We start from the raw sequence: 144,179 nt of genomic DNA on the forward strand, positions 1-144,179 counted from the left end.
CATGCATATAGTGACTTGCATACACCTTTTCTTTAAGCTGATTTGAAATTTTGAATTAAAATTCATTCTCATTGAGCACAAAAAAAAGTCAGGGTGATACAATTATCACCACAAAGAAAAAAAGCATTATTCAACCTCGCCTGAATTTATATATTAACTTTAATAAAATGTATACTTTAAAAAACTTTTGTCTGCCAAACCAAAGTCGTGTGAAGCCATTAACATAAAAACAGAACATAAAATGTTAAAGGATTAACAGAAAACAACCCCAGAAAACCAGAAAATAAAATACATAAAATAAAATACAATAAAGACCTGCATACCCTGATGTCAAGGTCAACAAGATTCTTAAAATATCAGATACTTTGACCATTTCATAACAAGGTCAGTTCATGTTAATATCAAGTGGTGTGACTTATGAATTAATAACGAAAAAACCTTTAGCTTAATTTTTTATACATATTTAATACATTTAAAATGTGTATAGACACATTCAAAGTGTTAAAAAAAGTGATATTCTTGTTTTGAGTAATCAAACAGCTTTTTTCTTTTGAAAATGGTATGAAAGTTTTCAAAACCATAGAAAATCAACATGAATAAAAAGAGAACATGCATTTATAATATCTTGGCACATGCTTTAAACTATACTTTCCTTTATCATGGTCAATCTTATACGTTATTAAGCCACAAACATCTCAAAATGGCAGTTGGGGATATAGACTGACCCCTCTTTCTCAGTCAGATGTGTGCTCTGCCGAGTTAATCTGCTCTTCCGTTCATTCCCAGCATGTGTATAGTCTTACCTTTATGCCCCACTGTAAATAGGATTAGTATTTCAGTTGTCTGTGGGATACATAAAGGCCTAAAGCTCTGTTAGGGGTCCTTGTCTGTGAAGAGCAGGTGGAGAGAGGAAAGAGAGATAGGGAGAGAAAACGATCTACAAGCTGACTCTACGTTTCCAATTGTGGGAGGTGTGCGTATGTGTGTCAGTGTGTGTGCGGACTTGAGATGAATAGGGAGATAAGCCCCAGAGATTAAAATGTATGGTAGAAAGGGGTTTCTCCTGTCATTGTGAATGTGTGTTAGGGGCAGCCCTGTGAATTAGGTCAGGGGCCCAGGCCGTCTGCTGTCGAGAGCTGCGGAGCCGGTTCTGTCAAGGTGTCAGAAAAGTGATGTTTCTGTACACTAAAGCTGTAAAGTGAACGTCTCAGTGCAAACACACACAGTAACAAGGTACTGATGGACAGGACAGACGAGACTGTCGGCTGAAGAGGCTCAGCTGTGTAGCATTAACCTGTCAACATTCCAGTTAATGCATTAAACTAATTGCACTTTGAGTCATCTGAGTAATTCTGGATATGCAATAACTATTTGATTGATATGATTCAAAGGTCTGCCTCTAATTTAAAATCTTCAATCAAACATGGCAAGAGTGCAGTAAATCTCACTACCTCCCTTCTCTTGCCAGACATTCACAGTCCCAGAAAACTGGGGTGCTATTTGCCCTGAAAATATGGTGAGTCATGACTTGTCGCATCAGGTTTGATGTCAATGACATGCAGTGTTATTGGGTCGCACATCTCTTGTCATTGATGTCAGGCCTGGTGTGGTGTGTGTTAACACTCCATAATTAAATATGCACAATTGCATATGATATTTGAGAGCTACGGGTGATTTTGTTTGTAGACCAGTTTTGTCATTAGTTCATTTATTTATTTTCTGAAAAAGCTAGAATAAAATAATGAAAATGAATGGAAAAATTAATAAGAACAATATGTTGGTTTCTCAATAAATAAAGGAGTGTGCAAAAGTATAGCAGTGTGTGGGACTTTGTTTATATTACATTTTTAATGATATGGAATAACAATACAGAAGCCTGTTTCTGCCATGGGATGGATGCATGGATAAATAAATTCTGACTTTTTCACAAAATTATGTGTTTAAATATTACAATGCAGACCTTTTTTGCTATTCTTTTGCAGAAAGAATATATAAATTTCAAGATATAGAATGTAAACTCAGAATTGTGAGGGGGGGGGGGGGGGGGATTGTGAGTTTACGTCTCGCAATTCTGACTTTCTCAGAATTATGAGTTTGTATCTCATCTGAATTAATGTCTTGCATTTCTGACTTTTTTCATTTGAATTACACGTTTATATCTCATATCTGAGATTATATATGATCAATTATGGCTGCATCTAGAGTAGAAATAAATGGCCATATTTTAGTGTCCTTAGAACATAATTTGAGTATGAACGGGTTAAGATTCATATTTCTCCACTATATGCGCTTTTGCGCATTCATTCGTCCGCTGATGTTTAATTTACTTTCGACCCCTCGGAAAGTGAGAGAGCAGAAGCAAGAATGTGTGTGTGTGTGTGTGAGAGAGAGAGAGAGGAGGGAGCCGCGCGTCTGAGCCAATCAGCGGAGAGTATCGCTCATGTCATTTCAGCGCACTGAACACACAGGCTCTTTAACTGACTGCAGACTCCGTGTTTACTCATCGCAGCTGGGATTCAAACTCGCTTTCTGTGTCTCCGCTATGCTGACCCATTGGTTCGCGCTATTTGGATACTGAACAGCTCCACGTCCTCTACAAAGACCGCTGGTTTACTTTCTGTCATCTGGACTCAAGCAAATGACACAATCTGTGAATATTTTCTGACAGCAACGGAAATAAATCAACTCATTTCGTCCCCGTAAGTATGTTTAAGCATTAGGCTACTGTATGCCCTAAAATAGGCAGCTTTGTTTTGTTTTTAAAAATACAGTGTCGTAAAATGTCTAGTAATTCTAGTATTATGATGTGCAAAAACACGGGAAAATCAGAAAGAGTCTTTTTCAGCTGCGTACGCATGAATTAAAGGTACCATAATGGGAAGCAAAGAAAGTGCGTGAAGTTTCTATGCGCGTGTGGGTCAGTGGCAAATGAAAAGATATCGATTTTTTAAATTTTTTATGTGGGTCAAATTCTTAAAAATGTAGTCGTTTTATTCATGTTACTTTTGTATGTTGTAAAAGCGCTAAGCTAAAACTAAATTATTTGATGACCCCAAAATGTCAAGTGGGCTAACCATTAAAAAGTACTAAAATACATACAATCAACATATCAGATCTTTTGAAAATAACAATGACATTGAGACACAATTAAGAAGGATCTGAAGTGGTCCGCCCTGTTTTATTTTTCTTTTCACAAGCAAACAAATTTGCTGTCTGCATGTTGGTTACACTACACTGACTTTGGTTTGCCAGACAAAATAAAAACAAAACATATTCTCATACAGCCTATATAATAATAGTAAAAGAAAATACCGACAGACATTACAAATCTCTGGTTAAGATCTGCAATTCTAAGTTCAGAAATCCAAAGCATTGGAAACATGTGTATGCATGACATTTTAATGCATTTAATTGAATACTTTAACAAAAAAAAAGACTGAACGAACACAAATGTTCAGGATGTAACTGCATTTTTGTGAAAAAGAACTCCATATATATGTGTAACATCGCTTAAACTATAGAAACACCTCACTCTACCTACCAACTATAGTGCGTAAAGACGCACGGTGATTTACAGCATATGGATGTCTGGTGTGAAGCCCTGCGGTTCTCCAGATGTGTTTGCACACACACTCAGCTGTTCCTTGTCACTCCTGCATTAAAGTGTGTCTCTTTCCTGTCAATCAGGGTGCCGTTTGGTCTCCTGACATGTAGCTCACCGATCCATGACCCAAAGACTCACCTTTTCCATAATAAAAAGAAAAGAATGCTGTTAGTTGTTAAATACTAGCCGCTGGAGACTATTTCCATATCAGGCGAAAGAGACTACCTTCTCGGTTCTCTGTGAAACATTTGTGTTGGCTCGAATTAGCCTGAATGGCGCACAATGTCTTACTATATTTCGTGAGAGTAGTATTTTGATAAAAAAAAAAAATATATATATATACTTTAAACCGCATAATGTACATCTGTTTCTTATTTTTGAGCCAGGATAACGAGCGAGTACTTTGTAAATTAGGTGTTGGTGTCCTCTAGCGGTTGCTTTGCTAGTGAAGATTTAGCCTAACCATGTCGTCTTGTCCGTTGCTCAGCAACAGATACGAAAAATACGTCAGAACAACCTTTAACTTACACTAATTTAATACATTATTTATCAATTTCATAAACCTAGTCCACCTCAAAATTACATTTTAACCCCAAAAAATAGTGTCATCATTTACTCAGCCTCATGTTGGCTAGCGTTAGGCAGAAAGACAGCATTGCATCAACAAAAGTGAGTGACTAAAATTAATTTTGTAACACGTTAAAAATGACTGTTAAAGTTTGTAGCACCAGAATTAGCAATTTTGAGGTGATCTACATCTACTCCTTTAAGCAATGCGTGGCATTTTAAAAGACACTCCATGTGGGAGTGAATGACAAACCAGTTAACTGGACCCCTGGGGCTTCTCAGGTGACTTGAATGGAAGTGGCAGATTTCCAAATGTGGCACCGAACAGAGATCTGAGATTATGTAAAGAAGGGGGTAATAGATGAGCCATTATGACCACATGTGAAGCTCGGTTTCAGCTGACGGTACTAGAGAGTGATGTAGTGTGTCCTCTTGCTTAAATATCTCAGGTGTGTTTGAAGTTGGGTTGCACAACTGACTATTATAGAAAAGAAATCAGGATTGTAAGGTAGTCATAATTTAGACAGCGAGTAGATTTATGAATTTCTGTGTGGTTAAAGATGGGAAAATCTTGAACAAATTTGCTCGTCTTGACACTTTTAAACGTTTTTAGTTTGGGTTGGTTAAGCTATCCGTGTTTGGAACTTACATGTGAAATAGAGGGATATTTGTGTGAGAACAGGTCCGTGTGTGTGCGTGTAGCAACAAGGATATGCTCTGAGGAGTGCTTGTATATGTATCTGTGTTGATTTACTAGTGGTGAGCAGAGGAGCTTCACAGTGGCCCATTTATGCTGAGAGGCCCTGACGTGTGCTCACCTATGCAAATCGCCCCACACCTCAAACACATTTGGCAGCTTTCTATCTGCCCAGCCTGTGAATGCTGCCAAGCATGGAGAGGGGGCCAGAGACAAGCTGCTCTCTTTAGTCGTGCTGAAAGAGTCAAAGAGTCAGATTCTGATACAGGCCAGCTGGTATTTAAACTAGCAACTGCTTCAGACCACTTCTTAGACAACAAATATTTCCTCGGATAGCAATGAGAACAACATCAGCGAAGCCAAATAGGCTAAAGAAATGCAAGTCAATGCTAGTAGCTGTTTGAAGTTCATAGTGCCATTGTAGTCTTTAGTGTCAGGGTAATCATGTCATCAGTAAATGAAAAAGCTAGGAACATGATTAGCCATATTTGCACTTTGGCTCAAAATTACTCTGACACGTTTTCTTTTGCTTCAAATGAAAAGTTTGGGCTCTGTACGATTTTTTTTTTTTTTGAGAGAGAAATTAATACTTTTATTTGGTAAGGACACATTAAATCGGTCAAAATTGATAGTAAAGACATTTATAATGTTACAAAAGATATAGACCTATATTTTAAATACATGCCGTGTTCTTTTGAACTTTCTATTCATCACAGAATCCTGAAAAATGCATTGATAAGAAATGTTTCTTGAGAACAAAATGACCATATTGCTGCTGAATGGCTGCAGAAAATTCAGCTTTGCCGTCATTGGAGTACATTTAAAAATATATTAAAACAGTTATTTTAAATTGTAATAAGTTCACAATATTAGAGTTTTATTGTATTATAATGTATTTTTTAATCAAATAAATGCAGTCTTAAAAGATTTCTTTCGGAAGCATTTAAAAAAATCTTACCAACCCCAAACCTTTGAACAATAGTATAGCAAGCAACTCAAAGTCCTATTGAAAGCCAAGGAAAGTTGATTAAATGTGAGCACAGAAAAACTGAGGAAATGGAAATATGCTGCCATGACTGACAGCTTGTAGGTGAACGCACTTGTCTGGCTCGATGTGGGAGATGCTCGAGTTGTTTCTAATTACTCGGTGCCTGAAAAATGAAACCCAAATGTCTGGCCTTGGCTATCTCACAAAACCAAATCATATTCATGGACATGTTGTGGAACAGCGGGTCGATATTAAAACACGTCATATTCCATAATCTGAGTTGAAAGAAAACATAAGTGAAGAGACAAAAATTGAGTTATGATTATGAGGTAAGAAAGAGTCAATCTTTTGGAAAGCTAAGGGACCAGAGCAATTGATTTGATATTTTTTTTCTTTCTTGTTTAGTTTTTTGTAAATGCAAGTGAGAACAAGTTGATTTGGCACAATTACCCACAACAGGCAGTATCAGAGCAGGAGATTAAAGGCAGGTAATGATTTTGCTCAGTCAGACAGACGGCTGCCGGCAGCTGCCTTATAATCAGAGTATGAGGATGAGACAAGGTAAACACATGCGGCAGACGTTCAGCAGCCAGCCGCTTCCGACAGCGTGGAGATAAGGGCATCTCAACCGTGATCGTACAGTCATCCTGACATCTGAAAGGTGGCATGCTGCTTGAATTACGGCTGTTTGGATTGAGAAGGAGCACAGATCAGTGTTTCTGCTGATATGATAACTGATTGGCATTGAGATTAAACATACATTTACATTACAACTATAACTGTTTTATAAGAGCAGGTGTGATATTTCAGATACAGATTTCTTGGCTTGTGCGCAAATGGATTTCTAGCTTCCTCCTCTGATTATTCTCATGTGAATGTCGTCACATTACCAGGCCTTAAAAAGCCCATGCTTTTTGCAGTCACAAATTCAATCAGGATGTCCCTATTTAAGTACATGCACTAATGAATCTGTGTTTCTCTCTCACTCACATGCTTACCAGTCATTTGATGGTCAAATAATCAGTCGTAGCCTAGTGGTTAATGCATGTGCTCAAACATTAAGCTATGGTGCTATTATGGGCAATGTGAACTTAAATAGAGTCTGCAACATCTCCCATTCATGTCAATCTCATAATTTGTCATCTATCTCTCACGGTGCCTAAAAATAAGAGTAATAGTAATATAAAAGTAAAAGTAGTCTGAACAATCATGCATTATATTCTAGGGCTTCTGGCACTATATAATAGATTTATGTTTGAAATAGATCAAAATTTAAGTCTTTATTCAATGAATATCTAGCCAGCTCTCAAATCTAAACAATTTAAGTATGTGCATATTCAAATTGGATCACAAATAGTCATTAGATAACATTTGGCGCAAAATATTTTAATATGGGCAAAGGGATATAAAAAAATATTGATTTTAGGGTAAAACATTCTTCCTAAGTAACTATTAAAAACATGAGAAATGCATTTATAATAGTATAAATATAACGTCACATTGTTGGACATTTTTTGTAACTGCTTGAAAGTTTGTCAGCTACTCAATTATATTACAATCTAATCACTCTACACCATTAATAATAAAAAAAATCAAATAAAATTTGCAGTATGTTACTTTCACGCTTTAAGATTAAGTGTCTTTTTTTATTAAAAACCATTTTTCTTGTTATGCTCAGGTCTAAAATATTTTGTTTGCTCGAACAAGTTCTTTTTGAGTACAATATGCATTTAAAAAATGCTTATGCAATAATTGGAAGCAATCACAAGCAATTAGAAAAATCATGTAATTTCATTGGTCAAAAGGTGTGAGAACCCTGTGCAAACAACTTTATAATAGTTGGTTTTGCAGATTAAGTATATTTACATCAAAAAACATTTCACCTTTAAGATACAGTAATGGCTTCTTCCGCATAGCATGGGATGGAAGACATGCTTATAAATTTTCTGTGGTTTACTAATGAATGCTCGGGGCTTTCCAGCACACTGCAACCAAACAGAGATTTTATTGTGTGCTTGTGTTTGGCTGGTAAAGGTATGGGGTTTAACAGCTAGCATTAATAGCAAGTTGTAAAGAATCATCCTGTGTGTTAATATGAATGAACCCCCGGAAACCAGACCGTTTTCCTTTTTCTAGAAAAAGAAAAGCGTAAGGACGAGATTCATTATCAATACGTGTTCAGCTGTGAAGTGCAATGTGCAAAGGCTTGTTTTGGAGTTTCATCCTTTCTGCTTCTATGGTTTTCATGCCATGAATCTGCTGAAATTCACACTGTATATATGTGTGCATGCATGCAGTTTACTTTGGAAACACAGAATCTCTCAAAAGGCCCCTGACATCTGTTCAGGGACAAAGGGCTTTACCTTTCAATAACACCTGTTGCTCCTCAGAGAGACTTGATGATGATTATACGTTACATTCCCATGACCCAATTCTTTCATGCCTAATGAGCCGAAATTGTCTTTTCTGCAGCATCTGCAAAAGATAAACAGATTCATTTAAACATCTCACAACATATCATAAATAAAATGACAATATACAGACCAAATTATGATATCAGTGTCTTTGAAGCACCAAAGATGTGCAGTATCACTTTACAATAACCACATGCCCACAAAAAGATTAAGCTACAGAGGAAGTAAAACTTCAGTCCAGGTTTAAAGAACAGAATAGCATTATTTTGTCAGAGGGGGCCCCTGACACAGACAGGCATTATGTGAGGATTACTATATCATCCCATGGTGTTGAATTACATACAATCACCGCCACCCCAAAGCAGCACTATCCCAACAGGTATAAATAGCCTCACAGTGAAAGTAAAGTACAGTCTTGTTTGTCAAAAAGTAGGGTTGGTGATTAGCACCAGGCTTGTCATGTTACCAGCTTATGAATTATGTGAAACAGGTTGGATTGTATAACACCCTATGTGTGTTTAAGCCCAAACAATCAACCTGCCCTGGGGGTCTAGTGTCATTACTCTTGCATACTCCCCCTTGGTTTTCTGGCTTGCATTTCCCTGCTGAGAGAGGAGTAATTACCCTTCAAATGGGGATGATGCAAGATAACATTCACAGTTGCACAATTTATCATCAGAATGACTGAAGTCTGTGTTTGGCACTCTCCGAACGGTGTGTAGGTGGCCTCCGCTGCTTTTCCAGATCGCTTACGAACACTTGACCATTCAGCCAAAAATAGGTATGCTAACTTCAGCATTTGAAAATAATTGGATATTCTTGGTTTCATTTTGGATTTTAGGACCACAAATGCTATTTGACATTTAAAGTCGAAATGAAATGGAAGCAGTGACAGATTTTTTTTCTGTATTGTGATATGTATCAGAGTAAAACAGCTTATCAAAAAACAAAAAAAAAGTTGGTTCAATTAATCGGTTTTTAGTAGGATAAAGGCACATCTGAATGTGAGCTTGCAGTCATTTGTGAGAAAGTAAAGGGGTTTAGCAGTCTTTTGCCAGAAGATTGAGTTATGGTATATTTTTTATGGTATTTTGAATAAAAATGAGGTCAAAAATATTCAAAAATTAGAAATACACATGGATGAATTGTTCAGAATACGATAAATAACTTGCCTTTAAAAGTAGATAAGATGAATTTCCATTTCATGCTTACTTTGAATTTAGTCAAGCAGTGAATTTTGTTTTTATATGTGGTCATTTGTCACCTACCAACAATGTTTCAAACAAAAAAAAAAGTCAAACAAGTCAGTTCACTAGGTGGCCATCTTGGAAACTCCACATAGCAGCTACTTCCAGACATCCAAGTACAGCCATAGATATAGCCTATATAGATTCACTATTAGACTGCTCCAGGCAAGTAGATGCGGCCGCCATCTTGAAACATTTTACACTTTTTTGTGTATTATACAAAACACTTAGCCAAAAGATTGAGTAACTAAACTAATCATTTAAAGCTCATTAACAAAAGTTGTTTACTTGGAGCTTTCCTATCACCAAACACGCTGCTAGCCATACTTTGCCTTTTTTCGTTACAGCCACATGAGTGTAAACTGACATTAGACGGTGAGGTTCGTCAACCACATTAAGTCAATGATCTCTTCATCAGCAGCTGGTTAAAGTGCATGCCAGGATCCAGAGCCAGGAAAAACTAACTAATGAACTAGCAAAACATATCAGGCTCATTGCTTCAACATGTTGCAGTGTATCCTCGCTAATAAAAACAAATCGCATGGACTTGTACCTCTCCTTGTTATTCCTGTCTGTTGCGCTTCCTCTGTGTGTCGACCTAGGAGTAAAATCTCCTTAATAATCACAGTCAGCAGCATTAGGAGCAGATGTTCGGTGTTCGTTTGGTATGAAGGAAATGATTGTAATTAGGAGATGTAGAGGTAAGGGCCTGATGCTCTCAGTGGAGTTGGAGGAGGGTTGTTGTTGGGCTGGGTGGTCTTCAGCTCTCTACATGAGGCCCTCAAGAAAATTTTCAGACCACCTCTAATTACACATGATTTTGTGGTTGCAGGACTTTAAATTCTGCTCTCATTATGAGTAATGAATGCACACATGTGCAACATATACGTTTAAACATTAAAAATGTCTGGCTGTCAGACAAATGGCCTGGTGGACCCTGTATGTGTACCTTGTCTCTTTAAGTCTAGAACATCCAGTATGGGTCATTTCATCAACCAGTGCTGTCAAACGATTAATCACATCCAAAATAAAAGTTTGTTTACATAATGTGTGTGTGTGGACTGTGTATATTTATAATGTATATATAAATGCACACACATACAGTATATATTTTGAAAATATTTACATGTATATATTTATATTAATATAGTTTATATTATATACAATCTATTTAATATATATATATAAACAACATATTTTTCTGAAATACATGCATGTGTGTGTATTTATGTAAACGTAATAAATATAAACAGCACACACATATATTATGTAAACAAACAAACTAAATATTTTGGATGCAATTAATCGTTTGACAGCACTAATTTCAACCCAAACTTAGTCAAACAAAGAAACAAACAAACAAAGGAAATACATTTAAATCAGTTATTATAATTGTAAAGAAAATAGCAATTGATCGTAAAAATACACAAAAATAAATTCTTATTAGCATAATGTGAAAAAATGCAGTCTTTATTACTATTAAATTTGTTGTGTATAAAAGTAATAAATAAAAACAATAAAACATTGTTGTTTATAACAGTAATAATAATAATCATCATTGTTTATATTTATAATACTTTATTATTATTATTATTATTATTATTTATAGCATGCATGTGATGCAGTATTCTTTATGCATTTTTTTTTTTTTTAAACCCATTGTATTACAACAGCCGTGAACTACAAATACAGTGGTAAAAATTGTGTTAGAGAAATATCCATTAAGAACAACTGGAATTTAAAAAAAAGAAAAAAAAAATATATTTTTATATAATTATTTTAATTGTACATACTATATGGAAAAGATGTTACAAGACAATAACAAAAGGTCCTAAAAACAGGCTTCATTTAAAAAAAATATAATTTCTTGTAAACTCTCAGAAAAAAAGGTACAAAAGCTGTCATTGGGGCAGTACCCTTTGAAAATGTACATATTTGTACCCTATTTACTCCTACAGGGTATGTATAAGAACATTAAAAGTACATGTTAGTACCTAAAGTGCACATATTTATACCTTTCAAGGTATTGCCCCAAGGACAACTTTTGTATATATTTTTTATTATTATTTCTGAGAGTGTACAACTTTAAAATAAACTATATTTTGGTGTGAAATGAGACCTGGGCATTATTGCAGTTTGTGCATGTCTTTTATCTCATTGTTAAACTTCTGAAAGTATATATCCTCTGCGGGTAAGCCCACCTGTGTCTGGAGAGGTTAGCATGACCTCTCCTTTTTTAAAGTGGAATGTATCAGTTAACAATATCAAATTAGGCAGACAGGAGAGGGCATGGAGGCCAGTATTAAAACAAGGCCCATTATGATCTAAATGCATGCACACACGCAGCTGGATCCCAGCAGTTGAGAGGCCAGACACGCATCGCATATATTATCATTACTATAATCATCTCCACATTATACCATATACTTTTATAATGCAGTCACACCTAAATGCAATAACAGTACTTTAAATTCTTAATTACAGTATTTTACAGTCAACACAGGTTCAGGTCAGGTTTCCTAACTGAATGGAGATATTCATGCATCCACAAGAGGACAATACACAAATATCTTTTTATCCCACAGGACTCGTTCTTTCCAGTCTAGTGTGATACATATAATTTGTGTGGCAATCGTATTGAATAATGTTGTTCTTACTGTGCTGAGGCATGAGAACTATGAATAGTGGTTTATGCAACACAATACACCATAAATCCCCATGGGATTAACATAGGAAGACGGTGTTTTTTTAATTCATGGACCTTTATGTACTTGCTGGCCGTTCGAAATGGTGGCTAATGGCCAAAGGATTTCAATTAGCTTATGTGGAAACCTTTAAAAAAGCTCTTTATCTCACAACGTGTCTCTACAGATTACAGCGTGTCAGTAATGCTGGCTAATCTGACTTTACCACTTGCAAACTATTCAGGAACATGACTGCTTACTTTTTATTAAGCTTTACAACCCTGTGAAGGTGTCTTGCAAACATTCATTGGCAGGCTATAAAGTTTTGGCACATATAAGTTTATCGTTTTCTTTTATTACCTGATATCTCACACCAGCTTGTGTCTTTTTACTCTTCCGTGAGTCTGAATATTAACACAACAGTGAGAAAAGCACTTGCTAAAGCATCGATAATGGATATGGTGTTTTGACTGGCAGGAATGAGTGAGACTTTAATCACTTTAATCAGGCTTACGTCTGTAAGGCGGTTTCCAGGTGTGAATAGTCAATTCAATTCAAATTCAGACTTCAGTAGTGAGTTCAGTAGTGTTAGTGGACTGAATGTGAATGGACTGATAATGGGTGTGAATAAGGACGTTGCGACTGAAGGGAAAGTAAATGCTTGGTGATCTGCACTGTATGGAAAATTGAGAGGACGACCATTTATGATTTCAATAAACTCTGGTTTAGTTTGTGCATTTGAACTACGGATGTTTAGGATTAAGTTTTTTGACAATAGCAGTAGGTTTACCTGGGATTATCTGAGAACGTTCTGGCTATTTCTTGTGTAAACGGTAAGGAAATTATTTGAATTTCCCTTTCTGTCGGGTTCTTGTCATGTTTTTTTTTTTTAAAGACCACCACAAATGCAACAATTTTGTCAAGAAAAATGAAATAAATTTTAATGATCATGCAGAAATTAGATGAAAGTGGATTTACCTGGAAATACATTGTTGCCACAGTTAAACTCATGAGAAACCATGTATCAATACATAAAAAAAACTTTCCAAATTTTCTTTCTAAAAATCTTATTCAAATATTTTAAGAGAATTTTGGAATTCTGTGGAAAAAGCTTGCATTTAAGATTTTGCAAGCTTAATAATTAGACCGAAAACATTGTTAAAAGAACTAAGAATATAAAATTTATAGTTTCAGCTAAAGACAACTTTATTATTTGTTGCTCACCTCTTTTATCCTTTACTTTCAGTCTGCGTCTTAGCACACAAACCACTCTAGCGGCTTGTGTAATGAACATCAATGACGTTATGTGACGTTCGTCCTAAATGATTATAGTTTAAAAGCAGGCGTTAGTGGGTGTTCATCCCACTGCTAAATTAACCATTTGGCAGAAGCCTCCGCTTGATCTTAAAGTCATCATTTCACATGGCCGACTACATTTCTGTTTGTCATAACGCAATTACATTACAAAAATGCTCAGACAGGGAAAATATGCCAGAGCGAGTCTCTGTCAATTCACAGTTATGCCCTGAAAGACTATTCAATGCATCATCGCTTCCTCCTCCGTAATCCTCAGTGTTACTCAAATCAAAATGACTGATCTAAAGACACGGTATTCGGGAGAGTGTCTGCGGTTGTCAGGTGAGAGAGACTCTGATGTGTTGTTCTGACAGTGTGAATTAAAACACATATGGCGTGAGACATTACAATTCGGTCGTTATCAAATCAATATTGCATTCACCATCCTGCAGAGGCTGTGATAAAAATGGCTTAGCCTGAATGCAGAGAAAAAAATCCTAACTTGGCATCCAACACTTTGTTTTTACACAAACATGAACGCATTTGCTTACAAATGTTGGTTTTGCTGTAATTGGAGCAGCTGCGTGCGACCAATTGTGCCATGATCCATTAGTTTGATGCCTTGTCATTAACACGGGAAGGAAAGAGCAAATCTAAATACTTAGAGAGATGAGCAGAGGGAGCAGGGTGTGCGCGGGGGTCAGGGGTCAGTGAAAAAAGCATCATTAGTTAGGTAGCACTGACATGTGAATGCAGCGGGCCAGCATCCATTCTAAAACACTTGTCAATTGGCGTGGCAATGAGGTGAAATATGCGTTATCGCTTATAATGGCTTGCCAGGGGAAGGTCGGCCCATTTTACAATGGGAAGAGGAGGATGTGAACCTTAGGTGTTTCGCACATAGCTTCCCTTTCCTTTAAGATAGTGCAGAGGTAACTGTGCAGGGTGTCGAGGTAATAAGCTGCAACTTAAGCTTTCTAAGGAACCAGGAAGGGTTGTGAACCTGCTCCAGGAAATGATGGGAACGAGGTCTGTTAACAGTGGTTTCTTTGTCAATATCTAGATAAACATTCACAATAAGGTGTCATTTCTCTAGAAAAATTAGTTTTTTTTTCTCATTGCTTTTCTTGGTTTCATATTTCTCTTATTAAGAATCGCTGTGGCATTTTCTGTCATTTTGATGGTGTTCTTGATAAACATCTTACGAGAAAGGGGTTTCTAGCAAAGGTCATCCTGATGGTTAAGTGGTTCTTCACAGCTTCTGCCAAAAACCGAAGAGGAATCCATCTTGGTTCGCTTGTACTCTTGTTGCTATCTTATCTCGTTGTCTAAAACGACCTCTCAATTCTGGAAGACGCTTGAGTTCTTCACGGTGACTTGAAATTTAACTAGGATGAGTTGGCAATTGTTCAGTCTAGCAGTTTCACACAGACTTAATGTGACATTTCGACTGGATTGTGATGAAGTAGCTATGACCAAACAGAGATGCATGTGAGGAGGGTCCAGCTTTTGTGTTTTGGGAGTATAATGCTAAAAACAGCACATCTATCATTAAACACTTGAAATGCACTCTGTAATTCTTAAAAAGATAAGATCAAATACAACCCTAAAACTTATTATGCTTTTTGACCATTATTTTTACAGCTTCTTGAGAAAATATGGCTTCTCAGGGGTTTTTCCTTTGTGAGATTCCGGAATTGGAAAGGAATCAACTCAATAAGGTCATTGTATCCGATTGAAGTGTGGAGGTGAGAGATGGCATTGGGGCCATCGTCACGGTCAACACACTGAGTTCAGTCTGAAGGAATGAAGAGGAGGGGGATATTGAGCTTATGGAAATGCCTTAGAACTTGTAAGAAGTTAATCACAAGTAGGGTTGGGAACCAACCCGTATGACCATTGTTGTCTGATAAGAGAACAAATGACTCTGATGAGCTGGTTCTTTTTAGTGAATCAATAACATACAGCACAACCAGTGTAGTCTATTTCTCTACAGAATGACTCTGAATCGGTGCTTTGTAGTGAATCAAACACAAGCAACTAATAAAAAGTACCAAAGAAAGAATCATTATGGAATAAGAATCAATCATTCCAGAAATTCTTTGATCATTTACTCACCCTTATGTTGTTTCAAACCTGTATGACTGACCTTCTTCTGCAGAACACATAAGTGGAATTTGAAAATTTGGAAGAATCCCTCTGACCTTCAGACCCCAACATTGGACCCCACTGCCTTTCATTATTTCAACAAACAAACAGACATTTTTCAAAAGAACTTCTTTTGTGTTACACAGTCATTCAGGTTTGAAAGAAGGCTGAATGCCTCAATTTTAGACATAAATGCACAGGCATAAAATATTGCAACAGTGGTTTACTTGAAATGTACTGAAAGGTTACATAATTCATTATTCCAAACCCATATCTGATTCTGTGAGGTTAACATATTTCCTGAGCACTCTCTGTTCTTCCTTGACATGATAAATGTAGCAGAAAAAACAGGAACTCTTGGCCATTGGTGGAAAACAACAAGCCCTTGATGCAACTTATGCAACATTCAATGGCGAATGAACTCTTCCGGGATGTACTTGACTTTGAATGTTTAGGAACAAAACAAATGGCTCTGTGGATTGAAGAGGGTTTGCCGTGGGATGTGGACAGCTCTCTTACAGCAGGAATTTGGATGAGGGTTGTTTTGGGATGGGGGTGGATTTCAGATTGAAGTGTAGGGGGAGGGCTTGAGTGTGAAGGGGGGTCTGACTACAAGAAGACATGCTACTTGGCACATACATCGATGCATTCATTTCAGCGTGTTCACAAACACAGGAAACAACTGCATTCTCACTGACTATCCAAGCTACAACCCTCAGGGGAATTTAGACGGAATTTACTTGATATTGTTGTGGACATGCTTGCTAGACTCTTCCTCTGTAACTTGCACTAATTGGAGGCTTTTCCTGAATGCTATAGGATGCGTTACACACAGGTAAGATGCTTCTTGAAATGCAATCAAGTCTAAACTAGGCTTACACTGTAAATATGAAATTCTAGACTATACAGTCAGACTGATTGAGTGATAAGTATTTGAAGACAGATAGAAAGCAGCAGTTGAAATAACATGTTATGGCCGTATGACGTTTTGGCATTGCGGAGCTGAGATGAGAAGTGCTCACAAAAAAAGATGTAAGGGGGCACAACGTGTACACTTGGAACATCTCAGTACCATTTACACCTGATGTTGGGATTAATTTTTTGGACACTTTTGCGATTCAAATCAGATTTGGAGATCGTCAAAATGTAACATTCTTGTATATTTGGGAGGATTTTTCTCAACTTTTCTTTTAGCTTGTTTTTTTATATTATCAAATATCTAGTAACCATTCATTTCAAATTTATGCCAGTGTTCTTTAAAATTTGCTGAACTAATTGTGTTGGCGGAATGTAATGTAATATTCAAATATTTGGGGGTCTAAAGTCAAAAATTATCATTTATTAAGATTACATGTGCAGGTTTAATCGAGCTACACCAGGTATTTATCTCCTCTGTCCAAGTTTACATGAAACATGAAAATTTGAAGGAGTAAATACGTCACGCATTATCTTGTTTTTTTTCTAATCTGCTGAATGCTGTGGCTAATGGTAGTCCGATTAATGCATGGCCTATATATGCAGAGAACTATACTATCTAGTGGCAAATTTACATTGCAAAAGTGGCTTTTACATTTAGTCATTTTACATTTAGTCATCCTAGCTTTTAGGTTTCTTTACACTGCTTAATGCTGCTCAGAGGTGGCATAAATGCATTTATGCAGCAATTACAACTGTATAATTTAATACTAGGGGCTGAGGTGGGTGAGCACTTATGAAGTGCTACAGGTTTCATTCAGATCAATCTTTGGTCTCTATATGCATGTATCAATGTTTGGCCACACCATTGCTTGTAGCACGTCAAAATCACTTCGCTTACTCAACACTTTAAATTAGAGAAACTTTCATTTGCTAGGCTTGACAACAGTGGCACTGTGAAGCCCAGGCTTGTTGAATCTCAGCCTCAGGTGAAATGGTTGTAATCCAAGCCTCAGTTAATCCACAAACCAGTCTGTGTTTATTTCATAAGTGTTTCATATTTGACACAGTAACTCCCGGCCAGCGCTGAATGCACACTTTTCTGTCTGAGGTACCAGTCTGATCAGTGGCATACATCTGGAGCGTATTTACATTTCTCTGGTGTTGCGACTTTTTAAAAATGACCTCTCTTCAGTGTTCCTTTCCTCCTACGTATGTTCCTTTGAAAACAGGGCAGGGTAGATCCGTTCTGTTTTTGTTTTTGCCACAAAGCTACACATTGTGTCGGTGCCAGAGAGTGACAAGGTTAAGTAATGTGAGTGCTTGTGTATGTTGGCCCTGGAAGCCACAGCGGGCATTTCCTACTCTCCAAGACATTTTTTTTTTTAAAGTTGGCAGAGAAAATACCAAAGCCTTTATATATATATGGATGTGGATCGGACCATTCATTGTCATTCAGGTGTGGTAATTGCTGAGAAGTTACTGGGCACTCATGTGAGATATGAATTCGCATTTGACCGGGGTCATAGAAGGTGAGCTGTATTGTGATCGAGGCGATCCAAATGACATTTTCCATTAAGAGAACAGGGAAATTGTTATCTGCCCCAAGATATCCCTACCTATCGATGCCTCTTTGTATTGCAAATCTATTATCTTTGCTTCTCAGGGTAGTTAAAATACTGGGAATAACAGATAACTCATAACATGCACAAGACCAGAAACCATCTATACGTATAGTGGGCAATCAAGACCTATGACAAAACATTCAATCTGTAATCTATCACATAATGGACTAAAAGTTCTTAGGACTTTCTCTGTGACTCAAGACGAGAGGGGGCTTGTGAAGCTCCAACCTCAACCCAAATAAGGGTGTTCACACACTATGCTCATTTGCAATTCAAAACACTTGAAGTAGGAGTGTTCTTTTCAACACCTTGGGACCAAAGGCATTTTATCTGACAGAAAGTACTCTGAAGTGCTTAAGCATCAAGATAAAGAAGGCCTGGAGAAAGAGCCACGAGTGTTTAATCCTGCTTCGTATACACATTGACATCTTATCTGCAAGCTTAAGGCTTGGCCTGAAAGGCAAGACTCTGCTGACATTTCAAAGCACAACTTCCCTTCGTTTTAAATATCTGGCAATTCTCAAAGCTCAGATAGATAAAGGAAACCGCAGCACTGGGAGTTGCTCTCCATCTCCATTTTAAGATGTTTTGAGAACATTTTTACCCCCAAGGATAATGCATATTTCACAAAACAGATGCAGCTGTAAATTTTGGGTATCAAACTTTAAAATCTAAATCCTCTCTTCTTTATCTGAACAGTGGCCCCATCTGATGAGTCTTGAGACTACATCAGGGATCTGGCCTATTACTCGGGCACCAGACATGGACTCGAGAGGAGCCAAAGTGGCAATAGGATTTCAGAGGAGCTCAACCTCTGATGATGACTCTGGATGTGCTCTGGAGGAGTACACATGGGTTCCTCCTGGACTACGACCTGAGCAGGTAAACCTTAAGCCTCCTATCTCATTATATACATAGATTTCTCCCCAAAGGTAAGGCCAGACAGCCGTATCTAGAAGTATAAAGCATAACTCATGCTTTTGATACTTCTAATTATCTGCAGACATCCAAAAATTCAGGCAGAAACTGTCTTTCCCTTTCTGAATCCACAATTTTTAGACATTTCATGCCGGAGAGAAGCAGGCGATTTAAAGAATTCCCTTTTTCATGGTTTTACTTCAAGTCTGATTCTCAGCCAGTGTAGGTTTGTGATATAAAACCAGCCAGTCAAGCTTTTGAAGTTTGATGGCTACCTTCACACTTGGGTATGCATTTTTTTCAAGAGGGACTGAGCTTCTGAACGTGAGGTTTAGGCAATGCATGCATTACTGGCATCTCATCTACCCTGAAACACAGCTGCACATGACCTTGCACGGAAGCCAACAGCTCTTAATGAATGTACACTTTGACGTGGGCAAAGTCTGGCAAGCTTTCTAAGTGGAGACTGGACCCTCTCAACCTTGACATTGAGCACACATGCGACCTATATCTGACTGACAGGGTGTTGATGGGCAGCACAAAGCCAACTGAAAGTAGCAGAAAACTTTTAAAGGGCAAAACAACTAGTAAAGAACTACAAAGATAGGAACATTAGGGAGGGAAAATATTTACATGTTGAAAAGTCAACCATTTTTCTTAGAAAAGAAATACCATTGTGAGGAACGAGAATTAGCGGTAATTGCTGTGAATCCTCCCTGCGGTGTACAAACTGTTGCAGGCATTTTATTTCACTGAGACAAGTCTCAGCAAGTGAAGTCATTAAATGGCAAAATGCTTAAACTACTGCCATACTATGGCAGGAAAATTAATAGCATTGTTTTCAAAAAATATATCAAATGACTTTAACTTTTTTAGTTTGCATGCCTATTAATCAAAAATGTGTGCTAGAACTTGTATTGTCTGGTAAATATTTCCCAAATCCATTGTTCATTGAAAAACCATATTACACCATTATGTTGAAACTATGTAACTATCCCTGTGGTTTCAAAGGTAACAATTTACAATAAGTTTTAATTTATGCACGATAAACCTTTAAACCGCATTTATTAATTTATGTTAAATGTCAATTCATAAATTATAATATTCAATAATATATTTTAAGTCAGCAATTGACTTAGACAAGTATAAATTACCAAGTTATCATATAGAACCTTATTGTAATGTGTTACCGTTTTAAAAATATTACCAATGTCAAAGCTGGTGTTCCTCAGTGCATTGGCTTAAACTGCTTGAACTGTACTCATGTGGTTCAAGCACTAGTCCCAACAAAACAGCCATTTAGAAAACCTGCTTTCTTGCCCTGCTGTGTGCAGTAAGCAAACAGAACTGAGACTGTGTCTAGGGGCTAGTTGGCGCTTTCCTGAAACAAGGCAATACACAAACACACATGCAGAACCAACAGGGGTGGAGGTTGGTCTAGAGTGAAAGAGGGACTGGAGTGAATCTGAATGTGTTTTTCTAACCCCCACCTTCTCCTCGTTTTTCAAAACGTGGAGTGGGAGGCCTGACATCCTCATGAAAGCTCTTCTCTCAGTTCTGTGAAATGCACTGCAATCAGCTTTGAATGAGGAACAAACTGTAACTTGAAGGCAAAAACATTATTCCTGAGGTTTAGAGAGAATTTAGGGCAATCTGTATGACAGCTCTCCGTATCGAATCCCACTCACATCCCAACCCCACTGCTACAGAAATAACAATCTGCCTTCATCTGGATAGCAACACTTAAACACAAGAAACATTCCAGCAGGCATCTATCTTTGTGTCTTTAATGGCTTACCGCCCCATAAATATTCTTCAGGGTCGCCACTGACAGACACCGCTGTTTAAACACTTTGTCCCGGTCAATGATATACCCACTTCCCCCTTTTTGGGGGAGACAATCGGGAGAAGCCTGTATGACAGGTTGAATGATATAGCACCAATTGAGGCTGGTGTCTCATTTCAGCTTTCAGCTGTTGAAGGCAAACGCTAATCCTCTCACTCTCTGTTTGCCTTCTTTTCCCATCAGGTTCAGATCTACTTTTCATGCCTGCCAGAGGAGAAGGTGCCATATGTCAACAGCCCAGGAGAGAAACACAGGATCAGACAACTACTCTATCAGCTGCCACCACATGACAATGAGGTATGAAGAAAAAAACTGAACGATGAAAGTGACAGATGACTGCTGGAATACACAACGGTTTTACTAGAGGACTTTATGATATCGAAGATAGAAATGCATACAATCCCTCTCAAGTTTGCATACAAAGATGTTTTAGTACTATCACAGAGGGGTATCCTTTCTCCTTTCCTCTAGAAGCAATAAAATGTTCCTCTGTGATTTTTATGGTGCTTGCTGTAAGTCCGAGTACTGTGTACTTTAGCAAATTCCTGGCATAACTGTGGGTTACAGATCTTCACGTGTGGCATCATTGTTTACCCCCCTGCAGGGCCAAACAGAGCAAATTGTTTGTCTTTTGTCATCTTGTACGAGTTCCACAAGTCTGTTATAAACTTTGACGTCAATTTGTGTACTTTTTAACTTAGCCCCAGAAAAGAAACTCACGACTTTGTCATCAAATGCAAACTTTTCCCATCCCTTAAAAGGGAATGAAGCCTTTGATAAAAAGTATATCAGCTATTCATCTGTTCTTAATTTAAACAACTCTTTTTTTTACCTTTGCTTCAACACAGATCCGATACTGCCAGTCCCTCAGTGATGAGGAGAGACGAGAACTCCACATGTTCAGCATTCAGAGGAAGAAAGAGGCACTTGGGAGGGGAACACCAAAACTGCTTCCCAGAGCCCTGCAGCACGTTTGCGAGCATGTATGCATAAATGTTCCTGATATTTTTCCCACCATCTGTAAAAATTTAAACTTGCAAATATCAAAATTAAAGATGGGGCATGAGGCCACATTAAAACTCCTAAAGGTGATTTTGTGAATGTCTTTAATGTATACTCATTCAACCAATTGCTACACTTGAAGGAAGATACATAGTCGTTCCTGTGACCATAAATTCTGGCCTTATCAAATCTACTTACGGTCATGAAAATGCAGTTTCTGCTTCATGCTACATTCACTTGGAAACAGTGTTGACTTGTCATGGCAAATCAGCCAACTTGGATTCGGGCAAATGGTCCAATTATGGCCTAAAGACAACCAAAGCACAGAGAAAATTCATGGAAAAGATTAAGTATTACAACACACAATCTTTGGCTGAAGACCATCTCCTTCAGGGGCTGGAGTTAGCACATAAGAGCCAGTTCAGAGGGTTCTTTCCTGTTGAGAAGACTTATAAACACAAACCAAAAAAGTCTAGCATCATAATACCTCCGAAAAACAGATGTATCCCTTCACCACAAATTGCCACACAAGACACTGCAGAGCAGTGCTAATCTCGGGGCTCGGTTTCCGTTGCCAAAAAAATTTGCGGGACACTCAACACCCCTGTTTCCAAGGCCAACGGCCATGTAGTAATAAGTGGAAGCAGCTGTGAAATGAATACTTTGGCACAAGTACTTTTAAAAAGACCATGATCATGCGTTTGGTCATGCTCAGTTGGTCTTTAGAAGACCATTTCAACAGAGATGGGAGTCTATTTTAATTAAAACTTAATGTCTTTGTTCCGAAGAAGAATGTAGAATAAAGCCCAGTATATTGTAGGATGGCTTGGAATGACCAGAGTACACCATACACCAGAATGTAATTCTCATAAAATCTTATTTTGAATTCCAGTGTAAAGAGAACATTAAAGGTGGAGAGATGGCAGTGTTTGCTTCACGAGCGGGCCCCGGACCTTGCTGGCACCCGGCATGCTTTACTTGCTTCACATGTCAAGAACTTCTGGTAGACCTCATCTATTTCTACCACAATGGCAAAATCTACTGCGGTAGACATCATGCAGAGCTTCTGAAGCCACGGTGTTCAGCTTGTGATGAGGTGAGGATATATATAATTTTCTAAAGACCCAATATACAAAGAAACTAAATGTACACAGCCAATACGAATTTCTAATTTTGTCTCTTCATAGATAATCTTTGCTGACGAGTGCACTGAAGCTGAAGGTCGTCACTGGCATATGAAACACTTCTCTTGCTTTGAGTGCGAGACTATTCTAGGAGGACAGAGGTACATCATGAAGGATGGCCGTCCATTCTGCTGTGGATGCTTCGAGTCACTATATGCAGAGTACTGTGAGGCCTGTGGAGAAAATATTGGTGAGTTACCTTTGGAACAACTGAAACTGTTTGGCAGGGATTATCTGGTTGAAAAAAGTACAGCAATTCTTACTTGCCGATTTACCTTTATTCAGGAGTCGACCATGCTCAAATGACGTATGAGGGTGTACACTGGCATGCTACTGACAAATGCTTCTGTTGTGTCCAATGCAAAACATCCCTACTGGGCTGCCCCTTCCTTCCAAAAGAGGGCCGGATCTACTGCTCTAAGGACTGTAGCCTAGGTGAGGACGTCCATGCTTCTGACTCCTCAGATTCAGCTTTTCAGTCTGCCAGATCACGGGAATCTCGACGCAGCATACGAATGGGCAAGAGTAGTCGCCCTACAGAGCAGTGCCAGCAGACAAAACTCTATTCAGCAACAGATTACAGGACCTCCAGTCTCTGTGGTGACAACACAGAGACTGTGTGTCATCAACTGGAGAGAATCAACTTTGCAGAGGACAGCTACTGGAGAGATCGTGATGAGCAGGAAGGCCCTGAGGACTGTGTGGAAGATTGGGCTGAGCATGAAGACTACATGACTCAGCTGCTACTGAAATTTGGAGACCGTGGTGTCATTCACACGGAGGACACCAGGCCAGCCGAGCCATGGATGATGAAAGACTCTGAGACCAACAGGACCAAACCAGAAATGAAGATCAGCAGCCATAATTTGGCAAGTAAGAAGCACCACACAGAAATGTATTGGGCCCAGTCTCAGGATGGACTTGGAGACTCTGCCTATGGTAGTCACCCTGGTCCAGCTAGTGCTAGAAAGATTCAAGAGCTGGAGATGGATCAGGGAGCAGTACCTGGATTCTGGTCTGAGCCCAGGCAATGGTATGAAGACTCACTGGAGTGCATTACAAGTGAATTCCAGAAGGCAGAGCTCAACATTGGAGATTCAATGGATTCTCTAGCTCTATCAAATATTACAGGTAGTGTACGAATGTAAAATTTCAAACAGCATCTATCAGTCTTGTTCCTTCTTAAATGAATCTTAATTACTCATTACATGTCTTCCATTTCTCAGGAGCTTCGGTGGATGGAGACAGCAAAGACAGACAGACCATCTACTCCCTCCAAAACATGAAAGACCAAGAGAGAGCGTTGGATGAGTGTGATAACATTAGTAACATGGGCACACTAAACTCCTCAATGCTCCACAGAAGCGCTAATTCCCTGAGAAGTTTAACCTCTGAGCAGGACCGTGAGGAGACACTGAGGCAAGGTGAGAGAGAAGACGAGGAAGAGGAGGACAGAATTCCACCTTATTTTGGAGAGGAAGCACCCTCTCCATTGCATCTTCCAATGCTGAGAAGGACCAAGTCTCAGTCTCAGCCCCAATCCAGACCTCAGCAAGTGAAGTTCTCTGAAGATGTTATGGATAAAGAATATTATGGCGGACTAGGCTTGAGGCAACCACCAATGAGCGAGAGGACTCGCAGACGGACCCATCACATGGAGGAGCAGCCACAGAGGCGTCCTGCTAACAGACATCACAAACGCAGACAGGGCCGGAAAACACGTTCAGAAAATGCCTTACACCTGCCTTCCAAAAACCGGGGTAAATTGCATGTTGTGCCTCAGATAATCAGCTCAAGCATACCAGAGCCCAGGAACGGTATTCTTTTAAATCACTCTTATCATCAAGCCCCAACAGACTTTGCTCAGCAGGGCATTGTCCGAGTGGACCACTTCCAAAACTTTTGTGATGATGATGATGACGACGACGAGGATGACTGGTGTTCAACATGCTCCTCTTCATCTTCAGAGTCTGAGGAGGAGGGATTCTTTCTTGGTCAGCCAATTCCCAAACCCCGATCTCAAAGTTTTCATTATTACACAGACGACTATCCGACTCGCGTCACTGCTTTAACACCTCCTTTCAGTTCACGGACCAAACTGAAAAAGAAAGGTCATAAGGGCAAGAACTGCATAATTTCTTAGACTTTAGACTGAAAACCTGCATCTGCTGCAGCTGGAACATACACACATGTGATTCTAAAGCTGGAAAACAAAACTTTTTTTTCCTCGAGATTTAAGTTCTCTTTACAAGTACGGAGTGTCAGTTGTGTTGCTGTTGGTATGAACAATGAAAGTAACATAATATTTCCTTGTACATTGTATAGCAAAAGCATTATTCCCAAAAAAGCAAAATTTTGAGTAGCATGTAGACTAACTAAATAATTATTTAATAGTGCAAGCAATGTATATTTGTTAAATTAAGATTGGAATTTTGATATTTTTATATCCAAATATGTTAAATGATTAATTACCACGATTCCTGGCCTCAGATGGAGTTATAATTATTGATCAAGAAAATTGAGGTTTGCCATTTTATTGACCAGGGGTTTGCAAATGCAAAATATATATGCACAATTCATATGCTTAATGGCCTCGTTATGGTACTCTGCAGGTGTAATAATTGCACCCTTAAATGATTTTTCTGTCGACAATATGCTTATGCGCTTAAACAGTGTTGGGGGAATCTTCTCTCTATTATGTACATTTCACCACAGGTAACATGCTATCCTTTTTTAACATTAAGATGACAATAAAACAATTCAAGAGCGATTTAATAGATTCCATTGCACTTTGATTTTTCTCATTTGTTCATAGGCTGCTTGAGAAAAATATATGATTACTAAACTTAGCAACTTTAATTACAAACATGAAATCACAAAAGGGGCTTAAATCAAAAGGAAAAATATGCATTGTAGTAGGTTCAAGACTCTTTAATACTACACAAAGGAAAAACTACACAAATACTTGTGTTGGGTTTTCACCATATAGTGGCCGGAAAATGTGATAAAAAAAAAAAAAAAAAAAAAAGATGAAAATGCATTATTGTCAGCTGCACAGCTTAACAGTACTACAGATAGCAGCAATTTGCTGAACCCATAAAGATTACTTACCATAATTCATTCTTCAACTTTTCTCACTGGTTTGAATGTAAGTGAATTAATTGGCAACAACAGAACCCTTTCAGTTTATACACAATTGATCAGAACAAACACCATCATCTAGTAAATCTCCTCAGTGGGTTAATAATCTCTATAGCTTCTGCAATTAATAAGGAATAGAGCAAACCCTCTTCTGGCACTGCTTTCCTTGTGTTTGCCATCTAATATTTTTATTAATCTTAATGTTGAAAGGTTACAAAAAGATTATACAACCTAGCATCGACTAGTGTCAATGGATGAACGGAACAGGATAAATGAAATGCATAAAGAGATTTTCCTTGCCCCGTTGCAGACCAGGAAGATTTATTTTAGGAGGACACTCACTACACTGGGGTCTTTACATAAATCATAAAAAAAACAATGAAGTACTTTTGTGTAGGTACAGAGGGGAAAAAAACTAAACTGCTGGTCGAGTAAAATGGGGCCACCTTAGACAGCAGGTTCAGGCTGTCGTACCACCTCATCGAGTTCAGCAATGAAGTTTTTCAAGTCATCAAGGCATCGCTCGCGGATCTCAATCAGGTTCTCTTTTAGTGGGTTCTGCAGATGCTTTTCTAAGCTGGGTTCCTTAGCCACCAGCATCTTCACCACCATGCCAAACGTCTCACAGTCCTGACGATAGACCTATAAAACAGCCCAATGTTTGAAATTATAAAGCAGTAATATTGTCCAACATGTACAATGTGCACACAATTGTCAATCCCCAATCATTGCATAACAGTGTGTGTTCACGTCTAGTTACTTAGACCTCATCAAACAAGGTTCCTTAAAGTGTGTTAAATGTGGCACTGTAAAATGTGATTTTCTTTTCCATTTGGCTTTCTAACCAACATAAAAACACACGCCTTGACAAGCTCAGACAACAATTTCTTGATGATAATAATTCATCCTGGAGCTCACAAGATTTTTTTTATGCTGAGCAAACCATTCAGATATGCATTTACCCTGTTAACATTTTCATTGGCCTTGAAAAATAAATGAAAAGTTGCATTTAACAATATTTTTAAGCAGCAACGATGCTGCATTAATCTAACTGGAAACAATATACTCTACTTGTGCTTGAATTTTATGGCAAATACATTGTGTTGCCAATCACGACACAGTCTCAAGACCCATCTCATAGAACAGACCATGAAAGCATCTTTAATCTAACTATTTCTGTTCACAGAAGACATAGGGATGGAGAGCGGTTTTGTTGTGTATTTGGGAGAACATTCTGCCTTTCTGATCTGCCATCCAGACGATAGAACAAAGCCTCAAACTAAAACTTTCAGAGCTCAGTTATGTTTACTGTGGTTGGATAATCAAACACTTCTGGACATCAAAGCAATGCTTCAGACCCAGGGGAGTCTGCATAACCTCTACAATTACCTTCACTCACACACAGCCCTCAGGACATGTAACTTATAGCTGGAGATCATATCTTGAAATTTACATCAAGAGACAGTGATAAAATCAGACTGTCATGACTAAATGATGGCGCGGAGCAACACAATGCACCCAAACAAAAATGAAAGAAACTGATGGTTAAACATCGCACCAGTTTCAGACATGGCCCTGACATTACATAACCATACAACATCTGGAAATACTTAAAATATAACAGGAACTGAAAACTTTGGGCATAATTAAACGAAAGAAGACAATGCATATCTTCCATGTTTCCTTCTACTTTCCCCCACAAGTCTGGAAAAGAAATGTGACCACCCAACCAAATTTGCTGACTAATAATTTTTTGCAGTGAGCTCCTCATTAGCGCCTAACATAAGGGCTCTTTCCCATGGCTGAGTCAATTTCTAGTAAAATGAGATCACCTGGTTCCAGGAATCACCGAGGCCCACACACAAAGCCCAGAGTTCTTGTGTGAGAACTGCCTCTAATAGTCATGAAGTCGAATAGGTTCAATGAGAAGACTCTAATAGTCAATTAGAACATTCCAGAATAGAATGGATAAATGATGTAGAAAGGAAGTACTCTGTAGCCTGAGGCTGCAGGTTAAGAGAGACCGCAGTTAAATAGTCAATCTGTGTGACTGTTTAAATTGCATTAACGCTCAGCCAATTAACCTGGTTGCTGGAGCCTTGTAGCCTACGTGCTATTTTTAAAAAACAGGTTGAAAATATTGTTAGTTACAAATTAAGATCAGTACTATAGACTAAATAAATAAAGAGTTTAAACTAGAAGTAATATACGGTAGCAGTAGCACCGCTTGCCTTTGCAAAACTTGCCGGCACAGTGATCAGTTGTGTGTGGTTTCCAGACATTACGTAGTTGCTAAGCTGTTTTGAAAGATTTTTGGGTGGCTTTTTACTGGCCCAAGCCAATAATGTGTCTAAAAGCAAAATCACAGTAGCAAAATTTCAGAAAATGTTTGCAGACAAAAAGGTCCATTGTTCACAGTCAATATGCACTCTTGAATCTGAAGTCACTGTTTGTTGATGTAGCGAGTTTGCGTGAATCTGCATGGGTAAATTCAGAAAAACCTGAGTCTAATACATTCCATCGCAGTCGGGCTGCTACCTCTGGTTTTTGCAGGCGCAGACAACATGGTGATAACAGAACTTGGGCTTCTTCAACCTCATGTGATTCTGACTCCGATCCTGTTGGACGACGGCAAAATGGTTCCACTTTTTTAGGCCGTACTCAGCCCGACAGTTATGGAATGGATCGAAGAGTAAATCGATCAAGAAGAGATGTAGAAGGGGCAAGCAGAAAAGGCCTTTCTCTACCTCCACGGATGACAAGGAGCAACCAGGGGATGCGTTAATGAACTTTTCAGATAAGTCAATTTCAAAACCTTGTGTTACTGCTCTGAGCAAGGGACTTTCCTTTATTCCTACTACTGAAACTAATGATTTTGACACTATGATTGACTTTCACAAATTCTTTAGAACATTGAGACTTCGGGAGTTCTTTGGTACAAGTGAACAGTTGTCCGCATCTAATGATGTTCTGCCCGTTACCACACAGGGTGTTACTCTTGAACAGTCTATGGCTCGTCTTCCTTTTAAAAAGAAATCTACCTTTATTCCATCTAATAATAGAAATTCGTCCTTAGACACTTATTGTAGACTTGTGGAATTTGATGAAAAAAATGTACTTAAGAATAAGAGGCAATATAAAGTCTATAATAATTTGTCAAAAATTGAGAGGGATGCTTTACTTGATCTTAGTAAAGACAATACGGTGGTAGTGCGTCCTGCAGATAAGGGTGGAGCTATTGTACTTCAACGAGCTTCAGATTATGAAAAAGAAATTCGACAGTTGGATGATCATGTTTTTTATTAATTCTTACCTGCTGATCCCACTAATAAATTAAAAACGTGGATTCATTCCAAGTTATTGTCACACTTTGAAAACGGTGAATTCAGTAAAAATATAAATTTCTTAAAGTAGTTTTTCCAATTACACCTATTATATATACATATATATAAAGTTCATAAAGGACTAGATACCCCTTTGAAAGGTCGTCCTATCATGAGCGGTATTGGTAGTCTTACTGAGAACATTTCTTCTTATGTGGATTTTTATATCAAATCATTTGTACCCAAGTTATCATCTTATGTAAGAGACTATGGATTTTATTGAATCTTTATATGGTGTTGATTTTGCTGTTAATCAGAAATAAATCATTTCTGATCAACGATTTAATAACCACAAACAACCTGGATTTTATGTTTCTAAATGAAACATGGCTAGAAGACAGCTGCAGTACAAAAAAAAGTCCTCAATGAGCCCTCCTAACTTTAATTTTATAAGTGTCTGCAGGACTGTTAGGAGAGGTGGAGGTGTAGCTGCTCTGTTTAAAGATGTTTATCAGTGCAAGCAAATGTCATTTGGTCAGTATTTGTCTTTTGAATACCTAGGTATTGTGCTGAAAGGTGCTCCACGCACCCTGTTTATCATTATTTACAGGCCTCCAAAATATTCTCCAGCCTTTGTTGATGAGTTCACTGAACTGTTATCAATGATTTCCTCAGAGTTTGACTGTTTTGCTATTGCAGGGGATTTTAATATTCACATAGATAATGCAGAAATCAAAACTACAAAATAAATTATAACTGTTTTAAACACTTTTGACCTGAGTCAGCATGTGCACGGACCCACACACAATCGTGGACACACTCCAGATTTACTCATCAGTAGAGGTCTAAACATCTCATCCATTGTAATTAAGGATGTAGCACTATCTGATCACTTCTGTATTTTCTTTGATATATTGATCTCAGTCACCACTGAATCTAGATCTGTCTCTATCAGAAAGAGATGCATTAACGAGAACACTAGTGCGCTATTTATGAAGGCAATATCATTAACACCAAGCATTTCTGCAGACCCTGTTGATCTTCTCCTGGAGTCATTTAACTCAAAAGTTAAGAATGTTATTGATGATATTGCTCCGATAAAGGTCAGCAAGAAGACTGGCAGACAAAAATCAGTTTGGAGAAAATCAACAGCAGTTCAGAGCATGAAAAGATAATGCAGAAAAGCTGAGCGGATGTGGCGGAAGATGAAACTCGAAATTCACTATAGCATCTATAAAGACAGCCTTCATGCTTTCAATGTGGAACTAGCCACAGCTAGACAGACTTTCTTTTCAAACCTTATAAACAGTAACTTAAACAACACTCGCACTCTTTTTGCGACTGTTGAGAGACTGACAAACCCCCCAAGTCAGATTCCCAGTGAAATGCTCTCCGATAGCAAATGCAATGAGTTTGCTTCCTTCTTTTCTGAGAAGATCAATAATTTCAGAAAGGAGATTGGCACATCCTCAAGTTATGCAGCGGTCACACAGATTCGACCGCAATTTCAAAAAGAAGTGACTGTGTTTTTAAAAAAATTGATAAAATTTTGGAATAAATAGTACAGCACCTTTAATCTTCAACCTGCTATCTTGACACACTTCCCACATCCTTTTTCAAAAATGTGCTTAACTGTTTAGAAGCTGATCTCTTAGAAGTAGTGAACGCCTCACTTCTTTCTGGGACTTTTCCAAACTCCCTTAAAACTGCAGTTGTTAAGCCCTTTCTGAAAAAGCGCAATCTTGATAACACCATGTTGAGCAACTATAGACTCATATCAAATCTTCCTTTCATAGGTAAGATTATTGAAATGGTAGTTTTTAATCAGCTGGACAACTACTTAAACTCAAATGGATACCTGGACAATTTTCAATCTGGTTTCCAAGCACATCACAGCACAGAGACAGCACTCATTAAGATAATAAAGGATATTCGCTTCAATTCTGATTCTGGCAAAATATCAGTGCTGGTACTACTAGATCTTAGTGCTGTGTTTGACACTGTCGATCATAACATACTTCTAGAGAGACTGGAAAACTGGGTCGGGCTTTCTGGGATGGCACTCAAATGGTTCAGATCATACTTAGAAGGGAGAGGTTATTATGTGAGTATAGGAGAGCATAAGTCTAAGTGGACGGCCATGACATGCGGAGTCCCACAAGGCTCAATTCTTGCACCGCTCTTGTTTAGCCTGTATATGCTCCCACTAAGTCAGATAACGAGGAAGAACCAAATTGCCTATCACAGCTATGCTGATGATACCCAGATTTACCTAGCCTTATCTCCAAATGACTACAGCCCCATTGACTCCCTCTGTCAATGCATTGATGAAATTAACAGTTGGATGTGCCAGAACTTTCTTCAGTTAAACAAGGAGAAAACTGAAGTCATTGCATTTGGAAACAAAGATGAAGTTCTCAAGGTGAATGCATACCTTGACTCTAGGGGTCAAACAACTGAAAATCAAGTCAGAAATCTTGGGGTGATTCTGGAGACAGACCTTAATTTCAGTAGTCATGTCAAAGCAGTAACTAAATCAGCATACTATAATCTCAAAAACATTGCAAGAATCCAGTCAAGATTTGGAGAAACTTGTTCATGCCTTTATCACCAGCAGGGTGGATTACTGTAATGGTCTCCTCACCGGCCTTCCCAAGAAGACCATTAGACAACTGCAGCTCATCCAGAATGCTGCTGCCAGGGTTCTGACTAGAACCAGAAAATCAGAGCATATCACACCAGTCCTCAGGTCCTTACACTGGCTTCCAGTTACATTTAGGATTGATTTTAAAGTACTTTTACTTGTTTATAAGTCACTCAATGGCCCAGGACCTAAATATATTGCTGATATGCTCACTAAATATAAACCGAACAGACCACTCAGATCATTAGGATCGAGTCAGTTAGAAATACCAAGGGTTCACACAAAACAAGGGGAGTCTGCTTTTAGGTATTATGCGGCCCGCAGTTGGAACCAGCTTCCAGAAGAGATCAGATGTGCTAAAACATTAGCCACATTTAAATCAAGACTCAAAACTCATCTGTTTAACTGTGCATTTGTTGAATGAGCACTGTATGTCCGAACTGACATAGTATAATAATTTTCTTTAAATTTATTTTAAATCAATTTCTATATCATTTTAAAATTCCTTGTTTTTATTATTTTTATTTCCATGTTTTTATTGATTTTTAATGTCTATTTCACTTTCTTTTATGTAAAGCACTTTTAATTACCACTGTGTATGAAATGTGCTATATAAATAAACTTGCCTTGCCTTGTTGATGATGTGCTTCTTGCTACTTTTGATGTTCAGAGTTTATATACCAACATTCCTCATACTGAAGGTTTACTTGCTTTAGAACACTTTTTAACACAAAGATCTGTGGATGTAAAACCTAGTACAGCATGCTTACTGGATTTAGCAAGTATTGTCTTGACTAACAATTTTTTTCGCTTTCAGGAAGATTTTTATTTACAAGTGAAGGGCACCGCAATGGGCAGTAAAATGGCACCTAATTATGCTTGTTTGTATATGGGAATTTTTGAAAATGACTTTTAAATGAGTCAAATTCTTTTTTTCCTAAGATTTTGATTTACAAACGGTATATTGATTACATTTTTATGATTACTAAGGCTACACCTACAGAAATGTTGACGTTTTTGAATTATCTTAATTCAAGGGCTGAGCATGTGAATTTTACAATGGAATGCGATCCAGTAAGCATCGCTTTTCTTGATGTTAGTGTATACATATGTGATGGGAAACTCCATACCGATCTGTATCGAAAACCAACGGATCGCAATACTATTTTAAGAGGCGATAGTTTCCATCCTAGACCTTTAATTAAGAGTTTGCCTATCAGTCAATTTAAGCGTGTACGTAGAGTTTGTAGCACAGCTGAATCTTACTCTCAACAATCTACTGACTTAACTAAAAGATTTTTGAATCGTGGCTACCGTAAAGAATGGATCGATAATGCTAAGAAGAAAGTAAATGAGACATCTCAGATACAGTGCTTACGAACAAAACATAATAATAATAATAATACACAATTTTCTAATGCTCCTATTTGTACTATTAAGTACTCAGCATTAGGTGCGGCGTTTCGTAGAGTCTTAAATAAGCATTGGCATATTATTTCAAGTGATCCTAAATTATCAGGTATTTTTAGAAATTACCCGAAATTGGTTTTTAAACGCCAAAATAATCTTCGTGACTTGCTAGTGAAATCTGAATTTCCTTCACGTAAAAAACAAGGTATTCCTCCAGGCAATTACATGTGTGGCAATTGTGTCCAGTGTGCCTTTACACATAAGTGCAATTTCTTCAGTCATCCACACACTGGCCGCAATATTTCGATACGTGGCACTATTACCTGCGCTTCTACTCATGTGATCTAATTCGTTGCCCTTGTGGGCTTGCATACGTTGGTAAAACGACAAGACAATTACATACTCGCATCAGCGAACATCGCAGTAATATTAGAACTGGAGATATGCGTAGTCCTATAGCGTCTCACTTCAGACAAGTAGGCCATAACTTCAGTGTTTTACAATATATCGGTATAGAGAAGGTAATTAAACCCTCAAGAGGAGGTGATTACGAGAAGAAATTATTACAGAGGGAATGTTTTTGGATTTATACCTTAAATACTTTATCGCCATCAGGGTTGAATGAGGATTTTGATATTAAGCCTTTTTTATAGTGGTTGTACTAATACTTCATTTGTCGTTGAGTTAAGCGTTTTTTTTTTTTTGTCACATGACTTGTATTACTTGTCACATGTTTTTTTTTGTGTGTGGACCCAATTAAGGTGATTACCTGTTGCTATTTAAAGCTGATTTTATTCCATGTGGGTATTGAGGCTGATGAAGACCTGAGGGTCGAAACGTTGCTGTTATCAAATTCATTTGGAGCAGCTATTTTCAGTGTGCGGACTCCTCTCCTTTTTCTAAATTCAGAAATCACACAGATTCCTATTAAATTAACTAGATTTTACCTGTTAAAATTTTTGTGAACAACAGTAAATGTGACCAGACCTTTATATTCTTTGATATTTTTCTCTTTTTCTTCTGCAGGCTTAAAATCCTACGTCAAATATGAGTTACAGATCCTGCAAGAGAAAGTCAGTACACAAGATTTCCATAAATATCTGATATAACTGAGAGCCCATGTGGACGTTAACTGTATGTGTGGCCTAGAATTAAATTCAAATTAGATAAGAAGAGGGTTATGGTACTGTTATCAACTGAGGACAGTAGAAAAGACGCCTTGGTACACAAACCACTACTAAACTCAGTAAGTAGGGTTGATCTGAAGCAGAGGTTAACAGGAAGTTCCGAAGACCACTATTTTTAAAGCAAATTTACTCTATTTGCTAATACTTTTCTGCTGCTTTGTAATGATTAAATTCAATATTTTAATAGTATCAATTGTGATTCTAATTCATATTGCTATGCTGTCCTTTTATGAGATAACCTTGAACATACAAAGCCACCATAGCCACACTGAGATTAAATAATTAATCAATGCCAAGAATGCTGGGAAGCGATTTCCTAGAGCATGCTCTACTTCCATAGACTTCCTGTGAACCCCACCTCTGTCACCCAATCAAACAGGACCTAGAGAGTGTGTGTGTTCTTGTTCAGCCTTTCATGTGTCATTTTTGTACTGTGGGAGGCTGATTCCTGATTCCGGGTAAAGATAGCAGAGAATTATTCAGGAAGGGTGGGAAAGACAAGGAGGGAAAAGTGGGAAAGTATCTATACCCTAATAACTTTCAGAGTGGTTCAGCAAAAGTTCAGTTCTAGTTGTGTAAGACCAAAGTTAGGTGCATTATATAAAAGCTTTGAGTATAACGTTTTGGCGTGTGAAATTTCTATACATTCAGCTGCACGCCCAGCAATATGGTTAAAAGTAAAAGTAACAGAACTTCTCCAATTACATTGCTTGTGAATTGAATTCTGTCAAGAAATTTACTGTACTTAAATTAGCATATAGATGCCCCTAAGCATATGGACTAAAAACCACAAAGCGCTAATTTACAATCCTAAATAATTGTTAAGGATGCATATTCACCTTAATATAGTATACTCTTCTGGAACAAGAGCATAGAAAGCATCATGTAAGGGTAATAGTCTTTGGGGGCAACTGTGCATCAGTCCATTATTTTATTTGATCTGACATTTTCAGATCAGAAACATCAAACGTGATTAAAGAACGAAGGAATCAAACATCCCTGATGGACCTCAAAAGCCTTGCTTCAGACCCAGATTAAGCCTCACCGTGGACTCCAGAACTATCACAACAAAGATGCCCTACTTACAGTACTTTAGCAGCAAGGAATTCAGTCTCATTAGAATCACACGGGCTCATCTGTAAAATAAACATCTTGCAGGTCAAAACAAAACAATCGAGAGCCAACTAGATTCCTCTTTGAGCATGACTTGAACTGAACTCATTTAAAGTATATGCTCTCTGCCAAGATGAAACATAACTAATAAAAAAAAGAAGACCACAAGACTGAACAGATTAAAGTACAAATTATACTTCTTTGGTGTAACAATTTTGAAAAATTGTACTGGTCGGCCTTTTCCATTTAAGTGGTCCCCATGTGGATGAGGCTTTCACGCTGCAAAATGGATGCAAAAGTACCATAAAGAATCAAAAGTAGTCCATGACTTCACTAAACTTCAAGATTTTTGAAGCCATATGATAGTGCTTGTTATAAACAAACTGAACTTGAATTCATTTTTTTTATTGAATGTTTCCTCAGTAAACCATTAAATGTTGTGAACAGATCACTGAGTAAGTGTTGAACTCAAGAACCAGATCAGTCCAACTCATGAATTAATGATTTAGATAAGTTTTGAGTGCAGAAAACAAAGATGATTAAACATACAAGAACAATTCTTTGTCTAATCACATAAACTCATGTTTGAATCAAGGAGATCAATGGTTTTCTTGCTTGTACGCCATCATATGGTTTCAGAAGACATGGAAACTAGCTCAAGAGTCATAAAGTCGCTTTGACACTTTAAATATTCGAGTTTGTTATTGTCAACTCAATGTTATTGCATGGAAAAGAGCAACTGACACATTATTCAAAATTTCTACTTTTGCGCCCCACGCGCCCTTTAGATGTATATTGTTCAAGTGTATATAAACGTGCTGTATATTGCATGGCAGCTAAATGTTTGTTGGAAAAAGGTAAAGTGCAGAGTGTAGAGATGGCTAGACCAGATTGAAGGAGAAGCTAAACATCTGGTGGACACTTAAACAGAAACAACACACACACTTGTGAAATAACAGGCTTTGGCCTGAAAGGCATCCACACACTGTCACTGAAATATGTGCGTTCAGGGCAAATCAAAACACACTTCTACTTCCACTTCAAAAGAAGTGCAGAATTTTTTTTTTTAATAAAATCCTGAACAAATTACAGAATTGCAGATCTGTCAGTCGTTTATGCAGGAAAAGAAGCTTAAGTGATCGAGAATACAAAGAGCTATTCAAACACTAAAACTGATTCAAAGGGCTTCCTGTGAATTAAGAGGAAAGCTTAGCCATACATTAAAAAATCTGATTTATTTTCGATATGTAAATAACCCAATAAAGCTCAAGGCTGGGTCAAAAGCTGACAGTTAAAATTGTGCATCGTCAGCAGCTATTGAGCCAACACACCACTCCAGTGGGATCCCATCTTTCATTTAATAGGGCCAGTAAAGAGGAAGAGGAGAGAGCAGGAACTTTATTACGATCGTTCTGAACAAGCTGAGACAGTGGGCGTTTTACCTTTGTATCTCCTTAGTAAATGTGATGACCAACAAGAAAGGAAAAAGACAAAATGCATGCAAGTGGTAGTGCTCAAAAGTATTAAAAGTGCTCTTTTAAATGATGTTGTTGAACATAATAAATTGAATAATCTTTCAATGCATTAAATGACCTAAAATGTAAATTGTTAAACTCATTCTGGCAACCCTATTAATAATATACAGCATCCGGAACAGGAGGCATTAAAACCAATATGTGGCCATTTAAAACAAACATGGCACCACACTTTTCCCAACTATTTTAAACACTCTCAGACCTATGGAAACAAACGCTCAAAAGTGACTGGGGCATTTCTCAAACCTTCTCAATTTCCTGAGCCTTGGCAGCAATAGCTTGAGCTCGTCGCTCTTGAAAGTCGTCCATGACGGAGGAAGCTTCATCTACGGTGGGTGGAACTTCATCTGTGGGCCCTTCCACCATCGTTATCTCCTCCTGCAGTACACAAGACAAGGCGCTTTTAAAGGCTAGATTAATCCAGAAACATGTTCAGAGTAAAACACCCCAACAAATGCTGGAAATCTACATTCAGGAAAGTCCTGTTTTCTCCAAAACAGAAAACAGGCAAAGCAGAACAGCGGAATTGTATGACAGAATGGAAAAAAAAGTCATAAAAAAAGTCTAACAAGTTGGCTCTGTCTAGTTAGATCTACGACTTGGACCTGAAGCTACTTTTTGTCTCAAAAAATGAAATGTCCAACACTAATTAACCAAAATCAAATTAATAACAATCATTTGATCTAAGTAGGGATAGAAATATATTTAAGACAAGACCTGCAAAAGGCATTACAAACAAATATAAGCCCACCAAAGCAAAATCATCTGTTCTTTGTTCTTCAAACAATGAATCCCCAAAACAAGTGTGTTTGTTGAACTGAAGAGACCATCTATCAGGCCGAGTTTCCCCTGGCAAAGCCTTTTCATCGAAGGTACAAGGTTATGGCTTATGCCCCATGAACTGAGCTATGGAAGAAGATCAAAGGCTGAAGGACTGAAACATCCACCAACCAGAAACAACTTTCATCTGTACATGGTTCATAGGTGAACCTCAGTGATCAAACAAAAACTCACACAGGGTTCTTTAATAAGGCATTTCATGTCGTGTTGGCTTGAATCAAAACACTGTGTACTGGGACAAAACAAAACTGAAATATTTTAAAAATTATTTGTATATGTAATCGTATATGTTTGGGGGAAACCTCCCACTTTTGTTTCATCAAAACGTGTTTTTCCTTTCCTATCACTCAATATGGGTCAACATCAAATTCAAAAATAATGTGTTAAACATCTATCAGTTTATATATTAAAAAAAAAAAAAAAATTATATATATATATATATATATATATATATATATATATATATATATATATATATATATATATATATATATATATATATATATATATATATATATATATATATATATATATATATATATATATATATATATAAATAAAAGATTTTAGAAATATTTTTGCACATAACACACTTGCAATACACCATTAGATTTTTTCTGGTGTTGCCAAGTATTTATTCTACCTACTTAAAACAATGAAAATATTTAAAATCCTGAACAATTTCTTTACAATTTGGGTGACGCAGCTGACATATTACATTTGTGACACTTAAAATGCACACACAATTACCTATTATTAAATGATTAAAAAACTCAAGCTTTTTTTCCTCCAGCTTTTTAAGTAAGGAAAGCCAATGTCTAAATAACTACAGAACTAGTTTGTATTACAAATAAAAGAATAAAATATTCACAGAGGAGAGTAAAATTAAATTAATTATTTTCTTTTTTATTATACTAAATTTAATTAAATTTTATTTTATTGTTTTGAGAAAAACAAAAATCAGCATAAAATTGTTGTATGTTCACCATGATTATTCTCAGATTCGGTTCATCTAAACACAAAGAAGGAAAAAGAAGAGAGTACATGAGAGAAACAGTTCAACTAAATTATTTTAGGCTCTCAGTGCTCCCTTGAGTATGTCCAGAGTGCTCTGAGCCTCCGATAAGATCTTGGGATAAAGCTGAGAGTTGAGCTAATGGATTTCTCCCTCTTTTTTTAGCCTTGCTGCGGCCTGGGTGGCCCAATGATGTCCATGACTCTCCTTCAGCGACCTGCCGTGTTTTGTGTCAGAACCGTGCTTACAGTCTGAATAAACACGACATGGGCCGCTTGCCTTTCATAAGCCAAACAGGACCCTTTAAAAGCCATCATATGGGAGAGAGGAAAGCGCAAGCAAACAGCTTTTCAAAAAGAAAGAAAAAAAATCTCCTGATTTGCATTTTTTCACCATCAGCTGAAATTGCTGGCATGTCACACTTATTATTATTTTAGTGGATGAAAGGGAGTGTTCTGGTAAGCACATCTGTTCGGGAGCTCTGTGTGTGTGTGTGTGAGCGACTCACCTTAGTGGCTGATACGGAGCTATGGGGCGAACCGTCTCGTGATGCACTCACGGAGGGGCCGGGGGGCCTTTCCCTGTCTGTAGAAGATGAAAGACTGGAATCAGAACATAAGAAACAAAGCATCTGTTGTAGGACTCAAGCCAACAATGCAGCTATAGTTTGGACGTGGATCAACATCCCCCAGAAAGCCACGGAATATGGCCTTGCTTGACTCATTTGGAGCCATAAACGTTTTCACATGCTGGAACGGATCCTGCTCGCTTTCCGAACATCCAGCTGGCGTGCAGAACCAGGTGGTTCCCTCGCTGCCGATCAGGGCTCTTCCCTGCAGGCAAACCGCAGCCAGGTGCCTGCAGTGTCACCCTGTGACCCTCTCTGTGTGAGCTGTGGGCTCAACACCTACGGATTCGTTCGGCGAGAGATGAAGGAATGCTCGCTAAATTGATTTGGAGCGGAGAGGTCTCTATAACCAGAAGTTATGTTTAGATTTACACAGATTTAAGATTCCAATCTAAATCTCCTTGCGACGTATGCATGCACATCAAACATCTGGCAAAGAAAAGCAAAATGGGTATGGATGAAAGCTAGAGAAAAGGAAAGGTTTAGCAATCAGACACACTCCTGTGGACTTTTTACGATCCCCGGCCAAAGGAAGTGAGAGGAAAGCAGACAAACAAAACGAGGCTCTACGATAGTGCGATTAGCAACGCTTTCTCTCAAGTTACTGTGACTGCGGGCTGACCTTTACCTTAGAAAGCAAAGCGAAACAAAATCTCCTTGAGTGTGAGCCATAAACTTTCTTTATCAGAATTTAAGAGGAATATGATTTTTCGTCATGTTTTGGTTTCCAAAATATTCATATAAAATGGTACCCTGGTGACTAAATACCCAAGTACACTACCACTCAAATGTTTGGGCAGGTTTTTTGTTTTTTTTAAAGAAGTTATTACTTTTAACCAGCAAGGATGCATTAAATTAATCAAATAAGAAAGTAAAGACATTTATAATGTTACAAACGATTGCTATTTTAAATAAATATCACTCTTTTGAACTTTATGTTCAAATAATCAATGTATCAGTTTACACAAAATATTGAGCAGCACAACTCTTTTCAATGTTGATAATATTAAAAAAAGTTTCTTCTAACAGAGCATATTAGAATGATTTGTGAAAGATAATATGTTAATGAAGACTGGAATAACAGCTGCTGAAAATCCAGCTTTACCATCACAGGAATAAAGGAGTAAAAATATTACACAATATTACTTCTTTACTGCATTTTTCATCAAATAAACGCAGCCTTGGTGCACATAAGAAACTTACCAACCCCAAACTTTTTGATAGTACTATTATCTGCAATTAAATTTTTTTCTTTGGAAAGTAGCCAACTTTATTTATTTGGGAAGTAGCCATGTAATTATTGGAAAAACACAGTCAATTACATTATTGCAAAATAAACCATATCAAGATGATACAAGACCACACTGTTGTGTTTATTTATATTCAGTGATACGTCTGCCTGTACGTTATCCAGTAAAACAGATACACATTTATATTGTTTAATTTTTCTCCATGAGTTCATTTGTTTTACCAAAAAAAAAAAAAAAAAATTGTTGTGGACTAAATGACCATTTTTCAAAATTTAATTCATGTGGTCTTTCTGATGCATAATACATATGACCAGATAATCTACATGCCCCAAAAATGGCAATGTTTTACTCACCAGGTCCCCTGCCTGGCACTAACGGCTCCTCAAATCCTGAAAAAAACACAGGAAAACATTTTTGTACATGATCATCAAAAAAATAAAAAATACAAAAACTGTATTTTTTTAGTGAGCTGTATTCAGGTGTTTTTGATGCATTTCTTTGATCAGTATTAGAGGTTAGATCATATGATCACATGCAAGCCTGTTCCATCTTTTCACAGCAGCATAATCTAGAGACGCTCACTTGGGGTAGGTATGTCAATCCAAACTCGTGCATCCAATATTGGCTGCTCGAAGCGTCGTTCTGGAGCTTATTACTGAGGATCTCATTATAGTAACAGAAAACAGCAAAACAAACACAGATGGCAGTCTTTAATAGGACAGGCTTTGAGTGACATCATCTGTGATCGGAGGTCTGCGGTGGACGCTTGGGTCTAGTCATGTCCAAGCCTGTCTATTTTCAAACACGACGACTCAAATCAAACTTGTCTGGGAAGCATTTAGTATGTTTATCTAGTTTATATGAGAAATAAAGCAACCAGGGAAGGTCTTTCCACTCTGCAGCTGGCCGTATTAAAATGTGCTTGCGTGCAAATTAGTCAAAAAAGCCCTTAAATCAATCAACAGGCTTTTACATGTTTCAAATAGTCCACGTCAGGTCAAAGACTACACTTCAAGCGGTGCACTGACCCTTTGTACCGTCTATAGTCTGTGTGTGTGGGAGATCCCGCCGATGAGATTTCTCCAAGTGAAATGCAGAGAGGTTTGGCAGACTGTCTATACCTGTGAACACCACTGGCATTAAACAATGCTGAGTTGAGGTTGAAATGTCGAGGTCATAAACTCATCATGCATTATTATACGTGTGTATACACTTCCATTCTAACCCCAAACTTTTTAACAGTAGTGTATATGAATCAAAACCAAAGAAATACTAAGTAGTGATTGAACGGCCATTTTGACTGAAGATTTTTCATACTTTTCCCCTGCTGAGGCGGGAAAGGATGCACTTTGCCCCGCTCTGGTGAGTAGCTGCGGCTGCTTATGCTGGACCCCGACCGACTGTGAGGGGAAGGGGGGACGTCCCGCCGAGCTGGAGAGCGTTCACGTACTGGAGGGAACGGCGCCTTTCTTTTCAAGTTGTCCCGCTCCTCCCTTTGAGAGAGATGAGCACAAATATGCAAAGTTTTCTTGAGTATCTGCTCCCTAGTAGAATAACATGGGGCATTTTACTTTGAACGTATCTGAATACAAACCCCCGGTCCAGGTTCATTATGGCCTGCATGAGGGTGTCGTCTCCTGCATCAGGGGCTATTGTAGGGATAGACCTGGGCGGAGGAGGGGGAGCACCCAGGACTCGAGCATTCGGGGGAGGACCTGCACGATTGCTCGGTCTGAGGCAGGAAAAGAAAAATAAGACAAATATTTGCATTCACATTATGGATAAGAAATATTATGCATACTTTTTTTTCTCATGTATAAATTACATTTAAAAATGTATTAAAACATTGCAATACAAATCTAAAACAAAAAAAGTTCAGTTAGTAAAGAAATGTAAAAAAATAATAATAATAAAATTAAATGAATAAAACATAAAAAATCTTTTTCAGCTTTGCAATTACAGGAAAAAAATGAATTTTAAAATATATTAAAACATTAAACATTGTTTAAACATACTACACCAAAACAAAAAAATATTCTTTTGTTTTTACCAAAAACTGACAAAAATCACAGCAAAAATAGTTCAAAATATGCCAAATAAAATCCAAGTATGTGTGGTTTAAATAGTTGTACACTGTCCTCTGACAGGTTAAGAAGGGGGTTAAAGGGGGGACAATCTGTTAATCTTAAGACGCTTGTTTATATGAACGATGCCCCGTAGGATCAGATGCTGAGTGTATTGAGATGAAGGGTCAAGGGAGAGGAGACGAGGTATTTCCACTGGCCTCAAGACTGTGACGGTCATTTCAATTGATCATCTTTTCATATGCATCATACACATATGACTCACTTTCTTATGGAAGACAAAAGATTATATTTTGAAGGATGTTTTAATTGTTTTTGTCCACATTATGAAAGTCAGTGGGGAACAACACTGGACCCCATTTTATATTTTTTTTAATTCACTTTAAGTGTAAGACAGACTTTTAAGGGTCAATATATATTCAGAAATGCAGGGTCAGTTATGATTTAGTAATATCCTTAAAAAACTTATTTAAAACCTGTTGGTCATGCTGGACACCCTCGCCCCTGATGACACAGAGGAGATTCTCTTAAACTAGTTTCCACACTGGGCTCTGCTTCATTTAAGACATTTAAGACTTTACCTATTTGTGCAAGGACCAAGCCAGAGGCTTCACATCCTGCTTGTAAAAAATCAACTCAATATAAACTGCACAAAGAGGAGGGCAAAATGAGGCTTGTAAAAAGTTGCAGCGCTGCCTAACAGAGCAGCACCACAACTCTGCCGAGTCTACCCGCAACCAAGACATTCATTAACACACATCTGTTCTAGCGGCAGTAAAACCCCCTTCAGTTTACTCTGCTCCCCCTCGACTCGCTTTCCCTGCCAGGGCCCTCCGGTCACGCAGGCCGATTATGTGCCACTTATATGGCCTGCCGCACAGGCGAAAGGGAGGATGTAAAAGAATCACAGGCACCTGGTCCGAGTGACCCTGGCCTGAACCCCAGCCAGGTTCCCCTCTCACAAAAAACACACACGACAATGTGTCCGCACACAGTGACCTCGCAAAACTTTAATGACCCTCACATCTGTTTGAAGTGCAGGTGACCCTGTCTGCCCTGGACTAACAGAGCAAATTACCACATGTCTGTCTTTACTGCCAATATGAAGCCTGGATATTACCCCAAGCCAAAAAAAGGTTAACCAATCACGACAGATTAAAGCACTGAAAAGGTCAAAACAGGTACTTTAAAGCATGTTTGACATTCACGATTATTCGAATTAGCGAGAAAATGCTTTTATAAGACCATATAAAGGACATTCTTCAAAACTGCATCTTGGGAATGTCTGATTTTTGATAAGATGAGAGACTTAAACAAGCATGATTCACGGTCTAATTTCTAATTACAAAAGCGCCACCAAGTGGTAAGAATGGGCCAAAAACTACTTTTCTCTCTCCCTCACACACACTCAGTCTGTTCAGCTATCCTTGTAGGGACCTTCCATAGGCGTAATGGTTTTTAGACTGTACAAACCGTATTTTCTATCGCCCTACACCTAAACCTACCCCTTACAGAAAACTTTCTGCATTTTTACTTTCTCAAAAAAACTCATTCTGTATGATTTATAAACTTTTGTACCCCTGGGGACCTCAATTTAGGTCCCTACCGTGACACGAATCCCCATGAGTCTGTGTGTATTCAGGTTTAAGTCCCCACCAGCACTCAAAAAAATGATTTTTCAGTTTTGTTCACTTTACCTGAACAATTCATGTTGAATTAATGCCATTTTGGCTATTTTTCATTTCAACATGATTGTGTCATGTTAAACTGACTTAAAACTGTCACTCGTTGGTTTAACATAAAGTTTTCATTTTAAAAGTACATGTTTCAATCACTTAGCTCAGTCAAACTGTTATGACTGAATTAAAAAAATATATATAATAACTTACATAATATTTATTCTTTATTTTAAATATTTTTGTTTATTAATTTATAGCTTGATTATAATTATAGAAGTGCAATTAAATGGTTATTGGTGTTTTTAGGTTTGTTATTTGTCTTAAATTGCTGTTACCTGAAAGACAATGCATTATATCCATTTAAATGGTATTTGGTTTGTGTCGAATGAAGCACACACTAGCCTATTAGTATGTCTAGTGACAAAATAAAGCTAATGTGGAGTTTAATAATCAACATTTATTGTGCACATTTAGTGCAAAGCAACATAAATGAAAAATTTATATAAAAAAAAAATAAGGCCTTTACTGTTGTTCATATTTATTTGGTTTAATGTCTACTTTCTAAGTTTTGAAAAATAAAGCACAAAATTATTCATACTTATTAATTTAAAAAATTTTATTTTGAGAGAAGAAACTAGAAGAGAATTACATAACTATACATTTGTATTACATACAATTCATTAAGAATATTACAATATTCAATATTACAATATAATATACACATTACATTGTGACATTACAATATACACCTATCACTTCACACTCAGCACATTCAGCACAGGAGGTGGCGGTATGCACCGAAAAAGTTAGTATGCGACCCGCCAGTAAATCCATAGAAGAAGAAAAAGAAGAAGAAATCTAGATAATAAATCAGACTGATACAAATAATGTTTAGTAAAATTCAACCGCACATATAAAATGTGTGTTTTTATAAAGTCAGCCGGACTGAATGTCAAAACAGCCTGAAAACAAACGACATTCTCAACCTAAAGGAAGCGGAAATTTGTTGTGACGCAATTTGCATATCCTGGCGGCAACATTCATAAAATGCGTTAATGCTGCGCATGCGCATATCTGAAATAGATCGCCACACCATTAACTGGAATATAAGCTTAAAACAAACAGGTACGTGTTCATCCATTTCCATCACTGTTATTAGAAACAATATTATCAAACTGTTTTATGATGTCGGTTGATACTAAGTTAATGTGTTATTATGACAGAATGCACGATTGTAAGCCTAAATGAGATGGCCGCGCCATAAACTGTATTAAACAGCACACGAACAGGTAACTGTTAACTTACTGTTAACTTAACTCATCTATCCATTTGCATCAGTGTTATTAGAAACAATTTTGCCAACGGTTTTATTATGTCGACTGATACGGATGAATTTATGACAGAATCCACGATTTTATGCCTGAAAGAGATCACCGCGCCATTAACAGAATTAAACATCAAACGAAAAGGTAAGTTATGTGTCTAAGTTTGCACATGTTTGTTAGTTTAATCATCTATCTTTGCACTCTGTTCATTTTCATGGCATCGATCAAGGATATTATAACAATGTTGTGTTGTGTGGTTGATGGTTCAGTGCGTTTTGAAAGCATTAATGACAATTATTATTGGTTACTGAATATTGTTAATAATAATATCAATAATGGGTATTTGCGCCTTTGGTTGCTAGAATGGTATGGATGTATGGCGAATCATTTTTATAGTTATTCATATTTGTTATTAGTGTCTTTCAGAACCACACACATTTTAAAGTTGTATAAACTAATAGAAATACTGACTGTAACCAGTACAGTAACGTTACAGTGTTTTTTTTAAATGGTCTCATTTTACAACTCCCATAGAGAAAACCATGAATTTGACCATTTTTGAATCTGTTCAGCTAATCTCTGGGTCTGGTGGGGGCACCAGATAGTGTTCCCTTCTTTCTGAGGGTAAGAAGAAGAACAACGAGCAAACTGTGAGAAGATTAATGGACCTTTCATTTGCATTGAGAAGACAAGAGGTTGTCAAAGAATCTCCACTTATTGCTGACTTTATGAGCAATAAATGAGGTAATTCACCTTAATGTCTTTAAGTGGGATTTTACATAAAATTAAATGTATTAAAATGCCAATAAGTCAAATAAAATAATTACACCATATAAGCAAGTTAGAACACATAGGCTAGCTAGCTTTTTTTGGGCATACATTAAAGTTTTGGTGTTTTTCTCTTTGTGTTTTAGGTTTGTGCTGAATTTACACGGGGTATAACTGTTGCCTTAATTTCAAAATTCTTCTCAAAGCTGGATGAACACACTCCAAGTCTTCTGAGGATCTTTGCCAAGAGAGGTGGAGCTCAGGGACAAAGGATAAGGAAACTTCTTGTGCCACTTACACAGGTATGATAACTGCGAAAATTGTTTTTCTAGATAAATTAATCATTTGTTTCTCACTTATGATTTGTGTGACTTGAAAATGTATTAGTTGATTGGTACATGTTGCTAATTTTCTTTATTTTCCCTAGTGTGCCTGCATTAATGTTAAGAGGGAGTGTGTCCTCAAAGCCCTGTTTGTCTACCTAAATGAGGATCCTGACAATCTCATCAAGGAGTACATGGTATTATTGCCTGAATATTCTGACAATATTTTGTGTATAACAATACATTTTATAGTACATTAGTATTAATGTACTTTGTTTCTGTTTATAGGATGTAGATTTTTCCAACGCTGAAGCTGCACTCAAAGAAATGGTGATGGGCGTTTTTGTCATCAGATGTGAAGTTGGTGATGAACCTGCGGATGTTGGAGTAGTTCTTGAAGGAGTTACAGCACTAGAAGGGCTTGGTAATGCAGCTAATGGTGTTGCATTGCTGATTTTGGGCTTATTTATGCCCTAAATCTTAGTTATCCGAAGGAGTTTCGATACACCTTTGAACTCCTGCAAAAAGTGTTCCTGGAGCATGATGGGCACAAACTCTCCACCAAAGTTCAAGCCCTCAAGACCAAGCTTTTTACACCTCATTAAAGGACTGATGGACAGACTGATCTTTACCTTGAAACTATGTTTTTTGTGTCAAATAGTCAAAACATGTTCATGTTTCATGTTCACACATTTTTAATGCCTTTTATTGATTTGATTTTTTTTTAAACATCAAGGCATATGTGAAGAGGAATAGTTTCCTTAAAAATTACATTTGTCCTTAACTCACCCAAAGAAGGTCAAGGAAAACCATCAAGGGTTTCAATGACTCATGGGTTAGTTAATGGTGACTATTTAATTTTTTTGTTGTTGTTGTCAAACTTGTCCTTTTAAACTTTTTTTTCAATGACGGTTTTAATGGCTTCTGACTGTTCTTCAAGGAAAGACGTTTGAATGACAATGTATTTTAAATAGTTTTCAAAGATGTTCCACATAGCACACATTGTGTTTGCTTTTCCTTTACAAAAATGATCCAGGCACATTTTGGAATTTGGCTATTTTTTTTTTTTTAATTATTAATGGGTTGTTGTACATGTAGGAATGTAAACCTGTTTGTTTCATTTTGCATTGTAAAGGAAAACATTTCTGTACACTTTTATATATATATAAGGGGTGGTATTTTATAAGGGGTGGTGATGGCGCAGTGGATAAGACGCATGCCTTTGGTGTGAGAGACCCGGGTTCGAATCCACTGTGAGACACCAATGTGTCCCTGAGCAAGACACTTAACCCCTAGTTGCTCCAGAGGCGTGCGACCTCTGACATATATAGCAATTGTAAGTCGCTTTGGATAAAAGCGTCAGCTAAATGAATAAATGTAAATGTATATAAATTGTCAAATTCAGGCTTAATGTGTTATAAGTGTTTGAAATGTTTTTGAAAGTGTGACACCTGCTTAAGCTGTTCCCTAGTAAAAATAATTTATTACATATTTGCTGCCTCCGTAGTCATCATTGAATTATGGGGAAAAATGGGTGATATTCATTATTTTATAACATAGTAGAAACTTGACTAAATGGGATTCATTAGAAGTGATGTAAACATATCGGCTTAACATCAAGGATTAAATTTAAGATAACATGATTAATTGAAGTTCAATAAAAACCATTAATTCAAGTTAATAAGTATTTAAATCATGTTTAGTGAATGTCATCTGTTCATGTTAAATGAACACAAATATTTCAAGCTGGTTTAACATCATCCATTGTTGTTAAGATAATGTGGTGTAATCACGTGGAACCACTGTCCACGATTAAATCATGTTCAACCAAAGTGCTATTTTTTTGAGTGAGGATATATAAACCTGTATATACACACACACACACATATATATATATATATATATATATATATATATATATATATATATATATATATATATATATATACACACACACACATGTAATTTTTCAGTGTATGAATAATTTTGAATCCTTTGCAAATGTATTCTATTCCTACTTCAAGCAAAACACCGCTTTCTTGTACAGACTCCTTCTGTGACAATTTTAACCAATTAAGAAAACAATGATGTCACAACTTAAACGGTTTTAACGCTTCTTAGAAGGGGTGTACCAACACAAAGTTAATTTGGCTGTACTCCATTCCTGCTGCGAACTGTTGCATTTAATTACCAGAGAGTCAGATTAAGAGATAGGGAAAACCACTGGGAAGCTTACTGTGCTCATCCACTTGGCAGATTGACTGTCTGTGGGTATTTCCATGGGAGCTGAACCACAAAAACCAAACAGAGAATGTAGGACAACTCAGAGTTTGATTTATGCTCCTTACTAAGAAACTTCACTTTGTTTCTTGGCTTCCTTTCGTCTCTTACTCAAAGTATAAAAACAAGGCATCATAGCTGGAGGGAACGCAGCTTGTTTTCAAAAGGAACAGTTCTGCCATCTGCTGGGGAAATTACATGTGCTTCCATGGACATGTCCACCCTTGACCCCCGTTGCATTTACACATTGTATTAAGATCCCAAAATGATCAGAAATAAATCCAAAATGTTCTTAAGGCCACTCAAACCATGTTTGGAGGTTATCTGAAATGCATGTGGCCACTTTGCATTTGTAACTTTTGCTAAATCTAATCTGAATACATGAATACAAGAGTGAGTATTTCCACTATTTCCAAAGAGCAGAGAGAGAAAAGATGTCTTTTCCTTTGTAACATTTTGAAGTTTGAAATACCTGAAGTCCATTTGGCGTCCACCATGCGGCTCCTCTCTCGGCCCTCTGTAGTATGGGAAATCTTCCTGCTAAAATGCAAAACAAAATTAAATGATGAAGAAGTGAGATATATAATTACAATTGTTGAGTGTTTTCAGTATCTGATCTTTTTTTAAACCGAATTCAAAACGTTCCAAGGAGTGTACATATATAGTTTTATACCTATAACAAACATAGCTATAACTAACACAAATAACAGACAAAAAGTCAAGCAGATGCAGTTTTACACATTAACTATACATCAAAGCTGCAGTCCGTAAGTTTTGCCTCTGTCGCCATCTCTGCTTGAAAACCTGGAATTGCAGCTTTGCAGTGCAGAATTATCTTGCTTGCTTGAGCTGTACTCTGGCACGGCTTCAGCACAGATGAATCTAATGTTTTTAGGTGAATACATAACTGTCAGTCACCGCACCAGTGTGGATGTTTACTGTACTTCGCAATCACAGATTCTAGCCTGTGTCTTATATATATGACCCAAAAAAGAATTTTCACCGTATATTGTCATCTGAAAAAGTAAGTAACAAGTCCGCCACGTTTGTTCTGACCAACTGAGGAAAAAAGCATTACCATAAATAGCGCTACCAATGGTGATTTAATCTAAAGATCAGTTAGCTCACATCACATCAAACCGTGCAAAGTATTATCATTATTATATATTTTTTTCAAATTATTAATGTTAACAACATCAGCATTGCGTGACTATGAGTATAGTGTGTATTAGCGTGTAGATTTCAAATTCTGTACAGTCTAATATCTAATTGTCATGACATTCGAATTTCATATTAAGAAATTCTTTTAACCCAAAAAGCAAACTATGCTCCTTTCGAACTGGTTTTCTTTAAAATCTAAATATTGTTGTAAAATATCATTTAATTTCATTCACATGTTTCATAAACACATAATCCTTTCTGGATTCCAATCCGCCATCAAAATGATACATTTAATTATTCTAGCTGCTGTGAGAAAAGGTTAAATGATCCGCCACCTGCAGGATCCTCACATGAGATAGCCTAGAAGCCGGGAAATCTTCTCTATGTCTTTATTCTAAAAATAGAAGAAAAAAAAAACGACCATATCTGATTAATACTTGCCCTTCGCCCGGGTGGCCCACCCCTGTGCTCATTTGGAAATGAGTGATGGCTGTCTCCATGATAACCTCTCTGATCCTCTCCATGGTAGTTGCGAGGAGCACCGTTTGGGTAAAACCGAGGGCTATCGTATTCGAAACCCCGGCCGTAGTCCTCGTCTGGCCGCCCGAAGGGTGGTCTCCTGTCCCCTTGAGCTTCTCTTGGATATGGACCCTGGAAGATCAAAAAAAGCTCAAGCATAGCCATTTGTCTAACAGCTAAAACCAAATACCTGATCGCTAGATGCCCCCCTCCCAAAAAATAAATTATAAAAAATAAAAATAAATAAGAGTTTACCACTCTTCCTGCTTGAAACCGTTCCTCATAAATATCTCTAAGATTTCGATCTCTCCTAAAAGCCACTGAGATATAAAAACATGGACAGAGATTGCATATTAAGATTTAAACCTCAGTAACCATATGGCATTTACACATGAATTATTTCATCAAAAGAAATTAAATGAAAACAAAATGTATGACAACTGTCAAAACAATAAATAAATCTATAAATATTGCATAACACTGACAAAAAAATATTTAATACAAATGATATCTTATTACAGTTTAATCATATTTACATTTTAAAATAATATAAACATTTCATAATACATAGAATTTTAATCCATTTTTAAATCTAGCATATTTCTCTTAATGACTTACTTTTAGTGTCTGAATGGAAAGCAGATGTCTTCAGTTGTATGATGGTTATCTATGAACAAATGAGAGGTTAATTTCTTTAAGGTTATTTATGGCCCATAACCATTCATTATTGCTCATAAATATATGGAGTTTTGTGTTCACAATAACTGAAGTAAAAGCATTCACACAATAACTGAAAAATAAAAAAACTTTTCACATTTAATTGTATCATAGAAAATGCTGCTATTTAGTACTTCTTACTACTAATAATAATTTTTTTAAAATATTTGTGGCTAGAGGGTGTTGTTAGGCACAACCCCCTTTTCAAGACTATTACAATACATGACCTTATTGCTTTTACAAAACAGTTGCTAATAAGAGCACAAATTGTTTTAAAATATTGGAAGCAAGTCAGTCTAATACACAGTTCCTAACGTAACAGAATGCTGCTGTGCAGAAAATTAAAACAATAAAACAAGACCAAGCAGTACCCAAAGTTAAAACGCTCACTGTAGTCGAAACTTTATACATTTTCTATCAAAAATGTGCAAGAACCTTTTATTACATTTCAGCGTTGTTTGTGCTAAATTCACAGGCAACGAGGAATCAACTCCCATTTCTACTGATTTATGTTTTTCCCATATGTGTGCATCTCCAGTCAACAAACTGATATTTATGATAAACTAATTTAAACCAGACGCAGTACTACCGTCTTTTACCAGTGCATGCATACTGAGAACACAAAAACAAGCGTTTACATACCGTTTACACTCGTCACCTCTTGTTAATTTAACATTTTTGTCTTTTGTAGCCAATTAACTTTTGTTAAATAATAATATTTTGAGACGAAACGTGACGAAACACTCAGCCAGTTGCTAAACAGCCACAGCCACAATCAAGTACACAATGTTTCCGGGTTCAGACCAAATATTTTCTTTCAAAATAAAGCCACACAATCGTAATAAAATAACTGTAAAAAAAAATTTGAGGCTAGTATTCGCCGTATTTTAATTTTAACACATTTACATGAGTCGCTTTGATTTATATAAGTAGCGATTAATTTTGTGAATTTGTTTTGTGACAGCGGCGTCTCTTTATCTTCCGGGTCGCGCTGCGTCGATATTTTGAATCGGATTTACACGCTGGTTAAACTTACATTTTAATAAGTTCAGAGACGACAAATGCGGTTGTTGTCATTATGGTAAACATGCTTTAAATCAATAGGATTCTGGCGATTAAGTAAGTCTGAAATGATTTTTATGCTCTCCGTGAGCTCATTTTAGTATCATATTTTGCTTCTGAGTCTTTACATGTTTTGAAATATGTAATTTGTTCTTTTTTCAGATATCAAAGATAAATATGAGTGGTGGTTTAGCGCCCAGCAAAAGCACTGTTTATGTGTCGAACCTCCCATTCTCCTTGACTAACAGCGATTTGCACAAGGTAAGTTACTCAGTTGTATGTCAAAATTATGTTTTTGATCATTTTTATTAGTTTTGTATGGGGGAGGGGGGTAAGCCACTTGAGTGAGAGGTGAAATTAATAAACAAAATATACTTCATATGTATGTATCTTTTCTTTTTGACTTCTTAGCCTGAAGCATCTGATACACTTTAAACTTTGATGGACTCTCTCTAAATATATGATCACATGACAAATATTGTGCAAATACCTTAGAATAAGGGAGCAACACATCTTACCACACTTCCCTATATTACATTATTTCATTACAGAATTTTTTTAATAAATTTACAAATATTGGTAACATATGTATTGCAATTTCTCTACAGTTATGCTCGAAATATGGCAAGGTAGTGAAGTAAGTATCCTTTATTTTTGCGCTGCAATGGATAGATTCTGTTATACCGCTATAATTCTATCAATGTATAGCTTGATCATTGTCACAATATCATTTTCTGAAGGGTTACTGTTGTCAAAGACAAGCAGACACGGATGAGTAAGGGAGTGGCGTTTGTGCTGTTCCTAGACAGAGAGTCTGCTCATAATTGCGCCCGATCGCTAAACAACAAACAGGTATGATGGTTTAACATGACCTTAAGTACACATGAAGCCAAATTGTTTGATTGCTCTCGAACTCTTTCAGTTGTTTGCGAGAACGGTGAAGGCCAGCATCGCCATCGACAATGGGAGAGCTTCAGAATTCATCAGAAGGAGAAACTACTCGGACAAATCCAAATGTTATGAATGTGGGGTAAGTTTTCATGTCGAAATGTGTTGGTGGTCATGTGTTAACTTTTACACTGTAATATTGCTAATGTGTAGATGATATTGCTTATACGTTTTTGAGGTCGTGTTATTTGTCTCCGCCAGGAAGAAGGGCACTTGAGTTACGCTTGCCCTAAAAATTTACTTGGAGAGAGAGACCCTCCACCTAAAAAAGAAAAGAAAAAGAAGAAAAAGGTGCAGCAGCCTGAGGAGCCGTAAGCAGTTCTTAATAGAATTAATAATTCAAACTCTGTACTTACTTAATGCATATAATGGAATACATCATCCAAAAATGAAATTTTCTGAAAAGTTCCTCACCCTCAGGCCATCCAAGATGTGGATGAGTTTGTTTCTTCATCTGAAAAAATTTGGAGAAATTTAGCATTACTTCACTTGCTCACCAATGGCTCCTCTGGAGTGAATGGGTGCCGTCAGAATGAGAGTCCAAACAGCTGAAAAAAACAACACAAAAATCCACAAGTAGGTAGTCAACATGTCTCCAGTCCATCAACTAACATCTTTACCTGTGAGAAGCTGCATGTTATCTTGCTTACAACTAAAGTAAATGAGTTTTCTATCCATAACATTGCCTTTTCCAGTGAAAAAGTCGTCTCATCTGAATTAGGAGAGAAAAATGCACACTGTTCACAAGACAAAACAGTCCATACAGTTCTAAACAAATATATTGGTGGATTTTGATGTAACAGGACATGGACTTTTTCACTGGATGAAGCATTTTTATGCATTATGGACATGCATTTTTGTGCGTGTTTATTACAATTATGCACCTTTTCACTTAAGACCTTAATTGATGGATAGGAGTCGTGCGGATAATTTTGATGTTTTTATCAGCTGTTTGGACTCTCATTCTGACGGCACCCACGGATGCATTGGTGAGCAAGTGATGTACATTTCTCAGTGTGTTACAATGAAGAAACAAACTTGTCTACATCTTGGATGGTGTGAGGGTGAGTATATTTCAAAATATATATTCTGCTTTTGTTCTTTCAGAGAACCAGAGGACAGTGACGAAGAAGGAGAGGATCCAGCACTGGACAGTTTAAGTCAGGCAATTGCTTTCCAGGTCAGTGAATATATTCTACAGTTCAGTCATCATACATTAATATTCCTAGTAAAAAAGGGTTCAAAGAGAAATATAAATTTTTGCCCATCATCATCAGCAAGCACGCATTGAGGAGGAGGAGAAGAGAAGGAAGCAGGTCACAGAGGATGCGTCTCAAGCATCTACATCAGAGGACGCCCACAAACCCAAGATCAAAAAGAGCGCCTACTTCAGTGACGAGGAGGAGCTCAGTGACTGACTCATACTTGTATGTGTTCGGAACACATCGCCTCTTCTCAACCACTCTTACCTATTAAGAAGGTCACATATTGATCTGAATTTCTTATTTTGTCAAACTACATTGCAGAAAGTCAGAAGAAGAAAAAAACACTGCTTACCTTGATCTGAGATGTTTGTTGTCATTTTATACTCCTCATTGAGATAATTACACCTCCAAATATTGGGTATGTAGTATTGGGATTTAAAGATCCGGCAGAAAAGTTCTGTAAATTTATTTTTTGTAATCTTGTAAATAAAGTGTAGTTTTATGTATTTCACATTTACGTTATTGTTCCAGGAAGCATGGAAAATAAACAGTTTTAAAATAACTTCCTGTCACCTTTATCCTCAGCTCTCACTTTTTCACCCACTGATATAAGTCAAAGTTATGAAAGTTCAATATACAAGTGTTTGCAGTCTCAGTGAGGAAGGCCACAAAAAGTACAGTATATTTGAAAAAAATAATATTGCTTCATACCATTTGCAAATGTGTGAAATGTATGCACATTTCTATGATACAAATTCAAATTTGTAAAATAAGATTTTGGCCTGTCCTAAGTCAAAGATCTTGTTCTTGACTGATATCTGATGGTTAAAATCATACGATTGATCTATTGAACAAAATAGTGCATCAGTCAATCTCAACAATTCAGCTCTGTTATACAAGTTACAATAAGAAAAAAAAGCAAATATTCTTCTAGAAGTGGAAAAATGGGAAATATTTCCAACAACAGCTTAAAGTAGGCTGTAAATGCAACCCTGTTAACCATTCTGTTTTGTTTCTTTGTTTAGTATTGTTAGTTTAGTTTATTTCGTTTTAATGTTTGTTGCTGGAAAATAGCAAACAAAACAATCACACAAATCAAGGTGTTTAAGCTGCATTTTGACCCAAAGTTTATGGAAAATAAATAGAAAACAAAACAGCTCACTTTTGCTGAAACAGAAAAACACAACTTTTTAGGGTTTATGCTAACAAAAACCACGGTTTTACTATAGTAAAAGTGTAGTAACCATGTTTTTGGCGTATTGACCATTTGTATAACCAGTTTTACCACAAATACCACGTTTAAACTATTATTAGTGTAGCAAATCGATGGTTTATTTGTAGTCACCACAGTTTAACTATAGTAGCCACGGTGTTTTGGTTTTATTTGTGGTAAAACCATGGTTAAATTTTCATAAGGATATGGTGTACCCTATTCGTAGAAATTGCCATGAACGAAAGTCTTGAATTTAAGAGTAGCGCACTCACTCGCTCTCGCTCTGTGCCCAGTTGATTTGGGGTGAAGCGGGAGCACGACTCTTTTATAAAAACCCCACTACCCTACTTTTTGAGAAAATAAATCGGCGCCGGATTGGTGGAGCCCGGTCACGTGACCACCGCTGCGCTGGAGTTTCTACTACAGCTGGGAGCCGCTCGAGAGAGGAGGACAGAGCGCGAGAGGCGGCTTTGCCTGCGACGCTTCGCACAAAGTTTCTGCAGCATGGGAGACAAGAGGAGTCCGACGAGGTAAAAGCAAACAGAAAGAAACTCCCACAGCCGTGGCTTCAAGAAACTCGAGACCGTCTCAAGGCTTGAAACAGACCATTAGGTAGCGCGCGCCTGAATGAGAAAGACGCAACAAGAGTGGCCACCATGGCGGACTGGCTGTTTTAATTGTTTTTTTCATAAAGTGTCATTTCGTTAAAAAAACGCGTCGCTTGCGCAGGCGTCCGGCTGACTTTGTGCATGGATAGGATCAGATATGTGTGTCGGAGATTTCTACCGTCCGAGATGTGATGTTCTCTCTGTTTGTTTTGCTTTTTGAAGGCCGAAACGCCAAGCGAAGCCCTCCTCCGACGACGGCTACTGGGACTGCAGCGTGTGTACATTCAAGAACAGCGCCGAAGCGTTCAAATGCATGATTTGCGATGTCAGGAAGGGAACGTCAACGCGGTGAGTGTGCCACACGATGTCTGCTGCTTCACATCTAGCGAGCTGCCTACCTAGACAGCATATTTGGGCTTCATTCGATAAGTTACTCCAGAACGATTATCTAGATCGCTAGGTTTTGAGCCATTTGTCTTGTGTGTATTAATAATTACACACTGTTTATAACCTCAGGAACAAATGTGAGCAGTTAGTGTCACGTTACTGAACAGCTCTGTTTGTAAAACACCCATGATATCCTGATTAATGTGAGCTATTTCAGAAGTAATTGGGGTTTAATTTCAATTCAATTTGTAATTATAGTGCATTAGCCAGGCATGACGCAACCTATAAGCAAACCACTGTGATGCAATACATTTTTCTATTAGCAGTCTAAAACGATTTCAATAAATTGGCTTGTAAACTGTACATTGTTTAATTGTAATGCTTAAGTTATTTATATTTAGATAATATTCATCGTTTGCATATCAAATGCGTTAAAATTAGCCATTTGTAATATCTTTCCTGTTTTTTTTAAGCATTAGGGATGCACTTATACTACTGATAATACATACTCATGTCATATATTGGAGGATAAACCCATGTACTTATTTAATGCTTCCAGTTATGTTCATGTGGTTGGTAAAGACTAGTTTGAAAACATGTAAGTGGTTTGATTATTATCTGTAAAATAAAGGATTTTTATGGAAAAGCACAAAGCTTGAAGACAAACTTTGCCAAGGCTAAGCTGGAAACTTGTGAAGATAATGTTTCTAAAGTTGTGGTGACATTTACTGCTGTTTGGCAAATTTTCACCATCGAAATTGAGTCATATCAATAGTAATCAGCACAATCTGGAATTTTGTATTGGTGCAAAAGATTTGCCCATGCAGATTTCGCAACAGGTTCAAGTTGATTATGCTGCTTGGTTTGGAAGTAACTTGTGTGAGGTGTGCTTTTTTTCTCTGTACACTCTAAAAAAAAATGCTGGGTTAAATACAATCCATTGCTGGATAAAATACGGACAAACCAAACAATTAGGTTGTTTTGATCCAGCAGTTGGGTTACTACCCAGAATGTTGGGTTAAACATTGAACCCAAATGCTGGGTTTGTCCATATTTCACCCAGCACTGGGTTGTGTTTAACCCAGCATTTCTTAGTGTACACTTTTGACAAAAGTCTATTTTTTGGCTGCAGAAACCTAGAGTGATACATTCAGAGTTGTTTATCCCAAATATTGGAGGATAAAGACTTGTATATGTTGATGTGGATGGTAAATACCAGTTTGAAAACATGTCGAATCAATTCAGGATTTTTCAATTAATCATAGAGAACGAGGGGTCCTACACAATACTAGCATCTACTCTGCTTTTATCGGTCTCACAGATAGCGTCTATCCCGTGGCAGCGATCCATGAGAGAGCGCTAATGACCTCATCAGAGAAGACATTTAATGGGCTCGTATTTTCTCACCTTCATCTCATCTGTCATAAAAATCCTGTTTTGGAACAGTCAACGACTGAGTCGGCAGTCAGTTATTTCCCTTATGTCTTTAAGATTGAGATCAGGTCAGGAAGTAAAACATTTCTCATCTGCGTTTCGGAACACAAACGCACACTAAAAGCAGATGGTGATGATGATGATGATGATGACAGACCTCAGCTCTCAACAAAATCGACAAATAATGATCATCTTTCTTTAGGGAGATTGTTTATAAAGGCTAAATTATCTTTCAAGTTTCAGATCCCATTACCACCGCTGAATTAAAGTATTATTACAGTGCGTGTGAGAGGGCGGTGGATTTTTATGTGGGGGTGGGGTGCTGTCACTCGTCCAGGCCACCACAGCAGCTGGCGTCCAGACGGCCTGAACTCATTTGCATTCAACGGCTTAATCAAGAATGCTGTCATCAGAAGAGGCATCATCACATCAGGATGCGCGCGCGCACACACACGGACACCCATGCCCATAAATAAACCCATGATTGCACATTTGCCCTGTTATAATGCCTCTGAGACGGCCACAAATGATGGGTTTTAATGATGATGTACTCTAGATTGTGTGATCCTCGCAGGTCGTTCATTTATGAAGAAAGGAGAGCTTCTTGACACGCAGCTTGTTTATTCTTCTTTACACTTCGTTTACACTTCTGCTTTTATTCTGCATTTGGCGAGCGGTTGTATGCATAAACGCAAAGGATATGCATTGGTGTTGATTCCTGCTTTCAGCTTCGTCATCTTCCCGAGCAGCCGTCAGATATGAATGACAACCATGTGTTCGTTTAGATTGTGGTTGTGTGCAGTGGATAGCAAATGAATGTTTTATAAGGCTATGATTTAGCTGAGCCTGACTGATGTGGCGAATGATACAAGGGTTAATTCAGAGCATGTTTGTTGGGCGTCTCATCATATATTTAATTTGGGTTAAAAGACAATGTTTAAAAAAACAAAAAATGATTTGATAGTGCTGTCAAACGATTAATCGCTTCCAAAATCAGTTTTTGTTTACATAATGTGTGTGTACTGTGTATTTATTATGTAATACACACACATGCACGTATATATTTAAGAAAAATGTTGCATTTATACATTAAACATATATATTTATATATGATATCATTTATATGACTATAAATAAATACATGTAAATATTTTCAAAATATATGCATGCATGTGTTTGTCTTTATATATATACATAATAAATACAGGGCTCGCAAAATTTCTAAATCCCTGGTAGCCCTTCGGGCAGGAACTCTTCAGATTTTGGTAGCCCGAAAATTAATTTAACTAGCCCAAATAAAATAAAGACCATAAATGTCAATCAAAAATATTTTCAATGCACGAATATCAACGAATATCAAGGAAAGAGATTTTACTATTTACAAGGTATTTGCAGAATTCTTAAAAATCTATTTAAGGCAATTTGAAAATTTATTTCTTATACCATTTAACATTTAAAACTGTCTAAGGCCTTAAAAACTCTTCAATTTAGTTGTATTAAATTTAAGGACAGGTGGGAGCAATATTCCCTCTAACTTTTTTTCTTGTTGAGCAAAACTTTTCTCTATTGTGCGGACATTTCAGGCACCTGAGCAAAAGCATTCTTTATACCAGACCTGTACAGCACGCACACAAAAAAGTGTGTAACTTTTAACTTTAATGTGCTATTTATATTTGATTTGACTCTTGACGTAACTAAATGATGTACATTTTAGGTTACCTGAGAATTTTTTTTTACTGTACAATACACTGCAGTTCAAAAGTTTGGATCCCGGCTGGAAAACACAATAGTCCCGGGACGTCGGGCTAGCGATTTTGCGAGCCCTGAAATATACACAGTACACATTATGTAAACAAAAACTTTTGGATTCGATTAATCGTTTGACAGCACTAGTATTTGAATGTCAATTGGAGCCTTTGTTGTTTTAGACCCCATTGACTTTCAATGTAAGGACAAAAACAGGCAAATCAAATGAATTATTTTGTTTCTCGCAGAAAGTCATACAGGTTTGGAACAACAGGAGAGTAAAAAGTGTTAAGTTTTATTTTGGGGTAAATTATCCCTTTAAATGATGCGATACTAGTTCCTAAGTGAGTGGTTTTTTAATGTTGCTTCAACTGTGGCTATATTTGCTCATTCAAAAAGAGATTTGTTTACCTAGTTGTTACTTTGTGCTGACAGACTGACATTTAATTGATGAAGCTGCAGAGCTTCTCGTTGAGCATTTCAGGCCATTTCCCCGCTGACCCCCGAACCTGCCGGCAAACCTGTAATTTCAGTGTACCACTTTTTGGTACACTGAACACTTTTTGCCCCCCAGCGAAAGCATTCGCTCTGCAGGAGAGAATATTATACCGTTCAATTACTACAAATGGAGAGAATGTCCCCTCTAGACCAAGCAGTTTTTTTTTTTTTTTTACTCAAGACCTCTCACGATGACGGATTGGAAAAAGGAAGGCTGTATTATGTTTTGTTTCACGTTGGAGCTCTATTTGACTTGACACTAATGTACGTTTGTGCTGTCACAACCAGTTTAAGGCTGTCAGTTATAAATTGTTGACATAACCTGTGCACTCTATAGGGGTATCACTAAAAGAACTGGACCATCATCCTTCATGACTGTCAGTGTCGGTGAGGTGATGACAAACGGAGGATTTCGATTGCAAATGATTACAGAGCAAAGCATAAATCTAGACGTCATATTCTGCAGTCACAGTGATATTTTATTTTTGCTTAACGATGTAATAAAACATGGTAGAGATGTGCAAAACCAACTAGTCGATGGGTCTATATATATATATATATAGATAATATTATATAAGATTATATATAAAAATAAAAGATAATGTTATAATAAATTAATACATTTTAATATTTTTTATTAGCCTATAATAAAACTGCATTATGTTAATATAGTAATAATTGCCGTATTTCTAAAATGCATATGCATTATGATATATAAATTATACCGTGACTTTCACATGCTTGTATAATGTCGGTTATTAGATGACTAGTCACTTGCTACAGTGTGGCCTTTGAAAGAGTTGAGCAGCATGTGAAATCCTCTCTAATTGCGTGTGTGCAGAAACCTAGAGCCCTGCACTGCGAGTTCTCGTCTCTTTGCCCAAAAAAGAGAAACTAATGCAGTCTGAGGAAGCGTTCCCAGCATGCCTCTGCCAAATAAACAAAAAGCCACATAAAACATCCACATTATTCAGTAATTACAAGAGCCTGTTGTCATTTATTAGAGAAATTTTGCATATAGTTTGCAAAAGCACGCGAAGGCGCATGCCTGTACCGTCTCAAATGGGTTGACCTCATTTTGATTCAGACGTTATGGGCCTTTGATGAAAGGAGAGAAAGCTGGATACCAAAGCGAGGGAGAAGCAATGTGGAACTGCAGTGTGGGATTTTAAAAAGCAGCTAAAGAAAATGCAGACACTTGGAAAAAAACGAAAACAGAGTGTGGAGAGGTGGGACGGTGGGAGGCACAGGGCCATCTGTCAAACAGGGGGCTTGGCAGCAGAGCGAAGGAAGGAGCAGTATGGAGACTGCATGTTCACACAGTGTAGCGCATTAATCATGGTGTCCCCTCCCATCACTCAAGCCCATGAGTACACAAGCCTCCCCGGTACAGTCATTACGCCATTATACAAACATGCAGATATGAACACATCTGAGAGACTCTTGGCTCAGAGGAGAGAACGCAGCCCTCGTGTCCTTCTGATTTAACACCGTAATGTGGGAAAATTTGTTTTGTTTGTGCACTTATGCAAAAGATGACTTTGCAGACACATTCTGTAACTTTTTAATGTAATAGCTGATGCGATTTTATTATTTTTTTAAAAAAAATTTTTATGATGAAATTCAATACGTTGGCTTTATTTAACAAGGAAACTTACTTTAAAAAATTAGGTAAGAGAGTTTAAGTTATAATGTGAGAGCCTTCAGTGACATTTTGCTAAGAATACGCAATATATATTGGTAACATTCGTTATTAGAATATAATTTTTTATTTCAATATTAAACATTGTGTATTTGATTGCACATGCTAGTTTCTTCTATTTTTACGTTAAATACTAATTTAATAACTAATAATTTGCAAATCTCAAAATGAATATACATTTTCATATTGTACATTTATAATGTTGTGTTGCCTAAACTGATGTTATGTTCTGATTTAAATTGTTTTAGTTTGTGTCTTACAGTGAAGTATAAAATTGTATTAATCTGCATTTTGTAAGTTAAACCATAAGCCATATCAGCCATATGGATCAGTGCATCCCTTTATTGTCTTGATTTTTTTTTTTTTATATATATAAAATTGGTTGATGCATCTTAAAAATGTAAGACATTAAAAAATTAAAACCTTTTAAGAAAATTAAATGTTTAAATTTTTAAAACATTTTAATTTTAATTTATTTTGTTAGCTGTGATCGTTTTACATTTTTATTTCATTGTCTCTTTTCTCACAAATAATTTTGACATTCAATTTGTGTCTTTATCATTTAATTTTTTTATATTATCCATGTAATAAGCGGGATAATACAGTCATTATTGCAAAATAACTAATATTAACTGGCTTACTTTGCTTTTTTGCGTTACTGTAAAGGATGAATGTAAACTAATAGCACGGATTACATAAAGCGTAGTTGCAACACGTATGCGTTAGACAGAGAATGACTAATGACTGAGTAATTTTACAAAATCTCACTCTCCCTCATGATAAACGTTCAAAAATAAGCAGGATCAGCAACGTTAATGCCGATTTGCTCTGTCTGGCACGGAGGAAATGCATCACAAAGTGATCGATTGATTCACTAACAGCGCTGAGTGCGAAGGGTGTTAAGAGTCCACAGCAAGCAGTCAGGTCTTGACATGTAGCAGAGAGCGAGGCAGGCAGACAGCTAACAACAACTAATAATGGCCGTTTTCACTTGCCTTGGGCTCGGGATCAATGCTAATGACTGGTTCTTGGCTGCCATGCTTTAAGGCTCTAGATGTCCTAATTTCACAATGTCTAACTTCATTAGCTATTCCCTAAGCACCCGGGGGTAATGGATGAAAGTGTAAACATTGCACCAGCGCACAGATACTGAGAAGCTGTTTTTAAAATCTCTCTTGTGTGTGTGTGTGTGTTGGCAAAGCAGACGGCAGCGATGCTGGCCTTCATACTGCTCTGTTGTGGTCTGTTTTTGGTGTAACAGCTGTTGTTCTTGACATTAGAGCAACGGTCACGGTGCATCCCTGTTGTTCTAAACGCCACGCTACTAATGGGACTTCACCCTGAGCTCTGATCTGAGATCAGTATGGTTAGTTCAGCTCATAGGCTTAGATATAATCTGTAATTGCTGCAGCTGTCCGGTTGTTAATTAGGGGTGCAACAACTGATGCGATGAAATGACAACAGCAATACAGTATCCTACTAACAGACAACAGTAGGACAAGAAGTTCTAGCAATTTCTGATTGGCCATTTACATCTATAGGTTCAATCTGGATCTGGTGGTTTAATGGGTTTTTATCATGATTATTATTGCATATATGTACAGTCATGGCCAAAAATATCGGCACCCTTGTTAAATATGATCAAAGAAGGCTGTGAAAATTAATCTGCATTGTTAATCCTTTTGATCTTTTATTTAAAAAATTCACAAATCTAACCTTTCATTGGATAAGAATTTAAAATGGGGGGGGAAATATCATTATGATTTTTTTTTTTTTCTCAAATACACGTTGGCCACAATTATTGGAAACCCCTAGAAATTCTAATATGTATATGTATGTATATTCCCATTCATATTCACAATTTTGAGCACTCCATGGGGATTATGAACATGAAATTATCCAACCATGGCTTCCTGTTCCACAGAAATATAAATAGGAGGGAAAACAAAGCCCAAATTCCCTTAATCATCCATCACAATGAGAAAAAAACAAATAATATATTTCTGATGTGCAGTAAAAGATAATTGAGCTTCACAAATTAGTGAAGTGGCTTTAAGAAAAGAGCTAGAGCAGTGAATTTCCTCCATTTTCACCATCAGGGCAATAATTAAGAATTTCCAATCAACAGAAAATGTTACGAAACTGCCTGGAAGGGGATGTGTGTCTATATCGTCCTAATGCATGGAGAGGAGGAGAGTTTGAGTGGCTAAAGACTCTCCAATGACCACAGCAGGAGAATTGCAGAAAATAGTTGAGTCTCGGGGTCAGAAAACCTTAAAAAAAAAAAAAAGGTCAAACAGCACCTACATCACATGTTGTTTGGGAGGGTTTCAAGAAAAATTCTCCTCGCTCATCCAAAAACAAACTCCAGCATATTCAATTATCAGACACAACTGGAACTTCAAATGGGACTGGCTTCTATGGTCAGATGAAACTAATAAATGAGCTTTTTTAGCTGCAAACACTCAAGATGGGTTCGGTGAACACAGGGATAAAAAATACCCCATGTGTACAATGAAATATACTGCTGTATTTTTGATGTTGTGGGCCTATATTTCTGCTGGAGGTCCTGGACATCTTGTTTAGACGCATGGCATCATGGATTCTATCAAATACCAACAGATAAAAAAATCAGTAAGTGACTGACTCTGTTAGAAATCTTATAATGGGCCATGTTTGGATCTTCCAACCGTACAATAATCCAAACACAAACCTCAAAAACAACACAACACAAAAACAGGTCACTGAGCACAAAACCAAGCTTCTACTATGGTCATTCCAGTCCTCTGACCTGAACCCTGTAGAAAATGAGTGAGGTGAACTGAAGAGAAGAAGCACCAACACGGAGCTGGGAATCTGAAGGATCTGGAGTGATTCTGGATGAAGGAATGGTCTCTGATCTCTAGTCAGGTGTTCTCTAACCTCATCAGGCATTATAGGAGAACATTTAGAGCTGTTAAACTGGCAAATGGAGGTTTCAAAAAGTATTGAATAAAAGGGTGTTAATTGTGGCCAATGTGCATTAGAGAAAAACATTTATTTCGTAATGACATTTCCCCCCGTTTTAAATTCTTATCCAATGAAAGGTTAGATTTTTGTGAATTTTTTAAATAAAAGATCAAAAGGATTAACAATGCAGATTAATTTTCACAGACTTCTTTGATCATATTTAACAAGGGTGCCAATATTTTTGGCCATGACTGTATGTGTGTGATGGAGATATATATATATAATTTTTTTTTTATTCATAATTTTCTTTTCTCTTCAGCATTTAGTTTTTATTGTCAGTCTAGGTTTTTTAAATCTGCCAAAGTCAATGTGTTAATTAGTATATCCAATGCCAGTATTGTTATAGCATTTTTTATATTTAAATGTTATGTTTAGACAGGGAAAGCAAGTATATTAGGGGATGTTAGCTTATATTAGGAAGTTAAATTACCAGTTTTTGTCTTCCTGCTATAGAAAGGAAAAGAGAAATTGCGGCTGTTGAGAAAACACATTCTTCTCAGATTACTCTATGTAGGCAAGATTTCTCAACTGGCTTCAACACTTGCCTGTTTTAACTTGCTTTTTCCCCACATGGTCCTTTTCATCAGGCCCTGGTGAGCTTGAATCATGTCATCCCGATTTAAAATATTTTGCTTTCTCGCTTCTCAATCCCCCCACCCCCACAGGAAACCTCGTCCTGTCTCCCAGCTGGTAGCCCAACAAGTCACACAGCAGTTTGCTTCACCCACACAGCCCAAGAAAGAGAAAAAGGAAAAGACGGAGAAGGACAAGAACGAGAGAGAACCAACACTGAAAAAGAACAGCCACAAGAAAATGAGGTGAAATGTTGCGATACGGCCCCAGTTCATAATTTCACTGTAGTTCCTACTCCCCAAGCAAATTAAGTGGCTGTCTTTTGCATTTTACATAGCAGGTAGCTCACTCAGGAAGATATGTATTGTTGCACTATATGTGGAAACTATTTGAATATAAATTTTCATCTACCGCAATGCACCGAGAATTATACAACACGTTTTGTCCCCTATTAATACTTCATTAATACTTTTATTCAGCAAGGATGCATTAAATTGATCAGAAGCGAGAGTAAAGACATTTATTTTACAAAATATTTGTATTTCAAATATTTTATATTATTCTATTTCTTTCTATTGATCAAATATCATATTTTCCACAAAAATATTAAGCAGCACAACTGTTTTAAACAATAATAATGATAAGAAAAGTTTCATGAGCACCAAATCGACATATTAGGACATTGACGACTGGAGTAATGATGCTAAAAATTCAGCTTTGCCATCACAGGAATAAATTACTTTTTTCTTTTTTTTTTATTATTCAAATAGTAAACAGATTTTTTTAATGGTAATATTTTACAGTATGTACTTTTTTTTTGTGTATTCTTACCAAACATTATGCATATGTAGTATGTATATATACATATTCATATCTATATATTCATTGTCATTTAGTCCCTTGTGAGAGATGTTGGGTATAGAGCTTTGTTCAAATAGAGATTTCTGTATGTCAAAAAGCCTTCAAATCATTGTTTCTGATGTTCTGATTCATCTCGTTGATCAGTTTGGTTTGGTTCGTTGCCTTTTTTAATTGCCAGTGGAGAAAATGAATGAGAAAATGCTTGCAAAGCCAAGGCCGCCAGGCTCACTTTCATGCTCTATTATACTAGCAATTCCAGTCAATTTTATTTATATAACAAGCCAATTTATTTGATATAATGCAGATACAAAGTTTCAAAGCAGCTTCACAGTAATAAACAGTTAAATTACAGTGTTAATGATGTTAAATGCATCAATAATGAAACTATTTAAATTTCAGCTGCTCTACAGAAGACAATGGTGTCTCAGTGCAGCTAAGTTTAGTTCGGTGTCGATGTTGTCAAGTTCATCAATTATGAAATGCTTTAGAGAAGCTCATTATTCAGCTCAAGTGGTGTCAGGCATGTCTGATCTGTTCTTTGCTCCCTATCCTGCAGGCCCAGGTTAAAAAATGTGGACCGGAGCAGCGCACAACATCTGGAAGTGACAGTGGGAGATCTGACGGTTGTCATAACAGACTTTAAGGAGAAAACTAAGCCCTCCTCCAGTTCGTCCTCCAGTGCAGCATCTGGAGACCACCACAGCCAGAGCGGATCCAACTCAGACAACACAGAGAAGGGGATCTCCAGATCCTCGTCCCCACGAGGGGAGGGTTCCTTCCTCAACGGGGAATCTCACTAGGAACCCATGGATTACGAACGTTACTTCCAGTCTCCTGTACCTAATATATCCATTTTAAACGAAGTCACAGGAGCGCGCTTATGTATGCCAAGACTTACCGAGACGCAAACTTAACCCAGCAATATAATCCATCTCTCATCTCTCTACTACCACAGTTCAAAGATCAGAAGCATAGGATTTCACCACGATACACTCGTCCTGGTTTGTTACAATGCCCAGTAGGTCAGCCTGAGAGAAACTGTAGACTTTGTAAGCTATTTTGATTTTTGACGATTTAATTTCTAGAGCACGTGGTAGTATTATGAATCAGATAAGTGTTGTTGTCTGTTTGGATTTGGACACTGACACTTTCTCTTCATTATCGTCACAATTTCATAAACCTTTGTTTTTTAAAACCACAATCTGTAATTTCTGCAATGGCACCCATTTCGTCTCGACAATTAGCCCTGGGGCTTAAAAACATTAACAACTGGAACATTGTTGTGAACGTATTTGCTTCTACATTAATGACATGTCAGTTGCAAATTGTAACTTTTAATATACTTTAAATGCATTACATGATGGGCGTTAAGCCATCTATGAATAACTGTGACTCAAACAGGACGTCCTATCTCAATTGTTTGTTGCGACTGTTTTGTACGGTTTGAGACGCAGAAATGAATTGTTTAATTTGGTTCTTGTTCATGGTGTTTTATTTGAGACTTGTCATAGATTGCATCACTTGTGCGGCTAGTTCTGCCAGCGCTGTTTTGTGTTAGATTGTCTTGATATAATTCTGTTAATTCCACAAGAAACATAACCTTTATGACTAAAAATGACAAATGTATTTGTAAGATGTTGAATTCATCCCCTCCTTTATGATGAACGGTGGTATATAAATATATTGCAGTATAGGAAATATCTCTTAATAAAATTTAAGATTTAGAATCCCGTCGTCAAGTAAAAGTTATTTTCAGGGCAAACAAAGACCTTAAGGGAGCGATTAACGAATTTTGGTTGTTGTGGTGAAATGTCTTTTCGGTTCTCTGTGAAATGCACGACATGCATGCGGATGATATTCGCTGTGGGTCTTCAAAGTGTTGTGGTTTTTACCTCCCCATGAGGAGTGAGGCAATATGTGGCATACTGGTTGAGTCGGCGACAATGAAGAGTATTGTTTCTTGACAACTGCCAGCAGCGTCTTAACACATGACAATCCATTTCTCAATCGACATTGCCTTATACAGCAGAAAACATTCCTTTTAATCTCTGATTAAAATAATAAGCAGAAAGCAAGTTTTGCCGGTTAAAAAAGAAGTCCAGTTTCTCTATGCTCCCTACAAGCACTCTTAAAAATATTCAGAATTTTAGTCTACATGTATGGCTGTTGTTTTTGATGTGCTCCTCTAAACATATTAGTAAATATTTTAAAGATGCTACTACTAATTTAGTTATTAACCATTATTACACAATGTCAAGCTTTTGTTTTACTAGGTGGTACAGTACTAAGAATTAATTTGTACTTTACTTTTCTGGCAATGGCTTGTCATAAATAAATAAATAAAAATTTTAATATTAAAGTTGCATGATGTAACAATTGCAATTTGTTATTCATTTAAATTCAGTTTCACATAATTCTGCAAAAGCAAACTACAAATATTAGCAATTTGTTATTAATAAAAAAAAATATCTAATAACTAAATAGCTACTAGTAAGTTAAAGGGTTTGTAATAGCAGGGGTCTCTCTCACGCCATTGGAGGAAGAACTTGTATGTGGGGGATGGTGGTGGTCGTTAGTTGATAGGAAGATTTTTGCGAATCGGTTCCTTCAAACAGTTCATTTCAAACCGATACATCGGCTCTTTAGGTAATTACGTCATTATGTGGTATCTGACAGCCTGGCATAGTGTTTGCATGCTCAAAATATGTAAGCACATTTCTTTTATACGTGACTCTAGACCACAGAAGACGTAGTACGGATAGGCTGTATTTGTAGCAACAGCCAACAATACATTGAATGGGTCAAAATTGTCAATATTTATTTTATGCCAAAAATCATTAGGATATTAAGTAAAGATCATGTTCCATGAAGATATTTTGAACGTGTCCTACCGTAAATATCAAAACTTCATTTTTTATCAGTAATATGCATTGCTAAGAACTTCATTTGGACAACTTTAAAGACGACTTCTCGAAATTTTATCTTTTTTACACCCTCAGATTCCAGATTTTCAAAGGTTTATCTCAGCCAACAAAAATGTTTAGCAAGAAAAAAAGTCAGTTTTGCTGAAATTGTCGAACATTTTGCCACATTTCTGCTATCCCTGCCATGTGAATCAGTTCAACTGATTCTTGGAAAAGATCCGACTCAAAAGAGCGATTCATTCACGAACCGGACATCGCTGGTTTTCCAAGCAAGTTTTCCAAGTAAAACAGTGTCCGAGTCCTGTAGAATGCGCGTATATCTTCGTACATTTAGTTTGTGCATAGTTATCGCTCTTCTGTCTTTAGTATTTTTGTTCAGTAAACATGATGCTGAAAGTTTTTCGGCCGTTTTAAAGCACGTTAGGGAGCCGCTGGAGCCATTATCCGTCGCGAAGAACTTAAATGGAGCAACAAAACCAAAACAACGACCCACCGCGACCACATCACACAGACCGCGGTAAATCAAATTGGTTTCATTCATTTGGTTTAAAGATAATGTTTGTTTGGCGGAATTCACTTAAGTGACGTTTGTTTTAAATGGATGTTTGAATTCTAGTTTGCACAGTTGTCACAATATGGGATGTAAAAATCAAAGTGGGTTTATGCTGCAGCGATAGCCAGTTTATCTATATTATTCGCATAGGAGGTCAGAAGTACAGGAAACGTCCAACACTCTGAATCCACATGAAAGGAAAACGATGCGAGTGACAACAGCCTGTGTAATTCCACACTGACTCGAGAGAACGGTTTATAGTGGAAGGTGTTCACACCTGACTTACCTGTACTGATTCATTGTCAAGGGAGAGCTCTGGCATGTCGAGAACATTGTTGAGCAGTGATGCAACAGACAACAAACCATGCCTTTCTCACGCACACCTGTGGTTCAATTGATTGAACTTATCTCAATAAGTGTGTGTGTGTGTGTGTGTGTGTGTGTAAACAAAATAGTATATATATACACACACACACAAAAATATTTTTGTGAGACCCATTAGATTAATAAATTATAACAAAAAAACATATTTTAAAATGATCACATCATTATTTTTTACATTCATTTTGATGTATGTATATATATATATATATATATATATGTATATGTGTGTGTCTTGCAAACATTATAAACTAGAAAATTGCAAAAAATTTGGAAACGGCTCATTTTGTTGATGTAGTTGTGTTATTATTTACTAATCCATCATTTTATCAGCCAATCTGTTTTTTTCTTCTTTGTTTTGATACCTATAAGTTACATTTTGTAAACAAGTTTGTTTAAAAGATCAAATATCTTAGTGCATCACATTCGGTTGACATTTTTAGATTAGTTTGTCACCTTTTTTAATTTTTAAAAGTTTTTTTTCTATTTAATTTCGATGCGTATTATATATATCTTTTAATGCAAATTATATATAGCTCCTTTGAAATTTAGTTTCTGTAATTTTTTGAACCTAGCACCTTCTTTTTACAGATCATTTGATGGAAAAGAAGTTGTGGTCTTATTTACTCATCCATTCTTCTATCAGCCCATGTAGTTTTTTTTTTTTTTTTTGTAGTGAGACCTATTAGATGGCTTTTGTTAACCATTATAACAAACTTAGTTTTATACATCAAATGTTTTTTCTTTGTCTATCTTATAAAATAAAAAAAAAATGTCTATTTAATTTGATGTTTATTTAATGTTGGTTGCAAACATGACAGCAAATTATAAAATAAAACATTTCATTTATTTTATTACTCATTTTATACATTATAAACCCATTACTCATAATAAAGCTAATTTAAAATTCAAAATTTTCTAAAGGATAAGCATCTCCTTGCACTGACTGTTTGTTGGAATAGTAGTAGTAGCTAGTTTTACTCATGGTGTTCAGTAGAACTAAAACTGGTCTATTTACAGAGATGTTGGACACAAGGTGACTTCACCTGGACAGCGAGAGACGATGCAGCTGGCTGTGGTGGCTTGTGGAGAGAGACACGGGGAAGCTGTCAACACGCTCAAGACCGCAGCCATGCTCAGCAGCCGAGCCTTGAGATTTCACATCTTTGCAGAGGAGCAGTTACACACCAGCATAAAAACAGCAGTCAGTATGAGCCAGTTGTTATTTTTGAAGATATGCATGCACATCTATGTTGTTTCACAAGAACGTGCATGTTTGTCCAACATTATAGCGGATACATGTCATTTTAAATGGTCAACCAAATGCTAAATTTCTCCAAATCTGTTCTGATGAATTAAACTCTACATCTTGTATGAGCTGAGGATTAGTACATTTTCATTTTTGGGTGACCCATTCCTTTAATCTGCTACTAAACTATTGAGAAACTGTATAAAGAGATGAAAGATTTACTCTTTTCCAATCCATTTTCACCTTGTACAGCTGGACTCCTGGCCAGCTTTCATCCGAGCAAAATTCAGCTATGCTGTTCACCCCATTTCATTCCCCCATGAGAACCATAAAGAGTGGAGTCAGCTTTTCAAGCCATGTGCATCACAGAGACTCTTCTTACCAGTGAGTATTACTGCAGTTTAAAGCAATTTAAACCGCGTGTTTACTTTAAAATATCTACAACTACTTTTACTTAAAGCTGATTTTTTTGGTTTGTCATTTAAAAAAAAAAAAAAAAAAGGTTACAGTGACTGCATCAGAAAATGTGCAATCAATGGTGCTGCTTTCCTTTTGTAAGATGTCAAACAATACATATTACTCTTTTCTGAAATGGCAATGTAATTTTTCTAAAAATAGACAAAATTCTATTCTTTTCTCTACAGATGATTCTGAAGGAGGTGGACTCATTACTCTACGTGGACACCGATGTCCTCTTCCTGCAGCCTGTAGAGCTGATCTGGGACATGTTGACGCACTTTACCTCCACACAGTTAGTAGCCATGGCACCAGAGCACGAGGAGCCGCGGATTGCCTGGTATAGTCGCTTCTCCCGGCATCCGTATTATGGAAACACTGGTATCAACTCTGGCGTCATGCTGATGAATTTGACCCGGATGCGAATGACACAATTCAAAGTGAGATTAAAGGGCCGGACCCTAAACTTTCTTCCTTAATGTGAGGGTTGATGTACCTGGACAGTGCTCAATCTGGATGTCGTCATCTTGTTTCAAAGGCAAACATGTTTTGGCCAATCACGTGGGCTGCAAGTGTCATGTGACATTCTATATTACTATATTGAAACACCCATCATCGAAAAAAATATTTAAAATGTAATTTAAAAAGAACATAATACAAAAACACAAATAAAATAAGGTTTAATAATAACAACAAAAATATTTACCCAAGTTATATATTTTAAGTTTGGGCTTGGTGAGATTTCTAAAAAAAAAAAAAAAAAACCCACAACATTATGAAGTGTCTTGTTCTCATCCAGGTTACATTAATCCAAAAAAATAAAAATAAAAACTGTATTATTGTGAAATATCACTAATACACGTTTTCTATTTTAATATATGTTAAAATATTTTTGTATTGGCAAAGCTGAATTTTCAGCAGCCATTAAAATCAGCTCTCAATGTCACATGATCCTTCCGAAATCATTCTAATATGCTGATTAGGTGCTCAAGAAACATTACATATTATTGATGTTGAAAACAGTTGTGCTACTTCTTTAAATAGATTAGAGTAAATTTAACACATTCAGAGTAAAATTTGTGCACAAATAAAACATCTATTTATGACTCCATGTTAGTGGGTTTTGTAACATCATGTAATTACATTTGAGTCCAGAAGAGGGTGGTAAAGGTCTCTACTCATTTCAAACTATTCTTTTTTTTGCTCTGTATGGACAGAATGACATGACTTCTGTTGGTCTGCACTGGGACGAGCTTCTGATGCCTCTGTTACAGAAATACAAGCTTAACATAACTTGGGGTGATCAAGATTTGATCAATATCATCTTCCATTACAATCCAGGTAAGCCTTTCTGGATTTCATCCATTCCTTAAAGCTGTGCTTCCCAAACCCCTGCACATTTTGTATGTCTCCCTTATCTAACACACCTGATTCAACTCAGCAGCTCGTTAGTAGAGACTGCAAGACATGAATCAGGTGTGTTAGATAAGGGAGACATACAAAATGTGCAGGGCTAGGGGTCCTCCAGGACAGGTTTGGGAAGCACTGCCTTAGAGTTTATTCCCTTTCAAGTCTCTGTAACAGATGTGTGTGTATATCCAGAGATGGTATTTACCTTCCCCTGCCACTGGAACTACCGTCCTGACCACTGCATCTACGGCAGCAACTGCATCCCGGCAGAGGAAGAGGGTGTTTTAATGCTACATGGCAACAGAGGAGTGTTTCACAGCGACAAACAGCCTGCCTTCAAGGCCGTGTATGACGCTTTCAGACATGTAAGTTGTATTATTATAGAGGTGATTTCCTAGTTGCTAGATTTTAACTTTGGTTTTTTTGCCCTATCCATTCCAAAGCTAATAAATCCCTCTTTACTCTTTCTGGCAGTACATGTTTGGACAGGATCTCATAAAATCATTCTTGTTACCCCTGGAGGCAGCGCTGAATGGAACCACTCACACATACTGTGGGAAAGTTAGTCATTTCTTTACCAGAGGACTTGGAAAGTCTGTAAGGAAGATCCAGAGAATGCTTCCTGCAGGTGGCTGAGCTGTAATACAGTGGGGCAAATAAGTATTTGATACACTGCCGATTTTTCAAGTTTTCCCACTTACAAAGAATGAAGAGATCTGTCATTTTCATCGTAGGTACACCTCAACTGTGAGAGACAGAATACCAAAAAAAAAAAAAAAAAAAAAAAAAAATCACATTGTATGGGCTACAGGACAATAGGCAAACAGCCTGGCGAGAAGGCAACAACTGTTGGTGCAATTATTAAAAAAAGGGAAGAAATTTAAGATGACCGTCAATCTCCCTCGGACTGGGGCTCCATGCAAGATCTCACCTCGTGGAGTATCAATGGTCCTGAGAAAGGTGAGGGATCAGCCTAGAACTACACGGGAGGACCTGGTCAATGACCTGAAGAGAGCTGGGGCCACAGTCTCAACGGTTACCATTAGTAACACTACACCGTCATGGATTAAAGTCCTGCAGCGCACGCAAGGTCCCCCTGCTCAAGCCAGCACATGTCCAGGCCCGTCTGAAGTTTGCCAAAGACCATCTGGATGATCCAGAGGCGGCATGGGAGAAGGTCACATGGTTAGATGAGACCAAAATATAACTTTTTGGTATAAACTCCACTCGCCGTGTTTGGAGGAAGAAGGATGAGTACAATCCCAAGAACACCACCCCAACCGTGAAGCATGGGGGTGGAAACATCATGCTTTAGGGGTGCTTTTTTGCAAAGGGGACAGGACGACTGCACCGTATTGAGGGGAGGATGGATGGGGCCATGTATCGCGAGATTTTGGGCAACCTCCTTCCCTCTGTAAGAACATTGAAGACGGGTCGTGGCTGGGTCTTACAGCATGACAATGACCCCAAACACACAGCAAGGGCAACTGAGGAGTGGTTCCGTAAGAAGCATTTCAAGGTCCTGGAGTGGCCTAGTCAGTCTCCAGACCTGAACCCAATAGAAAATCTATGGAGGGAATGGAAACTTCGTGTTGCCCAGCGACAGCCCCAAAACCTGAAAGATCTGGAGAAGACCTGTATGGAGGAGTGGGCAAAAATCCCTGCTGCAGTGTGTGCAAACCTGGTCAAGAACTACCGGAAACGTCTGACCTCTGTAATTGTAAACAAAGGTTTCTGTACCAAATATTAAGTTCTATTTTTCTATTGTATCAAATACTTTTCATGCAATAAAATGGAAATTAATTATTCAAAAATCATAGTGATTTTTCAGGATTTTTTTTTTTTAAATATATTGTCTCTCACAGTTGAGGTGTACCTACGATGAAAATTACAAATCTCTCCATTCTTTGTAAGTGGGAAAACTTGAAAAATCGGCAGTGTATCAAATACTTATTTGCCCCACTGTATTGGTGCTGAATAATGACAGAAATGTGTTCTCTGAGACAGGATAGGAACGTCGCTGCTCTTCCATTCGAATCTGTGCAATATTAGTAGAATGGGTTGAATGATGAAATGTGAAAAAAAAAAAAAGTTCAGTTAAAGGGATAGTAAATAAATAAAATTCAAATAAAAAGTCATTATCCATGTCTTCCCAAATCTGAACGACTTCCATTTCCAGAAACAAATAAGGTAAATTGCTGCGACTACTATTATGCTTTTTTTGTAGTGCTTGGGTGTACGGTTTCTTTAAGATTGATATTGAATGTACTGCAAGAGGTCATAGGAATGTACTACATGGAAATACTTGGATAATGTAAATATCGTATTCATTTTACATAATGTTCATATGAAATAAAATATAAAATCACTAATTAGACTTTGTGACCATCACTTTTCCTTCCCCACTGAAAAATAACTGGAACAAAGGATGAAAAATATTAACGGTATAGTTCACCTAAAAATGCGCTGAAAATTTACTCCCCCTCAGGCCAGCCAAGAGGTAGATGAATCGTTTCTTTATTGGAACAGATTTGGAGAAATTTGAAGCATTACTTACCTTGCTCAGTAAAAAAAAAAAAAAAAAAAACACTGATCTTGGATGACCTGAAGAGTAAGTAAATTATCTTTTGAACCTATCATTTTAGAAACAAATAAATCACAGAAAGGATTTAGCACAAGCTACAAACTGAAAATGTGGAGTTTAATTTTAGAAATTTACAGAAAGCTGTTTATGCAAAAACAAAAAGTTACAACTTTCCTCCACCAGGGAGCAGCATTGATTCAGGTTTTTATAAAACAGGCAGTGTCTTAGAGTAATTACAGTGGCTTTGTTCTGTGATCACACAACAGAAAATACTAAACCACATCCAAACAATATTTTCTTAATCTCATAACAGCCGAGACCCACTTATTTGCAAAGTGAAATTGACGTAATTTAAAACACTACCAAGTTATAGGTCTTGGAGCACACACACAAAAAGAGGCAATTCCCTGGAAAGTTCTGTAATGAGATCAACGATTAAAATATCATTACTTGGCAACCCTTAAAGCAGTAGATGTTAGTGACACAAGGAAGACCTAACTCATTTATTACATAGAAGCGGACCTGCATACGGTCCATTTGAAGCATCAGCAACCTGTGCTTGAAGGTCACGATGACTTCACAAACTACAGAACACAATGAGGAGACTGATGTCATGTTTCATAGATTATTTTCTGCTACATTGATCCATGAGATGTAACTATGTCTAGACCACCTGAGGCACAAGAGCTGATTTACAAGGATGTGCAGGTCAAAGGCTAGACCTGATAGAACAATAATGAGCGCCTGTAGGTGGTCGTCCTCTTGTATCTGACAACCAGGATGAGGATTCTAGAAATCTATATTCCAACATTTAAAGAGGAAAAAAATTGTGGGGAGTTGTCTGTATCAAGTTTCAACAATTCACTGAAACAAGTTTAATACTAATATACGGAGATATCTGAAGTGATGTGACCCAGTTAATTTGTTAAATAAACCTTTTTTTTTAAAAAAACAAAACATTTACTGGCGTCTACTTTCATATCGTGCCATTATACTTTTTGCATCCGTTCACTCTTTATCATGAACAGTAGATAAACATTGAGTCTAAAACAAAACATCTGTGGGTCTATTGTCCATTTCGTCATGCGTGTTTCTTCCATCGGACATCAGCCCCTCGTTTATAATGGATCCTCTATCTTTGCTTTCCCTTCCATCATTTCTCCCTTGGACAATATTTACCTCAAGTGGCAACAAATAGATGTTTTTTTCAGCTCGACAGAAAAGCAGCCTGTGGTTTGGTGAAAGAGACCTTATCTCTCATTCCTATTTCCCCCCAGTGAGCTTTTCAATTAGGTAATTACAGTCATGTGAAAGGAGACTCGGCAGAGAGCCCCGCTGCATTGTGGGAGCACCTGTCCCCCACAGACGCCAATTACCTGGCACGTGAACCGTCCCCATTGTGTGGGCGCTCAGAGGGGTCCAAGTCTGCAGGAAGTGCAAACCCTGCCAATGCAGCGTCTAATCAATGGGCGAGCGGTGGCTGTGAAACAGGTACACAGGAAAATAAATAAATGAGCAGGCTGCTTTTCTCATTTGCTTATTTATGCATTTGTATTCAGACTGGAAGCACACGAACACGCAGCGAAGCTTAAAAACACATGGCAGGACTGGGATCAATATTAGGCTATGAAATTAATCAAAATATTCCCTTTGCTATGTGCATTTTGGGGTGTCATTCTTAACAAAAAAAAAAAAAACAAAAAAAAAAAAAAAAAGTTCACTCAAAAACTTGTTCTTTACTCACCTTCATGTCGTTCCAAACCAGTATGAGTTTCTTTCTTCTGTGGGACATAAGACAATATTTGAAAAAATGTTCACATTATTCAATGTGGTGCTATATTTTTTTTAACTCTGTTTATTGAAGTGTTAGTTTGCCAGATATGGATTGAAGTATCAATACATTCAACATCCAAATAAGTTTGTTGGTTAAAATATATTGGCACTCCTAGTTTCAACAAATTAAAAAAGGCAACTAAAATTACTACAATGAATACATTTCATAATTCCAGTCATTTTAGGAGCTGATTGTTATTCAAGGATCCCAAACTAATCTACATTACTTTTCCAGCCGTTTACTGAATAAGGATTGTAAAACTATTGTTTTACTCTGCCTGATAAAATATTTTAGAGCTTGGCTTAACTAGTAGAATGAATATTCAGGAGAAGAAAAAGTAACATTTGTAAAATTAGACCACTTCAAATATCCAAGTTTTCCAAGACTGCGGAAGGAACTTAAGAATAAGAATTATCTTTTAGTTGTTTTAGCTAATTTTAATACTCATTTTGTCTTATTTTAAATTATCCCAAGCCATCTTGCGGCCCCTTTAAATGTTTCCTGGGGCCCCTTTGTTGTGAACCACTGTAAAGTGAAAAAAAAGTAACAATACCAGTATTTGCTGACAAATTTCTGCCTTGCCAAAGTGCTAATATACATACATTTAGTTACGTCAAGCATTTTTTTTATTTTATGCAAACAGGTAGGACAACAAAAAAAAAAAGGTATGCAAAATAACACATTATGCTTGCATGTCGTTAATATTAATCAAACAACAACATTGAAAAGAAAGTCAATGCCAGCGTTTCCCAAAAGTGTCATAAGCTATAGTTCATAGAAATTATTGGCACCAAAGATCTACTTACTTTGGGGAAACGCTGCCCAGATCAGGTTGGAAGACCACCAAACCATTAAGCATTTTTTTAAAGAGAGTTTTTGACTTAAAAATCAGAAGGCTCTGAAAGTTTATTTTGGGGGGGGGGGGTTAGAGGTATTATCTAGAGTCGTAAATAGTCAGAGTTTGATAACAGCATCTGCATTTTTCATTAAAATCATTATCGTTGGACCACTGAACATTTACTTCTTTATTCAAAAGAGTAATCCGATTACTTTTCTGTAATCTGAAACTAGCACAAGGAAAGCTTTAAAGTGAATTCAATACAAAAACAGTCACAGAACATTAGCAAAAACCAAACATTGCATGCAAAAAAAAAAAAAAAAAGAAAAATGACTGCGCACACAGCAGATCATGAATAGTGCTAAATTAGACTAAACGAAACCTGAGTGGGCACAATCATCATGAGGGGAACAAGAAACAACCAGCAATGAACAGACAAACAACCAAAATCCAATATAAGACCAGACAAATCAACCTGCATCTCTTACTGCAGAAAACACCCTGAAACCAAAAGAAATACATCAGCGATTAAGCCACTTCCTGTGATGTCTCACAAATGTCTGAATGTGTGCTTATGGTGACCTGAATAGACATCTCTTCTCTCTTACTGTATGTGAAGCAAGAGACACCTTCTGTCTCCCAAGTGAGCCAATTTACGCTCGAGTCCACTTCATTGTGCTGCATCGATTCAATTTGAACTCTTTTCCTTTATAAAGAAGCCCAGTGAGCTGGATGCAGATGTCTGCAGGCTGAGATGGCAGGGAAATCTCATTCAGGAAATGAGCAAATCTCAACCTGTGGGCTTAAGTGGCAAAACATGTCAGTCAACTGCCCATGGGGCAATTCAAATCATTATTTAAGTGTAGGTCAATGAAGAGAACACACTGGTGTGAGATTAAAAGTCTGCGACAAACCCGCCATTACATTTGTTAAACTACACTAATGGAAATTATTTTTTTGTTGAAAAAAAAAAAAAAGAATACAATTCCTTCTAGATACCAGGTATGGTACCTGAGCAGAGGAAAATACCAAGGACATCTTCAGGGAGACAGACACACTTTGAGTTAAAGCTGAGGGGCACTAGGTCTGACAGGTTATATAACTTTCATTTTTGTGATTGACTGTGTGTTGAGGCTGGGAGAATGGAAGAGGAAAGAGAGAAAACTGACCGAGTCAACATGATTAAAAGTCCAAAATGAAATTGCAACTAAATGTCACTGGGTAATGAATAAAAATGTGATGTTCATGTCCTTGTTAAAAGAAATCAAAATGGAAAGTTATATTTTGGTACATTAATGGTAATTTTCCACCATTTAACACCTTTTTGCCTTTTGCAAAGGTTATATAAAAGGTGTAGTTTATAATTTCCACTTATAACTACTTCATAACTTTTTCAAAAAAAAAAAAAAAATAAAAAAATAAAAATAGCAAGACATAATATAATAACATAATATTGTTTTCAAAACAGGTTTCCTGAAAATTCCACCTCTCGAACACTGGTGAAATAGTTTACTTACTATTATTTTTTTAGTACGCATAAATATTCCATTTAATGTCACTCCATTATTTTGGAGTTCATAAAACCTGCATGAATAAATATATATATTTTTTTAAATTAAATGCTGTTATAGTTGTTAATTAGAGCAGCAACCTTTCAAAAGTACATTTTTTGTATCTTATTTATCCCTAAATGGTACATATTAGTACAGTAGCTACTGCCCAGGTGTTGTACCATTTCTGAGAGGGAGGCAGATCACGTCACAGGACACTACAATCACTTCCCAAACATCATCTACCCAATTGGTTTTCAAACCATTAAACCTTACATGCACTTTGGTAAAAGCAACATCATTTAAACTCAGTAAAGTGAATGGTCTTATGAACACAAAGTATAATCATGTTTGATTTCAGCTGTGGATGTGTGAGGTGTGCGCAGACTCAAAAAGTGCTGTGCTTGCCAAAACGGCGAGCATTCGCGTGATTCATAGGATCATTTAAAAGGAAAAAACCCACTGTAAATGTACATGTGCTCTCATAGCGACTCAGACCCTTTCCATCTTCACGTTAGGCAAAGGTAATTAAACTGTCACTTTTGCGTTTCAAAAACGCAGCAGTCACCACATTCCCCTAACGTCGAGGAATATCGGTCATTTGCTATGACTTCTGAATGGTTCAGTTCCTTTTCTGAACCTTTGATTTGTGCGAAGACCCGTGTCAATAAAGTACCCCCTCCCCTCGCGCTCCTCCACGTCGCTGCTGATGTTGTCTCAAAATGAACATCTCCAATTAGACACAAGCAATTATTCATTTGATGACTTACTGTTTACATTCATTGTCGCAATATCGTACCTTGTGGGAAATCTAACTCTTAATCACTGTATGAGAATAATTACGCCTCATATGCATTTATGCTGATAAACTCATCATAGTTTGCCACTGCGAGCCTCGGCTTCATCAAATTTAAGACAAAACTGATTAAAAACATAAAACCGCAACCTGAATAAAAAAGGCAAAAAGAATGAATTCGTTGTCATTCAAAACACTTGAGTTAGCAGCTAGCGCTAGCTTAGCCTTGTATTTAGATCTTGTTGCTCAATGCGATTGACTCAAGCACACAAACAATAGCATGAGACTTGAGGGGATTTCGGTGTTCGTTTGTGCTGGGATACGAAGCCTGAAAGGCTTGCGTAGGCCTTTGTTTCCATACCGTATGCTACTATGCTACCGTCTCCCCCTCATTAAATTAGAAGTGAATAGGAAACAATTGAGCTATAATTGATAGGCCTCTCCGTTCGTTCTCCTCACAGACTCTCTTTATCAGCTACATAGTGACAAAAATCACAATGGTTGTCTTCTCCGCCACCTTTTCAGTTCATTCAGGCTTGGACTGGTACCATTGTTCTGGCCCAGGCCAGATAAGGCACCGATAATGTTAACCGGTTATCGCATTTGCAGAAAAGAGGGCAAAATAAAAGACCCAAGACAGACGGTGAATTAGAGACTTTGATGAATCGTCGGTTTGAACACGAGAGATTAGCATACTGATTGGACTGATTATTTGTAATTGCGGTTGGAAGTGAAAGCGGCCCGCTCCGGATAGCACTCGTTTCTGTTCCAACCAACTGAAATTGTGAGCTTTGTAATGACGTTGAATTAATCTTTCTTATCCTCCTCGCTAGGTTAAAATTATTGCAATACAGGGGTTTTGTTTGAAAAATTGAATTGTGAAACAGCAGCCGGTCCCCCCCGAGTGCATACTTCAGGGGCTTCTCTGGGGTGGACACATGGCAGCATCTTGAGATATGCGATAAGGGAAATCTACATGAATTTGGGCAAGTGTTTTCACCTGAGGTACAGTGAGTGTCCTTCAAAGCCATCTGCTAGCATTTGCGCCAGCTAATTAATTTGTCCTCCACAGGATATGTTGGTACAGGCGAGGGAATACAGATCCTGACAGATGCTGAACAGAAGACAGTCCTGACGCTCGGGGGATGCTATGTGCAGTCTAAAGAATATAGAGACACCTAGCTAGATTAATCAATCATGATAGTGCATGAAGTTGTTTTGAAGAAAGAGACACTGAAGCGGAGGTCAAAAAAGTGGGCCTTCAGCATTGGATACATTTACATAATATTACATTTCTTACACAGCCGACTAGCAGCAATCATTTCTTTGTACGGTCTAGATGATTGATGTTTAGTTGAGGACGTCAATTGAAATCACAGCCCCTATCATCTGAGATACCACTAGGGAAACTGGCCAAGAGCATCATCATATATTACATTCTGTAAACAAGCTCTGCCTGTAGCACAAACCAGTGCAGATTGCATCTCCAGGATCCATTTATAGACACTTCCAGCTCCAGTGCTTAAAAAGAACCATGACAGATGACACTAGAGACAACAGAAAGAGGAAAAGTCTGCCGTTCAACTTGCAAGTTGTTGGAAATGCTCTGCTTTCCACTGGGATTTGGTAGACATTTGATTGTAAGGTGTAATTCTGGCATCTGAAATTCACATTAGTAACAGCATTCAAACATTTTTAATCCATGAAATTAATTAAATGTTCAATGCAATCACATTAAACTAATTTGGAATTATGATGGTTGACATTATGGTTGATACTTGATACAAATATATATTTGTAAAGATTTTAGCATTTCTAAAGCTGTGCATTCAAATACCTTTACTTTTTAGACCCGCTCATGTTTCAACATCTCCAAGTGTCAAAAACGTGTGAAACCATTACATATGAACACCTACAAATGGGTTTAATAATTAGAAAATTACTTTTAATTTCACTCAGATCTAGCTCACAGGGGTCAAAACAATTTTTAGATGGCAGATATTAATATTACATGGAGACTGAACCATGTTTTGGTGCAACATATCATCAGATTCAGAATAAGAAAAATAAAAGGAATAGTAAAGGTTTAAATTAAACTAATACGCACATCAGCCTCTTTGCAAGAGTATACATTCATGCAACGATGCACGCACACACACAATACGCTAGTTCTTAATCTCTGTATCTAGGTCTTGCTATATTTGTTTTGCTTTCCACAGCACTTTTTCTGAATAATTACTCCCTTTCGAGTTATGAGCAATGCTCCCAGCAAACGCACTGGTTCTTAGAAAAAAAAAAAAAAAAACATTCAGCATATCAAGGTCAGAAGAAACCTAGAGATTACATGAATGCAGAGACACGATTCCATTTATAATGGCTGCAATGAGACACATGGATAAGAAGTGGAAAACACCCAAGAGCCTTTCATACGTCACAAGTCCTGGTTTTGTTTTTAGAGAGCCGCTTTCAAAAGACTATTTACTCTAATGAATTGCACATCATCATAATATTGCAGTGCATTACGGTCTCATTAAATTGAGAAAAACCTTTCATTTACTCTAATAAATTGAGCAGAAGTTGGAATGGAAGTCAAAAATAACTCGCACCTCAACCCTTAGTTTAACCAGTTTACAAGACACCTCCTTTCATGACAGTCGGAGGTCATAAAACAATGATGATATTAAACAATCTCAGCTTTCATGCTTTTAATACATTATCTAATAATAAAATGAGCATGTGAATAGACTCCTCTTGCCTCAGGCCAATAATGAACCAGCGTGTAGTCCGAACAAGCTGCAGGTATCAATTACGTGGTGCATTTACTAGCTTGACAGAAAGGATTCTCATTTGATAATGAACTAACTAGATGGCGCATAGAAACACAAATCACTTTACAAGCTAGATAAGACAAGAGCAGTTTATAAAGGATCCGAGTAGGTGGAATAATGAACTGTATTTGAAGCATGATTCACTAAAACAACCCAGAGAACTTACCTATATATGTAACCTACTATGAGTATGATGGAAGATCTGCATTCTCTCGATTCATTTTCACTCCATTGCCAGTCCCAAAATAGAGCAGTTGGCAACTAGGTGCAGCAAAACACCTGATTCTTAGTGTGCCCTAAATCTTTCTCTTTCACTTGGTTTTGCTTTTTATTTATTTTTTCAAATGATGCTAACTTTCTCAGAACTACCTTAACTTTTTGCAGCCAATTTTTGCAATTACTTTAAATCAACTGCATAAAAATCAGTGGTCCTCAAGTTAGCAGACAGGTGTAGCCCATCACATTAACTATGGGCAATTACAATTTGGGCAAATTAGAGCATTCTGGGAAATGAAGTGTTCTTCCATGAAATGGCCATAAAATGATTCACAGGTTATATACAAATATTTGTAGATTATATTTACCCTGTATATTTTGTGTATGATAACATTTATCATAACGTTGACATGAAAATATTTTTTTTAAATAAAATGTTAAAATGGGTGAACACTGTACAATTTTGGTCCTGCAGTGTGGCTTCTCCTACTACAACTGTCAAATCAAAAATACCACTTGCTCCAAACACATTGTCTTAATTTTTGTTCCATTTTTCGTTTCATTTATCAATGATATTAATGATATTTTTGCTTGCAATTCCACATATGAATGCAGCTCAGTCACCAAACATGTCACCATTGACGAGGTAAAACTCTAGGCTGAGTCTTCTTGCGTGTGTCTTGACTGTTCCAGTCTGACTAAGATCCAACAGTGTGATATGACTAATAGCTGGGATCATGTTTGTACGTTCTGACAAGCAACAATCGTATAACCATATGTCCTATTTTTCTTTTCTAAATGTCTAAATTGGCCAAAATGTCTGGGTGGCTTTGTTTTAAGTTTTTGTTTACAGTCCTTATAAACAATATGTACACATATTTGACCGTTCTCATGGATCCCACCTTCTTGCCTGCCATGTCGATTATGTACAATGACTGCATGCTATTTGTCAAATCATTTTTCAGCCTTTCAGCAAGTATGAAAACAATAGGAAAACAAAGCCAAAACCTGGGCATTTAGGCAATTTAGAAATCCTGGCCAGGACATGTCCGGGAAAAACATCTGGTCATACTAAACAACTGTAAAGGACTAGTATAAATCATACAATGTGCTTTAGATATACATTTAAAGCAGTCATGTAATTTTTTAATATTCACCAAAATATAACTCTAATTACACTCCCTTAAATTAAATGTCGATTCACATATCTGCATTTTTGCAATTTATCCAAATTAATTGTAATTTAAAAGGCATTTTTAATTCAGTTCAATAAAAGGTTTTCCAAGACATATATGCACTGTTCCCATCTTCACACCCAACACAAGTTACTCAAGAGAACTCAAGTTAACACAGGACACAAGAGTCTGGAGCCAAGGTAATGTGGCGCCAAAGTATGTCCAATACACTGGATACACAAATGCAACAAGTCTCATTTGCAGACTCTCTTGCATCGACTGGTTTTGGTTATGATTCCAATCACAAACACAACTTTTATTGAGCTTAATTAGCTGAATCAATATCTCCATGTAGGACTGTTTGTCTTGCTGTCAGGTAATCTGATTAGTCTGCACGCAGAGTGACCGGGCGTTTACTTATACACTCACATCCTTTTCTCAAATGAATCTTTTATTGATCACCGAAGTGCATGTCTGACTCTTGCATTATACATCCTGCAGTTTGTGCACTTTTAGAGTGATTTAACTCTGTATTTATCGTGGAATAAAGTGCCATATTTCAATTAAATTCCTTTTAGCTCCGAAGAGAAGCAATGGTATTAGTGCTCATTTCTGAACTCAGTGCTCTGCTAAAATGTTGATTGCATATCAAATGATAAGATAAACTAAATCAATAACCTGCCACAATGTGAAATATCAAACACCAGTCTTCTTTCTGCAATACAAGTCCGGCGATCACACTTCTGGTTCCTATAAAGTCTGAATCAGCCAGTTCAATCTTCTTGAGTGGATCTCTTAATTTATTTTCATTCGCTCTTCATTTTTTCATGGCTTCAAAGGGATTTCAAAAGGATTTCTATGAGAGGGGCGCCATCTGTGCTCCTCAGTCGGAACAGGAGTGGGCTGTCAGACCTCACACCTCCATAAAGTTTTTCACGGAAAAAAGTGGAAGGCCAGCCATATTCATGTTCATAAAATTAGTCTCACTTTCTGCACCAAAAACATTTGTGAGTGTTGGAGCTTGAGGAAGAAAGCAAACTCCATATGGCTGATTGGCACATGCCATTTCATGCTTATTAAATCCAGCACTCAGAATATTGGTGAGCGAATCTGAACAATGTGCACCACTATAGTGGATGCAATTATTTTAAAAGGAAAAAAACAGAATGAATTAATTTTCTTTTTTAAATCAATATCAAAATTTTAGGTTGAACTTTGAATGCATTTAGGAAAGTATACATTTTAGCATATATTAATGAATATTTTTGGTTATTAGTTAGCATTAACAATGACAAATTAATTTATTATAATATTTGTTATTCTTTGTTAACATTAGCTAATAGAAATATAACTGTTCATTGTTAGCTTAGGTCCATTAATAAATAATAATAATAATAATAATAATATTAACAGACACAACTTTTCATTTTAATAATGTATTTGTAAATGTTCAAATTAACATTAACTAAGATTAATAAATGCATTTTTCATTGTTAGTTCATGTTAACGAATTAACAAGTGATAACAAATTGAACTTTATGGCAAAGTGTTACTATATCCTACCATATACTAGTTCATTTTAAACGGTTCAGCAGTGTAACAAATGAGTTTTAAAAAATGCAAGTATTCCATTTAGTCTCTCAATATGAGCTCATAAAGCTGCATGCATAATAATTAGAATTAATTAGCAAAATTATGTTTATATGGAATACAGCATGTCACACCGCAGGATGTCAACTACCCAAATGCATTTGAAATTTGAAATACCCGGATGCTTTTTCATCAGATTTGAGTTCATGTAAATTCATCAACAGAGTATGTATGGACCTATTAATCATAAGACGTTTTGAATGCATAAATGTAAATGTAGATAAAAGACACAGGCCACTTATGCTCATTTAATCCAATTGAAACCCCGATTAGTCTAAAGAGATTATGTTTGAAGGATACATAAGCAACAAAAAGAAACATGTTCTGTGTGTTGCCATCCTTTGCTCTTGCCAAGGCTTTGAGCAAATCTTTAGAGGGCACTTTGAAGGATAGGTGAGCTACAAAAGAGTTAAACAACAATGAGAGGCTCTATGAGGCATGCCAAGAAAACATCTCACCTGTGCTGGATCAATACAGCTGAACTGAGCAGCTATTGAAGAGAAGAAAGCTTTTAGCTGAGCATTATCTTTTGCCATAAAAATTACCGTTTCCTTTCTGAATCAACATCCATCAAGCTGCCAAATTTCTGCAAAACATGACCTATTCAAAACAAAAGAACAATAATAATGCAGCTGAATTGATCCACAATACTCAATCCTTACTAGTTTCCATTAATGTCAGTGTGTTACTCCAGATTCTCACTCTGGATAATTGCTTGAAATGGTGTTTGAAACGCAACAAAATCAGTACAAACAAATTGAACATTGCTTTCTTTTGCAAGGAATAAAAAGAGGACAAAATGAGGCTGATGTGTGAGTGTGTGTGTGTGTGTGAGCCGTTGGCATATTGTCAGCTCAGCTAATTATAATTGTGCTTCTCCTCCTGTGTGCTCATGTTTTTGACTGCCAAACTTGTCTGTGCTAAAAACTGCACCTTAACAAACCAATGAGAGCTGAGGGGGCCAGAAGGGGGTTTGAAATGCGTAGCGCACCTGCTGAGATCTGAGCATGGAAGCTGAATGGATTTTCATTGGGCCTTGCACGACATGCAAAGTTAGAAAGTGAATGCCCTCCATCATGCATTACTGATTTTTTGCATAAAATGAAACGTTCCTTAACTTTGACACTGGCCATCAGTCGCTGTCCTTCATGTTGCTAAAAAACTCTGACTTCAAGGAACAGTTCACCCAAACTTGAAAACTTGTTGGCAATTTACTCACCCCCAGGCCATCCAAGATGTAGATGGTTTTGTTTTTCATCTGCTCAGAAATTTAGCATTATATCACTTGTTCACCTATGGATGCTATGCAGTGAATGGGTGCCGTCAGTCCAAACAGCTGATAAAAACATCACAATAAGTAATCCACACCACTCCAGTCCATTAATTAATGTCTTGTGAAGTAAAAAGCTGCATGTTTATTAGCTGTTTGGACTCTCATTCCGATGGCATCCATTCACTGCAGAGGATCCACTGGTGAGCAATTGATGTAATGTAAAATTTCTCCAAATATCTTCTAAAGAAGAAATAAACTTACCCTCATAGCCTGAGGGTGAGTACATTTTCAGCATTTCATTATTATTTTATTAAATTATTCCATTCAGGTCATGTTATCTCTGCATACGCTGCAGTCCCTTTACGTGGCACAAAGTCACCAAACCTGCCAAGATCTACAGCTGTCCTTGTCTATTATTCTATGACTTCTGTCTATGCAATTATCTCTCCTTGCCTGCAAATTATTCCTTTTGTTCTCAGTGTGTGTTTTTCTGAATATGAAACATGAATCCGTAATGCCGTGTGGGGGATTAGAGTTGTTGCCGTGTTTGGAGGAGAACTGCCTTATTTTCAGGTTGACTCCATCTCCATGCACAAACAGCTGCTTACTGTGGGATTAAGAGGCATTGTTCAATGAATCTCAACATGGGCACTGATGTCTCACAGTATAAGCCTTTAATTATGCCTGACACTCTTTCAGACAGTCAAGACTTTGCTTCCAATATATTGTAGTTTCAAAACACTCACAGTGGAATCTCTAAATGCACAAGAACAATTGAAAAATGGAACAGTTTTTTTTTGCAAATTAAAATACATGACATTATTTTTTTATAGTATTATTTTTGCTTTCATACACTAAAGAAAATTGGTATGTATATATATATATATATATATATATATATATATATATATATATATATTACTGTTCAGATGACCCGACCCCAAGAATAGCAAAAATTAGAAAATGTTTATTCACTTTTGACCCAGTGTTTATTTATTTATTATTTATAGTAATTTTATTTTTATTATTTTTATTATTATTTTAGATTTATATTAGCTTTATTTTTATTTTGGTTTTAGTTTTAAGTGATTTTAAAACTTCAATTTAAATTTATTTCATTTCAAGTAGATTGTATTTTAACTGCATTTCAATTGTTATTTAATTTTAATAAAATAGTTTTAGTTAATAATAGTAGTAGCTCTCTGACCTGAATTTATCTATCAACTTTTCAGCTGCATATTATTTCTTACAAACACAAGTTTGCAGTGTTGTGTCTGACAGCTCATTAAAAAAATGCCAGAAAGCAACAAAAGTCCACAGGGCAGTTTCACAGACTGTGTGTCCATCATCAAATTGAGAAGATAGCTGAAAAGACACACTACTGTTCACCTCCCACGCTGTCAGCTCTCTGTTCTTTTGTCTTTTCATCTGCCCTTGTTTTTGGATTCACCCCATTATTTCTGTCATGCTCTCTCATGTCTCTGCTTTCCCATCGGGCTTGGAGAGCTCTGAGAGCTGGAGCTTCAAAAAGCATGCAAAGGATGTTACGGAAGGGCAAAAAATCAAATACTGCTGAGTTCAGCTCAAGCACACCAAAAACTCAAAAGGAATGTGACACTCTACACCCTAGAAATGAAAAGTCATTACACACTATCAGGAGAGATGTTTTGTCAGGAGAGTTATACTGTGTATTCAGTCTGTCTAGACTCACAAAATCATGCTCTGGTTGTTATTATTTACTCGTTATTCCCAACTTATTCCCAAGTAATTTTTCAGTGGATTATTATTATTTTTTTTTTTTCAAATGATGTTTTCTAAACAAATTTCGGGAGGAGCACGCACAGATAACGAACATGGCCAGCTAATCATTAGTGATTACACTATTTATCCAATCAGGGCACGAGCAATCTCCTATAAATAACCAACTACGTCCTACCTTCATTATCTCGACTTTCAGCATCCCTCCACCACCCCGACTCCACACCTTTAGCCTGTTCTGGGGAGAAGCACTCGGGGGAGCACTTTGAGGCCGGGCCAAGCACCAAGCTCGGACCCCTCTCTCCGGACAGGGGGAGAACCCCGGGCTCAGGAGTCTTGCCGAGCTCTGAGCCCTCTTCCTGGACAGCACGCCAAATATGCATAACCTCAGTTTGATTATATGTAAGTGTGAACTCGTGAAATGATTTTTATAAGTATAGTGAAATACTTGAATGTGAAAGATAAGTCTATATAATTCTCTCCCCTCTCTCTCTCTCTCTGTCAGTGGATGGATAAAGATTGTCAGATGGATGGATGGATGGATGATGAATGAAGACTGTCAGATAGATAGATAAATATAGTTGGTTGGTTGAATGGATGGATAGATAAAGATGTTTGGTTGGTTGGATGGATGGATGGATGGATGGATGGATGAATTGATGGATAGATATGGATTGTCTGAACAATGGATGAATGGATGGATAGATAAACAGACAGACAGACAGACAGACAGACAGACAGACAGACAGACAGACAGACAGACAGACAGACAGACAGATAGATAGATAGATAGATAGATAGATAGATAGATAGATAGATAGATAGATAGATAGATAGATAGATAGATAGATAGATAGATAGATAGATAGATAGATAGATAGATAGATAGATAGATATTTTGGATGGATGGATGGATGGATAAAGATAGTTGAATGGATGGACAGATATGGATTGTGGGATGGATGGATGGAAGGATGGAAGGATGGATGAATAGATAAAGATTCTTGGCTGGTTGGTTGGTTGGTTGGTTAGATGGATGGATAAAAATTGTCAAATGGATGGACAGATATGGATGATAAGACGGATGGATAGATAAAGATTGTTGGTTGGTTGGTTGGTTGGTTGGATGGACTGATAGATAAAGATTGTTGGTTGGTTGGACGGACAGATGGATGAATAGATCAATTTAGTCAAATGGATGGATAGATATGGATTGTCGGATGGATGAATAGATATAGATTCTTGGTTGGTTAGTTGGATGGATAGATAAAGATTGTTGGTTGTTTGGTTGGATGGATAGATGGATGGATGGATAAAGATTCTTGGTTGGTTGGTTGGTTGGATGGATTGATAAATAAAGATTGTTGGTTGGTTGGACGGACAGATGGATGAATAGATAAATATAGTCGAATGGATGGATAGATATGGATTGTCGGATGGATGGATGAATAGATATAGATTCTTGGTTGGTTAGTTGGATGGATGGATAGATAAAGATTGTTGGTTGTTTGGTTGGATGGATAGATGGATGGATGGATAAAGATTCTTGGTTGGTTAGTTGTATGGATAGATGGATGGATAAAGATTGTCAGATGGATGGATAGATAAGGATGATTGGATGGATGGATTAATGGATGGATGGATAGATAGATAAAGATAGTCGAATGGATGACAGATATGGATGGTCAGATGGATGGATGGATAGATAAAAATTGTTGGTTGGCTGGATGGACGGACAGATGGATGGACAGATAAATATAGTCTATTGGATGGATAGATTTGGATTGTTGGATGGATGAATGGATGAATGAATGGATAGATAAAGATTGTTGGTTGGTTGGTTGAATGGATGGATGGATGGATGGATGGATGAATTTTTTCAACAGTTAACAAGAAAAGTGGGACTACAAATGGACAAATGGAGGTTTGTCCATGTCAAGGTTATGGACCCCTTTAATGGTGTTACACGAAAGAAAGCAACATTGGTTTTAAATGATGCGAGGGTGAGTGTAAATGATGACAATTTTTTATTTTTTTGGTGCACTATTACTTTAAAGAAGATAAAGCTCTTCTTCTATGTGAAGTGTGAACATCACATGAATTGACAGCAGTGCTCTCCATTATTCTTTGTAGTAAAGTAGAGAGATAGAGTGAGAGAGGGAGAGAGAGAGAGAGAGAGCCTGCGAAAAAGCACTTGCTTTGATAGCCCTTCTCTCGTTTCACAAGTCTCTGCTCTGTCAGTCATAATGAGCATTTATGAATAAATAAATGTGAAAGAGGACCTTAACGAGGTAAACGACTGGCACACATACATAATACAGCATCTTTTCACCATATTCAGTCTGAGAGAATATCCTTCCACAGCAGGCCCATAACGCAAGACATGAGCAATTTCTGTAGCTGGTAATTAGGAAACGTTCATAAACCAGAGAGTTCAGCTTTTTCAAGTTTGAAAACATGAAAGATGTAAAGAATCTAAAGATTGAACAGCTAACAATGGAGAGGATTTGTGATGAGAAGACGGATTCCCAAAATCCTCCACATGCTGAAATATTCAAGAATGTATTCTGTCCTCCTGTGGCATGCATTTTGTTGGCAATCCGTCTGATTTATCAGTAACACAAAAGAGCTTTCTATCAGTTGCATTAAACGTGATTATGGATACATCCTTACAATTACAATATTGCCATTCCTTATTAAATTACTAGTTAATTGGTAAATAATTCCTTTGTTTATTTACTTGCTAAAGTCAATTTGAACTCATATTTGGTCCCCAGTGTTGTGGACCCTGACAACAGAGACGTGTTCAAAAGGGTCTCGATGAAATCAGTGTTCAAGTGACTCAACGCAGCTGAGGTTTACCGCACCCGTACATGAGACCTACATTAGTGTTATCACTTTGAAACAGAGGCAGACAGGTCTTTACATGCAGCACACATTCATAGCAAAGATGAAAAACATTAGACTTCAAAAAGCCTCCAACCTCCCTCACACACAAACCATCCTAACAACCTCAGGCAGCTTTCTTCCATTCAGAACAATCTGTGTAAAAATAATCTGTACATATTACAATTACATATTATCTTTTTATATGTTCATGTATAGTTCATGTTAGATTTTTAGATTTAACTGTATTTGTGTCATACTGTCATATTAATTGCTATTTTTTTCTGGTTTTTAACATTCTTAAAATGACAAATTTACTTGTGCAAACAAAACTGCATCAGATAAACTTGTTTTCAGAGAATATATTTTATATGCAAATTATGTTGCAAATTAAGCATTTAAGCATTACTATAACAATTTTAAAAGGATTATGCCTAAAATAAGACGATTCATTAATTGGGTAAGAAAAGTAAACGTCACAATATCTAAACAGCTAACAATTTTTGCTTCTCTTTACATAAATTTGACCTACAATAATACCTAAGAACATTTGCATCAAATACAGTACAGTGTTTGATGGTCTGACGGCAAGCTAAACATTGAGGTATTTATTAGAATTACATTTTAGAATTACGTACATTTCCAATCAACCAGATTTGATTTTAATGCAACTGTCTGCCAGGATGTCAGTTTAACAATGACAGTTGTGGTATTTGGGTGAGATGCGAATCGGACAAATGCCAATGTTGTCTGACTCTAATGATATAATCACAGTTTATCTCAGCAATGCAGTTCTTGATCTCAAGCTTAATTAATTCAAGCAGTCAATCAAGAAAACTAATCAATCAAAGCTGGAAGCTACAAACATTTCTGTATTCTGAACGGTTTGGTTTCTGAAAGTCTGTAAACCATTGTTTGAAAAGGAAGGATTACAAGACTGCTAATTTTTGAGTTATATAACAATAATTTATTATTCTTTTTTTCCCTCATGTAGCACACCTAGAACACATAGACCTGGCTACAAATTTGTTTTACACATCAAAAAGAGACTTAAAAACATGACAGCAAGATTACTCAAGGTGTCTCTTCACAACCTGTGGTAGAAAAATGAGCCTCTATACAAGGCACAATGAGAGTGGTAGAAACTCCTTGTTTAGCGCTTGACTGAGACACAGACTGGGTCATTTGGCATTATAAAGATGGAATAAGATAACTTATTAGACTCAAAAATATAAATAATGTTCATACAGAACAGTACAAAAATCGTACGTATTGTATACAATACCATTAAAATGGTAACATCGTGCGGTATGTCATACGACTCTTGTAAACCCATTAAACTGCAATGAAGACCTTAAGCCATGAAGATCTTAATAAGAACAGTTACAGATATTTACATTTCAGATTTAAAAGATGTAATGGCAGCAAAATCCGATATTCAAGTACTGTATTTTATATCGCATGAAAACTTGCCATTTATAAAATACAAATGCAAATGCATGGAAAGAAACACTACATTAAACCACAATGTAGTGTGTAAAATCCTATTAAAACCGTCTTTTATACATTCTAGTACGAAAACACAGCGAGGTCTGTAACGGTAGTGTCAACTTGTCAGCATATCAAAAGAGTTTTTTAAACATTCACATTTCTTGAAGTCTTGAGTTTAGTTGAGTTTTCACAAAGTATTACTCAGTTTCACAAAACATGAAAAATATCTGCATCTTCACCTTTATAAAATGGCCACTTGGAATGAGGCAAGTACATAAACCGAGACCACCTGGAGTCATGCTTTTCCCTAAACTGTGGTGACTGACAGGAAGGCATTGTGAACTTTGGTGCCCTCGGGTGCTCGTGCTCCATGACTCATGAGCTCTTGAATGGTCATCCAGTTGTCAAGGATCTTCTTGTTTCGTTTCTTCAGCATCTTCTTATGGCTGAGCTCCAGGATGCTGACCTCTCCACTTGCCGTCCCCATGGTCTCCCTGAGGCACTCAAGCCTGCTCCTCTGCATGAACTCTCTTCTGCGCCTCTGTTCCCTGGCCCGTGCTAGTTGCTGCTTGCGTTCTTCTTTACTCCAGTACCGCCCCATCTTCAACTCGCTGACTGTGTCGTCATCGGTAGTCATCCCACCACTGCGTTCCTCCCGGATCCGTAAGGCTCGTTCACGCAGGATGCGGTCCCGTGCAGGCCGACGTGCCACATACCTGGTTCCGTCTGCTCGTACTTTGACCTTCCATTCAAGTCGGCCAGGTGGCGAGGGTCCAGGCCGTCCACGGAGGCTGAGGAGGCTAAGCTGGCTCTGGGAGTACTCCAGAGAGGAAGAGGAATGTTGTTGAAGGAGCTGTAGGTAACTCTGGTAGTGTCGTGTGCTGGGAGGCTGGGTTGTTGTGGTGTTGCTGTGGTAGGGTGATTGGTAGTGCCGAGCGGTTGCAACCCTATTCCGGTGTCTCTCTTTCTCATAGCGCTCATCGTCAGCTGGAAGCGCTGGGTCGGACTCCGAGGGGTTGCTGGGGCTTTGCTCCAAGCTGCTGGAGAAGGCCTGGCTGGGTCCTTGTGAACCGGGACTGGTGATGGGGGTCTGTAAGAGTGGTGTGGAGCTGGTGTACATATGGGCACGACTGCAAGAAGGGCTACTTTGGCTGGGTAAAGACAAGATGGGACTATTGTAGGGACTCTGCAAGTGTTGGGTACTCCGAAGGTTCCTCTGATTGGTCAGGTGGACTCGATGCTGTAGAGAGTGATCTGGTGAACCTTCTGTTCCCAGTGGAGTCGAGCGGGAACTTTCGGCTGTATTGTAGGCACTAGAGCTGTCTTTATCTCTGAGCTTCTCACTTTGTAGTCTCTCAGGGTGTTCATTGATATCCGCAAGCTTGGCACGACGCAGTCGACTTTCCTTATCCATTCGAGGAGAGTCGTGCTTGCTCCTGCGCAGCTGGTGGGCTTGCATGATGCTCTGGCACTCAAGTTCAATGCTGCGCAGCTCTTCGTTGAGCATGTGCAGCTCCCGTGCCACTCCGCTTCCGCCCTGCTCCGTCAGGCTGCACTCGATAGTACTGCTTCGTCTGTAGACCAACCCGCATTCTCCACTATTACGGATCTGGCACTTGAGCTCCAGGAGTTGCTGGAAATGGTCACACTCCACTCCATTTTCGCTCAACTTGCCCTCCTGACCCTTCTCCTGCCTGGTCAAGCTTACGGTGTCCATAGGAACCAAATGCGAGCCCGCTTCCCACCTCTCCCGAAGTTGTCTTTGAGTCCATGTTTGGGGATGAGAAAGCAATTCATGTTCAGAGCTCTCCTCAAAGCTGCATTTCACGCCACTGTCCTTCTCCAGAATGGTAGAAGAACACGTTGCTGTATCTGTACTTGCTGAGGCATCCTCATGTCTTTTAGACTGCAAAACAAGAACAGACACAACCCCTTAATGCAATTATAACATCAAGTCTTTGCGCTAAGGAACTTTTGGCGAATATGGTCACACTTACCCGCTTTACACAACCAGCTGTTTGAAGAATTCCCTCCTTTTTCTGTTCCTCTAAAATCTCCATCTTCAGCTCTTCTAGGAAATCTTGATGGTCTTCATCAAGCCAGCTTCCATCAATCTAAAAGAGAAGATTCCAATAGGGATCACAACTTCTGGGCCAACCAAGGGGGCAAGGTTTAGCATATTATGCAATAGTAGATGGCATAACTGCAAAAAGCATCTTTTTCCTTTGCTGGCCATTCAAAAATAGTTGTGTATTCTGGTGGAATACATATTTTTACAAGCTTTGGTAGATATTTTACCATTTATACTGTCTTTTAGGAGGGCTTTTTAAATGGACATTAAATTAGAGCTTTTTGCTGCCATTTACATCAAAGCCAAGTATAGTCACTTATGAAGGGTTTGGGATCCCTGTTGCAAAAAAAAAACAACAACAGCATATGCTGGGTAGGTAGGTTTTGGTCCTTACAGTAGTTGGTCATGAGCTGGTTTAAGATGGTCCTGAGCTTAGGACCAGTACATGACCATCTTAAATCAGCTTAAACCAGCTCAAACCTGCTGTCATGCATCAAAACATACCTAACCAGCATATGCTGTTTTTTTGTTTAGTTTATTTTTCAACAGGAATTAAACAATCAGAATTTTACTGACATCATTTTCATGTGGCTCTAGTCTCAAGTGATTATCTCACAAATATATTTAAATTAAAAATCCACACAAACAGAACTGTGGAACTTAAATGTGGGCTAAGATTGGCTACCAGTCTCACCTGTCCTTCAGGTCTGGTGACAAGTAACACTATGGACCTGGAATTTTCATTTGAGAGGAGAGCAACAGCCTCTTCCCTGTTCTGCACGTCATGACCATTTATCTGGAAGAAACATGGACACAGAGAGACAATTACATACACACAAAGATAATGACAGTGTCAGGATTTTCATACCGGAAGCACACTTCATCAGTAACAGAAGTGGAGCAAAATTGCATTTCCTCACCCACCCCAAAACTAGGCCTCCCTTCTGAGATAAGAACCTCCAGTCAATTATGCATTTACTGGAGGAGAGACTTTGCATCGATTACTAAGACTGCCGACTGGGCTGCAGGAGCCACAGCATTTATAAAAAGCTGCTGTGGCGGTACACGCCCAGACAAACAATTAAGCAGCCTTTGACAGGTGCCGTTCATCTTTTCTTCTATAGAGTAATGGCACTGTCAAAAGAAGATAATAGGGGTGGAGAGAGTGAGACTGACGTGCACTGAACCACTGTATTCATCTCCCTCATGGTTACATCCACAGATGCCTAGTGTCTTTTGTATCTCGCTCTCTCTTTAGCTTCCTTTGCCCATAAATTCTCCAAACCTTTAACCCTACTGTCACTGCTGAATGTCACACCAACTTGGTCTACATTCTGCAAAAGCAGAGCCATTTAAAACTGATATTTAAGTGCAATTTATCATGGTTTTCCAGTTTATTTCCTAGCAGCCTACTATTGTTTTTTTTCAAGATTTTTACAGACACACACATGCAAAGCACTATACAGTGGGAAGTCATTATATTTTCTTTATTTAATTTTAAATACATTAAAAAAAAATAATTGCTGTTTTATTTTGATATATATTAATTTATATTAATTTTAAACCACCTTTTTAAAACATTTTTAAGATAGATAGCTAGATGTCAGTGCGTTACCAGAATTTTGGACCCATTGTATCGACCAAATAAATTATCTGGATTAATATTAGGTTGTGAATGAGCATGTGTAAATGTGTGTAAAAAATTAAATTTTTCCCACCTGTAAAATTCTGTCTCCCTCTCTGATGCGTCCATCCCTTGCAGCTATGCTGTTGAGCTCGACCTATCAACAGCACAACAAACATGGCATCAATATGTAAATTTTCATAATTCATCTCAACACACCAGCTATAATTCCAGGACTTATCACAAAAATAATTCATTGTTGTAACAGATTCATTTGCATATCTGTTCTAAAATGAGAAAAATCAATTCCTTTCAGACTATTTACAAAAGAAGGCAATATAATGCCCCCATATAATATATAATGATGGGAAGTGAATACTGCAAGGAATATATAAAGGATGTGGGAATATTTTTCTTGTTTCCCCCAAAAGTAATACATAATTATATATTCAGCATACTAATTAAAACAACTATATTCTTTATAAGAATTTATATTAGAATCTATGCTGGTTAACTTTTCTTCCTCTGAAATGAAGGTCTCACACATCAGAGACATATTGATAGAGGAGGGTGAAAACATTATTTCAGTACATTAATGAGCATTATACGAATAAATGCATTTTTAATGACTAATATTTGCATAACATATTTCCCCCCCAAAAGACATGTATTAATAGAACATTTCTGTGGGTTGTTTATAATACATTTTCTAGAGATGATGCATAAAGGAGAAGCAGTTCCACTTGTTTGATGTCAGGTGCTCCACATTTACACATCTCCAAGTGAGAAATGGTGTAAGAACAGGCAATCTCTGTACAATAAACTAGAATTCTCTCAGTCGATATGCAGTCCCTGTTTTCAGCCTTTGTTTTCCTTTGGTGTGTCAAGTAGGTGAGAGATAAAAAAAAAAAGTGGCATTTTACACTCCACGGGAGACAGGAGGGGAGCCATTGCTCGCTAATTAAAATCAGCAATTAAAACACTGAAAAAGAACTGTCTGTATGCAGAATAATTTTCCAAACTTGACTTGCTCTCTTCATGCTTGGCTCAGTCCTGGTAGACTTTCGTCTGTCATTTGAACTTTGGGAAACAGGAAAATTTTCCATATTAAACACTTTTAATTTCAGTGAAGGAATACAGTGATGTGGAACAATGAGAATGGATCAAACTGAGCTTTTATCTTTTAATTACTTTTCAGAAAATTTAAATTGCTGTTAAAAAGGGTTTGGTCCGATTAATTTGATTGCCTGCATCAAATTTGATGCTCAGTGCCACATCTTACAGGTGAGAACAACGTATGCTAATGAATTAAACACAGATCACCAAATTACCATTCTTTGTTCTAAACACATAATTCAGTTCATTTTCTGTAGATCTTTGTCTGCAAATTGAACTGCTGCACTAAAAACCACAAAATAGAGTCTGATCTATTCATTTTTTTTTTCCTTTTTTCCTTTTTTAACACATTGTCTATAAAAGACCATGATTAACCTTTAGAAAATGTTGAACTTAGACAGCATGAACTATTTTATTGACCATGTATAACCAGTTTTACATCCCTGTAGTAAAATAAAATAAAATAAAATAAAATAAAATAAAATAAAATAAAATAAAATAAAATTAAATTAAATTAAATTAAAATACCGGTCCAAATGATGACCATAATTTTACAATTACAAAAAAACTACCCACCTGGCCAACAAAAATGCCTGTATCTTCCTCATCATCAGTGCGGTAACAAAGAGTAAGACCCAGCTTTTCCTGGCTGTTCATTCGACAGAGTTCAATCTCCTGTAACACATAAACATCCAGATATATTAAAATACATGAGTCATCCATACATTTAATTTATTCCATTCAAACCGAACATGACCTTTTCCTTTGTATTTCAAGAGCAAGAAAGAGGAACAGACATGCAGTATGAACAGAAACATGAGCAACTATGAGCTCAGCTGTACTCAGAGCTCAGACAATTACCTTTATGCTCATTTTCAAGGCATTAATTTTCTTACGAAAGCAGCTAGTAAGAAAATACTGCAGTTCATTACATTTCACTAAGTACATTTCTAAGCTTCTAAACTCAACAACCAATTGCATTGTTTTTAGAGTAGTAAAGTCATTTTAAATGTTTGGCTTTACATAAGGATGACCAGTAAAGGTTCCTTCACCTACAAAGAACATCAAACGTGTCCTACAAAAAGATGTGCCCCATGAAATATGATATAATCAAGCAGGCAGAGGGGTTATATGTCAAGACTGAAGCCTGGCGCAAGTGACAGGACTGCATCTGAGAGACATTCATCTGTCAAAGGAGAGCAGTTAGCCACATCTCGACATCCCACGAACACCAGCCTCGGTTCAGTCAAGCAGAACGGCTCATTTATCGGTCGACGGTCCTGACCAAGCACTAGCGTCATACATCAACCGCTCCACCCTCCACATTAACCAGATTTACCACCTCGACTATACGAGGTTTTCCTTTTTCTTTCAAGAACACATACACCGAACTGTCAAGTGTCCTTATTTGGCAAATGATTTCTAAAAATGCGATACCAACATGTTCACGGCCACATCTGAGGTGTGATAAAAATAGGCTAACTCTCGTATTTCAGCTGAATCTGGGTTACTGTCAGTCCACACAGTGGATGCAATTCATCACCAGCAGCTTTAATGCGGCTTCATATTGATCTGCTCGAGAAGCTCAGCGATACTTCATATTTTCTGCAAGTCTATTGTTCAGACCACATGCTCATCAAAAAGGATCAGCCGACCCGCCGAGCAAAGTAATCCACACAATCTCCCTTAAACTAGTCCAGTAATTTTACAGATCATAGTATTAATCCAGGATATGTGCCATATTTGGAAAGCTAAAGTGGTTCTGTCAGACTTTCCTCTTGGCCTGAAGGATGTTCTCGTGATAGACAGACTGAAGTTATCTCGCATGGAAGAGGCTCAACCAGGCATGAAGACTAATGCAGGACCCATGGAGGACAGTTATTACTGCGCATAAATCCTGCATATGCTGTAGCTACTCATGCACTATGCAGTTTTGATAAACAGATCCAAGAATGAAAACATGCCACTAATTTGCTAACATAAAAACTATTACCGTACATGAAAACAGAAAAATATGATTTTTGATGAAACATCTGTTGACAAGCTGTTTACGCAACTACAAACAATTATTACAAATAATGATTCATTAACACATATGCATTTGTTTTTCCTAAATGAGCACGAGGCCCAGTAGGAAAGAACATTAATGTCACTAAAATAAAACTAATTACACCTCAGTGGAGTCTAATCTGCCCCGCTGTTTATTAGTCAAAGGAATAATGGTATTGTTTGAGGGTTCTCCATCTGTAACATGCTACTTTGAAACATTAATAGTGAAGGAAAATGCCTTTTGAAACTCTTATTTTTATTTTTATTTTTTAATTAAATGAACCCAGTATGTCATCTGACTATAAAACTCTTTCTGTTAACATTTTACCTGCTAACTGAATATTGCAAATTATGTGAAGCATGCAATAAAAATAGCTCTATTTAAGTTAAAAATAATTAAAAACGTGAATCTATTTATTTTTATAACTGAACATTTTGGCCAAAATGTCAAACTAAATGTCTAAACTAAAAGTGTTTTATTGCATTCAACATGCATTAACTGATGTATACTGTAATGATTTATTCAGTCCCTCCATCAGAGTCCCATGCATTTGAGGTGAATGTAAAGTCAGATATGAATAGCCGGGCTGACTGTTTGCTATCGGGTCACCAGATGGCTGTTTACACCAGGTGTATATACATTACTATTCAAATGATTTCAGAAAGCATTTTACTTACCTCACACTCAAATTCAACTGTCCTGTCCACCTCTGCCTGAGTGCTGGCCACATATTCTGGACAATCAAAATATTCATGCTCCATAGTCTGAATGGAATGACAACTAGAGAAAGAGAGAATGAGAGAAACCAACTTTATACACTAGGCTAGTTTTATGCCCGATATGCCTGAACTGTAGACCAACCCTGAAGCCATGTGTTACACTCCACAAAAGATAACAGAATCTGTTTGTAGTCTGGGGATGCATGTAATTACAAACAATACTCATTAGTCTGTTAACATATCAAGCTGGGGTACAATTGCAAATGCACTGTTCCAAGATCCTAAGAAATCTGTGCAAAGCACACACACACACACATACACTCACACAAATGAGCTGAATCTTTGATTTTGCTTACTTGTAGCCAGACAAACAGATTAGCATAAATAAATCCAAACAAAACACATTCACATAAGGAGCTAAATAATCAGATGTGGCCTATCATCCCCAGACACATGCCTTATTGGACAAACTAAAGCACTTGGAAAGCTGTAAAAGGGTATAAAACATCAAGAGAAAGCTCTGTGCCAGCATGTTTGATATTTTAGCACTCCATTAGGTTTTAATCACCCTCTATACTACTCATTACAGGAAATGGATAAGGGAAGCCACTACAATAATTACACATAGGCCCTGGCGTGACTTTTATGACGGCAGTGGGGGATATTTCATGGGGAGGAGGGGGCTAACGGCTGCTGCCTGGTGATGAAGAAATTCTTGACAATAACATGCGCTGGTAGACACCATTAGTATGCATACTCACATGGTTAAGAAGATAAGGTAGGATTTGTTTAAAAACAATAAAATAAATAAATAAACAAAATAATAATATTTTCATAATTAATTATTAATAATTAATTAAATATTATATAAAATAAATATAGTAAATAAATATAAAATAAAATAACACATTTACAAATATAAATATACATATAAAATTGCATATAAATATATATATATATATATATATATATATATATATATATATATATATATATATAAAATTATTATATTATTATATTTAGCAATTTACATATATATTTTTACATTTATTTATATTTAATTATACATTAATTAAACCTCCCATATATTTGCAATTACATTTATATTTATAGAATTAAATTCAATTTATTTACATTTTTATTTCAATACATTTTATTTAATTAACATTGCCTAATTAAAATACTACTACTACAAAATAAGGATGATGATAATAATTATAATAATATTGTAACTAAAAATAAATATTGTATAATAATGTCAAATACACAGTACAATAAACAGTATGAGGAATATATCTAAATATAATTAAGCCTAAATGTAATTAACAGTTCTGGCAGCATATGTATGTACCTGTCCGACAGCAGGAAGGGGCAGATGTCTGGCACAGGTGGGGTGGTGGGTCTCATCTTAGCCAGAGCCATGATGTGCTCAAAGGTGATGTCTGTCTGAGTGCACACATCCACCACGCACACTTCTTGTAGACTGTTCTGATTCCGGGCCGAGGACCCCCGCCTCAACACCTGTACCACGATGGGATCCTTACGCATGGCCTCCACCGTTCCCTCATGTCCAGACTTGGAAAATTCACGCCCATTCACCTAATAAAAAGAGGAAACCACAAATATCAATAGAATTTAAACTACACAGACACTCACACAAAGTAGCATAAAGCACTGAATATGTCATAACATTATTGTTTTGTTTTTTTTAATTCAGCAAATATTATACACTATTTTTATTCATTACTATTTTATTTTTTAATTATTTTAAAAGGCATATATGTTTATAATAATGATTTCAAGAGACTTCCACATTCTTAAGCATGCTTGTGTAGCTCTGATATACAGATTTCATAAGGGACCAAACAGTGTGCGTAATCACAGTGACATCTGACATGTTGCACCAGACACCTGTCAAAGCCGCCCCATCAGAATTCACTCACCCGCGTCAGCAGGTTCACTGCCAGACCAATTAAATCAGCTTGTTATAAACTCGGAGTACTCAGCCTTTCGACCATTTATTTAAGACAGAATCATACCCGAGGGAACACACAAACCCCTTTACCTTAATGCTGTAGGCTTGTGAAATAACTGACAGGTCAATACCCTACATCCCTCTGCTGAAACTATTTTTATGATTAGTCTTCAAAGTGTAAACTTATTTTACTGGTCCAGAAACAAACAGAAACCCAACAAAAATCAATGAAAATGCAATGCAATGCAACACAATAAAATAAAATTAAATAATCCCATTGGGTGTATTTACAATGCATGTTAATTCATGCAAATTGTAGATTTCAACATACAGGAGAAATTATTAGGTAATGCTGAAAAAACTAGGTCAGATTGTCAAGGCTGGAACTCCTTTACACATGATTTATTCTAGGCTGAGCAGTTTACCTTCAGCTATGTGGTTCCTGTGAGGCAGAACTGGAAACCAGACTAATTATACAGGACTTCTTTAAGATTTTGTACCCTCATTTCACATTCCTTGCGAATGCCAACAACAAAGAGTGGCCTTTAGACCCTTTTTAACTATTTTCTTTTGGGGAGCGCTTAGCATTTGGCGCCTCAGGCTGTCAGGTACAACTGCTGTTGAACGACCTCAACATTTGACAAAACATGACAGGGACCTTTGCTCCCAGACATTCATCAAGTCATACTAGCATCCTGCAATGTTCCTAACAGGTAGACTGAAGAGCAAGGGATCATCGGGCTAGTTATGTCTCACCAGATGGGCCAATTAATCCAGCGGTAACTAGGGAACAGTCAAAATATGCACACAGAGATGGAGACTCTATACCTACTGAGTCTCATCCTCAGAGCCGGCTGGGGTCATCAGTGGTCATCAACTCGACAGATGCGATCCTCAGCGCTGAGAATGATGCTTGTGTCTGGTTGAAGCTAGTTAAATTTATTTAGACACAACACAAGCTAAAGGTCTGGTGAATAAATAAAGGAAACCAAAACCTTACACCCACAAAAAATATGGCCGTGTGATGTTAAGGCAAGATGGAACAAACAGGAATAACGCTATTGCTTCACTAACGCTATATCAAGCATATGGCTGTATATTTGTGGATAGATATTGTGGATATCGGCCAATGGATTTTTCCATGCATATGTTTATTTCCTTTATTTTTACAGTTAGATTAGCTTTTAACATCATGTATAATGATCAGTTAATTTGATAACAAAGTTAATTGTTAAAAATGTTTATTTTAAATTTTTTAAATAATGTAAAAATGCAATTAAAGATGTTATCAAAATACCTAAAATATAATGCAATAAATAATAAAAAAGCAAAACATTTTACATTTAGGTGACCTTTTACAGCATGCAAGCCTGATAATTTAATATCACTATTAAAGATTATATTAACGTAAATATAATAATAAATATATGTAATACATTTAAAATAAAAATACATATTATACAATACATAATAAAATGCAAAACATTATTAAACAAAACATTATTTATTTTTTATTTTACACAAAATAATATAGATTTATAATATTTGTCATAACATGCCAATAATTATTGGCTTTTTGGTATCGGTTACGAATTTAACAATGACGCACCTGTATAATCAATAACTGAGCCACTCAACTATCTGAATTGAATCACTGGACTTTTAACATAAATGAAACTATTGGTTTTCAAGGCTGGCTACTTGTTTTATGCCCATAACATGTGTTACTTTCTATGAAAGTGGTTTAAAATCAGTCTGAATAGCCACTGGTGGAGAAACAGCCCATTGATTTCTATAGATTTAGATCATGTCTAAAAGATCAGCGGGTTAAGTTCACGTTGGTTAACGTTGATCCAGATATAAATATTAAGGTCATTAACGTCAATGAAACTAGCCGCCGCACACCAACAAAGCTTCACCAACCCACCTCCACATTCCACCTCAATACACGACTTCGAAAAGGTCAGGTGCCACCTGGGTTTGATAACAAGGTCTGAAACTGGAATGTACCGCAGTCACCTCAGACCCGTCATATTGATTTCAGACTTACAATACCAGCTCTGCCTCAAGAGGACCATGCAGTACATCAGAATGCTGAAGTGGAGAGCAGAATCACAGCTAACATCAATGGAGGAGAGAACAATGAGTGTGGGTGTGTGCATGTTGGCAGAGCTGTCATATTTGGGTCAGTTCTCGTCAGGTGACACATATCTACAGGCTTGTTTATTTTCTCCAAGCTGAATGATTTTGCACAGGTGAGATAAGCACAAAGAGGTGATAAGACTGCATGTGTGTGTGGGTGTTTAAACACATGTGGCATGTGAGATAAGAATTGGATGGGAACCTCTTGGCCAGGCGACCAAACAGGAGAAAATGCAACAGCTACAGCCAGATGCACACACAAATAACATTACGTCATCCCCAAAAGTGCCAACGGCTGTTGAGAGAACTGACAAAGGAGCTAAACATCGATGAAAGATGCCAGACTATAGACTTTTATATGGCACATTTGTAAGGGAGTCACACTTTGAGTTTCTCAACACTGTGAATCCAAAAAGAAATAAGGGCATGAGAGCATAACATAGTGAAATCCCACCTGGGAAGTGTCAAGCAATCAGAAAGGATTCTTCAGGGTATTATGTGTGAGCAAAAACTCAATATCTAACACTGTCCCATTCATAACACCAAAGCATCTTATCTTCATACTGAGACCCAGTCACCCGTTTATTCACTGCAGGAGCTCAATAGCAACGGCACATGGAAGCCTAATCAAAAAAGAGAGACTTTCCAACTCATAAGTTCTATCAAAAACCTAAATTTAGCAGATTGCTTTAGTGCTCAGACTCTTTCTCTGAGCAGCTGCAGGAGTCTATAAAACGCCCGTCGACAACCATCGTCTCTCTGTGGAAGAGAAACCGCACAGATTCTGTCACACAGTCTGTTATTATTCTAATTCATTTTTTTCATTAGATTTACTCAGAGACTGATAACTAACTCTCCGTGTCGTTAACTATTCAGATATTCAAAAAGAGACTATTAACTATTTGCATATGCTATTTTCCATGTCGTCTCTGCGCTGATTAATCAACGTGGCAAGAAATTAATGATAGGCAATTAGTCCCCCAACGAAATGCATGACTGAGTGAGAGATGAGGAGAAAAAGTGCAAGGACTTTCTGTATAAGTGAAATTTGGTGCAAATTACTGTCGATGTGTGGCAACAAAAATGGGGTTTTGAGTAGAATCCAATGAGTAGAATCCAAGCATACTAAACAGATTACAAACAAACAAGCAAATTGAGCAGATTGGTCATGATAATAACTTGGGGTAATTCATTAAAATCAGACTCTATGGCATATACACACATTATCCACCATTATGAACTTGGTGTTTGACAAACTTTAAACTGAAGAAGCAACATTTTTTTAATTAATATATTTAATATTTAATAATATTGAGACAATATTTAAATATTATTTAAATAACAAATACAGTATTCAAAAAAATATTAGTTATATAGCAAACACAGTACTGAGAAAATAAATGCTAAATCCATCCAATGACATTCACGTTATTTTAGTATTATATACTATTCTTGTTTTTATATTTTGCTTTTTTGTTTTCATTTTAATTTTAGTTTATGTTTTAATAATTTTATGTGCTTCTTTGATTTTTTTTCTAAAGATTCCTTATCAATTCTATTCATTTTTATTTCAGTTATAGTTTTACTAATATTTATATACTATTATATTTAGCTTTTTATGTTTTAGTTCAAGTTTTAGTAATTTTGTTATGTGCCTCTTTTATTGTTTTCTATTTAATTGCATTAATTTCTATTTCAGTTTTAGTTTTACTAATTTTAGTACTTCAATATGAACTTCAATTATTTCAGTTTGCTGCCAAGGCAACATTTCTAATATTCATTAAAGTTTCACATCTAATATTTACATTTTATTTAAATGACCAAAAATGTTTCTTAACAGTTTTATAAAAGTTTTAGTTTTAGAAACCTGTTTGAAAACAATTATTTTTCTCGCTATTTCAACCAAATGCTATTACAAATTATACTAAACCTAATTATACTATAGAAATAAGATGTATCACCTAGGAAGGCGTAAGCATCTGCAAGTACAGGCCTTCCCCCACCTTTTCCTTTTTTAACATGCAGTTCACATACACAGTATTCCCACATAAGTATCTGTGATTACACAGTATCACCATAGAGATTCAACCGTCTCCACTGCCATTACTTATGCGTGTGCTTTTGCGTTAAATTAAAATTCCTCTTTAGGGATAAAGAATTACTCCTCAAAGGGGTTTTCGGCGGCAATATGCCACTGACTTATTCTGTGGGAATCAGGCGTTGGGAGTTTGACTACACAACACAACGCTGACAGAGTTCACCCTGCAGGCAAGCGTCTACCTTTCACAACGTAATTAAATTCTCCATTAGCACCAACCTTGGTTTGATCCTCCGAGCAGTATAAACGCCTCTCATTCTTCTCTATTTTCAGGTAGAAAAATAAATAATGCATTTGAAATAACAGGCACATATATCACACAGAGCTGTGTATGTCTAAGTAATGAGTCCTTCAGCAGGACCCAGCCATGGATGACATGGGTTATGACAAACTGCGTCAACAAAACGTTTATTTAGTCTCAGTGTCTCACTACAATAACCCGATGCAAGCACTCTCAATATGTACAATCATACCGCATGCTGTCTTAGAGTACATCATGTGTACTGAGTCTAGACGTAGGGAATTGTTTTTCCATTATAGTCTACAGGAATGGGAATAAATGAAATATTCTTGTGTCTCTTTGTCCACATCGCCTGCTCTATTTCCAGGCCTTAAACTTAACGTGTTACAACATGTAGGAGCTTGTTGCTCTTTCTGGTCACTGATGAATTTCATCAGGATTGTTGTGGCGCTATAGAAATTGCAAAAGAAATTAGATGAGTAAAGTTTGTGAACAAACTTTGAAGTTGGCTTAAAAAAGCCTTGTCTGAAAGTTTGAAGCAGTTGTAAATGCTTGAAGTTTGAATGCTTAGATAGATATATTAGATGGACGTTGATAGTATGTTGCTAATATGATTTAGTGCATAGCATGATTAGCATGTTGTTAATATGTTTTAGCATGATTAACATGTTGCTAGCATGCTTAACAAGTTAATAGCATGTTTAGCAAGTTACTAGCATGCTGCTAGCATGTTGCTAACATTGTTAGCATGTTGATAACATGTTTTTGCATGATTAGCATACTGCTATTGCTTGCATGTTTTAACATGATTATCAAGCTACCCGCATGTTGCTAACATGCTTCTAGTATCACTATCATGCATGTTTCTAGCATGGTTCTACCATGATTAGCATGAGACTAGTATGTTGTTAGCATGATTAACTAGTTACTAGCATGTTTCTAGCATGATTACTCAAATGTCCCTAACTTAATGACTTCAAATAGGTTACCAAACACTTCCTCCATCTGCAATTGGTCGGAAAAACAGAAAGCCCCGCCCCCCCAGACTCACACTATTGGTGGAGCCAATCACTGTGTCCGAAATCTACTATATAATATGTGAAAACAGTATGCCAAAAGACTAGCATGTCCGAATTCATAGTATTAAAAAAAACAGTAGGCAAAAGATACCGTGATCCTGAGAGAGTGAGATTGTGAAGCGTGTGTCTGACTATCCCATGAGGCCACGGGAGACCATTTGTGAATGGCAGTGAAGTGACACAACTGATGATGGTTGGTCACGTGACAGTGACAACATGGCACATGTAGTAATTAAAAAATTCATTCATACAAACCATGTTCATATTATATAGAACATACTTTTTTGACAGTTGCGTAGAACGTTCAAATTTAAATGTATACCTACTAGACAGTATACGATTTTGGACTCTGTGTCTCTGTGCTGAGCTAGATAGAATGTTCAAAAAAGACAATCAAGCAATTGCTAGCATACTACTCTTACTATCTTATTAAAGCAAAAATAATAGTCTGCATTCTGCAGATCCAAATTCAGCAAATGTTTTGAAAGAAAGAACACTAAAAAATTACACACTTCAACTTTAAATCTACCAACCTTTAAAACCATTGATCCTTACTGAAGCTAAAAAAACTGACCAAGGCCTGAATTTAGCTATTGGTTTCACTGTGCAGTTGAGTTCACTTCAAGGTTCACCAATAAATGTCATGGCGAAAATGCTCTGGAACAAGCCGACATTAATCATAACCATCACTACAACAGAACAAGGCTATGCAATACAACAATAAAAAGAGGGCAGACCAAAGGTTCAGGGTTAAACCTGCCTTTTTTGTACATGCTGACTCTCACTTGGCCTAATGCTGAAAACTACTGATTGTTCCTGAAGGGCAATGAACCTGGTGTCTCGGTCTTCAAATGCCTGAGGAATCAGTCAAGCGAGCTGAGGAGAGTTATGGGTACTGCAGTCAGGCTAAGCGAGAGAGAGCAGGAGAGACAGATCTAAGGGTGATTTGTGGTTTCAGTGGGTTTGCTTCATTATTTCAGCTGATTTCACTGGTAGGAGTGTCCCACAATGCCTCACTAATGACTTTAATCAAGGACTCTTCTCTAGAGAGACGCCAGCTCTATTCAAAAGCCTAGTGAGCTGCCTTTTAAAGCAGTCATAGAATCTCATAAGTGACTGATTTGGAATGCTCTACATACGTAGCGAATCCATGTGCCACACAAATCAACTTAAATTTGATATCAATACAGTTTGATGTTACCACGTTACTGAGTTTGCCATGTTACAGTGCTCAAATAAGCATAAAAATACTGAATACTATACCATTTCAGTATTAACATTTTAAAAGTTAAAATTCTAAATTTGTTTTAACTTCTCAGAACAAAGCATTCTGTGACTGTGATTGTGTTGACAATTACGCCAAAGAATTTGGATCTAGATTTATAATAATAATCATAATAATAATAATAAACTATTTTTATATTTATTTATATATTAAAAAAGAAAATATAATTAGTTTTTAATTAATATTTAAATACATAAAAGCAAGGCACAATATAAAATATTTTAGATAAAAAAGAAATGAATGAATTAATTAATTAATTAATATTTTAATAATAATAAAATAATAAATAAATAATCAAATGTATGATCATTTTATATTTAAATATATAAATATATAATAATTATATACACAATAATAAATAAACAAATAAAAAATAAATAAATATAATACTTTAATAACAGAGCAGGGGGCTGTTCCATAAAAGACGCTAAGAAAAGCGGGGATTAAAGTCCAAAACCTGACTTGAAATAACCTAACAAATCAATCGGGACTAAAGCGGTTCCATAAACGACAATTCAAGTTCACGCAATCTGACTAATGCTATCCAGGTTCAGTGAGTCAGGATAATGTGACGTACACGCTTATTCTGAAGCAGCCCTTAATGTCGATCATGGATCAGATCGATCCACCATAGCAAACAGCGAATATTTGTGCTGTTTAACGCATTTGAAACATTGTGTTTTCCTCAGTGCATAACTGATACGTCACAGGTATATTTTTTACATCTGTAAATGTAAGAAAGCCATGCAAATATATCCATTTAGCTGTCAGGAGTGGGCGGAGCTTATGCGAGAGAACGAGCGCTGCGGCGCGCATGCGCGCTACACAGACGGAGCAGAATAGAATACTAGCGCAAGAATTCTGAATAAAATATACATTCTGCTAAAATATTTGTTGTTGGACATTAAATGTGACACATAGAATTTTACTATAAGTGTATTTTTATGATAACTGTTAATCACTAGCAACTGTTAATCACTAGCTCAAATGAGTTAAATGTGTGTTCCTCTTATCAGTTAAAATGTACTCTGATTTCTATTATAAATTTACATTTTTAATTCAGTGATTTTAACTTTTGATTGTGTTTTTATGCTTTAAAGATATATTTTAGATTGTAATGTTTTAATGTTCTAATAACCATAAAAGGTACAGCTGTCATAAATTCAGAGAGAAAGGCTGCATGGCTAGAAACTTCTGATCAACTGCTATGTTAAAATGTCATTCGCCTACATTTTGGGCACAATACATTATATACAGTTGGTTGTAGCCTATTTTTTTATTTATTTGATTATTTAAGGTGTATTTTCTGTATACTTTTATTTTTGGACCGATAATAAATTAAACTGACTGTATGTGAGAGAGTCAGTGGTAATATGGATGCGTTCCTATTGGTCAGTGTTAGAGGAGCTCAGCTTAGCCTGACAGTTAGCCTGCTCCGGACCAGGTTAGTTTGCCAGCATAAGTTGCCGGGGTAACTGAGTTTGAACTTTTTTAAGTTTGATTTATGAAACCGAATCTACCAAAAATAAGCCTGACTAACCGAAATAAGCCTGCCTTATACTCTAATCTTGGTTTATGGAACAGCCCCCAGGACACAATATAAAACTTCTTTTTTTTTAAATGAATGAATGAATGAATGAATGAATGAATGATAACTAAAAATGAAAGATAGACTGAATGGAACAAAGAAAAACAGATGGATCTAGTGTTCTAGTAAAGAGTCTAATGTACTGGCTTATCTTCCACTATGAACTTCATTCATGTGTCTCCCTTTCAGACTGACTCTAATAGATGCAATGTAGTGTGTCCGGTGCCAGGGGCTTATTGTCTGCTACTTCCTCCTACACACATAACACACAGATTAACCTTACATCTGCCATCATTACAGGCAGGAACACCACAAACAACAGCAATATACATAGACAAACATGCACACTATATACCAAGCAGTATTTCTAAATCAAATCAAGGGAGGGATACAGTAAATGCTTTATAATCCAATGTATCAGAGTTCAAGAGGCGGTCAGTAAGAGCCTGTACCAGGGACTTTCATACATTCTGACAACGGATAAAGTTCATTTCTGAGTTCTAAACGTAATATGCTAATAACGTGAGTGAGTCCTAGTTGTTAGCATTGTCAAAGTACAAATCAAACTTCTGTTGATGTACTTTTCTATTATAAAGGCGGAGTTGCAAACTTGCCAATCCAAACACATTTCTAGACAAAAACATACTAATCAAAGACCACATTATTGTGTGCAAATCTTTTGTCCTGCATCCCACGTTTGTGGATCCAAAGCCTGATGAATGCATCTGGCAGTTGCGCGTGGGCTGGCACGGGTCAGTCATGCTCTGCGTGTAACTAATTCACCACTACAGGTGTGGCACATGGCACATCCAAAACCGACATCTGCTCCCCATCAAACCTGAAGCCCAATATTAAGATGAATCAAATAAACAGGTGCACAAACACAGCATTTAATATGCAAACCTGCACCTTCTGAGTAAAGTCAGGTACATTGTGCAAACAGTTCAGTGTGTAAACGACAGATTTAAATCAAATTATAACAACCCTTTAATGAGCTACCAGGCGTGAGATTTTTTTCTCTCCCTGAATGTGTGCGTCATTCCCGTTACATGCCAATTAGCATTATTCCATGTGTGGAGTCGTGTTCCGCTAGGCAGACAGAAAAATAACACACGCCTTCACACCTGAACAGTCTTCAAGAGCACGTCAGATGTGTGTGAACGGACATCCAAACACACGCTTGCTTAAAGATCGTCTCTGACTCAAACAGGCCCATAATGCATGCCACGCTGGGTTGTTTCGCAGTGCAATTTAGCTCCATTCAGCCTGTCGGCAGTCAGTCAGCGCCTGCTTTTACAGTTGCTCATCGGATGACTTCAAGTATGAATTAGGCATTATTGTCTAATCAGAAATAGACATGGAAGAATTTGAATGAGCAGATAAATAGACAGAACATTTTTTGTAGGACAGAGCAAGGATAGGGGAGACACTTGAAACTCCAGTCATTTAATATTTATCAATGTAAATGTTTTCAATTATTGTTTAAATACTGTACACATACAAAGAAACAAAACATTTTATTCAATCAATCAATTAATAAATAAATGCTGGATAGTCACAAATTCTTCCTAGTCAGTATTTCTCGATAATAATATAATATAATATAATATAATATAATATAATATAATATAATATAATATAATATAATATAATATAATATAATATAATATAATATAATATAATAATGTACATTTATTACATTTACTCTAAATTAATACACAAACAACCATTTTTATTCCAAATAAATAAATGAATGTTGGATAGTCACATACTGTATATTTATTCAATTAAAATTAAAAACTAATATAATATAATATAATATATAAATGTTGGACATTCACACTTTTGACTCTAGTCAATGTAGATTTATTTTTGTTAATTTTTTAGATTTATTCTAAGTAAGTTTAAAACAAACAAACAAATAAATAAAAATAAATAACTATTTTTACAGTAGGCTAAACATTTATACAGTTCAAACAATGATTCCAATTTAAGAGAGCTTTGAAGTAAATGCTTGAAACCAACATACAAACCACTTGCTTGTGTAAACACATGCGTCGTTGAACTTCTAACCTTAAAAACCTTAATAAATAGCTCTTGTGACAACTAGCCCCAGTCTCTTCTATATGCTTTAATAGGTCAATGCTGTATATGAAAGCAAAAAGTAGGACACAGACCTACTAATTTCCTGGAAAGGATCTGCTCTAAGACTTGAACCCTGCTGATGTTTCAGAGAGCAGATCTGGTTACAGAGTGGAGACTCCACGGTGTGCCCCACAGATGGGCCGCTTGATACTTAATACGTAAACGGGCGATGCAGGAGACCACAGAGAGCTGCTAATGACGTTTCAAGCACACTAGAAACCCAACTCAAGTTTGATAGTCACAGGATCGAATTAACCTTACAGAACCCTTCCAAGACACGCAAGTTTGGACTCAATGATAGAAAAAGCCTGAGTGACGAGCAATGACAAGGGAATGAGATCTACAGGCCTCAACATGACATTTACACAATTACAGACCAGTTATCAGTGCAACAAATTACAATCAAATACAGATATGAATGACTGGGTCTTTCTTCAACCATGGACAACTTCTGGCTCTGTGAATTTTTTGAAAATAAACTCTTCAAACACACTTCTCATATTCTCGCTGGTTTGAAATTATAATTTTTTTGCCATTTTTTATGTGTTTACATATACATAGTATGTAAACTTTTGATAAAACTTAATTAGTGGTAAATAAATATTGATCATGTGCACACCATAATAATGTGTGTACAAATTAAATAATTTTTAAATAAACTTAGATTAAATGCATTGGTTCTGATTATTTCACTACTCTTTTAGATAAACTGTTTTTAAAACAATAAATATAAAACTGTAATAATATTTGATGGATTTTCACATTGACGTTTCTGGCACAAGAGTACAACAAGTAAAAGGTATTTTAAAAAGCAGCAAAAATTTATTTTCAAGTTTAACATGAAAAAAGTTGAAATCTCAACCCTTCAGAAATGCATGATTGTTGTTAAAGGAACCTGGCTTCAAGTTCAACACATTTCCAAGTAATATCAGCTTATCATTGCTGTTGAATTAAGGATGTCACAGTGTGCTGGTGTCAGACTCAGAGGAAATGACCCAGGCCAGTTTGTGTCTCACACTGACAGACTGTCACTCACACAGGGGGCCGGGGCCAGCCAAGAGGAACAGACAGGAGCAGTGACCTCCCTGTATGTGTGTGTGTGTGTGTGTGTGTGTAAGACGTGTGTGATGAAAGGTGAAATGCATCCAATCCTGTCTGCTATTGCCAGATGTAAGACAGCATCTCTGCAAAGACACAAGGTCTCTCTCCATACTTTAATTCCACATAACAGTCCATTCAAGTGTGCTAACAGTGTAAAGTTATACTGAAATTAGTCTCTGATAAACACTGCAATTTCAGCATCCCATAATTCCTCAGCCTTCTACTCTCTGTTTTTTCTCAGAAAATGTCTCCCCTTTGCAAAGAACAAAAGAACAGACAGAAAGTGGGGTGGGGGAGGGGTATCATCCAGGTTTCGTGTGCCTTACAGACATAAGAAGCCACTGAGTTCTACTCCTGTGCCTTAACCTTGCATACACAGACGCTTTATTATTTGATCTGCAGAACAATCTTACCAAGTAACTGCGCTACTGGGCTGAACTTCAGTGCTCACAGATTGTTTTAATATTGCAGATACAGCACACATAACCCATAAATTATCTGAATTTGTCTGAAGAGCTCTCGAAATGTAATTCTCCGCAATACACTAGCAGCTGCACAACGCACACGTTATTTCCTCCCTGGGTCCGCGGCCAGATGGGATATTAGGAATTGTCATCTAGACGTATGTACCTGCTAATTGTGTGTTAATTACAAATGGATCAATCCACAATCCTCCAGTGCACCGTAAACCTGCTATATAGACCCAATCAATGTAGAACAAAACAAGGAAAACAACCTTAATTTAAAGTCAATGCGAATTGCCATTTGAAACCACTTTTAATAGCTTGATGTATTTTAAATTGGAAAATGATATTCTGTGTAAAAAAAAAAGCAATTTAGGTTGATTTTACTTATAGGAAATCAATTCTATGATAATGTTATCTACCTTAGCTAAATAAACTAATAATTAAGCACTATAAACTAAAGCTACATTTAAATTTAAGCATTACAACATTATAAATGTACAGTGTGAAAAATAAATAACTCAACTTGATGCTGTGCTGAAGATGAGATTTAAGTCTTATTAAATTATTAGGCGTTTTAAAAATTAACTTTAAGTGTTATATTATGGCAAAGGTAATCTAGAAATTTGCATTCACAGTTAAATATTTAATAGCACTGGATAAATAAATACATTTAAACTCCAGTCAAACTGCCATTTCAAACTCATTTTAATAGAGTAATTTTGTGTATTTCGGACTGATATTGATATTCCGTGTGGGGATAAACAATTTTGGTTGATTTTGTCCATAGGAAATCAATTGGATCGTGAAAAACAGAGCTATTTTGTTATTGATTAACATTATCTTAAGGCCTAAGTGACATCAGCAAGTCATTTAAAAGAGGAAGAGTAAGTTATTAAATTCTGATTAAATATTATGAAGACTGAATTGATGCATCGTTAACTAGGAAAATGCATTAAGAAAGTAAATTTTGATTTCATGTTGCCTTCTTTTGCACAATACGTGAAGCATTAACATCTCCGAAAAATTTTCAGGTTTTTTTTTTTTCCATGCTAGATCCATCACACTAGTTCTTGTCATTAAGTCAAGTGAACAGCGGTATGTAGATTTAATGCCATGTGTTTCATTCATGTAGCACCCATGTGTGACGGAGGTGTAATCAGCCCCTTTTGACATGCCAATTGGGCCGACTCACAGAGCATTCCATGATGAAGGAAAGACAAAACTCCATAACTTCTTATAATTACCAATCAGCTCTGAAGCCCAGCATTAATTACACACCAGTGTGTCTAGGGCAGACAAGCAGGTCATCTCCTCCGCGGTTCCAGACAAAGAACTTTTATTATATCTTCTGCTGAAATTGGACTTATAAGAATGAAAAAGAGAGGCCAGGATCAGTTTAAGAATATAAAACGTCAAGTTTAGGACAAAAGAACAAGATATTATTTATGAATATTCATCATTTTTGGTTTGTTTGGAGTTTCATAAAAGGAGTTCACAAGTTAGTCTGTCAGTTCTGAAAGGGCAAAACAATACTAAGCGCAAATAATAAAAGTTGTGAGTTAAAACCTATATGCAATAAATCTCCTGCGGAGTGTCTGGTTGATGCAAAATACATTTTTGCATTGCATGACTAGTGCATCTGCACAGGTGGTGTATGGTATATTGGAAAAAATGAGAGCAGAGAAAGGGGTTCATAGTGAAGACCTTCAATCAGAGGGTCTGTCTGGTCGAGTGGGTTTGTTATATGGATGTAAAGGTCAAGCCTGCACTTTTTAAAATGAAATAACACAAAAAAGAAAAGGTCACCTCATAATTTCACTTGAAAGACAGTCATACAGGAAGCAGATCAGACAGAAAATCCCATGAAACTCAATCCACCTGAGAGGTAGAGACAGTAACAGCAATGATAATGACCCTGTTGGCACTTCTTATTACAGTTGATGCTATACAACTCATAAAAATCTTTAAATAGTTAAGAAAAAGATTAGCAGAGCGCAACCTTGCACAAACGTATTGAAATTGGGGCTAATACCTAAAAGCTGGTATTATGCTAATGCTGATAACCGAAAAATAGACAATATTAACATTCTTTAGTGTTAAATAAATGTATAATTTAACACTAAAAACTCAAATAATTTTTAAATTATACAAGTGAATTTAGGCATCAAAACAGTCTGAATTTCTGCTATACTTCCTATAACAGAGTTTATAATTACATTAAACTATTTATTAAATAATAATATTATTAAATAATAAGATTAACTCTGTAAATGTTAGATTGTGGCAAAGATAATGTAAAACACATGTAAAAATAGAGGAAATGCACAACTCAATAAACCAATATCAACTAATACTAATAAATAAACTCATGAATAATAAATAAACAAATAACTAACAGCCAATTACCAATATGGTCTCAAATTATGGTGCATCCCTAACAAAAGTGACTAGTTTCATTTAATTAATTAAACAAAAAAATCATTGAACTATCATATCATGTGTGCTTTTGAAAGCCAGGATAACCTTCTACATATTCACATGGAGTCTAAACCTGGTATGCAGTAAACATGAAACCACACACACAACAGCAGGTAATATGGTGCATCTGGTAAGGAAGATCAGTATCTGCGTAAATGACATGAGACACAGGTTTAGATAAGGTCATCTGCTCTCTTTCCAGATCAGGAGAAAAAGATGAACTCAGCATCTGTCATTTCACTAAAGCAGAAAATCACCAGGACCACTGAGAGAGTAGAGTCTATTTTTAACAATAATTATGCAATCATTCCATGCATGCTAGAGCCAAAAAGAATGATATGGGCTTTAAATGAGATTTCCATCAAATGCACACACATACACACACACACGCTTCGCCTGGGCTGGAGTTGGCAGGGTCTGCTGATATAATCACCCCGGGGTCTGTGCTATCTGACAGGCTTATCATCCAACACGCTCACAAGATCAATCAAAACTACATGTTTCTCTGTCTTTCCCTTCTTTTGTTCCACACCCATCGCATTTCATCAGCAAGGAGCATCATTTAGAAAAAGGCTCCGGGACAGGAAGATAGATGAGGGTGTTCTGAGAGGGAGACAGGGGATGCGGCCCAACAGTGACGATGCCAATAAGAGAGACCTTGGTTCAGGCTTGAGTGTGAAGCATCCTTACACACATACACACTCGAAACTCAATCTTACACATTCACAAAAGCCCGTTTCTTTTGGCAGGTCTCTCTAAAGGTTGTCCTCCATCTGGAGGCCCATTAAACTTGAAGCCAGTGATACACTGACTGCCCAATTCACTCGCACAGATCCATATGGTCAGTGCTCTCGAGACCAACACTTCCTCTGACCCTCGATGGCCACTGTAGGGGGCGCAGTGGTAAACTAGTGCCAGCTTTTTCATGTTAATTAAAAATCACATTTGGAGTTTGGAGAAGATCTTTTGGAACAAGGTGAATTAGAAATAACAAATGTAATTGACGTAATTCCTGCTAAATTCTGCTTCTGTGTTTTTGTGATATCTTTGAAATTCATGGAACTGCAGATGCTAAAACTGAGCGTCTGAGTGAGAGTAAATGAGTGGGAGGTGATATCTCTCGTTCTCCTCCCATGCTGATCCACAGACTGGAAATTACACTGAGCATCTGTCCCCATAAGGGATCCTGACTACGGCCGTAAACTGCAGTGCTCCTATGAGCCTCAGTGTTTCAGCTCGACTGAGTGAAATAGCCTCTATCACCTCATGCTGATACAGATTCGCTGATCAGCAGTTACAAGAGTTTTAGAGATTACTGGTGAAATAAATGCATTTACATTTAGTTGCCTGACTCTGCTCACCTTTCAGATTTAGCCTAGCAGTAGATAAATTTTTACCACAAGACAAAATCTTTAAGTAAAATCAGAGTTGCCATAGCATGTTAAGTCATAAGTTCATCGCACTTTTGACCATTTTGAATTTCTGAAAACTCATGCAATTGAGTAAAAAAGACTAATTATAGTGTTATATTATAAATATACTTTTTCACAATCACTTTGTATCAATAAGCATCCACCGTAATATTACCCATTTGCTGTCTTGTTTTCTACAGCACTGTAGAAAATAACGCTTGGTTTCTCAAAAGCTGTCATTTCAAAAGGTTACCTGATATCATTGAGTGTTTACATCACCCTCAAATGAAGTCATCTGTAATAAGACTTGAAATGACATCACATATTCCATCACAATGGATAAACAGCAGCTAATCACAGAGATTTTGCCTGTTTCATCCGCCAGCCAAATTAAGGTGAAATGGCTCAGACCTTACAATCTAAAACTTGATCTTGCTGACAGAACACAAACACACAGCAAATGAGTCCTCAGAAAATGAGAGTAAACGAGAGAAGGAAAGAGTGCTGGAGTACGGGTCTTTGTAACGTGACTAACAAAGAAAGAAGAATACATTTCCATGGTGAGCCCGTTGAGGGGCGAACACTCACACTAAACTCATAAATCTCACAGACCACCAGGGCTAACAGGGCTGTGCTGCCAAGAATAGTGTCAAAATTGTCAGGGGGCGTGAAATTGCAGTGTAGGCGTGTGTTTGTGTTTATTCATGTCTGCTTCTTGTTGTGACTTCAAGAGTAGCATGGTGCAACATTTTCTTTGATTTGCTCTCGCAAACATAAAAGCTGGAAAATTTAAATTGCCGAATAACAGATTCATCTGAGGCAACGCTTCCTTGACACACTTTTGCTTCATCTTGGGAATTCACTCCACAGAGAGTAGATCCAGATTTCCCTTTCCTTTCAACCTTCCCTAGTACCTTCATCCTTCCTGGAGACATTGCATTATTCCTTTCTCTCTCCGTTCTCTCGTTCTTCAGTCAAGAGTTCAACTACAACAAAGGGACCAACATGTGACATATAAAAAGCCATCTCATGTCAAGCAAAAAGCAAACCGTAACCAGCCAGACACATACACATACACCCAATCTGTAGGGTGTCAAAGCCGCAACACGCCACACACAAAAATGCTGCCAGCCACTCTTCACTCTATAGTGCCACAAAAGAGCAAGCGCTTGTACAAAACTCTCAAATCACAGGCAATACAGCTCCGCTATCAGCAAAAAGTCACTCTAAACACAAGCCCACGGTTTTGAAGCAGTAGGGATCAAACTTCTGTCACCTCAGTCCAGTCGCCGACAGGGATAATCTCCCAGATTGGCTTCCACACAGACAAAAGGCACAGTTTACCATCTAATTAGGGACTAAAGCCATTTTGTACAACAGCTTAATGAGGCAGTGATTAGAGCAACATGAAAATATTATTTTGCAGGCATGATGCTCAGGAGGGAGCAGGGACTTTGACCTCCCGTGTCGCACAGGAACATGGGCAATCCTAAAGCTCAGAAAGGAGCGGAGCTAGGAGTTGAGCCTAAACAACCCTTAATTTATCTTTTACTATTGTATTGAACAACTCTCTATTTCTAAGCATCTGTTATAGATCTCCAGTAGTTGCCAACTACAAAGACAAGGATTGGAAGCATAGTGGTACTAATCATGATCAATGTTCTTTTTGCAGTTTGTTCTGGAATTTGCACCTTATCCAGGCTTACTTCCTTCTTGCAACTCTGACTCGCAACTACATAATGAAAAAACAAGTGTAAAATCCAAAATTCTCCTCCTACCTGTGAGCATATTGTACAACAGCTGTGCCCAAATGAACAAGAACATGAGTACAGTTGTAAAGGGTGTGTGCTGCAAAACGTCCTTTGATCCCTGACAAATGCTTCCAGGTAAGTCCCCAATGTGGTTGGGAATTCATCACACAACACAACAAAGAGTTTCCCTAAAGAACTCTTCACACAAGACTGTTCAGATCCAAACACAGAACAACTACTACAACCAAACTTAATGTTTTTTTAAAACACAAGGTTTGAAGTTGATAGCACCATGGGCATGCTTGGACCAGAGTTCGAATCCCGGCTTGTGGTCCTTTCCATTCCCGCAGGTCTTGCTCTTTCCCACTTCGCTTCCTATCCACCCTCTGACTGTTGCATCCAAAAAAGCACAAAGGGCTTCCCCTTCTACTACTTGTAAGAGTAGTGCCCTGTCCCTTGAAACAACTGGTTCTACTTGCATTATTCTTATTTGTAGGTTGCTTAGTCTAAACAAATGGATCCATTCATCTAACCAATTTGCCTAGAGAACATATCTCTAGAGATGGTAGAAACTTCCATGGAAGGTCCCATCTGATCTCTTAACTCAACTTCAGAATGCTCTCAGGAGTAGGTTAAACAAGTCGACTCACCTGTGCGATCTCATACAGCAGCTTGTAGTGCTCCTCTCTCTTCTGCAGTGTGCACAGGTTACAGCCCATCTCGCCGTCGTGGGTCCCCCAACAGATCTCTGGCAGTAGTGCACACACACAGGCACACCACTTCTCATTTCCCTCAAACGTTGAGTAACGTCTCTCATCAGTAGGTACCTCTCGCCCCCTCTTCTTTGTGTGAAAATCACGCACTGACTGGCCTGCCTGATGCTGCAGAATTCCTTGTGAATGACTGTCTGTTTGCGTGCATCGTACCCCCTCGATCTCCCTGTGTCTCTCTCATCCACACTAGCTAGCAGTCATCCACGCACGCCGTACTAAACCCCTCTTCATAGAGACACATCCCCCTTCTCTCACTCGCCCATCTCTCTCTATCTTTCTCTCTCGGTTCCTCCGTCTAAAGCTCAGTGCACATGACTACACCTACTCTAGCCCATGAATAATAATGGCTGTCTGTTGGTTATTCATAAAAGATGATGCGTAGAAGGTGCTGTGACTGTGTTAACTGCGTATTTATCTCAAGGCATTAAATAAGGTGGTAACGGCCACCAACTGAGCAACTAAAATACATCTCACGTTCAGATAACACTTATTTATTATATGATTGATTTATGATGTTCATTTCTCATTCATTCGTGATGCTGTATTTCATGAATAGGAATCAGCCTTGCGAAAGGAGAATAAATGGTTTGTTTTTCAGTGAAGAGTGAATAAATGTTGTCAAAAGTGATTTCAACCATTTTCTGAACACTGTATCCAATCCAGACATGATGCAATACAACAATAAGAGAAAAACTATTTTATGTAACTCGAGTTTTTATCCTAACCAGCTGCAACAGGACATTTTGTCAGTGCCAATTTCTATGCCTGTTGTGTGGGTCAGTGTCGCCCACTGTGAAATCTCTTTGATCCAAAACCTCACCACTTATTACTGCACACTAAATATCAAATATCGTCTGATTAGTTGTGAATGTATCGCCTTCTGGTGCAGTTTTTGCTGTCTTTTCTCTGTTTGCAAACTCTGGTTGCAAATCGCCACCCTAGTGGTCGTTGTAATTAACTTTCAATGCGTTTGTGCATCGCCAATCTTAGTTTGCATCTCAAGTAAAGTAACAGCAAGAGCTTCTATCCTTTGCTTACCATAACCATTAATTTTAAAGTAGCAGCAGTATTTGGAGTCGCATCCAAAGCTCAAAATGGCATCAGAAATCCTATATCCCAAAGAACAGTTTGTAATAAGATTTGAAAAAGAATCTAGATAAATTGCAAATTTCCCCACCCAGCTCTTTGCATTGGCACTGACATTAAAACTACAGTATTATATTAGTTAAAGTGATAGTTCACCCAAAAATGAAAATTCTGTCATTAATTACTCACCCTCATGGTGTTCCAAACCCGTAAGTTCATCTTCGGTACACAAATTAAGATATTTTTTATGAAATCCAAGAGCTTTCTGACCATGGATAGAAAGCAACGCAACTACCACGTTCAAGGCGTTGTGCATCGTGATACTCTAGTGAAAGTGCTTCGGCTGACACAAAAAAGAAGAAATTGTTGAATAAAGTTGTTATTTTTGTTTTCTTAGCGCAAACAAAGTATTACTAAAATTAAGACTGAAACACTGATGTTACATGGACTATTTTAACAGTGTCCTTACTACGTTTCTGGGGCTTGAACATGATAGGTGCGTTGTTGTCTATGGAGGGTCAGAAACCTCTCGGATTTCATCAAAAATATCTTAATTTGTGTTCCGAAGATGAACAAAGGTCTTACAGGTTTGGAATGACATGAGGGTGAGTAATTAATGACAGAAGTTTCATTTTTGATAGAACTATCCCTTTAACATTAAACAATATTGCCACATACTGTGGACAGGGGGAGGAAATTTAATAATCAACTACTGAAAAACCCATAACGGTTGATGACTATTCTAAATCTTGTAGGGGGATGTGTGCAGCTCTTACTTTATGGTGGCTATGGCCTGCTGTATTTACCCACACATATCAGTGGTTGATAAATTAGATGTATGTTGGCACCTTATTGAAAGACATTGGTCCAGGAAATATGCAAAAGAAACGGGAAGAGACACCAACTACTATTGATTGTTTTCAAATTGGTTTCCAGACTCACAGTGAGAGTAAAAGAGAGAGACGTGTGGTGATAACAGTATACCGTAGAGGCAGTTGTCCACTGGCTGCGAGACAGCTCTCTTGGGAAGCAATAATCCGATTTGCAGAGCTTTAATTTCACTCAGCAGGTTTGGAAAGGATCTGAGCCAAATTTGCCCCAAAAGGAACTTCTCTCTCCCAAACACAGCTCTCTACAGTCCTCCACAACATGTGCCTGGAGATATGCTGGAAGACACTTACTAACTCCATTTCTCGCTTCTATTTATCTCTAAACAGCAATTAAAGATGGTTGTTGTTTTTTTTAAGTCAATAATAAAATATTAACATTATTAATTAAACTACAACTATTAAAAACAAATACTACTATTTTAGTATTAGGATTTTTATTTAAATTTATTTTATAATTTATTTATATAAATTATAGTGCATATGGTACAAGCTATGAACCAAACCATGCTCTTATTCAATCACAAAAGATCACCTACTGCTGGAAATTAATCAATACTTAACAGAACCATTAAGTATCAAAGGGACTCTTTTCCATTTAATTCAATTCCATTTCATTCAATGCCATTCCATTCTATTTTGTCCTTTTCCATTCTACTTCAAAGTTCTAATCCATATTCACTAAGGAGGAAAAGGTCATCTGCAGGGATCAGAAGGCGCTATAGCAGATAACATCAGCTGCTGACATCACGGGTCACTGAAGATGACCCCTAAAGGTGACATCATCAGGAATAAAAGTGGCTACAAAAGGTGACCTCAAGTATCCATTGGGCATCCTGGAGCTGCTGAACTGCTTAATAGCATGTCTGAGTTAGCAAATGCAGCTATAGCAATGCCTGTCAATTGCTTAAAATTAGAATTCATACTTCTACTTTTGTTTTATCTGCACTTAAGACAGCAGGGGCAGGTGATCTTTCATGTAGCATTCAGGTACCTTGAGAGTATATGTATGTGACAAATAAAATTTGAATTTGAAATTTGAATTTGAATTGCACCTCTGTTCTTTCGCTAGCAAGGGAGGGGGAAGATGTGAAATGCCCTTCAATGCCATTCACACAGTTAAGATGAGTCATCAGTTTGAGATACAAAATTTAGCAGATATCACCATCTGGGCCTGATACAACTTGTTCTTAAAAGTCACATACATTAAAATGATAAATAAATGAAGTTAATTATGGTTTAAAGCTATTAATCATATCATAGAAATCTCCTGGATGGTCTTTACCTATTGTTAGAGAAACTTATGAAGACAATAAAGCATTACGTAATTGATATATATTATTTAAGGGCTATTTGAGACGATTACATGTTGATGTATGTGAAAAACTTTAGATGACTGTTCACACCGTACACCTACAACAAAACACAGACTAAACTGATGCGCAGGTGGTGTTTGAATGGAGATATCAGAATGACTGAAGGCTAATGTGCCGTGTATCTCAATGCCCAAAAAACATCAATTATTTAAAGCTATGAATCATTAATCAGAGCAAAAACACCAGTATTGCTGTTGTTGGAGCCCAGGTTGAGGGGTAGAGACGTGAAAACCCTCCTAATGGAGTCACTTCAGAGAGAGATGATGTTCAAAATGTATGAATACTTCAGGCAGAGTTTTGGATGAATAAAATCACAGAACTCAAGATAATCATGCAATATAAACTTATGAAATATTAATACGATGGGGTGCAAAAGTCTCACACTACTACACTCAAAAGATGGGATTCTAGATCTAATTTAAACCATGGAATCAAACAAACTGGTTTTGAAAATTTAAAACACTAAATGTATTATATTTATTTTTAGATCTTATTTATTATTTATTATAGATTTTTAAAAACTAGTTTACACCATTTTGTTAGTGTCTGATTTAAATTCAGTGGGTTCGCTTGCATTTGCTGATTGACACAGGGCCCAAAAATCATGCATATGTTTGGTTTCTCCATTGCTATTGTGAACTCTGAGGTCAAGTAAATTTTCTACCTCACAATATAAAAAGAGACTATGAATGGAATGACTATAATGGTCAATGCGCTAAAAACTGGCATTAATTCAGTTTATACAAAAAGGCATAGATAAATACTTGTGGTGCATTGGGCTATTGGACAGAGGTTTGAGAATTTTATATTGCAAGGGCAACACTTGGACCAACTGACGTACACAGAAACGTCAAACTAGCCAACCCTGACTTCAGATGTTTCCTGGTCCCCCCATAGAAGGGAATGGATCACGGGCCCTGTTATATGTCATGATACAAGTCGGACAGACTGAATGAAACTCATCTGCATCACACAGCTGAGTCTCACTTTACGCTGTGGTTAGACTGACTTCCACAGACCATCCCACCCACACACACATTCAGACATAACCTACTCTCACAAACAGCCCCAGTAGTGGCCCTAGGGCACGATAACCCACCAACACAAACACACGCTGCTGGAGCCCTATTCCATCTCTGATGTTTTAACTCAATAGACCACTTCTCATAAAACGCATTATGGGGCTTCCCTGGTGCCCCCTCCGGCTTCCATTCTCAGGTGGTCGAATTGGAAACAGCACTGGAGGGCCCCTTTACAGCCAAACAGCATCTGCACCAAACGTGAGATGCCTTCCATTAAGAATTGAAATAAACTGCACGCCATGGCCGAGATAGCTATGGTTTCATTTCAACAGCAGGGCTACGGTAAGCTAATGCCCTTCTGTGTCTGCCTCTATCTTTTTCTCTCTAGCCGCCTCTTTAAACTCATCTCTGTCTCCCTCTCCTGATTAGTTGATCATCCGGTTGGTGTCAGGGGAAGTCGTGGCCTAATGGTTAGAGAGTCGGACTCGTAATCCAAAGGTTGCGGGTTCGAGTCTCAGGCCGGCAGGAATTGTAGGTGGGGGGAGTGAATGTCCAGCGCTCTCTCCACCCTCAATACCATGACTGAGGTGCCCTTGAGCAAGGCACCGAACCCCCAACTGCTCCCCGGGTGCCGCAGCATAAATGGCTGCCCACTGCTCCGGGTGTGTGTTCACGGTGTGTGTGTGTTCACTGCTGTGCGTGTGCACGTTGAATGCGGATGGGTTAAATGCAGAGCACGAATTCCGAGTATGGGTCACCATACTTGGCAGTATGTCACTTCACTTCACTCACTTCAGGTTGTTCGTGGCCAGCTGTCTGCTGTTGCTTCACGTTTGCCCAACATTTACTGTCTTAAATGAGCCACTTCACACTTCCTTAGAGTGACTCTGTGACTGAGTGCATCGCTCGAAAAACACGTTCAAGTAATATTTCACCCTAAAACAAAATGTATTATATTATAGTACATTACATTATTATTTACATATTTACATACAACAATATTACATATTTATTATGCAATATTACAATATTACATATTTATTATGCAATATTACATTATTTAATACTTAAGAACTTATTTACTATTTAATATTAAAATGTAAAATTATTCAATTATTATTTATTATTATTATTTATTATTATACAATTATTATTATTAGGTTATTATATTATCTATATTTCACCCTAAAAGAAATATATATAATATAATATAAAACAAAATGTAACAACAAAAATTATTACAGTTAGTTTTTTATTATATTATATAGTACAACAAAACAATACTATGTATTTATTATGTAATATTATAATATTTTTCCTTAAATATTTATTTAACATTTAATATTAAATATTAAAATATACATTTTATAATTGTATATTTTAATATTTAATATTAAATATTAAAATATACAATTATAAAATGATAATTATTATATTATTTATATTTCACCCCCCAAAAAAAACATATAATATAAAACATGTAAAAAGCTAAATGAAACAATTTTATTATTACAATCCGTTTTTATTATACTATATTATTATATTATATTATATTAGTATTATTTACAATAAAACATGTATTATTTAACTTTTAATATTAAATATTAAAATGTAAAAATATTACATTATTATTGTTATTATATTATTTGTAATACCGTTTTATAATAACAATAATAATAATGTCTAATAATAATAATTATTATGTCTATTTTTGTACATTTGTTTGTTATTCACATTCTTTTATATTTTGATTAAATACAACTGGGGCAGGTTTCTTAATCACTTTTGTATTTGTATGTGTTACGTTTTTTGGACATATAAATCAATGTAAAATTCATATTTGTTACGGGGCTGACGAGACGTGAGACGTGCGGATCCATATGCAAGGCTTTATTATAGAACATGGTCAGAAACAGGCAGAGTCAGACAGTGGCAAACAGGTATGGCAAGGGCAAGACACAGCAATCCGTGGAGCAAGCGTGGGTCGACGATCAACGAACAGTATCCAAAGGGGCAAGGCAGAGAGATAATCCAGAGTCGAGAGCAATAATCCAAACGGGGAGCAAACAGAGTCCAAACGGCAAGGCGAAGGGTTAATCCAGGAAACACGGGCAGGGTCAGACACGGCAGGAAAACAAGGCAAGACTAGGACTAGGATAATGGCTCTGTAGAGTTGCTATCGCTGGGTTAGTGATAAACGCTAACAATACAGGAACACAACAGAAACACGGAATGGCACGGTAAAGCAGCTAGCGCTAAGTGAGCACTAAACGCAGATCAGTACACGGCCCTGAGCAAGAGGAAGTCCCAGGCTTAAATACAGTGATACTGATTGAGAAATGGTGATCAGGTGTGGGCGAAATAGTGAACAGCTGTGAATGTCGTCAGTGCAAAGGATTATGGGAAACTGAGTCCAATGTGTTGTGAGTGAGTGACATCTGGTGGCGAGTAAACGGAAGAGCATGGTCCAGATTCGTGACATAGCCCCCCCCCAAGGAGCGGCTTCCAGACGCTCTTATATAGTCCAGGAGGGCGGTGGAGCGGAGGCGGAACAGGGGGAGGGACGGAGGGCCAGGTCCATGAGGAAGTGGGAAGACCGGGGACTGAGGCAGAACCGGCAGAGCAGGACACCCAGGCGGAACCGGAGACCAGGACAGAGCAAGAGCCCACCAGGGCGGAGCAGACGGACCAGGATCCCACCAGGGCGGAGTAGATGACCACCAGACCGGAGTAGAAGACCACCACGGCGGAGCAGACGACCACCAGACCCGAGCAGAAGACCCCCACGGCGGAGCAGACGACCACCAGACCCGAGCAGAAGCCCCTCGCCAGGAAGCAGACTGGGCAGGAAACCATGGCAGAGTCTGAGATCTGGGGGAAACAGAGACAGACAACACAGGGAGAGCAGAGACAGACAATACAGGGAGAGCATTCATGATCTCAGGGGGCGTGGCAGGGCAGGACGAGGATTCATAGACTGCGTTTTTAGCCGTGACAGGACAAGGCGTGAGCTCACAGACGGCATCTTTAGGCGTGACAGGACAGGGCGAGAGCTCACAGACGGCCTCTTTAGCCGTGACAGGACAGGGCGAGAGCTCACAGACGGCCTCTTTAGCCGTGACAGGACAGGGCGAGAGCTCACAGACGGCCTCTTTAGCCGTGACAGGACAGACAGTGAGTTCAGGGGCGGCCTTCATGACCGTGACAGGGCAGACAGTGAGTTCAGAAACGGTCTCCATGGCCGTGACAGGGCAGACAGTGAGTTCAGGAACGGCCTCCATGGCCGTGACAGGGCAGACAGTGAGTTCAGGAACGGCCTCCATGGCCGTGACAGGGCAGACAGTGACGTCAGGAACGGCCTCCATGGCCGTGACAGGGCAGACCATGAGGTCAGGAACGGCCTCCGTGGCCGTGACAGGGCAGACAGGAAGTTCAGGAGTAGGTGCCACCACTTCGGGAGGTTCTGCAGCGGAAGCCGCCACCTCTGGAGACACTGGAGCAGACTCGTGGACAGTAGAGGCCTCAGCAGCACACTCGTGGACAGGAGAGGCCTCAGGAGCACAGTGTGCAGCCCACACACTCAAAATGGCGACCGCCATAACGGGAAGCACTGAGGTGAGGGGAACAGTCTCCGTAACAGCCAAGGTTGAGGCCCTGGGAATGCCAGCTACTCGCACCGACATCAGTGGTGGGTCCATCACACTGGATATCAAAACTCGAAGGACTGACCTTGAATCTGTGGTAACAGACTCTGGCTGAGGAGCTGAGGCGTGAAGTGACTCTGGCTGGAGCACTGAGACGTGGTGTGACTCTGGCTGGAGCACTGAGACGTGGTGTGACTCTGGCTGGAGCACTGAGACGTGGTGTGACTCTGGCTGGAGCACTGGGACGTGGTGTGACTCTGGCTGGAGCACTGGGACGTGGTGTGACTCTGGCTGGAGCACTGGGACGTGGTGTGACTCTGGCTGGAGCACTGGGACGTGGTGTGACTCTGGCTGGAGCACTGAGACGTGGTGTGACTCTGGCTGGAGCACTGAGACGTGGTGTGACTCTGGCTTGGCAGGCATGACGTGAGCAGACTCTGGCTTGGCAGGCATGACGTGAGCAGACTCTGGCTTGGCAGGCATGACGTGAGCAGACTCTGGCTTGGCAGGCATGACGTGAGCAGACTCTGGCTTGGCAGGCATGACGTGAGCAGACTCTGGCTTGGCAGGCATGACGTGAGCAGACTCTGGCTTGGCAGGCATGACGTGAGCAGACTCTGGCTTGGCAGCGACGACGTGAAGGGGTGTTGTTGTTGCCGCCATTTTGTGAGTGAGTGCGGTGTTGCATTCCTCCGCGACACCCACAGTGAACGGAGAGCCCACACACAGCAAAGCATAGTCCATAAATTTACTGAGAGATGAACGGGGACCCTCGCGGATTAACTGAGACTTGAGCGGCTGATTAATGCCCTCACAAAAAAAATCTATAAGTGCATAGTCCGGCAGATCAGAAACATGGGCGAGGTCTAAATACTCTTGTATATACTCCTCGAGCGGTCTCGAACCCTGCTCGAGGGTTAACAACAGTAGTGCAGTGTCCATACCTGGCCAATGTCTGTTAGAAAAGCCGCTGGATCCTCTTTTGGCCGAGTATTCTGTTACGGGGCTGACGAGACGTGAGACGTGCGGATCCATATGCAAGGCTTTATTATAGAACATGGTCAGAAACAGGCAGGGTCAGACAGTGGCAAACAGGTATGGCAAGGGCAAGACACAGCAATCCGTGGAGCAAGCGTGGGTCGACGATCAACGAACAGTATCCAAAGGGGCAAGGCAGAGAGATAATCCAGAGTCGAGAGCAATAATCCAAACGGGGAGCAAACAGAGTCCAAACGGCAAGGCGAAGGCTTAATCCAGGAAACACGGGCAGGGTCAGACACGGCAGGAAAACAAGGCAAGACTAGGACTAGGATAATGGCTCTGTAGAGTTGCTATCGCTGGGTTAGTGATAAACGCTAACAATACAGGAACACAACAGAAACACGGAATGGCACGGTAAAGCAGCTAGCGCTAAGTGAGCACTAAACGCAGATCAGTACACGGCCCTGAGCAAGAGGAAGTCCCAGGCTTAAATACAGTGATACTGATTGAGAAATGGTGATCAGGTGTGGGCGAAATAGTGAACAGCTGTGAATGTCGTCAGTGCAAAGGATTATGGGAAACTGAGTCCAATGTGTTGTGAGTGAGTGACATCTGGTGGCGAGTAAACGGAAGAGCATGGTCCAGATTCGTGACAATATTATTGATATAAAAAATTTGTATTAGGGATACGGTTTGTCTATAATTCTAAGTTGTTTTATAAGTACATTAAATATATATTGAATAGAAAATCACACAGGTCTATGGTATGTCTTCACATAGCAAACATATGCCTGCAGCAGCTGTTCCTCCATAATGCCAAAGTTGATTCCTGTTGTGCACGATACCTCTCAAGTAAACAAACATTACAGTGTTTCTGTCCCATTTCTTCATCTTCCTCTCTATTTTCTGTTGCCTGTGTATTCAGCACAGTGAATCTGATCTCTATCAGAGGTGTGGTTAAAATCCAACACACTCTGCATTTAAGCAGCCTAATCTAAGTTTACCCAACAGAGAGAGCTGTAGGCTCGGGGTCAGATTTGTCACACTCCAGCAGGCCCCTCTCTGGGTTTAGGTTAGGTGCTTCCAGCTGGTCGTGATCTCCTCTTCTTCCTCGGTGGCCAGGCAGTGCTGCACGTCTGTTCTTGCGATAAGACACCACTTCCATTGTCTCCTCCTTCCTCCCCGGACACTCTTTTATTCACAACTCAACCATATAATCTCAAACACATAAGCTTCCACTAAAAGCTAAACTTTATCACATTGAGGATTTACATACAAAAGAGGCCCTTTATGTTGAAGTTAAGCAGAAGGTGACAATATGCACAGTCAGCAGGAGCTTGAAGTGGCGTGTGGCGTCTCTCCTGAGAGAAAGTAAAACAGCAGGAGGTGCATTAAGCTGGATTTTAAGGGTCCAGAAGCTGTACTGCTCACTAAATTAATTTGAAACTCTCTCTCCGGGACGGAACAGCTAGCAGGGGTCCAATCAATACTATACATAAACGTCCTGATAGGGATAGGAACAATGGCTTTGGGTCCTGTGGATCTGCCTAAAACAGATCTATAGGACCAATCCAAACAAATCCAAACACACAGACACAGCTCTATACTACCAGGCGGCCCATTTCTGCAGTAAACAGGGCAATAAAACTTTTACTAGCCTTGTTCCCCAGGGCGATGTAGCATCTAAAAGATACAATGACCTATCTGACACATTTGTGATCCAATTTTACCGCCATCATGGACCACAGTAATGGTTGAGGAGCGTGTAACACGGTTGTGGTGAGCACTCCTACATATAATATGGTCAATACAAAGCTGGTTTTGAGCCTTCATGCAACCATTTGGTTGTACACTTTTTATCTCATTAATCTAATAAAATATGCTGAAGTGCATCCCTTTGGTACTAAAGCTTCCTAATGAAGAGATTATTCAGAATTAAAATAGCTGCTGCGGAAAAAATCTCTATGATGAAAACTATTAGAAGAACATAAAATAATCTACAAAAAGTGAATTAAACAGATGAATTAAAAACTAGACCAGCATGAGCAAAACAATTGAAATGTTAGTTTTTAATTCACTTGTAATTTATATTATAAAATATATTATTGCTAGACTTTCTCCAGTTTAGATTTAATTAGTTATGCAGCCAACCATTTTTGTTTGCATTGACTTTTTTGTCTCTACGCACCTGAAGCAATTTGATATTTACTGCACTAATGGAGCACAACAATCTCTTCTAGTACATAAGAACACAAAAATAAGAATTATTTACATGCATATATATAAAATCGCATCCTATTGAAGGGATAGTTCTGAAAATTCTGACATTAATTACTCACCCTCATGTCATTCCAAACCTGTAAGACATTCGTTCATCTTCAGAACACAAATTAAGAAATTTTTTAAGAAATCTGAGAGCTTTCTGAGCCTGCATAGATAGCAAAGTAACTACTATGTTCAAGGCCCAGAAAGGTTGTAAGGACATCGTTAAAATACTCCATGTGACATCAGTGGTTCAACCATAATGTTATAAGAAAACTTTTTGTGTAAAAAAAAACTAAATAGCAGCTTTATTCAACAATTTCTTCTCTTCCGTGTCAGTCTTTGATGCACATTCACGACGTAAAACGTCCACCTCTTTTAATTCATCTGTATATTCTGGTTCAAATAAGTAAGGCTGGGCAAAAAAAATGCAAGTCATCCTTTCTTTCAAAATCTTCAGATATGTTTACGAAGTCTGTTTTATGTACAGCATGCATTTTCCTTTGCTTGTAAACAAGGCGCAGCGCATCCAGGTTCTACGTCAGAACGTCGGCTCCAGCAGCTCCACGCATATGCGTCATGACTCTCGTGAACACGTGGTGGCGACTGACACGGAAGAGAGGAAATTGTTGAATAAAGTCATTATTTTTGTTTTCTTTGCACACAAAAAGTATTCTCGTAGTTTCATAACATTACGGTTGAACCACTGATGTCACATGGACTATTTTAACGATGTCCTTACTACCTTTCTGGGCTTTGAACGTGGTAGTTCCCTTGCTATCTATGTAGGGTCAGAAAGCTCTCGACATCAAAAAATCTTTTGTTCCGAAGATGAAAAAAGGTCTTACGGGTTTGGAACGACATGGGGATAATGAATGACAGACATAAAATTATATATTTAATAAAATGTATATATATATATATATATATATACTGTATATACACATACATACATACATACATATCAGGAAACAAAATCTGGGGATTTGAAAGCAAATTACATTATACGATGCATGTGCATTTCTATACTTCATCCCTTTATCTCTAATATATCTATACATATAAAGAACTGGCCACACGGCTGTGACATTGAATGAAGTTTGACCTGAGGTCAGGAAGCCGTTTGAGCTCATGGCCCTCTTCAATATGCTAATAGTATGGCGTGGTAAACTATCAGCTTACCGGCCCATCCACAGCCTCGCTGAATGCACACACACACACACACACACACACACACACACACACACACACACACACACACACACACACTTCACCTCAGGGACAGCACACAAAATCATTCAATAAAACCAGACACTTCTGCAGAGAAACACCCTATTGAAATGTTTTCATGCCGCAAACAATAGCAGCTAAAGGAAAGAGCCGAGCAGCAAAAGCGAATGTGGCCCTGGGGAATTATTTCTCATTTAGAGATAACCACGTAAAAGCACCAGACTCAAAATCTGAGTAAAAAAAACAAAAACAAAAACCATAGTAAAAATGCAGGATTTGAAAAAGGCGTGCTCAATATTTTTAAAGCTACATAAATATGCGAATGCTTTCTGGGAATTGCTTAACATTAAAAATTACAACCTCCTTCATCGGATATTAAATATTACAACTCCATATATTTGGAGAATCAGCCAAGTCTTCTCCAGTAATCATGCACTTTACTATAGAGTTTCACGGATACAACGCCGGGTAAAGTGCGACTCATTTTATTGGAAAAGCAACAAACGCACCATAAAACAAAACAGCTTTATTACCAGTCTGAAAGCCTTCAACCCGAACGAATGTGAAGTTTCGCTAAGAACCCTGTAAAATAAACAACAGCAGCAATCTTTAAAGAACACCCCATAAGCTCTAACTAGCTGGCCCATCTCCAAGACTGAACGTCGATTTTCGAATAGGGCCGAAAAAAAGCCTCATGCATGGAAATCCACTTGATGGAGTGCTGGCTGTTATGATTTTTCTTTCTCTCTCCCTCTTCAAAATTGTTCCCTCATCCTTGTTGAGGTTGTCATAGCAACCCTGCTGTATGACGGAGTTGGTGACAGAGAGGTGGAGAGGTGAGATTTATCTCAGAAATGGGCTGCGGAGCCGCAACGGTGCTCCTCGCGTTTGTTGCACAAAGCATGAATGCGTTTATTTAAAACAGGCCTGACAGATGACATATGCCTATATGGCCACGTCTTCACATGCCATGGATGGACGGAGCGCTTGATGAACGGAGCAGCTTTTATCTTCTGAAAGCATGTATAGAGGTTGACTGATCCAGAGACAGCAGAATAAAGGCTGTAAGTGACAGTTGTTTTATCTCTGAGGTGCCGATAGCTCCTCGCTTTATTGTCATTGAGACAGATTTCATTGTGGACATGACATCAGCAACAGTCCACTTAATAAGAAGTGTGCTGTGCATCTGCACTTGTTGTTATTGTGCATCTAATATATCACAGACACGGAGAAATAGTTCACCAATGTAGATCTAATGACCCAATAACAACTGAAACCCACTATTTATTTATATTATACAGTATTTAGCTTAATTTAAGAACTCCACTTTTTTGAACATCACTTTATAAATTAAAACAAATAAATTACTTAAATAAATAACTTTTTATAATAATATAACATGTAAATTGTATTTATTATGTCATTAGCCTAACATTTTAAATGCGGACCATACTTCCTCAAGACAATTTAATAAATATATAGATAAACTTATATACAGTTATAATTACATTATTATCTTAATTTGAATGAGAACCCTACTTTCTCATAGAATAGTTTATAATGTAACATAAACAATAATAATAATAATTAATAAATAAACACAATTTGAATGTTATATTATTAAAAGCTGTTATATTGTTAGGCTAAAAATTTTGAATGAAAAGCTCTCAAACTTAATTTTATAAATGTCATTGTAAATTATTTTTTAATTTTATTGTAAATAAATAAATAAATTGTATATTCTACTTTTAAAAACAATTATAATTACATGATTATGTTAATTTGACTGAGAACCCTACATTCGTATAGATTAGCTTATAATATAACATAAATAAAATTAATTAATAAATAAACACAATTTAAATGTTATATTATTAAAAAGCTGTTATAATGTTAGCCTAAAAATTTTTAATCAGAAGCTTTAAATTTATAAGGTTTAAATGTATAAATTTATCTATTATAAATTTAATTATTCTTAACCATTATATTACTAATTTTACATATTACATACATAAATTATTATTAATTATTATTATTTAAATTATAATTATATATTAGCATACTTTTAGTGATAACTTTAACTTCTCAAATGTCACCATAGAATAGAATAGAATAGAATAGAATGCAAGCTTTTCAAAGCATAACTAAAGCTGATACAGCTGATATAAAGCCACTGGGCTAAAGTAAATCCCACAAGCTGAGGCATGTAATTCTTGCTTCATCTGTCCACTGCGCCCCAGATTTCACTTCAATGCCTGGGCTGGGACGACACAGCGCTGCTGTATAACCTGACCAGAGCACCAGAGAAAATCATAATGAGACTTATAATTGGGTAACAAAAGAAACCTCCGGTTAAAACCCTCAGGGAAAGTTATCAGTAAGGGGTGGATTTTGTAATTGCATAGGCAGTGCTTTTGAATCCCTTTGAACGTCCAAAAACCATCAGAGGGGTTTTACAGAGTATTACACTTCAGAGCCAGAGAATCACAATATCTATTTCATTTAGTTATGAAATGACCCCGTATGGTCTGAGGAGCTCTTCATGCTCATATTATTCTTAGCTATCCTTCTGATGATCAGAATAAAGGCTGGTACATTTTGCAGTAAAGAATGACCTAATTAGACCGGAAGGAGGCCTCTGATGCTCTTTGTAGCACTTCCATACAAACATGACCTCTAACATGACCTCGATTTTAATAACACATAAAAAGTGTAAGAAAAGCTTGCTTAATAGCTTAAATAACACTTTCATTACTTCTACTATTGCTGCCTCTGAATTACTTACGACCCATGGAGTTCATGTTTAACCATGCACAAACCAACTATTCATTCACTGTATTCAAGGCTCTTACTGTAAAGACCTTCAGAAGAGTTACAGATGGCAAGCAATCACCCAGGTGGACAATGAGGCATGCAACCTCACAAAAGCTGTCACTGTAAGAGCAGGTCAGCTTCATGTTATCACACGGCTCAGTGCAGGCACATATCACAGTGCTATACTTTAACACATTTGTGATCTATAGAACAGGGCTCACTCATGCATAGCATGCTGCAAACCATTCAGCAACTGAGAGAGTAAATGCAGCGGACGGCTGTGTGGTATTTTGACTTTATATCATCCTTTACCTTCAAATTCCTTCAGAGAATATCAATCTGGTTTAGCTACCCCCCCTTAAATTTGCCTAAATATCTCTGTAGGCATCTCTGCAATTATTATTATTATTATTATTTGTTGTTGTTATTGTTACTTATTATAATAGTTTTATTTCATTATTAATGTATTAATTTATAGAATTTTATTTATTAACTAATTATTATTATTATTATTATTAATATTAATACTACTAATAATAACAGTAATAATAATAATAATAATACAATTGTAATTCTTAACTTGTATTATTATTATTATTATTATTATTATTGTTGATGTTGTATGTTCTTGGTTGTCCTTTCAAAATAATAAAAACACATTTTAAGATAGTAATATGTCTTATTCTAATAGTTTTATTTAATTATTAACTTATTAATTTATAGAATTGTATTTATTAACTTTACTTATTATTATTATTATCATTATTAACAATAATAATGATGATGATGATAACAACATATAATAGCATAATCATTATAAATATTATTATTATCATTATTAATAATAATAATAAAATTGTAATTATTAACTCGTATTATTGTTGTTGTTTGTTCTTAGTTGTCCTTTCAAAATAATAACACATTTTACACATTTTAATTATTAACTTATTAATTTATACATTTATTTATTATTTATTACATTTGTATTGTTATTACTATTACTATGATTATTAATACATTTTTAATTATTAACTTTTTTATTATTATTCTTGGTTGTCCTCTCAAACACATTTTACAGTATTAATATTTCTTGTTCTAATAGGTTTTTATTAAATTCTTAGTTTTATTAACAGTTTTATTTATTAACTTTTTTATTATTTTTATTACAATTTAAATGATTAACTTACTATTATTATTAATACAACAAACGTAAACTACATATATACTGATCTCAATGGCCCAGGTGTCTTACTTCATGAAATGCTGCATGCCATTTCGTTTTCACCAACATATTTCCAGAAAGATAATAATAATTGACAGTGCCAATGCAGTTCCATAAGGTTCATTTCATCCAGTCCAGTGCCTTATGAGAGCATTATAACCCTTCCTGTTCTTTGTGTCTAATTAAAAGCTGATTTATAGCAGAGCTGGAGACCTCACAGACCATAAGTACCAGGGTCAGAGGCAGTCAGTGAGACGCCCATCAACCAGGAAGTGACTACCTCACTGATCTGGGAATGACACATGTAATAGAACAAAGAATTGTGGGATCAGGTTCATCGGCCTGAACTGTACGTGGGGTTTTTTGCACCTGCAGCCTATAGCCCACCCCCTCAATTTGGTCCCAGGACAGCCATTTGCTCATTGGCCTGTTACGTCCAATAGCAGCTGCAGTAATTGGCTATTTCAGGGCCGTGAAGGTTGAGCTAGGAAGGGGAGAAAGGCCAAGCAAGCCAGCTGTCAGTAACAAACACAGCCCTCATTTATCAATTACCACCAACAACATGTGAGTGACATAATCGTGGTCTGGATGTTTGCCAGCTGGAACATCACCTATGAAAATCTAACAAATGAACATATTTACTGTAACATATGCATATAGAAAGAATACAAAAATAAAAAAGGGAAAAATGTTATCAATAATTAAATATATTATTAGTATTTATTTATTTGTTTGTGTGTGTGTGTGTGTGTGTGTGTGTATGTCAATAGTTCAGTTCAATTTATATTAATAGTTTAATATTTTTTAAATAAATAAATCTCTGTTTTTCTCTCATATAATTCAGACTGTAAGTGACAATTTTTTCATCAATTTAAAATTTAATCAACAATTTAATTTTTTTTTTTTTTTTTTTAAATAAAACAATACATATTTAACAATATATTTAAATAAATTCTATCCCTTAATTTCTGCCATGGTTTTGCCTTTGCTTCTTGTCTGCTTGAGCAGTTTGTCCCAGCTGACTGCTTCAACACAACAAAAGCTGTTGTGCATGATAAAACATTCTTGATTTCCAAAAGGCGCTGAGCTTTTAAATGTCATTTTCAGCCTTGGTGATAATGCCTTCATTTGTGTGTATCTCTGTGTGAGTGTATGTCTGTTGTGTAATGACACTAACACTGTATTCCTGTTGCTTAGTCAGAAGATCAAAACGCAAAATTTTATGACTACTCAAACCGACTTCCAATACCTAATTACTAGGAGATGGAGGAGAAATACCATCTCAAAGAGTCCCCGAATTAAAATATTAGACTCCAAACAGATATATGATGATATATGGTGATTACAGCAGACGACAGAGCCCTGCTTTATTGTTTCTCTCATTAAAGACAGAGATAATTGCCCCTCACATCAAATAAAAACAGACAGGGCAGTATCAGGGTGTAAGCATGTTTGATATTGTTACTTTTCTGGTGTAATTTTAACTGGACACATTTGTTAACAACATAGCAGAATCCATTACGGAAGGCTTGGTAAATTACGGAGGTCCGAATTGCAGTGGCAAAATAAATTTCAATTACTGTCTCCATTATCTAAAATTGGATTTCTCTGAAACCCACAAACACACGGACACATGTATCCACCCAACCGAGTGCACATAAAAACCACAGATGAACTAAACAAAAAAAGGACTGAAAGGTCACTCAGAAGCTCTGAATCATGACTTTGATGTGGTCAACAAAGTTGGTCGAAATCAAACGATTTTCATAAAACATTAGCATCTTGCAATTCTTTGAAGATCAGCAAGAGTCCTTGGACCACAGCCTGTGTTGTGTTTGATTGTGAAGACTGCTGGTTTCTCTGCAATTTAGGGTTGTTTCCCAATCAGCTTTGTCCACTGATTATCTGCTAGAAAAGGACTGGATCTTGGATAAATCAATTCGGAAAAATACAAACTAGCTCCAAAATTGCAAATGTACATAGCGGACGGACAGACAGACAGACAGACACACTATATGGATATATGAATGGATGGATGGATGATCGATACACTATGGATGGATGGGTAGACAGACAGATAAGTGAGTGAAGTGACATTCAGCCAAGTATGGTGACCCATACTCGGAATTCGTGCTCTGCATTTAACCCATCCAACGTGCACACACACAGCAGTGAACACAAACACACCGTGAACACACACCCGGAGCAGTGGGCTGCCATTTTATGCTGCAGCGCCCGGGGAGCAGTTGGGGGTTCGGTGCCTTGCTCAAGGGCACCTCAGTCGTGGTACTGAGGGTGGAGAGAGCGCTGGACATTCACTCCCCCACCTACAATTCCTGCCGGCCGGGGACTCGAACCCGCAACCTTTGGATTACAAGTCCGACTCTCTAACCATTAGGCCACGACTTGGGGAAAGTCGTTCATCTTTCCATTTCCATTTCCATTTATTCATTTAGCTGACGCTTTTATCCAAAGCGACTTACAATTGCTATATATGTCAGAGGTCGCACGCCTCTGGAGCAACTAGGGGTTAAGTGTCTTGCTCAGGGACACATTGGTGTCTCACAGTGGATTCGAACCCGGGTCTCTCACACCAAAGGCATGTGTCTTATCCACTGCGCCATCACACCGAAATCTTTCGAAAGTCGTTCATCCATCCATTCATCTGTAGATAAACTACAGATGAATGGCTGGATGGATCAATGAATAGATAGATACACATCCATGAATGATGGATACATGCATGGATAGAGAGACACAAGGGATGGATGGATGGATGGATGGATGGATGGATGGATGGATGGATGGATGGATGGATGGATGGATGGATGGATGGATGGATGGATGGATGGATGGATGGATGGATGGATGGATAATAGATATATACACTATATGGATGGATGGATAAATGGATGGATGGGTAGCTAGATAAACTACAGATGGATGAATGGATAGATAGATACACTGGATGGATGGATGGATGGATGGATGGATGGATGGTTGGATAGACACACTATGGATGGATGGATGGATGGATGAGTGGATAGATGATAGATATATACACTATATGGATGGATGGATAAATGGATGGATGGGTAGCTAGATAAACTACAGATGGATGAATGGATAGATAGATACACTGGATGGATGGATGGATGGATAGACACACTATGGATGGATGGATGGATGAGTGGATGGATGGATGGATAGATACACTATATGGATGAATGGATGGATAGACAGACAGACAGACATATTCACTATGGATAGATAGATAGATAGATAGATAGATAGATAGATAGATAGATAGATAGATAGATAGATAGATAGATAGATAGATAGATAGATAGATAGATAGATAGATAGATAGATAGATAGATAGATAGATAGATAGATAGATAGATAGATTATATGGATGGATGGATTAATGGATGGATGGGTAGATATAAACTACAGATGGATGAATGGATGGATGGATCAATGAATAGATAGATACACTGGATGGATGGATGGATGGATGGATGGATGGATGGATGGATGGATGGATGGATAAATAGACAGACTATGGATGGACGAACAGATGGATAGATGGATAGATAGAGGATAGATAGATACACTATATAAATGAATGGATGGATGGATGATACACTATGGATGGATGGATAGATAGACCCACTATAAATAGATAGACAGACAGACTATGGATGGATTGATGGATAGATGTAAAATTACTAAAAAAAAGGAAGTAAATGGAGTTAGAAAAACAACATCTGAACAAAGAGTCCAGAATCCTTCTCTTCAGAGAAAAAAAAATATCTTGTGGATTCTCAAAGGTGGGCAAACATGATTTCAGCTACACTAATGGCTCCTGAGTATTTTTGCACTGGCAGTAATTGTAGGTGTGTGCTCATATTTACACAGGAAGACTGAACATGAACCAGCAGGCGTAATTGTCCTGGTAACCAAAAGACCATCTCTTCCCTGCCTCAAAATGGATTTATTTTTCAGGATGAAAGGAAAAGACAGTTATTTAGACCAAACACAGATGCTTTTCTCTTTCACTATAATTATTTTGTCTTTAACTGACAAGGGAACACGCAATAAACTCACAATATATAAATGAGGTAGATGTGCACAACCCAGTAGTCCAGCAACAATTGATCTTGGACTGAAAGCAATCGCTTTTCAATACAACACCTCCAAGATGGTTAGCCTGACTGCTAGTCTTCCCTAAAAAGCTGTCTGGATTGCCTCCTGAGAACAAACAAGAAACTTCACTGGCACATCACCTAAATGAAATGGTACAGCTTTAAGCACACAAACACTAACTTTCATTCACATGCTTGAGACAACATAGAGACTGAT

General features: G+C 37.4%; 6 protein-coding genes across 11 annotated transcripts; 4 read left to right on the forward strand and 2 right to left on the reverse strand.

The window, feature by feature from the left end:
• The first annotated feature begins 2,440 nt into the window (after positions 1-2,440).
• LOC306858426 (prickle-like protein 1) lies at positions 2,441-26,141 on the forward strand. Of its 2 annotated transcripts, none has more exons than XM_079398973.1 (8): positions 2,441-2,699; positions 18,885-19,067; positions 21,133-21,246; positions 21,798-21,932; positions 22,844-23,047; positions 23,139-23,325; positions 23,421-24,266; positions 24,362-26,141. In XM_079398973.1, the coding sequence occupies exons 2-8, from the start codon at positions 18,897-18,899 to the stop codon at positions 25,276-25,278; spliced, it is 2,574 nt and encodes an 857-aa protein (XP_079255099.1). In that variant the 5' UTR covers positions 2,441-2,699; positions 18,885-18,896; the 3' UTR covers positions 25,279-26,141. The 2 variants fall into 2 exon arrangements, with proteins under 2 accessions (XP_079255099.1, XP_079255098.1); XM_079398972.1 differs by lacking the exon at positions 2,441-2,699 and adding an exon at positions 16,088-16,480 and having other exon boundaries at positions 24,362-26,135.
• Positions 26,052-52,883, reverse strand: LOC306858427 (periphilin-1-like). 4 transcript variants are annotated; one of them, XM_079398974.1, is made up of 12 exons: positions 52,720-52,883; positions 51,979-52,027; positions 51,616-51,680; positions 51,283-51,492; positions 50,153-50,220; positions 42,816-42,953; positions 42,539-42,714; positions 42,250-42,342; positions 41,575-41,610; positions 39,852-39,928; positions 37,735-37,866; positions 26,052-26,918 (listed from the first exon to the last, which is right to left on the reverse strand). In XM_079398974.1, coding segments are annotated over exons 2-12 (1,191 nt in total). In that variant the 5' UTR covers positions 51,980-52,027; positions 52,720-52,883; the 3' UTR covers positions 26,052-26,723. The 4 variants fall into 4 exon arrangements, with proteins under 4 accessions (XP_079255100.1, XP_079255101.1, XP_079255102.1 ...); XM_079398975.1 differs by having other exon boundaries at positions 42,259-42,342; positions 52,720-52,882; XM_079398976.1 differs by lacking the exon at positions 42,250-42,342 and having other exon boundaries at positions 52,720-52,882.
• Positions 52,878-55,863, forward strand: LOC306858428 (zinc finger CCHC-type and RNA-binding motif-containing protein 1). Its single transcript, XM_079398978.1, has 8 exons — positions 52,878-53,196; positions 53,302-53,400; positions 53,748-53,776; positions 53,880-53,991; positions 54,062-54,169; positions 54,289-54,398; positions 55,195-55,267; positions 55,365-55,863. The coding sequence occupies exons 2-8, from the start codon at positions 53,317-53,319 to the stop codon at positions 55,503-55,505; spliced, it is 657 nt and encodes a 218-aa protein (XP_079255104.1). The 5' UTR covers positions 52,878-53,196; positions 53,302-53,316; the 3' UTR covers positions 55,506-55,863.
• A 1,050-nt stretch (positions 55,864-56,913) lies between these two features.
• On the forward strand, positions 56,914-69,693 carry LOC306858978 (YY1-associated factor 2-like). Of its 2 annotated transcripts, none has more exons than XM_079399795.1 (4): positions 56,914-57,035; positions 57,336-57,461; positions 66,555-66,707; positions 67,880-69,693. In XM_079399795.1, exons 1-4 carry the CDS (start codon positions 57,010-57,012, stop codon positions 68,121-68,123), a joined length of 549 nt encoding a protein of 182 aa, XP_079255921.1. In that variant the 5' UTR covers positions 56,914-57,009; the 3' UTR covers positions 68,124-69,693. The 2 variants fall into 2 exon arrangements, with proteins under 2 accessions (XP_079255921.1, XP_079255922.1); XM_079399796.1 differs by having other exon boundaries at positions 56,934-57,117.
• LOC306858976 (glucoside xylosyltransferase 1-like) lies at positions 69,545-76,646 on the forward strand. The gene is made up of 7 exons (XM_079399793.1): positions 69,545-70,764; positions 72,202-72,385; positions 72,683-72,814; positions 73,075-73,326; positions 74,104-74,227; positions 74,489-74,661; positions 74,771-76,646. Exons 1-7 carry the CDS (start codon positions 70,556-70,558, stop codon positions 74,930-74,932), a joined length of 1,236 nt encoding a protein of 411 aa, XP_079255919.1. The 5' UTR covers positions 69,545-70,555; the 3' UTR covers positions 74,933-76,646.
• Positions 76,647-95,482: 18,836 nt separating this feature from the next.
• Positions 95,483-123,236, reverse strand: LOC306858535 (PDZ domain-containing RING finger protein 4-like; the record flags this gene model as incomplete). The annotated part of the gene is made up of 8 exons (XM_079399103.1): positions 95,483-97,081; positions 97,173-97,289; positions 97,941-98,042; positions 98,965-99,027; positions 100,563-100,661; positions 102,714-102,816; positions 104,107-104,354; positions 123,168-123,236. The coding sequence occupies 8 exons, from the start codon at positions 123,234-123,236 to the stop codon at positions 95,483-95,485; spliced, it is 2,400 nt and encodes a 799-aa protein (XP_079255229.1).
• Between the last annotated feature and the right edge of the window lie 20,943 nt (positions 123,237-144,179).

Source organism: Barbus barbus (assembly GCF_936440315.1).
Source record: "Barbus barbus genome assembly, chromosome: 39".
Classification (NCBI taxonomy): domain Eukaryota; kingdom Metazoa; phylum Chordata; class Actinopteri; order Cypriniformes; family Cyprinidae; genus Barbus; species Barbus barbus.

Coding starts and splice junctions, on each gene's coding strand:
- LOC306858428 (XM_079398978.1), top strand. CDS start 53,317: ATGAGTGGTGGTTTAGCGCCCAGCAAAAGCACTGTTTATGTGTCGAAC. Junction 53,401..53,747: donor CTAACAGCGATTTGCACAAG/GTAAGTTACTCA, acceptor ATTTCTCTACAG/TTATGCTCGAAATATGGCAA. Junction 53,777..53,879: donor AAATATGGCAAGGTAGTGAA/GTAAGTATCCTT, acceptor CATTTTCTGAAG/GGTTACTGTTGTCAAAGACA.
- LOC306858978 (XM_079399795.1), top strand. CDS start 57,010: ATGGGAGACAAGAGGAGTCCGACGAG. Junction 57,036..57,335: donor GACAAGAGGAGTCCGACGAG/GTAAAAGCAAAC, acceptor TGCTTTTTGAAG/GCCGAAACGCCAAGCGAAGC. Junction 66,708..67,879: donor AACAGCCACAAGAAAATGAG/GTGAAATGTTGC, acceptor CCTATCCTGCAG/GCCCAGGTTAAAAAATGTGG.
- LOC306858427 (XM_079398974.1), bottom strand. Junction 42,954..50,152: donor GGACGCCAAATGGACTTCAG/GTATTTCAAACT, acceptor TTCCTGCCTCAG/ACCGAGCAATCGTGCAGGTC. Junction 26,919..37,734: donor AGGCTCAGGAAATTGAGAAG/GTTTGAGAAATG, acceptor GCTGTTTTATAG/GTCTATCGTCAGGACTGTGA.
- LOC306858426 (XM_079398972.1), top strand. Junction 21,247..21,797: donor TGCCACCACATGACAATGAG/GTATGAAGAAAA, acceptor GCTTCAACACAG/ATCCGATACTGCCAGTCCCT. Junction 21,933..22,843: donor TGCAGCACGTTTGCGAGCAT/GTATGCATAAAT, acceptor TTTGAATTCCAG/TGTAAAGAGAACATTAAAGG.
- LOC306858976 (XM_079399793.1), top strand. CDS start 70,556: ATGCGCGTATATCTTCGTACATTTAGTTTGTGCATAGTTATCGCTCTT. Junction 70,765..72,201: donor ACCACATCACACAGACCGCG/GTAAATCAAATT, acceptor GTCTATTTACAG/AGATGTTGGACACAAGGTGA. Junction 72,386..72,682: donor ACACCAGCATAAAAACAGCA/GTCAGTATGAGC, acceptor CACCTTGTACAG/CTGGACTCCTGGCCAGCTTT.